General features: G+C 53.3%; 1 protein-coding gene across 4 annotated transcripts; it reads left to right on the top strand.

Moving 5' to 3' along the window:
- Positions 1-34169: 34169 nt before the first annotated feature.
- On the top strand, positions 34170-117430 carry LOC309859977 (uncharacterized protein). Of its 4 annotated transcripts, none has more exons than XM_082721325.1 (39): positions 34170-34174; positions 38613-38639; positions 41381-41416; positions 43859-43885; positions 46196-46246; positions 52637-52672; positions 53496-53522; positions 54550-54576; positions 58470-58496; positions 58597-58623; positions 59452-59478; positions 62267-62332; positions 65799-65906; positions 68019-68045; positions 68865-68900; positions 78104-78148; positions 79024-79056; positions 79753-79779; positions 82314-82367; positions 83145-83231; positions 84743-84796; positions 85610-85654; positions 86056-86124; positions 87116-87139; positions 89333-89395; positions 90424-90468; positions 90831-90983; positions 91595-91693; positions 92957-93001; positions 95430-95471; positions 96391-96417; positions 97355-97435; positions 100668-100703; positions 103413-103466; positions 104574-104627; positions 105642-105677; positions 111340-111426; positions 115192-115230; positions 117092-117430. In XM_082721325.1, exons 3-39 carry the CDS (start codon positions 41402-41404, stop codon positions 117092-117094), a joined length of 1803 nt encoding a protein of 600 aa, XP_082577451.1. In that variant the 5' UTR covers positions 34170-34174; positions 38613-38639; positions 41381-41401; the 3' UTR covers positions 117095-117430. The 4 variants fall into 4 exon arrangements, with proteins under 4 accessions (XP_082577451.1, XP_082577452.1, XP_082577453.1 ...); XM_082721326.1 differs by lacking the exon at positions 111340-111426 and adding an exon at positions 112395-112472; XM_082721327.1 differs by lacking the exon at positions 100668-100703.
- Positions 117431-141360: the final 23930 nt, after the last annotated feature.

The raw sequence follows: 141360 nt of genomic DNA on the forward strand, positions 1-141360 counted from the left end.
ACTGGTCCTGGCAGTGCTGTGCCATCTGTCAGGAGGAGTGCTCACCGGGTTCAGTGGCCACGGTACCCCCGGGGAGCCGCCCGAGGAGAGGCGGGCTAACCCAGCAGCTACAAGTGTGGGCTCTGACTTCTGGGCAACCTGGGTTCAAATCCCAGTCATCCTCTTCTATTCCTTATGAGTCACGGGGGCCATGGATGAGTTAGCCCTACACATCACGTAAAGTGGGGGTGAGGCTAGCACCCACCTCGCCAGGATGCACACAGGACCTGACGCATACATGGCTCGAAACGATTGTTAGTTGCCGTGACGGGGATGGTTGTGTTGAGTGGGAAAGGGTTCTGGTGAAATGAGGTCACGAGGAGAAGTTACAGCCTCCACACAGCTGCACCCAGCCACGTGAGGTCCTGGAGGAGAGTGCCACGTCATGCCACTAAATGTGGTGGGGAAACGTGGCTCAGGTTGCCAAAGGCATCAGCTTGCTCCTACTTCCCTCTCTGCCCTGCTGGAGACAAAGTCATTCTAACACGGTGGAAAATTCTGGATGTTTCTATCCACAGGACAGCATGCAGTGCTCTGCAGAGGTTGCAAAATGGGTGAGACACAGGCCTGCCCTCAGAGAGGGCGATGGCAGTCTTTTCCGTGGGGCAGGAGACCCCCGTGTGAACCCCAGCTCCCTGTGCCTCACTCTTCAGCATTAGACAAGCCACTAACGCTTCTGAGTTTCCATTAGCTCATCTCTTACATATAAATAATGATCTCACAGGGTTACTCCAAGAATGCTCGGTCAACTCTGGAGTCCTACACCATGAAAGATACTGGAGGAGAGCAGCAAAGCTTGCCCACAATGTAGTTACTGAGTGGGATGTAGGCTGTGTGAGGGCTGGGGGACACAGAGAGCCATGGACTGTGGCAGAGGGAGGGGTAGTCGCAAGTCGGGTGACGGTTGGATCCTCGGACAGTGTGTTTGAGATCACTGCCACTACCATGGGTCAGAGGACCTTGCAAATAGAGTTTATGATGAGACTCACGCTCCCAGCACGTCACTGTGTCCAGCCACAGCCTGGAGCGGGAAACAATGGGCAGTGGGACTTTTCTGAAAGGTCATGTTCCTGCTCCTTATCCATACAGAGGCAGGCTAACAGTTTTACTCTGTGTCCTGAGAGGGAAATGAACCACATTTGCAGCAGCTGTTGCTTGGGGGTGTGGCTGAATCTGGAATTTTGCAGAAACTCCAAAGAATCAGGGATGGCTGTCTGGCGGGGGAGGGGCGGACTCACAGGTGAGCAGCAGTATCTGCTGTGTGTCCATTTCTCCCTGTCTGTCTACCTCCCTGTGTCCGAGAGGCCAACAGAGGAGAGCAGGAGAAAGAAGAAACTATACTTCCTGGGGTCCAAGAGAGCCATCTATGCCTATGATGATTCCACATGTTTGCAGCAGACACTCAGCTATCAATCTTTCCCTTAGGACCTGCCCTTTGAGAGCAGACACCATGGCCAGAGGTATTAAGTGAACCCCCACCTTCTATCTCCTAACCCCAGCCCAGCAGAGACAGGCCACACCCCAGCAGCCAGACTTCTGGGCTGACTATATACCCATGACGAATCTGGGCTGCCTGTGGGCTATATCAGCAAGTGACCTTGACCCACAGAGGGCTATCAGCTGCTCAGTGCCCTGGGGACACCCAGTGAATCACAGTCCCTCATGTCCAGGGTTGGGTAAATGCTAAACAGGGCTGGAGAGTGCAAGAGAAGGAGTGACGACTTTTAAAGGGAGGAATCAAGAAAGGCTTCGCAGAAAAAGCGGCGTTTGAAGCAAGCCCTGAAAGATGAGTAAATCGTCAGTAAATAAAAATGCATATAAAGACATTGTGAGCTGAAGGAACAGTGTAGTACAAGTGCAGGGACCTAAGGAAGAGGATTTTCTGCTCCCTGCCCACTCTGGGAAGGGAGGAATGATCCAGAATGATAGTAGCAAGCTTCCACGGAGGGATAGAGTGAGAGATAAGGCTGGAAAGAAAAGTTGGGGCGGGGGAGGTAGCCCCGGAGGGGGTTGAACATCACCCTGAAAAGGCTGTGAGGGTCTCCAGGAAAGGAAGGAACATGATCCACCTGTGCAAAGCTGTAGCTGAGAATGAGCTAGAATCAGGGAAGGAGCCAGGAAGAGGCCGCATGGCCCTACTAAGAGAAGACATGGAGTAGCATGCAGAAGGGGCCAGGGGGCGGAGCGGGGGGTAAAATCGCAGAAGGAAGATGGGCACGTGTTGACTATTTGGTATACTTGGGCAAGGGACAGCATAAGGCAGGGGTGAGCCTATGAGCCCAGGTAACTGTGAATGACCCCGCAGGTATTTACATTAGGAGAAAGCGTCATACAACAGAGAGCAGAGAACATCTGCAACCCGGTACAGCTTGCAAGCGGTCTGGGGGGTGGGGCTGCGATTCTCCCCGGTTCCAAGCTGAGACCACTGAGCCTCCGATGTCTAGGGATGACACAGGGGCGATGGCTGGAAAACGGAGCCAGGACTCAAGCCCAAGGCTTCGTGGGCTAGTGCCCTTACCCACAGGGAGAGAGCCGAGGGCCGGCAGGGGCAGAGGAAGGATGCAGAGCTCTATTCTGGAGCATCTAGGGGTGGGGCGGTGGGGGAGGCAGGACATCCCTTGTGGAAGTGCTGAGGGCCCTGGGAGGGCTCATCCCAGGGACAGTGGGGTAGGAAAGCTCTGATCCTTTGGCCTGGAAGAAACGCCGTCTGGCTGGCTGCTGAGGCCGCTGCTCAGGGCACAGAGGGGGCAGGGGCTGGAGAGTCACTCCTCCCAGGCCAGCTCCGGCCCCATGTGTGCCGAGCCAGGGTCTTGTGCCAGGCTGCTGAGGGCGGAGGGGCTCCCAGCCTAGGACTCCGTGGAGGGTCCCCAAGTCTAGCCTCTGCCCATTCTGCCCTGCCCCGCCCTGCCCTAGTGTCGCCAGTAGAATATCAGGGCCACTTTACAGAAAAGGGGCAGTCAACAGGAAAAGCCTGTGGCCCTTAGAAGGAACTAGAAGGTGGGATATGCTGGGCACCTGGCTGCAGCCCCCAATTCCTCGCCCCGATGCTCTCCGGTGCCCACACTGTCCCAGGCTGCCCCCATGCCTGGACACAGCCCAGCCATTCTCCCACCTCAGAGACTACCTGGCGGGTTCCTGCTCCCCCATTGGGGCGACCTGGGTGGTCTCTGATCCAGCCAGTGTGATGGCCCGCATCGTGCCTTGTACACCACACGTCCTCCTCCCCACGCCTCTCTGAGGTACAGGCTCTCGTGGCCATGATTTCCAGAGGAGGGCCCTAAAGAGGGCAGAGTGTTCCCATCAAGGATCCAGGGTCAGGCAGCCACAGGTCTGGGACTGAAAACCAAGTCCCAAGTATCCAAAGATGCGTGCTTCTGACGCATGTCCTCCAGGGTCCGTCCCACCACTGGCAGAGCACTGCCCTGGGCCGCGGCAAGCAGATGAGGACTTGGCAATGGCCAGCACGCTTGTCTCAGAGATTTTGAGTGTCCCCACAAGGGACAGCAGTGCCCGATGAGGCTGGAGGACATTCGTTAATAGAGGCGACGATGCGCGTCTGTGCCTGGCGCCGTTCTAAGTACCGTATCCCATTATCTCGTGGAAGTCTCTTATACATACGCTACACAGCAGATACAATGGCTATCTTCATTTTACATGGAAGAAGGACCGAGGCCCAGGGAGGTGTGTCAGGCGGCCAAGGCGCCAGAGCTGGTATGTGCTGGAGCCACGGTGATTCTGCACAGAGAGAACCAGAGGTCAGAGGCAGGCTTCCTTTCCCTGCCTCTCTGTCTCCGTGTCTTTCCATCACTCTCTTGACAAACAGCTCTTGAGCACAAGCTGTGTGCCCTGCCCTGTCCTCTCCCAGTCCGGCTAGAGAGATGCACAGGTTGAGCGGTGGCTGCAGAGACCTAGGGCACAGATGGGGCAGGTCCGCTGGTGGGGGCAGGTGCGTGCCTTGCGAGCCGCCCAGCTGCCGTCCTGGCCCCAGCCCTGGGGATCCCAGCCCCTGGGAGATGGGCCATGGGCCGGGCAGACACCCACATGGCTGATGGTGGCCTGCACAGCTGGCCTTTCTACTTAAGGCCCCAGGGCCCTGGGCACTCAGCCCCCAGATGAAAAACAGGGGAGGCCCCCAGCACAGAGGGGAGTTGGCTGGGCATGCAGGGGTGTGGCAGAGGTTGTGGGGGGGTGGGGTACAGGGCAGACAAGAAAGGAGGCGAGGATTACAAAAGGCTCACACCCTCCAGAAGCTGAGTGACAGCAGGGCTGGCTGTGGGCCTGCCTGTCATTCTTTCCAGCTAGCTTCACAAACTTGTTTTCGGACTTACTGCCATACCCTCCAGCCTCTGCCATCTGTCTGTGTGAGACAGGTAGGACAGGGCCGGGGACTGTGGGTGTATCTCGGGGTGGGGGACAGGGACGCAGCTGAAAGAGCCACAGGTGGCTTAGCTGGGGACCCTTCCACCCAGAGGAGGCCCTGGGGAGGCTCCGGGAGCCGGGGGTGGGGGTCGAGCCAGCCCGCCACCTCAACCGCCCAAGTGGGGAGGAAACGTGATGAGCCCAGCCTGGCGGAGAGCCCTAAGAAAACGCCCAGCAAGAGACGGGTATATAAGTGGCTACTGTCTCTCCGCAGCCGTCACGGCTGCGTGGTGTGGCCGGCTCCCCACGACAAGCCAGCAGGGAGGGCGGGGCAGGCCCCTGACGTCCTAGGAGCAGCGTGGCCATGTGCCTGCGCGTGGGCACAGCGGGCTGAGTCGTCTCCGTCCCCAAGGCTCCGGGCTGCCCGGAGCTCGAGAGCTTTGGCAGCCCAAATTGCTTCCCTTGTTGCCCTTTAGGCCTGGAACCTGGTGCCAGTCCTTCTCAAATGAAGAATTTCCGTTCCCGCACGGTGCTCCTGAGTCTGGGCATGACAGCCGTACGCATTCATCACAGCTGGCGTTGGTTTGGGTTGACGGGTCCCGCGTTCTTAGAGTTCCAGACGCTTGACAGCATCACCCCTGGCTCTCTTGTTCTTTGCTCCTTGGCACTCAGAGGCAACGACCAGCACGTGATGCTCTGTTTTTACCTTAAGGAACAGGGGGGTGAGAAAGGGGTTGATGTTTCCCGGGACTAAATGTGCACTGAGTCTGAGACGCCGCACTAGAAGTCCACAGAGATCTTTCTTGCATTGCTATTATGTTATAATATGTTATTATATGTAATATAATATATATATATAATATGTTGTTATTTTTGCATTGCTATCATGTTATAATATGTTGTATATTATGTTGTTGTTATGAAGTTAGGTGCCCCTTTCTCCTACAAGGGCCATGTTTGGGATAATTGAGTTTCCTTTCTGCTTCATCAAGGTTGTGTGCCTCCATGATGCCCACCATGCCTCATTTTTGATGGGTATAGGTTATTCATTTCCTGTTTCCACTCCAGCCCTCTGTTTCTCCTCCACCGACCGTGCGCGAGGACTTGACTTTGGAGAGTCTGTTCAATTCTAGAAGAATGCAGCTCCTAACATGTACAGTTACAATACTGGTATCTGCTAATGTGCTCCCCAGCTTAGCTGAGAGAGATACGGGGAGACCAAGCCACGGGTTAGGAAACTTTACTCTGGGGTTAGGATTGGCATCAGTGTGAGGGATAGAAAACAGTCCCAGCAAGCCCTCCGACCCAGTATGGAGCGGGTGTGTCCCCCCCCACTCCTGCCAATGCCCTGTGCCACCCGAGGTGCCCCCTGCCATCCCTCTGGTGAGCGTGGGGTAGCTGTACAAGGGACACGCATTCATCTGTGAATGATGTGACCATCATTCAAATAGGGTGACCATTCGTTCATCTTGCAGTGGGAGAGAAGGAGGCCCCAAGAGGGCAAAAGGAGCTCCCCCTAACCTACACAGCCACCTGGGGACTGGAGACGGCCCCCATTCCTGCTGAACTCATTCCACCGCACCTTGTCCCCCAGATGGTCCCCAGAACCACTGCTGGGGTCACAGGGAGGCGGGAGTTTTACGAAAATGAAGACAAGGCTGAGGGATAGAAAACAGCCCGTGGCCAGTATCAGCCAGCACCACGGAGCCTTGCTGCCTCCCAAAGCCAAGAGCTCCGGCCAAGTTGGGTGTCTGGTTCCGGATGCCAGCAGACAGCCTGTTCTTCCTGACAGAACAAAACACACTGCCACAGCCCTGAAACCCACGGGCCCCTGACGCCCCCACCCACCGCACAACTATTTCTAGGAATGAAGTCAGGTCCAGCCTCCTCTGCTGTCCCTGGGGCACTTGCTCACTCATCCTTCTATGGGCTTCTGCGGAGGGTAACGGATCCCACAAGAGTTAGGAATTGGCCTTGGCTCTCAGCTCTCCATCCGCCATGCCCATCCCCCTTGGGGGGTGGACAATCAAGGCTGTGCAATCATGTTTTTGTAGAAAAAACAGACTCAAAATCTCTGAGAAAGGAGGGAGGGAAGGAAGGAAAGAAGGAAGGAAGAAAGGCAGGCAGGCTGGGAGGCTGGGAGGCTGGGAGGCTGGGAGCCCATTTCTGATGTTCATTTCAGTGGTTCTGTAACGGGGTGCAATCCTCATAGCATTTGCCCACTTTAACTACCCCTCGGCCTGCCCCCGTGGATATGATGAGTCACTTTCTTGGTAGCTCCAAGGTCTTCCAGCCCGTGTCCACTCCCGCGTGCCCCTGGTCTCTGTCTTCCAGCCAGCACCGGAGGATGGGGCCCTGGGGATGGATTGTTCCTGGAAGCTCCAGAGCACGGTCTGCCCCTGCCCCAAGGCAACCAGGTAGGCCTTTCCTGAGGTTACGGGAGCCACAGGACACAGCAGTGGTCACACACCCGTGTGTATCGACAGGCCTAGACAAGATCTTGTGTGAGCCAGGGCTTTATAGGTAGGCTCTTAAACTCAAAGAGGACAAAAGGCTCTTTCAGGGTCACCCAGCCACTTCTGGAAGTGCCCCAACTAGCCAGTGGCACAACTGTCTGCTGGCTGAGTTCCGGGATCCAACTCTGTGACCACTGGAAAGTGACACAAGCTCTCAGAGCCTCAGCCTTCTCGTCCATGAAATGCGGGCAAGGACAACGTTTACCCTGCACTGTTGCGGGCATTTAGGAAATGTGTGCAAAGCACTGGGTACAGTGCCTGGCACAGGGAGGTGCCTAGTAAATGGTCTTGAGCTGCTGTTACCCTGCTCTCCTGAACCCCAGCCCAGCATCCTTCTAAGTGCTCACATTGCCTCTCTTCCCAAGTGCCCTGAGGACCGGCCCGTGCAGCAGACTGTGAGCAGGAGCCCCTCCAAGGAGCCCCAGGCTGGGTACAGAGCACCCGTGCTCCGGCGGACCCAGCCCTTTGTAAAGGCTTGAGATCGGCGCTGGGAGATGGGGCCTGGCTTCTCACGTGCATACCACCTGGCCGTGACTCCCTGGGCCTCAGCTCCCACATCTGTAAAATGGGGCTCTGAGAGCCTCACTGAGTAGCTGGGAGAGGCCCAGGAATTCACATCGGGGAAGATCCTTTGAAAGCGCGACAGTGGATTGCCATCCACTCTGAACTTGTCAGTTGTTGTTTCTGTAGTTATTATGAAGGTGGACAAGACCTAACTCGCTCCTTCAAGAAGCCCAGCCCCTCCCTGGGTCTCCAAGCAGTATCCACAGGAAACATTTCCCACTGAGATCCTGCAATTTGTACATGCCAGCTGTGGGGCTTAGAAAGCACGGTGGTCTTAGAAGCCTCTTGGGGAGAGGGGACCCCTCCATTCATTCCTTCTCATGGCAGACACGGTGCTAGGCTCTAGGGATCTGTCCTCCTGGAGTTTCATTCTATTGGAAGACATAGCCAGTATGCACTTAAAGCAATAAATAAGAAAATACCATTGATGTTATGATGAAAGTGAATTGAGACGTATTTTCTATAGGGTCTGGTTGGCTTGGAACAGTTTATCTGTATTTGATGGTGATCATGAGGAGGGGGCATTTGACCTGACAAGAGGGAACCAGTTGTACAAAGAATTAAGAAAGGAATCCGAACTCAAAATGTGCTGAGAGCAAGCCTGCCATAGAATAAAGCACAATGAAAGTGCCAATTGAATGAACAAACTAAATAGTTAAATCAGAGACTGGGGAGTGAGCATTCTGAGCAGGAACAGCATGGGCAAAGGCCCTGAGGTAGAAATGAGCTTGAAGTGTCTAAAGAAGAAAAAGGTCAGAGTGGCCTGCTGGGATGAGGGAAAAGGAGGGAGAAGTCAGGGAGCTCCAAGGGGTCGTGAGACTAACCCTGTGGCACCTTGCATACCTCTGGCGGTGGGTTTGTAAGTTTTGCCCTCAACGAGCCAGGAAGCTACTAGAGGGTTTTAAGAAGGGGAGTCACACACTCGGGTTTACAGTTTACCTTCCTCTTGACCCGCATGGAGAATGGATTACAGAGGTAGAAAAGCAGGGAGAGGAGAGCTCATTGTGGGTGCCCAGGTGAGAGGCGACAGTGATGTTTTGGATGATGCTGGCCCGCCTTGTTGACGGTTTGCCTGTGGGGATGGGAGAGGGAAGCGTGCAGCTGGGCTGTGAAGGGCAATGAAGAGGGGTTACAGCCCTGAGGTGTCCTGGAGGGATGGGACAGGACTGGAAGAACAGGAGAGTCTGTGGGATTGAAAGAGTCTGGTTGCCTGGGGGTCCAGTAACAGACATGCCCCTCTGCAGTGGGGTCCACGTGCTAGAGCAAGAAGTCAGCCGAATGGCCTGATTTCACCTCTGGTTCAGCAGGCTGGCCTGGCTTCGAACCCCGCAGAGAGGGCCTGGGCTTGGGGGGCAGGGAGAGCCGGGGGGCCCGTCCTTATCTTGTGGAAGTGCAGCGTGTTGGTTGATGAGATGCAGAGGGCCCCAGAGTCAAAGATGTCCTGAGTTCCCCTTCCTGCCTTTCCTCCCCCACTGACTCTCGAAATTCTAGGACATTGGGCCCCCTTTGAAACTTGAGTGAGGTAAGTTTAGGACAAATTAAAGGAAGTCCTGCTTCTCACAGTGACTCAAGAGCTCAGGGGACTGGTTACCCCACAAGGTGGTCCAGGCTGGGAATGTCACCGGATCCCAAAGGGATCTGGATAACAAGACAAATTGAAGCCCTAAGTGGCCGCTTAGAAGAGACCTGGGATCTGTGTGACCTTTACGTTGACGTCAGAGAAGAAACCGGTCCCCTGAGGTTTCTGCTGGCAGTGACTCCAGAGCCTTCCCAACCTAGCCCCATGGGCCTCATACCATGGGCGCCAGAGCTGGAGGTCCCCCAAATTGCCCGCTCAGTCCTCTCCTTTGACGCAGGATCCTCCCCGCTCACTCCTCTGCTTGAAACCCCACGATGGCGCCAGGGCCTTTCCAACAAAGGCTCATTCGGCTGTCTGGCCCCTTCTGTCCCCACGGCCCCCCATCCACTTGTGGCCTCACTGGCGCTCAGTTTCCTTGGGCTCTCTCCCCTCCAGGCCTTTGCCCCTGCTCTGCCCTTGGCCAGAGGGTCCTCCCACAGAAACTTATCTAGGGAAGCCCTCCCCGATTCCCAGTCTCCCCGCCGCCAAATGCCTCTCTTAAATGCTTGTGTGTCTTCTAAGCAAAACCTTACTGTGCTGTGTCATCATGGCTTGTCTGCATGTCTGTCTCCTCTCTAAGCAGTCAGACTGCACCCTTCCCAGCATCTGGCATGGAACAGATTCTCAACAAGTCGTCACTGAAGGTATCAGGCCCAGAGATCAAATTGCCTTGTACCTCCCAATAGCATCCTTCCATCCACGCTTACATCCATGCATTCAATTCCTGCTCTTGAGCGCCCACCCTCTGCCAGGCCTCGGGTGGGTGCTGGGGACCCAAGGGTGAGCAAGCCATGACACATGCCAGACCTTACGGAACTAATGGTTTAGTGGGGGAGGAAACTTCCATCAATTACACCAGCAAATGTAAAATTGCCATGGTAACCAGCCCTACTGAAGGGATATACAGGGTTTCATGAAAAACTAGAAAAAGTCCTTAAGGTCAGAGAGGTGTAGGAAGGCTCCCTTGAGGCAGTGATCCTTAAGGGGTAGAAATTGAGGACACCTGGGTGGCTCAGTCAGTTAAGTGGCTGCCTTCAGCTCAGGTCATGATCGTAAGGTCCTGGGATGGAGTCCTGTCGGGCTCCCTCCTTAGCCAGGAGACTGTTTCTCTCTCTGCCTCTCCCTTCTGTTCTGCTCTCACTTGTTCTCTCTCTCTCTTTCTCTCTCATAAATAAATGAAATCTTAAAAAAAAAAAAAAAAGGAGTAGAAATTGAACAGACAAAGAGGAACAGCTTATGCAAGGGCCCTGGGGTGAGAAGGAATATAGCAAGAATGAGGAAAGGAAAGAAGAGCAGGGTGGCCAGAGCAGGGAGTTTGGGAGACAGAGAGGTATGAGACAGGTGTAGAAGGTCAGCGGTAGCTGGAGTGTATGAGGCTTTGTAGGCCATGTTAAAGTTTTGGTCTTTATCTTAAGGGCAACAGGGAGCCAATGAAGTGTAGTGAGCAGAACCATGACTGATCAGGTTGGTGTCATGAAAAGCTCCCCAACTTCTGTGCAGAGCGGGGACGAGAACAGGTATCCTCGTACCCAGCCCCATGTGATGTTCATGTTCTGTAGCACTCCCTTCCCCCCAGGTCATGGCATCTCTAAAGGATTGTATCCGCCCCCTGTAGCATTCATCTGTCCAGGCTCTCGGGGCACTAACCTGATCCCTAGCCCAAACACTGGCTTTTGATAATGCCATCGTCTTCTCTATGCCCTTGTTTCCAGCAGCCAGCACAGGCTATGGGCGCCAACATGCTGACCCCCACACAGTGAGAGTAAAGTGTCTACGATCCCTGGCTTCAGAGCGAGTGACCAAAGGCCTCTTGCAAAACAAAACAAAAACAAAAACAAAAAAACAACCTATGGTTTGTGGGATGTCACCGTGGGAGGATGTGGGATCGTCTCCTCCAGTGCCCAATGTCAGAGCAGGAAGGGGGCCCAGGGAGGTCCAGAATCTCATGGAGGTTGACCACAATACACAATACACAGGAGTCCCCTGGGGACTGCAGAGGTTGCCCCCCTGCATTGGAACTCGTGTGGTGATGCTAACTCTTCCCCACTGCACCCACGGTCTAGGGCAGAGGTGAGAAGATGGAGTTACAGCGCAGGGGTGGGGGGTTCAAGCCTGGGGGACAGAGTCCGACACCCCTGCCCATGAGTCCCACCTTTATCATCCATCAGATGCGGGCTCTTAGACGAATTAGCTAACCTCTTGGCTCTTCCTTCATCCACACTGTCAGGTCCATCGTGACTGCCACTAGCTACATGGGAGCCTATATTTAAATTAATTAAAATTAAATAAGATTGACAATTTAGTTCCTGGGCCACACTGCCCTATTCCAGGTACTCGTGTGGCTCTTGGAAATTGTATGGGACAAGCACAGGTGTAGAGCATTACATTACTGCGTAAGGTTCTGTTGGACAGCTTGGATCTGGAAAGGCAATGAGAAGGCTCGCTCTGGGGATCATGACAAGATTAAATGAGCCAGCGAGTGCACAGCCAGCTGCACGGCCCCAAGCATATAGTAAATGCTCAGCTAATGTTGACTGGGATGGCGAGGTGGTGATGAGGTTGGGAGCGGTGGGGTCACGTCCACGTTCGCTCTCCGCTTCCTGCTGCAGCCAGGGAGAGGTGTCCCCGACTGATAAGAACATGCACCCGGTGAAGGGAGGAGAGAAGGTCCTGCCGTCGAGCTCTGTCCCGCCACAAATACAAGGTCCCTCGGTCCTTGTCTGTAAAACAGAGAAATAACAGTAGCCCCTCCATTGTGGTGTTGTGCGGATCAAGTGGGTTAATGTGTGTGGCGTGCTTAGCACGGTAGAGGGCACAGTGTGAACGCTATGGAAGGGTCAGTGTCATCATGGGCATGGGGATGACAGAGATTGTCATGCTCGTCTTGGAGAAGAGAAGTGTTGGCCGACCTCTTCGATCATTTGAGCAGGACTTGAAGATTCCTAGAATCGTGGCTGGCCATGCCTCATCTAGTTTAAAGGCGTTTGAAACCATAAAGTACTCCTGTCAGGTGCAGGCACACGGGACAGAGGAGGGAGCCACCCTGTCAGTTATGGCCATGCTGGGAAAGCATGTGGGACTGATCCCAGTTCCTGAGCTGACATACTGGTTTTGTTCTGAAGGGCCTGGTTCCTTCTGGGGAATCCCAGGGGAGGTGACTTCCTGTGGGTGTTGAGGGATGAGTAGGAGTTTGCTGAAGACAACTGCAAGAGAACCGTGTCACTAATTACTCTCCTAATTAGTCATTCAATTCTCTGTCCCTCAGTTTCTTTATTTGCAAAATAAGATGTTTGGTTAGACAGTGCCAAAAATCCTTTCTGAGTCACATCTTCTGATTCGTTCCATGGAAGGTTTGGTGCTTCTCTGGAGGTCGTGTCCCAGAAGGTGCCACACTGGAGCAAGCCACAGGCACTCTCCCACTGCCCATAACTTCTATATCTAGTGGTGTGCGGGCATCGGGGAGGATGGAAGTCACGGGATGGGCAGTCTGAGCCTGAGTTGCAAAGGATGTGGCTGATGCAGAAGGGGCCATTGGCCAGGTCTTTGGGGCTGGGCAGTCTCTGAGCCAACAACCACCTCCAGTCTCCAGCTCCCCACACTGTACCCCAGAACTACTATCCTAGAAGGTCTATGGGAAGTGGATGGTGGGCCTCCCCAAGCTCCTGATAGAGTCTTTTCTGTGTCATGGCCAAGCTCACTCCTCCTCACTCCTCGGGCCTTAGAAGACATGTCCCGTGCAAGGAGAGCCATCTCAAACCCTCACCCCAATTAGTTTAGGTGCCCCTAGGTTCTGGGCCTGGCACAGGGTCTGGCACATAGTAGGCCCTCAGCACATGATAAGAGCCTCAGCTGCAGGGACAAAGGCTCTTCCCCCTGAATCAGCTCAGCCCTCTTGTAGCTCCAACCTCGGGGAACAGCAGCCCTTTCCACCCAGCTCCAAGACTAGAAACTGGGGAATCTCTGCACCTCTTCCCTGGCATCCCCTCCATCTCCCAGGCACCATGTTCTGTGGGCTCAGCCCCCTTGACATTCGCGATGACTGTCCGCTCCTCCCCACCTCCCACCACCACCGTACTGCGCCCTACCATCGGGCCTCACTGAGATTCCTGCCATGGCCTCCTAATGCCTGGCCCCTGCTCCATTCTGGTCCCCTCCACCCATTCAACTTGGCAGCTAGAAAGGTCTCTCTAAGCTGCAAACCCAAGCAAGACCTCCTTTGCCAAAGACATGACCCTCCCCTGGGGGTCCTTTGGTGATTTCACCTCTGGCTCAGCCTGGTCTTTTTTCCTGTGTTCCAGCCACACCACCCTCAGCCTCAGCCAGGCTGGTTCACACCTTCCTCTCCCTCAGCCTGCCCCCCACCTCCCCACAATCAGCTCAGGCCACCAGACCTGGAGAGTTCTTCCCGCCTCCTACACCTGCCCCTACATGCCTTCCTGGCACCACCCCCAACCCCTACATGTCAGCGTTCTTCCCGGTCAATACCGACATCCCCTTGCAGCAGAATCACCCATTCTGCTTAAAAATGCAGATGCCCAGGTCCCACACCAGACCTACAGCTTCAGAATCTCCAAGGGTGTGGCCTAGAAATCTGCATTTGGATAAGACTTCCCTAGCGATCCTTTTCCTGTTGAGCTCTGGAAGCCACTGTTCTATACACATTTCATTTGAGCGAATTCTTTATGCTCTTCTCTGCCCACCGCTCCCCCCACCCCACCCCGCCGTGGGATGGCAAGGTCCTGAGGCAGGGATAGACACAGGGCCTCGCTATCCATTTCCCAGTGCCAGGCACAAGCCCTGGCACAGAGCCGTGCCCAAGCAGTTCTGAATGAACCATTCCTGGACGTGGCATGGATCCAGCACCCCCCCTCCCGCCAGGCCCCAGCCTGGGCAGGAAGTAACCTTTTATGAAGGCTTTCCTGAGTGGTTTGCAATCTCTCTGGGAGGCCGGGCACATTTCCCTTGGTTACAGGGGAACCTAGATGAAGAGTGGCCCAGCCCTGGGTGACAAGGGCCCGGAGGGGGTGTCCCCAGGACAGGGAGCCTGGATGAGGAGGGGGTCTGGTCAAGCTGGAGGGGGGGGTTGGGAGAAGGCGTCCTGGTTCCTAATCAACAGGAAGGGCCTTCTTCCTCCAGGATCACTTTTCAGCCCAGCTGCTTGGACATAACCTGAGCTGAGGTTGGGGCAGTGGGGGAGGGGCGACGACAGACAGACAGGCTGATGGGAAGGCCAGCATCTGGACACACAGCCCAGGGCCCCGCACGCCTGCCCGGCTCCCACACACCCCCAGTGCCCAGGAAGGCCTGTCCAGGGAGAAGGCTCAGCTGGTAAACACTTACTGCTCTCCTGTTCCCCTCCCCCAGCGCTCTCCTCCCGTCCTCTGCTCTCTCCAAGCCCAGGGACATTCAATCCTTCCTTTGATGGACAGCCAAGAAAAGACTTCTTCCACATCCTAAATTTGTTAGCACCAGCTAATCATCTTAACCTTCCTCCCTCCTGTGCTCCCAACAGGCGCCTCCTTAAAGACACAGGGAGCTTTTCTGATTCTCAGCAAGGAGCCCCACCCCCGGAGTGGAGAGGGGATGAGGGGGTACCAAATTCCCACCCCCTTGAGCTCCCTCTGCAATGAGCAAGCTGTGCAGGAATTTGGGGTGGGGGTCATGGTGGCTCAGAACCCTCGCGTTCCCCCTCCATCATGGTGGCTCAGAACCCTCGCGTTCCCCCTCCATCGTTCTTAGCTGGGCATTCCCAGCAGGAGCTGCCATCTGCCCTCCTCCCTCCACCATCCTCCAGCCCATCCTCCAGCCTTTCGGGGGGTTTCTTCCCACGATGCTGGAAAACAGAAGCTGGCCACTCCCAGGTGGAGACAGGCGATGAGCTCTCATGCTCAGACATTCCATCTTACCCTCCCCTATTTTTTCACCTTTTCTACTCTCCCCCCCAATCTTTTCTGGCCCCTCTCCCTCCTCCCCATGACAGCCACCATCTCCTGCAGGTGGCTTGACCCCAGCTTCTCTAGAATTCTGGCAACCAGAAATGCTCGTACCCATTCTCCAGATGACAAAACAAAGGCTCAGAGAGGTGCAGGAAAGTGTCTGTATATAAGGACATCCTTTAAGAGTCAAGGCTGGTGCTTGGACCACAGCCTGGCTGCAGGGCCACACCGTTGACCAGGACCCCATCCTATCTCCCAGCACACGGCCACCCTGCATATGCAGGCACGCTGATTAGAGACCCACCGACCGCCATCTCTTCAGGGTAAACACCTGCAAACATCTCCTCCAAGACTAGGTGCAGAGAAGGCCCTCTGCTGAGGAGTGCCCCTTCCCCCCATCTGTCCTTTCATCCCTCTGTCTCTCTCTCTGCCCTTTTTCCTTCTCTCCCTGCTTAAAACCCAGGTGAGAAGAGCCAGGACAGAAGAGAATGTGGCCACAATCTCATTCTGGCCCTCAGCCTCCCAATAAATAATGGGTCTGTGTATAAACCACTGGGTCTGCAGCATCTCAGCCTGGGAGGACAGGAGTTTGCAGGGGAGGGATTAGGAGCCCTTCGAGGGAGGGACTGGGACCTTTGGCCAAGGTGGGGGAGGGGCTCTTATTCCCCTTTACCCTCCCCATCTGTGAGCCACCAAAGCCATATGGCAGGCCCCACGAAATCAGCCAAGAATCTGAAAGAACGTTCGATAGATTTTCCCCATCAAGGTCCTCAGCGGGGGCAGGGCTGGCCCGGGGGAGAGGAGGAGGGCAGGGAGGGGGCCCCTGTCCTTGCACAAGGCTAGAGCCTCACCCAGAGGGATGAGCGTCAGCGGGCTCCGGAGTCAGCATTCAGGAAACACAGCCCTTCACCCTCCTTCCTCTGCCCACTTGTCTGGATCCTGTAGTGGGTTTGGGTCCCTTGCTCAAGCCCTCTAGGTCAAGGCTGGGGAGGGACTGGAACAGCTGAGATGAGGGGCTCTGGAGGGGCATGTTCCCAAGCAGATGGGATCAGACAGCTGCCCGAGTGTCCACGGCTACTGACAAAGCAGGAGCAGACCGTGCCTGAGATACATCAAAAGCACCCACGGCAGATATCTTCAACCCCCGGGATGGCTCCCTAGCAAAAGGCAAAGCTGGAGTTGATTGAGTGTTTATGAAGTGCAAGGCCTTTCTGTCCCTCTCTCCGACCCTCTCCGGCCCTCTCTCTGGCCCACTCAGTAACCTTGCAAGCTGGTACTATTCGCTCCATTTTATAGATAATGAGACGGAGGCTCAGAGACAAGAAATTTGCCGGGGGCTCCACAGGTACTGAGAGGTCCTGGGATTTGAACCCAGGTCTGTTGGGCTCCAAAGCTCAGGGAGCCCCAGGGAAAGGTCCAATCTGGTGTTGTCAGGACATCAGGAGTATAAACAGATCAGGCTCCGTGAAGGAGAGTTCAGCCCGCAGGCGTACACTGACCTTCCGTGTCCCCTAGATGCCGTCTGCCTCACCTGTCTTCTCTGCCCCAGAATTCTGTTGTGTCTTTCTGGAGACATGCGGACGAGGACGTTGCATTGGACCAGAAAGGGACACCCCCCCATCCCCTTATGAAAACAGAACACAGCATTGCCCACAGAAGAAACAGCATGGGATTTCCTGCTGTCCAAGATACCCTGACCCCCCTTCTCCGTCTGAGCCATGAGGGGGTTTGTCTCCATGTCCCCTTCCAGCCGAGATGAACTGCAATTGCCAGAACAGTTTTACCAAAAACAAAGAGAAATACCCCAGATGGGTTTTGTTTGTTTGTTTGACCGTATCTTAGTATTTTAGACGTATTTTGAATCACCGTGCTTATAAGCAATATGTTCTCGCATCCAGGTACTAACCAGGCCACACCCTGCTTAGCTCATCAGATCAGGTGTGTTCCAGGTGATATGACCATAGACTCGAGCAATAGGCTTCTAGCCCTGAACCAAAGGAAGGTCATTTCCAGGCGTCAGCCACCTTCTCTGGTCTCGCCAGAGACAAGATAAGAGTTTCTCTCCCCGTGGAATCCCTTTCCCACTTCCTCCAGGAGGGCAGCTGGTAGCTGGCAGAGATGTCCGGGTGCCCTAGCTGGGCCCCTTGCCCTGTCCCATGGAGGTCCACAGTGGGGATCAGACTCAGTGGCCAGGTCAGCCCTCCTCTCTGTTCTTGGGATTATTCCCTCCTGTTAACAACTTTCTATTCTTATTTCTTTATAATGAGAGGAGAAGCTGTTGTTTCTTTTTTTTTTTTTTTTTCCACATCTCCATTTGATCCAGGCCCCAACCCTCCCCAACCCTGGCCCCCCATCTGGAGGAACTTTCTGGCCCTAGTAACATAGGGGAACTGGCTTTTCAGAAGCCTTATGTAGCCTTGTATTGTCTTGTGCCGTGTTCAGGGGCTGGCAACAAGAAGGGTATCTCCTGACATCTTCCCAGGCTGCCTCAGCTTGTCCCCAGAGAGTGTCACCGCTGTCAGCCCCAAGTGACTCTTTTATGGGTGTTTTTTCCCATCTGCTGAAGTCAAAATGTTCCTGGCCTCCTTCCAGGCCTTGCCCACTGTGGGCTGCCTAGCGGACTGCAGCTTCCCTGAATTGTCCTGCCTCCATGCCTGGGATACACACAGGCCCCACAGCCAGCCTCGTCAGGAGACGAGGTCAGAGGTCAGGAGAGCAGCCTGGGTTGACCATCCTGGGTTCCACTGAATGATTTATAGCCACTGTCTCCATTAGGGGCAGTTAGCACATCAAAGCCATGTTTGTAGAGCCTGGAAAAGTAGAGAGACCATGACAGATGACAGACAGTAGCTATGGCCACACCATCAAGCGCACTCGGTGAGCAGGGGGTGGAGGGAGAGGGGGTCACTTTAGTTCTTGACTCCAGCACAGGTGAGATGAGAGCCAAATCTCCATGCTCCTTAACATGGATTTGTCCTGCGATGCACGAATACTTGGGTGGGGAACTCTGGGGGTCCAGGCTACACGGTGCAGTGCAGGCAAAAAGAGTGGATTCTGGAATCTAAGACCAGAGCTCAAATCCCAGCTCTGGCCTCTGGGAACTGTGGGAAATGGGGCTCATCGTGGACTCTCTCAGAGCCTAGGCCTTGCTTCCAGCAGGATGCTGATTACAACACTGCTCTTGGAGGCCTGGGGAGAGGCCTGGGGAGGGGACATGGGCCCACATGTGTGAACTGTGTGGCTGGGGGAGCTTGGCAGATAGGCTCTCTCAACACAGGGCTCTGTGGCGACCTCCCAGTGGCCACCCCCACTCAGGGGAGGACACTGCCTCTGGTCAGGGCTGTGTTGTCTGGCTTCTCAGCTGTCTCCCCCCACCCCCACCCCCACCCCCATGCGCTAACAGACAGGCCGTTCTCCTGTGAGCCGAGGGGCTGAGGCGGAGTGTGGGCTCCGGGAAGCTGATGTCCAACATGGGAGGGGAAGAAAGGAAGCAGGAGTGGGTGAAAGGAAGGGGAACTGTGGCATGGTCTCAAGGAGGGCCTCGGCCCCCTCAGGTAGCTCTGGAGCTGGGAATCAGGCGTGGGGGCCAGGCCCCTGAGGGGCCCTAAGACAAGGTGGTGCTCCTCAGCCAAGGCAGCTCCAGAAGAGAACTCATGACGGCAGCGTTTTCAGCATCTGGGGGACAGTCCTTCAGCCTCTGAAGGGGAACCAGGGTGCACAGTGCAGGACCCATGCTTGGGGCCTTTGTCCAGGACCAGAAGCTCCTCCCCGGCCTTCAGGACAAGGAGCCACGCATCCCTTGGGAAAGTGCCAGGTCCCTGGAGGTTTCTGTGGCATTCCTGTTTACTCTTCAGAACTGGGAGGTTTATCAGACTCAGTGAGCCCATCTGTTCCCCTTCAGCTCTGACTATTGAGGACTCCTCTGCCTCAGATGAGTGGAAGAATCTGAAGGTTCTCCTTCTCTACCCTTAAGCCAAAGTCTGGACACCCCAAAGTTCTCCTAGTGCACTGAGGACAATACCAAACTCCTCAGCGTGGCCTCCTAGATCCTTTGAGGTCTGGCCTCTGCCTGGTCTTCCTGCCAAATCTTGTGTCAATCTCTTCTTTTCTCCCAAAGCTCTAAGATAGAGCCTCTCATTGGAACTTTCTACAATGTGAAAATATTTTATACCTGTGCTGTCCGTTAGTCACATGTGGCTAATTAATTTTTTTTTTAGAGATTTTATTTATTTATTTGACAGAGAGAGATGACAAGCAGGCAGAGAGGCAGGCAGAGAGAGAGAGAGAGGAGGAAGCAGGCTGCCCACTGAGCAGAGAGCCCGATGCGGGGCTCGATCTCAGGACCCTGAGATCATGACCTTAGCCGAAGGCAGCGGCTTAACCCACTGAGCCACCCAGGCGCCCCCACAAGTGGCTAATTAATACTTGAAGTGGAGTTAGTGCGACTGAGGAACTGAAATTTAATTTTATTTAACTTTAACATAAATGGTCACAGGTAGCTACTGGCTATTTCCCAGAGACATAAGCTAGTTCCTACCTCAGGGCCTTTATACTTGTTACAGTTTGTGTGGCGTGATCAGACCTTGGATCCTCTCACACCGGCTTCTTTTCATTTTTTAAGTTTCAACTCAAGTCACTTCCTCAGAAAAGCGTTTTTCTACCCCTGAGGATGAAGCATTTTCCCCAGTCCCAGCCTCCTCCGGTGTGTTACCATGTACCTCTTCGCAGCCATTATCAATGTCTGAATTTTCTCGCTTAATTATTTCTGTTCAATGTTTGTTGCTTGCAACAAGAAAGAATAGTAACAATGCAAAATGTAATAATTTATGTGGACGTCCCGTGTGTTGGGTCCTAGTTTGAGCACCTCACACACGTTGTCTCGTGGAATTCTCACAGGTACCCCTGCGAGGTAGGTGCTGCTTCATCCCCATTTTACAGATGAGACCACCAAGTTCAGAGGTTGACTTACCCAAGGTCACATGCCAGGACTCACTCTTTTTTTTGGTTCTGTAAACCCAGCAGCACCTTTGGACAGTGCTGGACACGGAGGGCAAGGTCTCCAGAAGTGACTGTTGACTCTGGGCTGGCTAGCACTCAGCTGGATGAGGAGGCTGGGCCCACGTGGCCCCAGGAAGGCCCTGGCCCTAGGTGTGGGCACTGGCTCTGCAGCTTTGAGGAGCCCCAGGCTGCAACAGTGAGCTAGGGGCAAGGTCCCGAGGTGGCACTGAGTATGACCTAGAGTCACACCCATTCAATCCTATAAGACTCCAGTAAGCTGAGTGTGGAGAAGGGTGGGCCTGGCTGGGCTAAACGGACAGATCCTTCTCCTGGGCAGTGAGGCATGTTCTCAGCCAAGGTGGGCTCTCAGTAGCTAAGGCTTGGCTGGGGTTGGGGCTGGGGCAGAGGGAGGCCTGGGGCAGGGCTAGGGCTGGGGCTGGGGCAGAGGCTGGGGCTGGGCTGAGGCTCGGCTGGGGAAGAGGTTGTTCAGTCTGTGTTTATTGTGCTTTCCTGGTGCCTCGGGCAGAAAAGGACCAGAACTCTGGAGACCACCCAGCTTTTTCCTCTGCAGAGAGCTCTCCCACTCTCCTGCTCTCCCCACCAGAGCCCAAGCCTGGGGCTGTCCAGCTGCAGGAAGGTGGAGTGGAGGGCTCTGTGCAGAGGCTCAGTGGGGAGATGCTTCCCTGCTGTGAGCTTCTTCATGGGAATCAGTGCCCGGTAACACAACCTGGTATCCTGGGGGACCTGCCTGCCCCACCCGCCCATGCCCAAATGGCATCTTCTCATTTTTTTTTAATTTTTTATTTTTTATAAACATATATTTTTATCCCCAGGGGTACAGGTCTATGAATCACCAGGTTTACACACTTCACAGCATTCACCAAAGCACATACCCTCCCCAATGTCCATAATCCCACCCCCTTCTCCCAAACCCCCTCCCCCCAGCAACCCTCAGTTTGTTTTGTGAGATTAAGAGTCACTTATGGTTTGTGTCCCTCCCAATCCCATCTTGTTTCATTTATTCTTCTCCTACCCACTTAAGCCCCCATGTTGCATCACCACTTCCTCATATCAGGGAGATCATATGATAGTTGTCTTTCTCTGCTTGACTTATTTCGCTAAGCATGGATGCTTGGCATCTTCTCATTTTTAAAGAGTCGGACAGGGCCTCCTGTGGGGAAGGGACATTCCACAAGGAGGGGCAGCTGGTGGGCACAATTGAGGGAGACTTCACCCTCCTCTTGATGCTGTGGTTCTGTCCCCATTTCCTGTGTCCCCTCCCCCTGAATTGCCCCCTACCTCCACCCCCGCCACTGCACATGTCCCTCAGGTGTGCAGGAACTTTGGACAAAGAGCCTGAGCGACATGACCTGGTTCCAGTGGAGCCTCTTTTCTGCTGGGCGACCTGGAGTAAGGTTCCTAACCCCCAAGCTTGAAGTACAATGCTACAAACACTCTCCGGAGTTTATACGTGTGATGTCAGAAACAAGCGCAAAAGTCGTAACGATGTCCATGCAAAATTTCTGTGTTGACCCAACAATCCCACTTCCTTAGCCTACGAAAAAATCAAGGGTGCTAAATGCACAAAGGTATTCACTGTAGCATAAAATAGGAAAAAAAAAAAAAAATAGAAACTTCCAGATCTAGCAGCCAACAAATCTAGGTAAATCATGATCTATCATGCAGCTCTTTGAAAAACGGCATTTGGAAGGCTGTGCGATGTGGGAATGTGTTTACCTTGTCACTTTCAGGGAAAGAGGCAGTGAGCCACCGTCCATGCACTCCCCTTCCCACTCTGCAAACGTAGGGCTGCATGTGGGGGAGGATCAGAGGCAAGAAGAGAAACTGGAAACAGTTGTGGGAGAGCAGGGGTCTGGGGGGTGAGGGATGATGCTTTTCTTTCACAAAATATCCTTTAATGTTCTTAAAGAGCTGTTTTAACAATAAATAAATGTCAGAAAAACAAACCAAACTTTTTTTAGAAAGCAAAGCCAAATGTAAGATCCAAAGTGTTTTCACTCTTTTCAGCTCAGATGTCTCCAGTTCCTTGGCTCCTCCTTCACCCCCAGCACCCCATGGCCCCGCCATGTACTTGCAAGGTCCCCTGCCAGCCCTGCCCCCAGCCTGTCCAGCCTGGCTCACAGCCTACGGGACCTCACCTCATCTTCTCCTTTTCCTCCTGTCCCTTCTCCTGTCACAAGGCTAAGATAGTGGTTTCCACTATCTCTGCTGGCCGCCAGACTGGCTAGAGCTTCTACAACCTCTGCTATGGAAGTTCTTTGACTTGCAGCTGCACTGAGACGCTGGTAAAGGAAGGCAGCTCTGTTTTCTCACAGGTGCCAGCTGCAATGGATTGATCATGCCTGCCAAAAGTGTATGAAGCTGCTCTGAAATCAACTAGTTATGTCTGCCATGGGCCCTGGCTAGAGCATAACAGTATATGTCTCAGGTATTTGCTTTCCCAGAGTCACCTGGTACTAAAAATAGGGCTCTGACTTCTGGGTTTCATCTCAACCCTGCCAGTGGTTCCTTGGAGAATGTTGGCAGCTGTACCCCTTTGTCGTGTGTAAGGAAGAGTGGACTCACACAGTGCTCCAGGCAGTGCACTGGTATGGAAAGAGGACGGGCTTTGCAGTCTGAGAGACCCAGGTGAGAATCCCAGCCCTGTTGTTTATTAGCTATTTGATCTTAGACAATCAAGTCAACTTCATAGAACTATCCTGTTTCTGCCTGGAAGTGAACATATTTGCAGAAAAGTTGTGTTATGAAAATTAGAAGTTGTGACTGGAAAGTGCTCGGTCTGCTGTCTGGCACAGACCGTTTTCATGGCCATCCTGGGGTTCAGGAGGGTAGTGTGACAGCAGGCTCCCATGCAGGGGCTTCAGACATTTGCCTGTGCGTCCACATATTTCTTTCTGGTTCCCTGGCCCACAGCTATATCCACGAGCCTTCACCACGGCCTTGTGGGCAAAAAACACAGCTGCTTGCAACATAACTAATTGAAAGACAGAGACAAGCAAATTTTTCACTTGATCATGCCATTATTAATGAAAACACTCTGTACTCTGACCATGACTTAACATTTATTCATTACTGATCACGGTGTATGGTTTTAATTGTATAAAAATTAAAGTAAAATTTAAGAAAAATAGATAGCTGGAGGCAGTTAAGTACCTCACAGACTATTAATTTATCCCGGTCACTGCTCCACGTAACCCTGCTTCCCGTCCAGGCCTGAGTAAAGCTCTCCTTTCTTACCCACCTGACATCCTGAGGTTTGGGCCTTAATCACTGCTAGGCCCCGACTCTGGGCTTCCATGCCTCGTGGAAGGAGGGAGGCAAGGGGAAGAGATGTAAGGACTCCGGAAGGCAGCAAAACCAAATAATTCCACGCTGGGAGAGAGCTCCCTCTCCAACACAAGTCAGTTTCCAAACGCTGTGATGACATTGTTCCTTCACAGATCCTTAGTTCAGGTGCTAGACGGTGACCTGCCACATACGCATCGCGAATTCGGCAAGGATTTATCGAGCACACGTTCCGGGCCGGCAGCTCAGGGCTGTAGAATTGGAACACATCATGCCTAGAAGGCGCCCCAGAGACCGCGAATTGCAAATTGGTGACTTGCGCTCCAAATGTAGCTTCTCTTTCGGCTTGCAGAGTAGTTTTTTATATTTTCGTCAATTAATTTCAACTTTAGAAACGGGAAGGTTTTGTGTAGAATATCCATTTTTCTTGAGTATTTTCAAGATCCAACAACCATGAGCTAGCAGTATTTGGTTGGGACTGATGAGTGGTCATTCCGTTGTAGACTCACAAGCTAGCCCTTAGCACTTTGCCCCAGTCTCTCTCCCACCCTATTGCCTGGCCTGCTTCATTCATCTGTTACTTATCTGACTCCCTGCAGGCATTGGGGTGTGCAACATCTGAGCTCCCTAACCTCCTCTTGGACTAGTGACTAAAAAGTAAATGCGCAAACCCATCAGAAAGCTTACATTCTAACAGAAAAGCTGAGGAAGGAAAACAGGGAATTAGCATCCCTATGAGAAGAAACTGAATATTTGGAGGACTTGGAAGAGAATCGAGCATGGTACCCTGTGGTTGTGGTAAATCAAGGCCAGCTGCTTGGAAGAGGTGGTGTGCAGCAGCTGTATTTATACTGTGACCTTTGCTGGAGAACCTTTTACGCATTTTAGATGTGGCAAAGGAGAGCAGTTTGCTGGACTGCTTGAGTGCCTCCCCGGCTCACTTCCTGGGAAGGACCTGAGGGGAGGGGTAGGGGTTGGGTACTCTCCTTGCAAGCTATCTCCAGGTCACATGGGAGGACCTCACTGTTCTCGGAGATTCAGCCCAAGGTGACAAGATCAGGTGAGACTCCAGATCCATATGAAAATAGAGTTGGGGGTCAGACCCAGCAGAGCTTGATGGGTGCCCGATCCTTTTTTTATTTTTTTTTAAAGATTTTATTTATTTATTTGTCAGAGACGGAGAGAGAGCGAGCGAGCACAGGCAGACAGAGAGGCAGGCAGAGGCAAAGGAAGAAGCAGGCTCCCTGCCAAGCAAGGAGCCCGATGTGGGACTCGATCCCAGGACCCTGGGATCATGACCCGAGCCAAAGGCAGCTGCTTAACCAACTGAGCCACCCAGGCGTCCCGATGAGTGCCCCATCCTTGATGGGTCTCCACCCCGACTATACAGGGGGATGACTTGATAGAGAACTTCTCCCCAGCCCCCCCAGCCCACTGCCCTCCTCTGTGCTCGGGCAGCCCAGCCCCTCTGACCTGAACCTGAGGCTGTTCCGGGAAGCCCGGCTGCCGGAGAACAATGCCAACTGTCCTTGGCCTGGACCTACAGAATTGGGCCTGTAATCTCCACCAGCAAGACATACCCCCCACCCCAGACTTCCTCACTCGGGACTTCTGATTCTGACCCCAACAGGGAAGTGTCAGGGGCCCAAGGAAGCAAGAAAATGCGTAATCTGTCCCACTGGTTCAAAGCTGAAAACTTTAATCTGTACTATTTTAGTCAAATGTTCACCCAGCCCCATCCTGTTCTGCTGACCTCCGCTCACTCTGACCCCTGTCTGTATGGTCTCCGGGCTTTCAGGGGCTCATCTGAGAGTCAGTACAGTGGAGAGATTAATACCAGGGGCCTTGGAGTCAGCCTGTCCCACCCTGGGACCCTAAGCAGGGACGTACCACCTCATTGTGCCTCTGTTTCCTTGTCTGTAGAATGTGAGTGGTAAAGACCACCATCCTATAAGGCTTAGGAAGGGCTGACTACAGTAATATTCCTAAAATGTGAAGAACGATGCTTGATGCATGGAAATAGCTGAGAGTTAGCCATCCTTCTGGTTAGAACACAAAGGAAGGTAGCAAACCCTTCCGGGAGAGAACATCATCATTCAGAACCAGAAGAACTGTCAGAGCTCTCATCTACCGAGGGCTTCCTCTAAGCCAGGACCTGAGCTAAAACACTTTGCCTGTATTCTCGCATTTAATCCTTGAAATCCAATGAGGTTGATACTATCATTACCCCATTTCACAGAAGAGGACCCTGGACCTCAGAGAAGAGAAGTGACAGGCTCAGTGTCACACAGCTAGCAAGTCACAAAACTCTGATTTGACCCAGTGGCTTATTGTCTCCCAAACCGATGCTCTTACCCACAGTTCTGGGCAGGAGCCCAGTGTGATAAGCAAAAGACCCAAGTGGTGGAGTCACGTGTCGTATTCCAGTCCTTTTCTGTAAAGGAGGGAACAACGAAACCCTGCATCCACGGGGCAGGTGGCTGGCTGGGGTTCCTGCTCAGACGTGTAATGTCTGCATGGGGTTAGCAGCAGGCCTCAGTGGGGGCCGCTCAGAGCACTGGCTTTAAGAGAGGGATGACGGAGGTCTAAAGTAAGCCTGTGGATGAGATCGTGCCGCCCTCAGAGGAACCAGAAAGGGCTTGCTATGGATTTTCTCTTCTCCACCATCTGACCCTCTCACCCCCCATCTACGTTTTATGGACTCTTCTTTGCTTCCACGGTTGAAGCCATATGTGCAGGTATTAAAAAGAAGAGCTTTAGGGTGTAGCTAGTTCCAGATGTCAGCTCGGCCACTTACCAGCTGTGTAGCCTTGGATCCATTCTGTAACTTTTCTGTGCCTCGAGAGCCCCATCTGTAAAATGGAACAAGAATTCCATGCCTGTCGGGGTGGTTGTGGCTCTTTGGTGAGGTACCGCATAACTCTGGGGCTACAGATACACCTGGGTGCCCTTGTCTGACTGTGGGCTGTAACTTGGCCTGTGTGCCTCAGTTCCTTATCTGTTAGGTGTGGATAATCAGAGTGTTACCCGTAAGACTAGCATTAGTGAGATGATGTATGACACACTTGGCTCATGTTGGGGGTTGGTGAGTACTCAGGACCTATTAGTGTTGATGGCAACTCTGAGGTAGAAGATTCGGGATGCCAGCCCCTACTGGGTCATCAATAAATGTGACTTGAAAATAAAAAAGCCCTTCCTCAGGAGGTAGAGGCCTGTGTCTAAAGATATGACTCCAAAGCCTCTGGTCTGGCCCGGGCCTCTGAGGGAGAATGTCCTGTGTGGGTCTGACCCGGGCCACAACCTCTGGCTGGCTGCCCCCACCTCTCTCCTTCTAACAGTTGCCCCTTGGGACTCTGCCCACGGGGCAGTGACGTGTGAGCTGCCCCAAGCAGGGCCTTCCACAGGAACATCGGATACGGGCGTCCAGATCCGGCGTCAGGAAGAAGGACCAGGGTCAGAGGTGTGGTCCTCCTGCAGGGACCGATGTGACAGTCCAGGGAAGAAAGGAAAGCCTGGCTGGGGATCTGAGAGTGGCAGTGGAGGGTCTCGTGAGGACCACCTGTCCCTAAGGGCGCAGTCCCTGTCAGTGAGCTTCGGTCTGCAGGTGGGAGCTGCCCAGAGGGCTGGAGCCAGAGGAGAGGCTCTCTGGCTGGGCAGTCCCCAAGAGGCGGTGGGCAGCATGTCCCCGACCCCTGTCATGGTTCTGCCCCCATAAGTACTTCCAGCACTAACTCCCTTTCAGGGTTTTTTTTTGGTGGCTCAAATGAGGAAAGGTGAAACAAAATCCTCGAGAGGGCCAAATCCAGCCACGGGCACCCCAGGCAGGAGCGCCCTGGGGAGTGGGCACCCAGGTGGCTGAGGGCCCCGAGAAAGAGGAGAGAGCAAGACTCACAGCAGATCTGGCCCAGATGACACTCGGGTCTGGGGCTGAGCCAGGGGGGCATGTGGGGGTCCTGGGCTCATTCGGGGGTCTGGGAGTTCCCAGCTGGATGGAGAAGCTGGCCGGAAGCTCAGGCTCAGGGACAGAGTGTCAGGGTGGGGGTCACTTGGGGTGGGGAGGCATCTCCTGACCTGGAGAAGAAGCGTCCAAGAACAGCAACAGTGGGTGATTTTCACCATCTGGCATAGCTGGCCATTGGGCTGGCATTGAACGGACGTTCACGGTAAGAAACATGTGCAGGGAGCATGGTGGGAACTCAGCTCAAGTGTGCCAAGACACACTTCTTCACCATCCTAAACCTGCACCCAGCACTGCCTTCAAGCCCCAGCCTCCGCTGGGGGTGGGCAGGCTAGACTGGGCTAACTCAGACACTTCCTGCCCACCACTTAGCCCTCCAGGCCCCCTTGCTCCCAGGGCTGCTATGGCTAAGGGGACATGGGCGACTGGTGACCATCCCTGGTCTGAACTGTTATCCATCCTGCCTGGGCCTGGGCAGGTCCCCACGCTCCTCTCCTCCCTGCCTATAGGAGCCCTCCCAGCACCCTCCAGCTACTTCCCGGGGCCTGAGGACTGCTGCCCCGGGGGATAGAGCCTATGGGGGTTTGGGGTGGAGGCAACTGCAGTTCTTCCTTGGGAAACAGATCCCCCATCCCTTGGTGTCTTCATCTGTGGGCTTTCCCCCTTGGTCTGCTCAACCCTCACCCCTTCTTAGCTGGGCCTGGGGTGGGCTCCTATGTAGAACTGGAGCCGTCTGGAGAATGGTGGAGACCCAAGGAAACTGGGGGTCACATTAGGAAGGAGACGGGGAGAAGAAGCACTGGGGAGGTAGCTGACAGAGAGCCCAAGTGGCAGGCAAGGCATGGATCCTGTTCTCGTCCCTCTACCCTCTGCCTGTCCCCAGGCACTCACTGAAGAAGATGGGTCCCTGAAAAGGGACAGGCTCCAGACTGGAGGGAAGGGTTTGCCGAGGGAAGAATGCTCTAGAAACCCCTGGAGCTGGCCTGAGGCCCCTCCAGGGATGAAGTCCACCTCTGTGGTGTCTGCAGGAACTTAAGACTCCATCTCTGCTGTGCCCTAAGTTTAGACTAGTTCACCCGATAAGTCAGAAAAGGACCCTCATGCTTCTCCTACTTGCTTCCCCATGTCTTGGCCCCCAAGTAGCTCTAGTTCCAAGATGACTAATAGGTTCCATCTCACTTGCCATTTCCTGCTGATTTATAGTGGCTGTGTTGGAAAGAATGATGAAACCTTGTCAAGTCTCATTGGGGAAAGACTAGCTGTGATTGATTAGCAATGTCTGCAATGAGTGCGGAATGAGAGCATGTGGTGTGTGTGATTTTAACTGCTGCCCACTCCTCTCAGGACGTGTTACTCTCCACCAGCCACACTGGAAAGGTCTGTGGATGTCTTGCGGCCAAGAGACATCATCATGGGACAGATCTAAGCTGCACTGTGTTGGGAAATGATTAACAGATGGCTCTTGGCGGGGGGTGGGGCAGGTCTACTTTGTAGCTTTTGCCAATTTCTGTGGTGTGAGTACTCTCATAATGGCCAATTTCCAGCTGCCAATGCAGAGTCACTGAACATGGAGCTGGAAAGAGATGCGTACAGTCGGCTTTCTCAAGACTATAGGATGAGCTGGCTTCTGGCATACCACTGTCTGAGTAGTTGTGTATTTATTCCTCAGAAATGTAAAACCCCTTCCCCACTTTAGCACTCTGCCAATGATAGCCTACTCTGGGAAGAGGACTAGACTAGGATTCAGGATCACTTACCCGCCATGAACCATAGGCAAGTACATCCCTTCCGAGCTCATTGTCCTCATCTGCAAAATGGGAGTTGGGTTGTGGTGAAGCTCAATGAATATTCTGTCGGTCATAAAGCAGGATTTGTCCCGCACACTCCCAGAGCATCACGTCTAGGGGGCCTGCCCAGAAATCGGCCTTGGCCCTCCCTTGAAAGCCAGTGTTCCTGCCATGGGGCTGGAAGGGAGAAGGGCTTCTTTTTCTCTTGGATGTCAACCTCAAAAGACCGAGGCTGCCTGGGAGCTCCTTCAGTTTCCCTTAACAGGCCATCACACTTGTCACTGATGAGTTTCTTAAGATTTTTGTTTGTTTTGGTTTTTAAAAATTTTTTTATTTATTTGACAGACAGAGATCACAAGATCATAAGCAGGCAGAGAGGCAGGCAGAGAGAGAGAAGGGAAGCAGGCTCCCTGCTGAGCAGAGAGCCAGATGTGGGGCTTGATCCCAGGACCCTGAGATCATGACCTGAGCCGAAGGCAGAGGCTTAACCCACTGAGCCACCCAGGCACCCCTCTTAAGATTGTTTTTGAAGCTACTTGTGTTTCTGTCCTTTATCATTCCTTAAGTCAGAAGTGGTTCCATGTACTTCCCATGTACGCACATTCTTCAAACTTCAGGGAGCCCACAGTCCCAGAAGGCTGGGCCATGCTGCATTCACACTGCCGTGGCATCAGGCAGATCTGGGTTCAAGTGCCAGCTCGGGCATGCGTGAGCTGTGGACTGTGAACATATGTCTTAAACTCTTCCTGGGCCATAGCATTTTCATCCGTAGAATGGGAATAATAATAATGAATAATAATAATAATAATAATAAAGCTACTTCACTGGGTTGTTGGGTGGATGGAGTGACATAAAATACCTAAAGTTCTTTGCATCATGCCAGGCACAGAATAAATGCTCAATATAAGAATTATTATTTTTCCTAACAAGGACTTGAGTGGAGGTAGAACAGGTCAACCTATAGAAGAATGGGATCCCCAAAGCTGGTGAACTACAAGGTTGAGTGAAGACTGGGGCTTCAGTGTAGGGACCCAGGACTGTAGGCGCACAGGGAACTCCCAGGAAGGACTGGTCCTATTAGTCTGGGGCAGGGTTTCTCACCCTCATCAGGGTGAACATTTGGGGTCACCTCATTTTTTTTGTAAGAAGCTGCCTGTGCTTCTTGGGACATTCAGCAGCGTCCCTGATCTCTACCTACCGGAAACTGCAAGAAGCCTCCCTGTTGTAATAATCAAGAAGTTTTCTAAAGATTGCCAACGAACTATCCCCTGGAGTGCAAAATTGCCTCCGCTTGAGAAACCCGGCTCCAGCAGACACAGTGACCAGCACTGTAGGTCTCCCCAGCTCCAAGGAGAGCCTGGAAGCAAAGTATTTGTCCTGGCAGAATGGGTGGGTCGGCACGTGGCAGAGGCAAGGGCAGGTGGTCAGCTGCGGGTGGCTGGCAACAGGCAGCAGGAGGCGTGGGTTGAGGCTAGGACCCCAGCTGCCAGGAGACCTGCTGTCAAGAGGGGTCAGATCTTGGCTCATATGACGCGGAACCTGGGCACACCCTGTGGCTCTCTGCTTCCCCCTCCAGGACCAGGAGAGGATCCAGGGTCAGGGCAGAGCCAAACCCTCAGAGGAGGGGGAAGATCCTTACCTGTCCCCATTAGAAGCATATGAGGTTGAAGGCCAGGCCTCCCCTCCCATCCCTCATGACTTTCATGACCTCTAGCTCAAGAGCACAGGCTTCTCGGTAAGAGAGACCCGGTTCAAGTCCAGGCTGTGCTGTGTGGAAATTCAGCCTAAAAAAAAACCACACACACACACACACACACACACACACACACACATAAAAGCCAGACACCACCACTGAAGACAAGGAGATCACCTTAGGCTGGTCGCTTAGCCTCTAAGCCTCAGGTTCCTCGTGTATGTCGTGAGGATGTCAGTGGCCGCCTCACATAGCTGTTGTAAGCATTAAGTGTGTATTCTAAGGACTGTGCTCAGCAGGATGCATGGCACATAGTAGGCATTCAGTAAATGTTGTTGATTGAATGGATACGTCCTCCTGCGGCAAACCTGTCTCCCTAAACCCTTTTGTTCATTTCAGTTCTCTTCTCTGGAATGTCTCCAGCTTTCTAAGTAGGAGACTACTGCCTTACCAAGGGGAGGAGATGAATTATTTATCTCTGTATCACTAGAGCTTAGCCTGGGGCCTGGTAGGTATTAGGTGCTTAAATAATAAAGTTTTGCCTCCTCGAAGGGCAACGATTGTGCCTTATCCCTCTCCACATAGCCACAGTCCAGCACAGTGAATGACACATGGCAGGCAATCGTCAAATGTTTGTTGAATGAATGAATGAATGAATAAATGAACATACAAAAAATGGTTGAAGAAAGGCACATCCCAGAACACTACCTCAGGATTCTTCTTAGAAGCCCATTCCTACATATCCATTCAAGAGGAATATTGCTGTTTACCTGAAGGAGGTCAGCCAGACCCTGAAGAGGATAGTGGCATCCTCACTGAGGTAGTAGGTGACAGATATCCGGCAGAACCTCTGCTGTGGCCCCTGCCCTGGGGGCCTCACTGCAGATGCTCTGCTCATCCCCAGGGCACTGCCACAGTTGGTCAGGCCCAGGGGTGGAGTCAGGTGTCTTCCTCCTCCCTCTGGCTATGGCAGTATGGGTGTGGGCTTGGTAGGAAGACCCAGAGCTAGGAAGACCAATCAGGAGCCCTGGGTTCTGCTCCCGTCCCTATGCCCACCTACAGAGTGACTGTATGTCACTCTCCAGGCTCTGTCACTCTCCGTACAATCAGGACTTGGTATTGCCTTGTTGTGCGCCTATCCTTCGGTGTCTGGTTGTGGGATAGGTCAGTCAGTGGCCACGTTACTGAGGATGGCCAAGTGGCCACACAGGAGACCCAGCTGTAACTTCAAGGCCCTCGTGGACTTCACAAGCCACCTTCCAGCTGCTGGGCATGGAATAGGTATGCTTCTAATGGGGAAGCATAGGTAATGGGAACAGCATTAGGTGATGTCCAGTGCTGGAAAGGGGACAGGACAGCAGTTAGGTTTTCCAAGGGCCTGACGATTTTCCAGGGGAACACTTAAAGTCTGGGTAGGGGGTGTGGTGGCCTGGAAGAGACTGACACAGCCAAATTATAACCAAGAGACAGAAGGATCTAGAGAGAGAAGACAGGTTGAAAAACTGGGCATGCAGGCGAGGTAGAAGTGTGGAGAGGGGGCAGATCTGTGAGCAGCTTGGGGGTAGGTGTGGAGAGAGGCACTGTAGTGAAGGGCCTAGGGACCATAGCTCAGATTTTCTGTGCCTTGGTGTCTTCATCTACAAAGTGGGTATATAACAGAACCTTTCCCCAAATGCGAAACACATCGAATCATGCCTAGCATCTAATAAGGACCATGGATGATAGAAAAACCCTTGAAACCTCCAGTAGAAGTTCTGTTCTGCCCACTCTGGGGTGGACCCAACAAAGAGCTCTCTTGGGAGCCAGCTAAGTGCCAGAGTCCCGGGTCAGCGCCTGGCTGCTTCCAGCATACACACACACAGCAGTGGGGGCTAACAGCAGTCTGGGCCATTGCCGAAGCAAGGCTCTGTCACCAGAGATTCCTCCAGAGCCTGCGGTCCTGGCAGCTGGGGTCCCGGCAGGCGCGGACGGTGCAGGACGCCTGCTCTCCATGTGGCTCAACCATCCCAAACGCACCGCGCACTGAACTTTGGCACCAGCCTGCTTCCCACGAGATCGCTTCCCGTAGCCAGGAGGTCCAGACTTTCTGGTCGGACTGGCCCCTCCGGCAAGCTGCACTCAGGGGATATTTTCGGATTCTGGGTGACACCGCCTTGCCCCTCCACCTAATAGGTCCCAGATGCTCCCCTCCTCCCGCCATCCCCCTCCCTCTGGCTGTTCTGCAACCATGCCGAGCTGCCCCGGGGCCTCCCCACCCAGTCATTACTCCTCTTGACTTATTATTTTTGTAATTTAAAACATTTTGTTCCCCCTTAACGTGACAGCTTGACAGGGGCCAGCATGAAAGAGGCTGTTTCCTCCTGGCCGGACAGGAGAAGCAGGCAGATGGAGGCAGAGAGAAGGAGGCCGGCTTGGGGAATGCGAGGGGGGAACAGAAGGAGCCTTTCTTGGCGGAGCATGAAAGAAACAACAGGAGTAGCAGCTGTGTTAACGTAGCCAGGTCCCTAGCCCCCCCCCCCCCCCCCCCCGCAGACACACCAGGCAGGCCCAGCTGGGAATCCCACTGGCCCTGGGGGTTTCATGACTCACGTTGGGGCCGAAATGCCTTCAGTTCACCGTCCGGCAGCGGCTCCTTCTCCCCCTTCCCTCCGCACCCATCCTCCTGCCCCCTTCCTGGAACACGGGAATTTGTGATTCTTGGCTGTCAGGGTCAATGAGATGGGGCTAATGCTGAAGGCTTCCAGGGGACGGGGGATGGGGGCAGGGTGGACAGAAGCAGGAGAGAAGAAAGAGAGAGGCACAGAGGGAGGGGACCACTGGGCACAGGAGACCAGGGAGGAGGAGGGTGTGGGCAGCAGACCCAGGAGGGGAGAAACGCCCAAATCACGGTTTAACAGAAACCAGGACAGGCCAGATAGACGTGAGGCGGGGAAGCCAGTGAGGAATGTTCTCCCGAGCTGCTTGCTTCCTGCTTGTTCTCCGGGCACTTGACGGAAGCATGGAGAGGACAGCAAGCAAGCTAGTAACCCTCGTCTCCTGAGGTTCTGTCACACCCTCGATGTTTTGCAATGCCGCCTCGGTTTCCAGGGCCCTGTGTTCTGCAAAGCAATTGTGTCCCCGGGTTGAGGCGGACCCCAAGGAGCCCATCTTCTGGGATGGGAAGTTAGGGCCCGGATGGGGCCCAGACCTCTGGATTTCTCATCCAATAATGAAAATATGGAGATGAAATAGAGGGGGAGAGATTATATTGGGGAAGGCGGGCCAGGAAAATACAAACGTCGCAGACCAGATGGAAACCCCCAGCCAAAGGCTTTTTGGACGCTGCTTCTGAGGCGGCTCTGCCTGTCCTCCCAGTGTGACACTGACCCTGGCATTTTCTCTGTCTCTTTCAGGACCTCCTGTAAGTAACTCCGGCCACATTCCAGGCTTGCACATCTCAAAGGCCTCGCTCCCTGCTGGTAACCGGGCCCTGGGAGGGGGGACTGACAGCTGGGCCCACCGTCTTCCAGGGGAGCCCCTGTACTGTCCGTATGCACCGGAGTGTGCGGGATCCCTCCGAATGCTGACGGAGATGGAGGCCTCCATTTTGCTTTTTAACCACCACCGCTGCACCTCTCCAGGGCCAGACAATGGCTGCCCCCAGGCCCAGCTGGTCCCAATTTCAATCTGAAAGGCAGGCTTGCCCCATTGTTAGGCCGCTCCTTGGTCCCCAGAGGAAGCAATTGGACTCAAAGAAGCTCCAGGTATGAGAAAGAAGAAAGATAATCTGTACTCAGCCCTGGTCCTGAGAGGTCTCCTGGTCTTTCAGGAAACAGGTCAGCGCATGGCTCTGCGTGGACTGCTTCCTAGGACCTGCTGTGCACGCTGCCTTATGTGTGGGCCGCTCCCTTCTGGCCAACTTAGGTGGTTAGCAGGTGGTCGTTGTCAGTGGTGGTGGTATTTTGATGGGACAGATCAGTTTCAGTGGGCAGACAGTGCGAGACAGCACAGATCACTGCGGGTCTGGCTCCTTCCCCTGGCGTCGCCCTAAGGCCCAGGGCGGGGCCAGGAGCCCAGTTGCTTCCAGAGAACCTGAGAAGAGCCCAAGGAGACTGTCTCCCTGAAGTAATAGATCCAGAGAATAGGAGCACGTCTTCTTTGAGGACTGCATTTGATACCCCAACAAAAGGCCCAGAGGTTTCTGGGGGAGCTGGGGATTGGAGCTGAAAGGGAGGAGACCCCACCCCAGATCTTTGTCAAGTTTCCTGGCCTTGCTCAGAGCCACCCGTGCACGGTCGGTCCTCTCTCCCTCTGTCCTTCGAGAACAGCCAGCCCTGTTTGCTGTCAGACCATTATTTACTATCCCATCTGGTCCTGAAAAGGCACGCTGAGCCCACACCGCCCATCCTGCCCAGCTCTCTGACTGCCGGCTTACGGAGAGAGGAAAATTGTGTCAGTCCCCGCAAGCCGGGGCGTGATTCATCATGGCGTGTTGTAGATGTCAGATCTCAATTCCTGTCATCAATCTTCCAAAATAAACTCTGCCATAGGAAATTTCAACAGACCACCTGCTGGAAATGGGCCGCTTTTCCCCTTCTTTCTTGACAAAGCCCAAAAGAGTCCTCAGTTCCCCACTCCTAGAAGCTCCCCCAGAATACCCCACCCCCCCGGCACCCCACCTCCACCCCTGCAACCAGGCTGGGGCCAACCTGCCAGCATCAGGTCAGCTTGGGGTCCCTGCCTTGCCAGGAATGTAGCTTTCTGAGAGCATCAGCAAGCCTCACCTCCAGACAGCTTCCGGCCAGAGAAGGTGCTGCTGGCCCTAGGGGCTATGCAGTGGGGAAGGATATGGGCATCCCTCAGTTCCTGTCTGCCTGGCCCCCACCTGAACTGGGAGCAAGGGGCAGGAGCTGAGGTAGCTTCCGGACACAGCCTTTGGGTGTGACCTGCACCTTCACCCTATCCTGGTTGAAGCCACATGGAGGAAATGGGAAGCTGGCCAGGGTGGGGGTCACCTCCTATCTGATTCATATCATGCTGTTGGAGGGAAGGAAGAATGCTGTTGAGGAGGCAGCTGTTGAGGAATAGAGAGATGGCAGCTGGTGGCAGTGCCTGTCACCACCCTCTGAGTGTCTCTTGGGAGAACCCCTCCTGGCGTAACTCTGTACTCCAGTTGGAAGACCCAGGTCCCCAAGGACACAGGATGGCCACTGCCTAGAGAACACCACCAAGGAGGATGGATTTAAGTAGCTACAGGAATCATTTAGACAGTAGAAAAATCGTGGGCACCACCTCCCGGTGCACCACCTCATGCCCATGGCACACATTGCTAATCAATCAGGAGGCTTCTTAACATAATGCTTTGCTCAGTCGCTCCCAGTCCATTGGAGTCGGCACATTGGAGCTGATATCTGCAGGCCACGCCTGCTATAGATTTCAGAGAACTTCTTAGTGGGAGCTGTGAGGCTGAAACAGAGGGTAGTGGGAAGTAGGGAGGTCTCTTTCCCTGGAGGAATACAGGGAAATATATGATCTCCAGCTGCCACCCTGGCTGAAGGTGGTCCTTGCTGAAATCCTAGCTAGCACTTACAAAGTGTCAGGCACTGTTGTGTTTGCATAGTGATTGCAAGCGTGGGCTGTGCAGCCAGACTGCCTGCGTCCAAATCCTGGTTCTGCCACTTCGAGCTAGGCCCTATGTCACCCAGGGCAAGTTGCTTTACCTTTCTGTGCCTCAGTTTCCTCATCTGTAAAATGGGGTGAGTTATAGTGTTTGCCTCTTCTAGGAGTTGTGAGGAATATATATGCATGTATATATGTATATTTACATATATACACACAAGTGTGTGTTAGAACGTATTTCCAGTTACAATATGCTAACTCATTTAAATCCTAGATGATCCACAAAGATTCTGGTGAGCCTTTTAATTTTAAGGAGGGAATGATTATTCTGCAGGTTTTTATTAATTCATTTATTATTTCATCTATTTCTACCCACCTTATTCTAAAAAAAATACTCTGGGTGATTTACAAATGAGATATGGAAACAATGGAGGAAGGTGGAGAGCAGAGGCAGAAAAGCAAAGGGATTCAGAGCTGATGACATGACAACATCCTATGCAAAACAAACCACTAACCGGGCTCCGAGCTCCCTGGTGGCCAGAGCAAAGAGGAAAGCAGAGTTGTTCAAGTCAGGCTGTAGGAAATTAGGAGCATCCTTGGCACTTGAGTGAAACACAGATGTTCCTGATACTGACACCTGAGAGAAGTCCCTCCCATGTACAGATGAGGTAGGACGAGTAGGTGGTGGGTGCACAGGAGCAGTAGTAACCTGTCCCTTCGGTCCCTATTCAGGGTAGACCTACTGCGTGGGGTTGGAAACCCTCAGTAGGCCCGTTCCCTTCCCTGGGATGTGAAGGAGGTGGCTGGCCCACATCTCGACCACTCCCTGGTGGCATCAGGACCAGGCAGCGTAAAAGTGGCAGGAAGTGGGTACTGGCTCAGTGCTAAAGCTCTGGGTTAAAGAGTCTCTTTGGTGTCTGAGCTGTCTTCCCCGGGGGCCTAGCAGAAAAGGAGGCTGACTTCCCAGATCCAGAGCATCTGCCCTCAAGTTCATTCATTCACAAATAGGAACAAAGAACCGACCAAGAGCTCAGCACTCTGCAGGCACCGGAGACACACTCATGAACAATGCAGAAAAAATCCCTGCCTTGGGAGCTTACGTTTTAGTGCCGTGGGGGCAAAATCAAGCAGAGTGAAGAGATGGGGACGTGTCCTGTGCCCGTAAGAGCCATTCCCCAGCAACCTCCAAGGACTCCCTGGCAGGGCCTGACCTCAGTTCTCTGTGACCACCTCCTCCGGGATGCCCTCAGGAACAAGGGCGAGAGTGGGTGACTTATTCCTGGTGCTTCCTGGGTCTGCCTGAGCAGCCCAACAGCACATGGACTTACCTTCCAGGGAGCACCCCGGGGCCCATGCTTGGTCCTGCCTTGGCTTCGCAGGAAGAGCAGGATGTCTGGAAGGAGAGAAACCACATCTGGTAGCAAAATCTCCGCAGGGAGAAACCAAGGCCAGCTGCACACGCCTCCTGCCAAGGCTCTTCTCCAGTAACCATAATAGCTAGCATTTATTTAGCACTTGCTGTATGCCAGCCATTTTGTGGCCACCCTCTTGTAGCAGATCCATCTGGAAATTGAGTGCTGGAACGAAAAAGCCCCGAGTCTCTTGGGATTTGCTTGGTTCCTGAGTCATCCGCTCTGCATGTTGGTCCAGTAATAATTATTAGCTCTAAGACACATTTTGTGGAAGGTCTTCTTCTTTCCAGTGGGATTTCAGATCCATTACATGGAGCGTTTAGTCTGTGCCCAGGGTTGGGCTGGGCAGGAGAACTAGAGTAATGGGGGAAGGGCTGAAAGGCACTGCGCGTTCAGGGAAGACAGATTTCTAGAGCCACAGGGGGCCAGGAAAGAGTGGTAGGATACCACCCTGGCCAAGACAGAAAGGCTTAAAGAGAAGAGGTGTCAGTAAGACCCACAGCCTTAATGATCCTTGAATCATGAGGGGCAAAGACACGAGAGGGGACATTCTTGTCTTTCTTTTGCTTGCACCTTCCCTGGGGTGCAAGGGCATGGAGGAGACCCCCATTAACTGCTTTTCTGAATGAATGAATGAATGAATGAATGAATGCTAAAACTGAAAGGAAGCTTAGTGATCAAGGTCCTGCCTTCATTTTGTTCATAAAATAACAGAGGCTTCTAGAGCACAAGGGACTTCAGGCCACACAGCTGATTGGGCAATGTGGAATGTTCAAGTCTTACTACCTTGACCTTCATAAACCCCGCTCTTTCCTCCCTTTATTTCAGGGTCCCGCTGGAAGACCTGGCATCCCGGTAAGTAGCTTTCATTTCTTCCTTCCTTTGTATCTCTCTCTTCTGCTCTCCTCACACCAAAGGGCTGGCTAGGCTTGGTGGCTGCTTTCCTTCAAGTGTGTCTGGATGAGAGGGCTCTCTCCAGCACCTTTAACCTACAGCCAAGGGTGAAGCTCCTGGGTAGCCCTCCCGGGGCCCCTGGCAGGTGGATGACCACATGCGGGCCCTTCTGAGTCTGGATGGACTTGACCTCTAGACTGAAGGCTCTCTAATGGGGGCTGTAAGGGGAGGCAGCCCACTGGCCTTAATGGCTATTCTCCTGCATACAGGCATAGCTTAAGACCACTTCCCCTCTTTTGTCCTATGACCTCCAGTAGAAGGAGACTCAAAAACTTTGTTTTTCCCCCCAGTTACCATTTCTGAATGCTAGACAGGCTGAGCCAAGTAACTGTGGGGATTTGGGATTCAAAGTAGAAGTAATACTGACAGCCAACCCTTACTGACCCTCGTCCAGGCTAGGCACTCTGCCCCTCACTCTTCATGTTTTTGATTTGTTCGACAACACAGTGAAATGGCCATTAAAATTCATACCCATTTTATAGATGAGGATACTGAGACTCAGAGAGGTAGAATACCTCGTCCAACTGTCCAAGCTTCCGATGAGACCTGTGGGGGCTATGTTGTCACATAAATTTCATACCTCTGTTTCCTGCAGTCCATGCTTGATGTTTGAGAAGTCTTTTAAGTCTTCAGAGACATGGCTCTGTGCGATGTAGCCTAGGGCATAGATGCCTTGAGTGCTGGATACCACCGTCTCTGGGATGGCTTGGGGAGTCGGGCGAGATGCAGTAGGCAGCCCGAGGGCAGAGGTGAGCTGCCCTCCCTGCGCTGAGGGCCGCATCTATCGGCTTCCAGATCCTTCTATGCATCCCAGTTCCTCTTCTTTTCGACATGAATCACACTGTGACCCCTTGACTAATCTAGCAGCTTCTAGAATTCATGTCCAACAGTGACTTTCTTAATGAAATGCATGTGGGAGGGTGTTTAGCTTTGAAATTGGAAACTCTCCCAGTAAGCACCAAGCCCCGGAGCAAAGGAGGACGGGCGGTTCGGTCCCATGAAATCCAAGGAGGGGAAAGATCAGATGACTGGGGAGAACGTGGGCAGACTTTGTTTTTTCTGACAACGTCCACCTTTAAAAAGCATTTGGGGGCAATTCACTGAGCCGGGGCTGCCGCGCAGAGTTCCCAGTCTCTGGCCCTTCCATGCCTGTCCCTAACCAGAGCATTTTATGGCCAGGACTGCAAAGACCATTAGTTTTTTAAAAAGAGATGGACAGAAAGCAAAACGCACATCCTGCAATATCATTCAAAAGCTCCAGAGTGAGTGGGCCGAGGGGGAGTCACAGCCAGCCCGCGGCCGGCCTGGTGTCCTCAGCAGGAAGGGTGGACAGGCGCTTGTGCTTCCACATGGGGGAACCTCGGAGGGACCCACAAAAAGACCTGCTGCTGCCGGCCCCTTGTGAAATGCAAAAAGGATGAAGTACAAACACGCTTGCACATTTCACTTGCCCACAGCTAGGCTGGGCTCACGGCATGTAGACCTCGATTATGCAACATGGCCCAGGTGCCAAGCCCTGAGAGAAGGCCTTCCAGGGGCACCATCGCCTGCCATCCTCCCAGCAGCCCCTTGAGAGAGACACAGGTGCTCAGGGAGGTACAGAAGGAGAACCAGTCTTCTCACCAACGCTGCTCCCCCGCCACTCTTGGGCGAAGGGTAAACGATCTACTAGAGACACCACACACCTGTGTGCCTAAGACCCTAATTTCAGAGTGCTTGCTGTTCTCGGGTATACCCACATACATGCTGAGATGCTAAACTGTCCCTCAAGGTGTGTTGTCTCAGTTGGGGGGGGTCAGCAGACGCAGAATTGCCCAGAAGCGCCCACACCCTTCAGGGGAACTGACAAGCCCAGCTCTCTCCTGCCCAGGAAGCCGTGACAGACACCATCTGATTTGGGGCCCCCATTACTTTATGTCCTTCTAGACTCCTAGCAAACCCCACGCCCCACCCCAGCTTTTATGATGTCTGCACACTTATGATTGCAAAAAAATGTTTTCTACCAAAAGGGAGAGGAACAAAACTTACTAAGCAGATTTCCAGAGTGAGAAGAGGTAACTCCTGGCTATGAAACAAAGTACGTCCCTCCAAGCAGCTGAAACTTGGGGTGTGGCTCTATCCACGTGGCTCACTGCCCTTCTGGTCGGTGCCGGGGTGGCCGAGAGGAGGGCAGGGAGAAGGACTCTGTCGCAGCCTTCTCGGACAGAGGGCCTGGGGACACGGCCCTGCTCCTCAGCTCTGGCCAAATAGACCACTCCCCTGTCACATGGGTCAACCACTCATTCTGCTCTGTGCCTTGGAGTTGAGTGGGACAAAGATATAGCACATCCTGCCCATAGCCAGACTCAACTGTGACAGCAGAAGTGTAAAAGAGAAAGGGCCTTGGACGAGTCAGGAAACACATAGGTAAACGGAGGTTCAGGCTGGGGACCAGACTCCTACGTTAGTGCACTTTCCACAGCACTGTTCTGAGTGTGGACGGTGATAGGGGTGGCTGCTTGCCTAACTGTCCTTAGGGACTGAGCAGGCATCATCTTAAGTGCTCATGCAAAGCAGGTCTTGAGTGCACAGCTAGCCCATGGGGTCCTTCACATGCTGGCCTGTCTCCAGCCACATCTAACTGTTTCTGCCTCCTTCATCAGGGGGACAAAGGTGCCATTGGGATGCCTGGACGTGTGGTGAGTTGGCGCATTTCTCTCCGCTTGCTTCTTCGTGCCGGCCTGTCTTCCGATCCATAGCAACCTCCCCGGCCCCAAGGAGGGGGTCAGACCTCTGTCTTCCCCCACCCAAGTCAGCTTCAGAGAGGGGCAGGAGGAAAGAAGGGAAGAAATTTTTTTCCCCATCCTTTGGCTCCTGCTGTATGACTTCACTCTCCAGGTAGCTGCCACAGCAGAGGAAAAACGCAGGCAGTAGTACTGATAAAGTTCTTTGTCGATCACCCAAGCCCAAGCCCCTCCTGACATCAGCAGGACTGCCCCCTGACTCTGCCCCCCACCCCAGCTGCCCAGCTGGCAGCTCACCCTTAGATTTCCAGCTGCTCTGCCACTAACCCCCCCAGCAGGAGCGGCACCAGATGGTAAGAAATGTAGCCTCAAGTTGCCCTACGGAAGCCGCAGCGGGGCCGCCTTCCAGAGGCGCCTTCCCTTAGACAGAGAAGAGAAGCTGGTGGGGACAGGGCTGGCTCCCAGATGGTGCCCCCAAGTCCTCCCCAGGTGGCTGGGAGTGAGCCACTGAATGTTTCCTACTGAAAACTCAAGATGAAGAAAGGGAAGCAGGAATGTTCTACAGGGAGGGTAGAGCTCAGAAATGGGAAGGCTGACCGTAGGCCTCGGGGTCCCAGCGCCAGGTTTGTCCCCGGTGGCTGCTAACCTCCAAGGGGCTAGAAAGGGCAGCTCCGGCACTGGGGGCAGCCCAGGTGGGTGGTGGCCACATGCCAGCCTCACCAGTCCCGAGCGAGTCTAGGATGTGCCCAAGCTACGCTTCCCATCTACCCTCACCTCCCCACCAGCCTCAACCTCCACCCTGGCTCCCTCAGGCACGCCCGCACCCGACTCCCTTCCCATGCCCCCATGCCATCCTTCTGTGCCACTCACATACCTTGCCTCATGACCTCGCCTCCTCACGGGTCGGCCTTAGGCCTGGGTCTGGCATCCTTGCGGGAGTTTGCTTGCCTGATGTGAGCTGGTGCTTGGAGGAAAAGCCTCCAAATCGTAGCTAACGCCCAAGAGTGCTCACTCTGGACTGGGCCTTGTGTCGAGAGCCCCACTTGCATCAGCTCATTTGGTCCCAAGAGATGCCTGAGGCAGGCACAATCTCCGCCCCCATTGATCAGATGAGAAAACTGAGGCTCAGGTGTAAAGAGTCTTTCCCTGGGTCCTGCCTGACCCTGTCCCTCTGCTTCAGTTCTCTCATGCCATGCGTGGGCCTGAGGCAGGCCAATTCTCTGCCGGAGCCCTTCAGGAACCCGTCCTATCCATGAGCACATTGAGACTCAGTTTACCTACATTGTGGGGGGTGGAGTTGGGACTTGAACCCAAGCCAACTGTCCGATGCCGAGATCCTGGCTCCCAACAGGTAGGCTTCAGGACCCTACACTCTGAGTTCTGCAGCCAGCCCTCCCCGCTCCTGCCCTCCTTCTTGGGCCCTTGTGGACCTGTGTCCCCAGGAAGTACCCACCTGAGTTCTGAGCCTCAGGGGTAGGGGCAAGAGGGAAGGCCACAGGAGGCTGTTTTCCAACCACTTGGGGGTTTCCATGTGACAATGGACCCATTTGGCTACCCAGTAGGAGTCCTGGCCTGAGCCACCTGATAAGGAGAGGGGGCTGGGGGTGTGAAGTGCCTGATTTGCGCCTGTGGTTCCCCCCAGCACAGCCAGGCGCTTTGGTGGGTTAGGGTAGATTGGAGCTGTCTCTCCGCTCCTCACTATGGTTACAGGGGTTCTTAGCGACTGCCCAGTTTCCTCTGCATCCCAGACCCATCCTCCCTCCTCCCAGATGTCTGTGTCCTGCCATCTGTCTTCTATATTCCTTTATTCCCTCTCCCGACATCTTGCCTGGCCAGCCCTGATGGCTTCTCGCACGTGTAGTTTAGCAAAATTGTATGCTTGGTGCCCATTAGGACCTTCAAACCAACTAAACTCCATGTCACAACACAGTCCTTGGGCAAGGTCCCCCTCATGCCTACTCCCCCCAAACCACCGCCTCCTCAAGTGACCCCATCAGCAGGGGACGTGGCTTCTCATGGCTTCTCAGGGTGACTTTCTGACCTGGATAGGTCAGTCTCTCTCTCTCTCTCTCTCTCTCTGTCTCTCTCTCTCTCACACACAAACACACACACACAGAGAGACAAGTCTCCTGCCACTGTTTCTCTCTGCCATCTGGAACGACTGGCTGGGGCCAGGCTCCGGGGGTGAGGCAGAAGCGATCCATGTACTGTGCCTGTCGGACGCCAGACTTGTCATGTGTCAGCATCGATGTTTTGTTTTGTTTCTTACTTTGCAGCGATTCCTTTTGTTTGGTCGTTGTGCCTTTAACACAGATTCCTGCGTGTGCCTCTCTCTCACCCCTTCTCTTTTCTCTCCCCTCTCTCTCCTCCACCCTGTGTTGCATGCCGCTGCCCCAGGGAGTAAAGGGCCAACCAGGCGAGAAGGTGAGTCCTCACTTTGTCCTCCATCCTTCCGCCCCAGTCTCTTCCCCTTGGACCCCTGGGGGGGGGCTTCCAGAGGCCCCCATCTCAGTCCCCCTCTCCCCAGCATGCAGGCCCTAGCCCTCTGCCCTCACGGGCTCTCCCAGCCCGGCATCCAGGCCCCTGACTCCCAGCTAAGGACCCAGCTTCCCTCCGGCGTGGGTCTCCCCACACGCCAAGGCTAACTGTGGCCTCGCCGTCCCCCTTCCCCAAGGCGAGGGGATCTTGACGGCTGTTTGGGGCAGCTGGCTCTAGTCCTTCCCCAGCCCACGGCTGGTGCCCTCAGACATAGAGATTCTCTTCGTGCTACCCCAGAGAGTCTCCCAGGGGCATAGAGCAGAGCCCCCTCCGAAGCCAGAAGCCCAAGGGACCGTTCTGGAACATTAGCCCTGGTGGATCCTGAGGGATCAGGGAGCAACACATCTAACCAGTTCACTTTACAGAGAAGGAAACTGAGGCCCAGAGTAGGGATGGGGCTTGCTGAAGGTCCCACAATAATAATGACAAGCAGGGGTGGGAAGCCAGACCTCTTGATGCCCAGCTCAGTACTTCTTTGTCTATCCCTTGCAGTGTGTGTTTTCGAGAGTCTGTCCGTCTCCAAAATAATGACAATGGCAGCAAAACACTAGCAGCTACGATGCACTAAGTGCAAACCTCCAAGTGCAGAGGTATTTTGCCTCTGTTCTCCCAGCTAACCCGGACACAGCCCTTCCAAGGAGGCTTTAATATTCTCATTCACATGAGAGCACAGAGAGGCAGCTTCACAGACCCAAGGTCACACAGCAGCAAGTGACAGAGCTGGAGATGAGCCCCAGCCTCACAGGGTCCCCTCCTGGGGCTCCACGATGCTGGGAGAAAGATGAGGACCATGGTCAATGGTGTAGAGAGTGTAGAGACGTAGGGACAATTGCAAACACTTCCAGCCCCTTCATGCCTCAGGCGTTCTTTTAAGCACTTTACAACATTATCTCATGAAACTTTCACACCGGTCCCAGGAGACAGGTACTATTCTCCCTCTTGCCTGCATTACAGATAAGAAACCAAGGCAGAAGGAAGTTAAGCAGCCCAAGGTGAAAAGCTGGGAGGGAGCAGAGCCAGGCTTCAAACCCGGGGTTCTGGCTCCTAACATGACACTACTCTGCCTTGTGTAACAATTACTGTATCCTTCCCGCGGTCTGAACAGTTAGGATCTGAGCTCACTGCTCACCTGGGCGTGAGGCATGACAGTCACGAATGCATTTAGGTCCTTTGCTTGGAAAGGTAGCAGAACAGAGGACGGATGAGGACTGGGAGAGGTTCTGTGACTTGTCTGCCAGAGCAGGGCCTGGGAGGGAGGCCCTGGGCATTTCCTCTGCCAGGAAGGGGGGGTTCCTGGTGTGGAGAAGCAGCCGGCCGTCCCTGCAGCAGGGCACAGCCTGGATCCTTCTGCCAGGGCATCATCTCTGCCCCGCTCTGCATCCCCTATACCTTCATCTTTCTGTCACCCTCCCTGCCCCCAGCTCCCATGCATGTGCGTGTGTGCATACGCGTGCGCACATGCGCACACACACACACACACACACACACACGGGTGTTCCATCCTCTTGGGGCTGAAAATTCTGGCTCTCTGTGTCACATCAGGACTAGGAGGTCAGAGGCCACTTCCATCTGTGGGCTCAGGGCCATGGGACCCACACAGCAAGCGTGGACTTATCCCCACCTCTGTTATCAGCAATACCACCCATGGGGCAGCCACGCTCACCTGTTGCAGGGGCGGGCGCCACAATGGGCATCCGGGGGCTGGGGTGCGGACAAAGGCTTCAGGGGCTCTGAGGCTAGGGTGGGGCTGGGCAATTGGGAAGGAGCGGGGCAGGGCCTGGGGGAGGCCTCTGGGGTCTGAGCTGCATAGCTGAGCTGTGTGCCCTTCCCCTCCCCGTGCTGCCTTTGCTCATCCCTGTGCTGAATCCCTTCTTCCCTCTTCTGCCGGGGTCCTACCTGCCCTCTGTCTTCTGTCCCACATCTCATGCTACCACTCACCTCTCCTCCTCTTCTTCTGGCCTCCCGCTGCCCTTTTCACTCCCTCCTGGATGCTCCGTTTGCCCCTGTGTCTCCTCTGGTCCTCCACCTCCCTCCACACCTCCCCCCTCACCCCGCCTGGCCCCCTCTGACTTCCTGGCCCCTGGCTGGGCACCCCATCCCTTCCCCACCTGCCAGCTCCTTTCTTTCCCTCCTCCTTTGCCCAACGCCCACTCCGGGCCCCTGTCCCTCTCCCTCTCCCCTCTCTCTCTCCCACAGGGGGCCCCAGGAGATGCCGGCGTGTCCATCATCGGCCCCCGAGGTCCCCCAGTAAGTGGCTTTTGCTCTTCTTCAGGGTGGGGGTGCTGGGCCAGGGAATGACAAGGGTTTGGGTGGAGGGGGAACGAGTCCCAGCTCTGCCTCTGGGCCTGCTGGCCACCGCCTGTGATGTGGTCAACCAGGCCAGGCCTGCCTAAATATACCTAAATTACAACCTCTCGGGAGGGCTCGCAAGGGCCACCCTTTGGCCAGGAAGCCACAGCTGCGAGGTGACCCTGTTGCTTACAGGCGGTGGAGAAAATGCTCACTGCTCCCCAGACGGCTGCTCCAGCTTTCTAGGGGGATGAGCCTTGTTTTCAGAAGCCCGTGGAGCAGACGCCCAGCAGATACCCAGTGTTCAGATCCACTGCCCCAAATGCCCACTCCTAGTCTCAGCAGAGGCCTCACCCACCACTCATTTTGAAAGGCCCCTTTCTGTGCAACCTGCTGAGTCCTGGTTCTTACTCGCCTCTACCCACTGGCCGGGGGCTCAGGGACATCGGAGGCTTCCCCTCTGACATGTTTCCTCAGGGACCAAAGGGGGACAGGGTGATGATGTGGGAAGACTCTGTGACTGTGGGAAGGAAAGCCCAAAGCACAGGGCATCGGGGCAATCACCGAATGTCAGGGTAAAAAAACCCTCAGCAATGGTCTAGCACAACCCCCTCAGAAGGCAAAACAGGCCCAGCGAGGGGCCAGGGGCCCACACATAGAGGCTGGGACAGGAATCGAACCCAAGACGCTTGGCACCCAGGGCTTCCCCCATAGATCAGGCCACCATCTCCATGCTCCACTGTGTACTTTTCCTGTCCTGCCTGCACAGTGAGAGGGTGAGGGAAGCAGAGGGCTAGCCTCTGGGAGTCTGAGGCTAACCCAGCGGAGGCGTGGAGCCTAGCCTGCCCCTTCCCCTGCCTTCACCAGAGGGAGCCGGTGGCAAGCCAGAGCATCTCCTACCCATGGTCTAGGGAGCGGGTCGGAGAGCAGATTGTTAAATCCTGTCCACAAGAGGCTTGGCCAACCAGGGCTGCTGGGAGGTGGGGGGCAGGTCAGAGAGGGGAGCCAAAGGGCAGAGCTAGGGAGCAGGGCTGGCAGACTGGGCAGGGGCCGAGGCTGGAGGCAGAGTTGGAAAGGTCCTGGGCTGCAGAGACCTGGCTTCCTGGGCAAGATTCCCTCTGGCTTGGACCCCAGCGATGATGTTCAAGGACTGACCCTTGGCACAGAATTTGTGGCAGGCAGCATCCCAAGACGGCTGCACACTGTAACTTACCCGATTCTCCCAAGAAGCCCACCGGTAGGTACTGTTATCATCTGAGAAAATCTGGACGCAGAGAGGCCGAGGAGCTAGCCCAGGGTCACTCCCTTGAGGGTGGCCGCCTGGGGATTAAGGTGCTCAGCCTGGGCCTCGGGGCTCCCTGCTATGACACATGGGCAGGCTTTGGGGTAACCGGCATCATCCGGGCCTCTGGGCTCATGTGGCCATTGCTCGGATGGGCTGTAAGCTTCCGTGTGCATCAGAGGAGCTGCCACGCGCACGCCCTGGGCCCAGCAGCTCCTGCCAAAGGTGGCACTCAGCCCGGGGGCCCCTAGGAGGTGAGAAGGTCACCGAGAAAGCCAGTCCCCAGGTTCTGATGGCCGGGACCAAGCCAGGGCAGGCCTGTGAGGTGGACCGAAGAGTAACAGAATACGGGCCCTACCCCTTGGCCAGCACCCCGGCCTGCCTCCCAGTCTCATCTCAGATCCCCCTGGGTCAGTCACTCCAGTCCTCCGACACCCTTTTGGCAGTGTCATGCCAACGAGTTACAGAAACGTTGTTGAAAAGGCCCCCCTTCTGAGAACACGCTCGGGGGCAGGGGTCTGCTTCAGATCCCCTGGCTTCTAGATCAGTGCACGTGATGAGGAACCGTACCCTGCCCAGGATTTGCCTCTAGTGGCGAAAAGTAGCTTCTCTTCAGGTAACACAGATAAATTCCATCCCCTGGGCACCTACCCTGTCCTAGGGCCTGTGCTGAGAGAGCCCGCCTATGCCGAGATCCCGCCTATGCCCAGGCCTCTGTCAGTCCTCCCGACAAGGTGGTGGGGCAGGCCTGCCAGCCCATCTCCCAGAGAAGGAGACAGAGTTTCACAACGCACCTGAGACCGCTCAGCAGCTCAGGGCTAGACCCTGGGCTGGGCCAGCTTTGCTTCCTGCCGCTCTCGAGGCAACCCTTTCTTCCATGTTTCAAGCTCTACTCTTTTAAAGGGATATTTACCTTCAGGAGAAGAAACGGTTCTCCGTGTGGGTGCAGCCTTGGTGGTAGGTACCAGGAGGTATAGTACCAGGAGGCTTAACCATGCCCGCCCCTTTCCCCTTTCACCTGTGTGGGTGCCCACACCCAGATGACTGGACCCTTCTGAGTCCTCACTGGAGACCAGAGCAAGCACGTCAGCTCCTCCCGGGAAGCCATCCAGAGCTGGTGAGAGCAGGGGGGCAGGGGAAGACAAAGGGAACGTTCATCATAAAGGGGAGACGCCAAGTAGGCGAGCCCTCTGTGGGGCCGAGGATTATGGGGAACGTGTGGCTTTCCACTCAGCTAGAAAGGGCTCAGAATAAATGCTCCTAATAAGAACCAGCCTTGTCACCCTCAAGGGCCACCTGCCTCCTCTCTTGGAGCTTCTTCCTAAATAGTCGGACCCAAGGGGGAGCCAGCTGGGAACTTTGGAAAAGGACAGTTTACATTCCAATGAGCAAGATGCTGGAATGGGGTGCCCCATTACAACGAGGGGGAGGCCGGGACACTGGCTGGCCCAGCGGACACCGAGCAGGTCATCTGCCAGGCTAGGAGACACCCTCCCCATCTCAAGGGGAGCCCACTCCCTCCCTGAGCCCCTCAGCTTGTCTTCAGGGGCCAGGAGGGAGCTCTCAGGGCTCTGAGGAACTCTCAGCCCTCACTCACAAGGAGATACCCCAGGCTGGATCCATACACCCACTGAGGGTTTCTTTGCTTATTCAGATCATTAATATTTATTAGGCACCAACTGGAGGCTAGGTGCTGAGTAGACAGTGAAAATCTGACCCACCCTGCTTGTCCCTGCGCAGAGAGACCAGGAAGCCCATCTTGATTAGGGTACAGACCGTGCTCAGCCATGGTGGCTAGGGAGCAGTGCCCACGTGGCGGAGGCACCTGCCTTAGGGTGGGGGCAGACAGAGAAGGCTTCCAGGAAAGGGAGGATTAAGTAAATGGTGATCAGGGAAGAACAGAGGTTCCCAGGTTGTGAGGCCGGGGAGGAGCCCCCCATCCCCACCCCCCAGGGAAGACAGGTTCTTATAAACTGCCAGGAAACAGGGAAAGTGCTTTGCATAGTAGAGCAAGGGCAGGCTAGCGAGGGGAGCAGGGCCTGGTGGAGAAAGACCAGGACAGGGTCTTCAGGAGTCGGGACTCTATCCTGAGGGCCGCGGAGAGCCTTGCAGTGTTCAGCTGAGGATGGACGTGATCAGATGTGCAGTCTGAAAAGATGTCCTGTCCCTCCCTGCTCCGGCATGGAACGTGTTTAGAAGCAGCTGCAGGTGGGGGACTGGCTGGGAGACGTTTGCAATAATCAAGGGCTGGGCTGGTGGCACCTTTTGGAGGTGGAATTGGCTGATTCACTAACGACAGAAGTGAGGATTGAGAAAGAAGGAGTTCAAGGTGACTCCACGTTTCTGACTTGAGTAACCAAGTGGACAGTGGTAGCATTCTCCAGATAGGGGAGAGGATTTTGCTGGGGAAGATGAGTTTAACCAGAAAGTGAGTGATGAACTTGAGATGTCCTTGTCACGTCCAAAGGGAGATGTTGCCCCTCCACCCCGTTTGTTGCTGGAGGTCAGAGCTGGAGCTGGCTCACCGGGTTCGTAAGAGCAGATCACACACACACCCCCTCCCAACTCTGTGCTCAGTGGCATCACGTTGATAGCTTAAAATCAGCCATGGTGGGAGGTATATTTACACCACAGAGATTAGCAAATGCTGTACAAAGCAGGGCTCTTCTCTCCCACTCCCTGTCACCTCAGCCAACAATTAAATACTGACCAGCACGGGGTTTTGTTTGAAAGATAGTCAGCCTTGACGTGGAGTGGGAGGCCTGCTCTGGGCAGATACAGGACTGACCCTCTTTCAGGGGTCAGAAAGAAGGAAAGGGAGAGTTAAGCTTCTGTCTGTCTATGTGGATTTACCCCACACAAATTGCAAGTAGGAGTAGACATTGGGGTTCACTTCCAAAAAGCAGGGATCCACGTGGCTCCCTCTCCGCCCTGGCCTTGAATTAAGGGAAGAGATTTGGAAAGAAATGTAAAGTTTGTGTCCCTTGTTCTTACATGGAAGGACATAGTATTAATCCATTACTAATTTACAAATAAATTTATAATCCATAATTTTAATACGATCCTAATTCCAGTGAAATTTTTATGGGGGTTGGGAGTCCAACAGAATAATGTTCATTTCGTTTGGGGAGAAAAAAGTAAACTTTCATAAGGATGTTAGGAAAATTCTGAAAAAAAGAGTAAGGGGAATAGGGCAGGAGAGGACTGGTTGTTCTACTAGATATCCAGTGTATTATAAAAACAGAGCAGTTAAATAGAACAAAATGGGGAGGCCAGAAATACAGCCAAATGCATCTGGGAAGTTAGTCCCTGGTAAAAGTTTCATTTCACAGTAGGAAGAGGAAAATAGATTGTTTAGGAGATGATGCTGGGCTAGGGGACAAGTCATTTACTAAAAGGTAAAGCGAAAGAAAAAAAAAAAAGATGAATCTGTACCTCACTTGTTATACCAGAATAAATACCAAATGGATAAAATACTTAGAAGTAAAACATGAAACTAAAATACAAGGACAAAGCATGAGCAGACATTTATGAAGTCCGCACTGGGGAGGTCCCCTAGAAACATGGCTATAGGGAAAGATTGATAAGTTTGTCCGCCCACATGCAAAACTTCCATCGGGCGGGAAATACAGCATGAAAAAGACAAATGCCGGGTTGGAAGGAATATTGGCGATGCACGTGGTCTCAAAGAGTTAGCGTCCTTGACGAAGAGCTGCCCTTGGGTCAATGGGAAACAAACAAGTGAGGGGAAATTGACAGGAACACAAGCAGGCAGTTCACCGATAAATGACCCGCCTGTAAACACTGCGAGAGAGGTCCAGCTTCAGCGTGTAATTGAAGAGATGTAGATTAAAATCCAGTTCCAGGCCTCCCCGGGTGCCTTACCCAGCCCAGCATCTCCAGAAAGTAGAGCCCCAGTTTCCATTTGGTCAATGACAACATTCTTCCCAAGGTCCCGAAAAAGCCTTGGTTAGCCCCGGATTTGGCTCTGAGCTGGGGAGATGGAGCCTGCTCCCGGGCAGGCTCTGTAATTAGCAAACCATGTGATTATCCTTACCGTGTAAACATCTTCCCGAGTGGAACTTGAAGATGTTTCTGGAATCCTCTCCTCCTGACCTTTTTCCTCGGGCCTCTCGGCATGCAGAGTAGTTGAAAGTTTACACTGCGAGGTTCCAGAGGCCACAGCGCAGGGTTTCCGGGTTTTCTCCTTAGTGCTATTCTTAGCATCACTCACCCTTGACAGGAGCGAAGCCTGGGGCCCTCTGACATGTGAGCGGTATCTCCTCCCTCCTGCCCTTGGGCCGCCTGCCACAAGCGCATCCCGACCCTGTAGGACGCAGCTCACTCCCCACTTGACCGACGCTTCCACCCTGATGGCAGGGTCCCTTTCCCACTGAGCTGTGTCCCCTGAGCAGAGGTCTCTGGGCATTCCTGTCCTGGGCTATGACCGGTGGCTTCTAGTCTCCAGCCCAAATGCCTACCTGCGTGGCACTCTGCACCTACAGGAGAATGGGCCTGAATGGACACAATGACCGGGGGGCCCCGAGATTGCCCAACAGCAGGTGGTGGGGTCTGCTGGCCAGGGCGAGAGAAAAACGAGCAGTCTGACCCATGTGGCCTAAAAACACCCCTTCTGAAGGTCGGCTTCTGCTATCCAAACCACCCTCATGTACATGGCCCGGGGCAATGACTGTGTAAATAAAATGGACTCAGAAGATCACAGCTGGGGTGTTCAGGGTATGGTGGGCCGGTCCGTGCCCTCCAGCTCCCTGTTCACATGTCGGGGTTCAGGGCATGGAGGCCCTGAGGAGCTCTCAGCTCTGCTTCCCAGGGAGACCTGAAGGAGGCTGGACCCCTCCTTTTCCCCATACCCTGGGGAAGGCTTCCTCTGGTATTCCTTTCCATCTTTCTCCAGCCTCCCTGGTAGACAGCTCACTGTGGGGAGGATCTCCTCCCGGAGGACCCCAGAAGAGTGGGAGGGAACCCACAGGCACTCTGGGAGCAAAGGGGACTCGGTCTAACTTCATGCCCTCCTGGGCCCATCCTCACTCTTCTGCTCTTTCCAGGGTCAGCCGGGCACTCGAGGTTTCCCTGGATTTCCGGTAAGTAGGGAGGGCTGAGATGGGCTGTGTCCCCGGTGACCCCTGGGCCTGGCTGGGTTAAACTTCATGTGGGGCCAGCCCTCAAGCTGCTCTTGACCTTCCAAACTCTGGTCAGTAAGGACCCTTTCCTGCAGCCTCTCCCGGAGAGCCACTGAGGAGAGTAGCTGGCATTTGGCCCAGATCGCAAGAGAGGACAGGGACAGTCATGGGGGAAGGAAGTGACAATGGACAGGGACAGGCAAGGCAAGTCACAGGCTGGGTAAACCCCAGCAGGACACGGGAACATGGAACAGATGACAAACCTCAGGAAGCAACCGCTGACCTGGCTTGGAGAGGAGACCTGCCTGCACGAGGTGGTCATGGGGCCATCCAGGTGCCTGTGAACCCTGCCCCAGGGGTCCAAGACAGGTTCTACGGTGGAGGACAGGGGAGCAGCTAGCTCTTCCTTTTCCCCGGGCAGGCGTTGGTGTTAGCCAGCCCCCGGCTCTCTAGCAAGGTATAGTTCACTTTGCAGTCGAGGTCAGGAGGAGGAGCTAGGTCTGTGATCGCCCTGGTGACTGTCATCCACCAGGCTGTCCCTCGTGCCTGGTAGAGGACAGTGGCACTTCGCTCACTCCTCACAGAGACCCCTCTGTTAACCCCACTGTAGAACAAGAAACTGAGACTTAAGCTTACCCACGGTCATATAACCAGTGAGTGGTCAGGCAGACACTTGAACTCCAACTTGGAGTCCAGAACCCGTGCCCTTAACCACAGCCCGGGCAGCCTCTTTGGCAGGAAACCTGCGCTGCTGTCTTGACACGTGGCCTCTTTCCTCTTTCAGGGTCCCATTGGGCTCGATGGCAAACCGGTGAGTGGACCCTCTCGGGCTGTGAGCTCCTCTCCCTCGCTCAATCAGGGTCAATAGACCCAGGTCCTCAATCCTTCGGCAAGACCCAAACTCCATGGGAGAAGCTCCAGAACGAATGCTCGTTCTGGGGTGGGAAATCGTTGCCTGTGGGAGGCACGAAGGGGCTATTAGAATGAGTCGCCCCTGACCCCCGTGGGTCTCCCATAGACAAAAGTCCATGGCCACCAAGCTGGGCTCTCGGCATCTGGGGCAAGAGCCGCCCCGAGAAGTTGGTGTTTCTGAGGCACCCTTGGAAGGGGTTGAGGTAGGGAGTGAGGCGGGGTGGCAGCAGGGAGGGAAGAGGAGCAGAGAGCTCAAGCGTGGAACCCCCTCCCCACCACTCCCCAGCACTGCCGGAGGGCTGCCTTCGCCTCCCTGTCTCCATGGGTCCCCCACCCCAGTGGAGGTCCCCTGACACCCTTGTCCACATGGACCCTGTGTCCCCATCCATAGCTCTCCCTCTGTCCATTTTAATCCTTTGGGCTTGGGCCCCAGACCCAAATATTCATGGGGGAAAGAGACCCCTCCCCACTCCTCGGAGGGGGTGAGCTAGGGGAGTGCTCTGGCCCTCTGGCCCTCAGAGATGACCAGGGAAGGCAGTGAGAGCCTCGCCCTCACCTCAACCCTGAGCCACTGGCGGCCCCCTGATGAGGGTCTGGCCGCCTGCCTGGCCGTCCCCCACTGCAGGCCAGAGCTGAGCACAGCGAGGGGTCTGGTGGCCTTTCCCACTCAGCTCTCAGGACCCGGCCTGCCTCCAAGTGGCCCGGGGTGTGTGCACGGAGCAGGGTTCTTGGGGGGCTGGCGGCTGTTAAGTAAGATCCAGCGAAGGGTGGCGGGCAGGTGCCCAAGCCTGAGCCAGTGGGTCCAGGGGAGCGAGAGGACAGGTGAGGAAGAGAGACGTGAGCAAATGAGCAGTGGGTGATGGAGAGAGGGCATGGCAGGGGCTTTGGGGTACAGTGAACCCGCGCTCACACTTTTCTCCTTCCAGGGCCACCCCGGACCCAAAGGGGAGATGGTAAGACCTCGGCTTTCCTGCTTTCCCTTTGGGGGTGGGGGGGGTGGTCAGCCTTGCCCTCATGGTCTGCAGCCAAGCGCCACTCAGCGAAGGAGACCCCCAGGGACCATCCAGCGGCTGCCCCCACAATCACTCCCAGCTGTGTACAACATATCCCCCAGGTCCTCACGTGAACACGGTGGGGAGAGGCAGGCAGGGGGCTTCTCTGCCTGAAAAAGGAGGAAGAGGAGGTCCAGAGAGGTCCAAGGTCGCCAGTGTCCCACAGTGGAGGCAGGTGCTCCCAAAGTGCCACACCTTTGCCTCAGAGCTGAATGTAAACTCAGCATGGGGGGAGCATCTAGCACTTTCTCTGCAACCGGATTTCCTCTTAGCCAGACCCTGCCCTGCTCGGGGCTGCCCCAGGACTCTCCGTGCTCCTGCCCCAGCTAGGCACAAAGCCGACTTGCCCCCACCTTCCTTCCCACCCTTTCCACTTTCAGCAAAGCCTTGTATAGGGATTTCCTGTCTCTCTGATCTCCCCAGGCCCCTCCTTCCAGAAGGGAGAGCCGCCCCTTGTCAGGAGCCGCCCACTCCAGGGGAGGAGGCCAGTTCTCCGTGGAAGGGATGGCCCATTAAGAGTAGATGAGCCAGTCCCAGGCTGGGATGCTATCCAGCCTCGCCGGGTGGTCACCTCTACATTGGGAGGACCCTCCCTCCTGCGGAAGGGGCTGGAATGTGCAGCATGGCAAGGTTCCCCGCCTCCCTGCCCAGCGCGGTTCTGGTGTGTGTCTTGCTCCAAGTGCAGACATGAGGACACTCTCCACTCACAACCGGGGTGCAGCCATGGCACGGGAGGCAGAAACTCTGCCCGTCGAAAGAGGCGGCTAACTTTGTGGATGGGAAAGGAGACCTGGCCTTTCCCCCAGCTCCCCCTACATTGCATGGGACTCTTGGCAACTCATCTCCCTCTGGGCTTTAGCTTGTCTGGTTAACTCGGACCCAGTTCACACTCACTGAGGGTTTTCTATGAGGTGGGCACAGAGCTAAGTACTATGCGTGCCTCATCTCCCTCATCCTCAGCATAAGTCTTGTGCTCCAGGTCCTACGAGTAGCCCCCTGAGAGCAGTGGGAACTGAAGCTCAGAGACGCTAAGGAACTTGCCTTAAGTCACACAGCTAGGGAGCCTCGGAAACAGGATCCAAACCCAATTCTCTAATTCCTTCCCTCCTTCCACGTTTTATGGCCTCTCTTCCTCTTTCTTTCCTTTTCTCCTTCCCTATCCCCCTGCCTCCTGCCTTCCCTGGACACATTCTTATTGAGTATCCGCACTACTCTGGGCACTGTGCCAGGTCCCAGGTATAAGGGAAACACTGTCCTTGCCATCCTGGAGCTCACCCTCAAGAGGGGAAGCATGCGTTTGAACAATCTGATGCATAATTGACAAATTACCTTGGCACAGTGCTATAAAAAGGCGATGCCTGGTAGCCTAAGAAACCTCCATGTTACAGCATGTCACCGGGGGTTAAGAGTCAGAGAGACTTTCTGATAAAGACATGAACTGTGGCCCAAGGGATGAGGGTTTAACTAAAAGAAAAAGGAAGGGAAAGAGCATCTGGACATGGGAGAACAGCATATGCAAAGGCCCTGAGGCAGGCAAGCCCTTAAAATATCCACAGAGCTGGAAAAAGGGCAGTGAGGTTCTGGGGGCCATGGATAGAAGAGCGGGCTTTGGAACCCAGGTGTCCATCCAGCTTTCCTGTCCATCACGGTCACCCCCACTGCAGGTACATGAGGTGTTACCCCTCCCCTGTCTCAAGCATTGCTCTGTGCATGTGTGAAGCAGTGGAGACCAAGGCAGGAACCTTTCCATGCTGCCATTGTTCCAGAGGCGCTAGGGTTCAGATGTCAGGAGTTTGGGGCGCTTTTCCCTCTACCCCTCCCTGCCACCTTCTTCCCTTTCCTTGTGGCCCGACGCTAACCATAGCACAGTCTGTGGCAACCCAGAAGTCATAATGATAGTCAACTAGGCCCTGCTCTGTAATCCTTGTGATAGCTTATCATCCCCACTCTACAAAAGGGGAGACTGAGGCGCCGAGAGGTTGAGTATATTGCCCAAGCCTCCACAGCTTTTAAATAACCAAGCTGGGGCTGAGACCCATGGGGTGGGACCTTACCACCCTCCTTTCTGTGGCCAGAGCCCTTTGTCTTGAGGGACAGGAACCATTCTATGGGGGCACTTCCTTTGCCATCCCGCCACCCCACCCCACTGAACCACCCATGCGTCTCCCCTGTCTTTGGAGGTCTGAGCTAACTTTGGGGGGAAAGGCTGAGGACACCCCATCTCCCATGAGCCCACACCAGTGTGATAGATCTCCTGTCTGCCTCTTAGTCATCCATCAACATCTGACGGACCCCAGAGCCATTAGGCTTCTGTTTAGCTTGGCACAGGGACTCCTCGCTATTAATTCAACACACCGTCTAGTGTAATTATCTTGGCCTGCTTATCATCCGCCTGTCTCCCACTCACCTCCATCCCCCGATGGCTTCCCCTCTGCTAGGCATGCAGCACAGGGGCCTGGGCCTTATTCACATGCTGAACCTGTGCCCTCACCTCAAAAGGGGATCGCCCCTGCCCCATCCACCCCAGAGGAGCCCCCAGAACCAAATGGAAGGTGTAGACAGGCCTTGTGCTGAATACCTGGCCAGCCACATGGGTCACGGTGCCGCATGGTGGTCCCAAAGTCCACTTGTCCCCTCCCGCGAACCTGCTGGGAATTTCCCGATTTGGTGGTTGGTCCAGTTGACAAGTCGGGGCCCCTCCAGGGAGATCCTGAAGAGATGGGTCCAGCAGATGGAGCCTCACAGGCCCTCGGGATGGTGGCTGAAAGGGACCTCAGGGCCCCAGGGGCTGAGGCACTGCCTGTGGCTCCAGCCAAGTCTAGAAGCCCTGCCTTCTGAGCCCCAGCCCAGTTTGGAGAGTGTGGCAGAGTGGAAACAGCTGGACATTTGCCGTCAGAAGACCTGAGCTCTCGTCCCAGCACCCCCGCTCACTGAGCCTCAGGGCCCCTCTCCATTACTTCGTCTGGGAGGTGGAGCAGACATGAGCGTCTTCTCGGGGGGCCGGTGCGGGTATGAGTTCAGCACATCCTGAAAGCCTGCCTCAGAGCATGTCTTCAAAGCATGAGGCACGTGTCCTCCCCTCTTCCCTCCACACCAGCTTCAGGTCAGCTCCTGAGACAACTAGCTGAACCCTGCATCCTCCTCAAAGAACAGGGGTCCACCCTGAACCCAGGCTTCTTTCTCAACCCTGCAAACCTGACAAGACACCCCAGAAGGAGCCCCAAGACTACTTAGGTTCCTCTGAGGGGTCCAACCTCCTGGGTCCTCTCTTCACCAAAAGCGCCCCCCACTGCCAACCATGTACCCCAAAGCCTTTCTGACTCAGTGGGTTTCATGCTGAGGCAGTGCTGGGTGGAAGACAGAATGTGCCGGCAGGGTCTCCTAGAGGCTTTGGACCTCAGCTTCTTGGCCCCATGAGAAGATGGGCACACGTGAGGCAAGGCAGCCCATAGCAAAGAGAACCACCTGAGGTCTCCACGCACCCCCCTTCATGGCTGGCCCATGAGGGGGCCATGGAGTGACAGAGGAAGGATGGCGTCTGCTCTTCATCATGGCCACGTGTGGGCGCAAGTCACCGAGTCATACCCACTGATGGAGGAGGAAGCTGAGCCGTCCTGGACAGGCCACAACCCCTAAAAGGTCTCGGGCACTGGAGGACCAGGCTGTGTGTAGAGGCCAGCCTTCAGGACTCCATGCGTTTGCGCCGGTCCCAGCATGAGCCCCAGCGGCGCCCCCACCTCTGAGCCTGCCCGGCCTCGGTGTGCCCACTGACCCGTGTGTGCTTCCTCCCGCAGGGCCTGACGGGTCCCCGAGGACAGCCGGTGGGTACCTCGCCCTCACATTCCCCCCACCCCAGGAAGTCTTTGGGGCCCTGTGGCCTTAGCTTCACATTCTGACTCTGCCATTTCTGTCTCTTCCCAGGGACCTCAAGGACAAAAAGGAGAAAAGGTAAGCTTGGTGGAGGTTTTCTAGAATTTTCATAGCAGGAAGCAGCTCCCCTAAAGAAGAAAGCGGTCCGGAGTGGTTATGTTCAAATGTTCGTGTTTATCCACAGAGCCGGGGGTCTTAGGGGGTGGTGCAGTGGATGAGAAAGAAGAGAGAGGGTGCTCTGGAGCTTGTTCCGTGCTTGGGGAGGAGCGGTGGCCAGGAGCTCGGCCTCCCTGGACTCCTTCTCTACCCCAGGTGCTTCCTGATGCGCCGCCATGAGCCTCTAAGGTTTTGAGGTATCCGTTTGTAAACCACTGGCCTGGCTCCCTCTCTGGCCTCATACATTCTCCCTTTCCTTAAATTTCTGATGGAGACACTGCTGGGCTGGCCTTAAGAGAACAGTACAGAGACCTGGCACCCCCATCTCGGAGAAGGCATCTCCCAGGGCCCCCAGAGCCCATAGCTCACCTCTGTGTCTGCACTTCCCATGCAGTGGTTCCTGCTCAGGGCTGCTGGGGCAGGGGCGGGGTACCCAGAGGGCCGACCTTTCTGCTATCTCCAGCCAGGCATGGAGCATGGCTCCTGACTGCAGTCATGGCAAGTGGGATAGGACAGCAGAATCCTGCCCTACGTTGCGCGGGGCCATGTCCAAGCAGGCCTTCAGGGTTTCTTCTCTGCTGCCAGCTATGGGTGAGGGAGAGGTTTAGCTCTCCTGCCTCCAGGAGTTACGGCCCCGATCAGCACAGGGCTGGTGAGCAGAGAGGACGTGTGCTCCTGGGGATGTCCCTGAGGCACAATTTCCCCCGAGTGCCTAATGCCCTCTTCTCCTTCCCTCCCTTTCTTCCCCAGGGTCAGTGTGGAGAGTACCCACATCGGGTAAGTGAACCCCTAAAACAGATCCATTCCTGGAGCATCACCCCCAGTTCAGCCTCATCCACCTGGGGGCCCCTGAACCCCCAGAGTTTGGAAACTAGAGGCATCCAGGCCCCCCCTGCACTCAGCAGCCAGAGCAGTGGCCATGGGGGCAGGTAGCCCCCAGAAGTGTGCCTGATGGTCCGTAGCGTGCTTGACCGGAGCTGGTCTCCAGTGGGCACGTGTTTGCCCACACGTGTCTCCGTGTGTTTGCCCCTGCAAGGCAGCCTTCAGGACTGTTTGTTTACAAGCTTTCCAACGTGTGCATGCACCTGAACTCCAGGTTTCTGGCCCAATGTCCCCTCTGCGTGTTGCCTTCTCTGTAAGGCCATGTAGCTTGTGTGAGTCCATGAGTCTGACTCCCTGCCAGGTGTGTGTGTATGTGTGTGTGTGTGTGAGAGAGAGAGAGAGAGTCTGGGTGTGCGTGTCTGGCGGCCTGCCCCGGCTGAATCAGAGGGACTTTTGGGTTAGTCACTGTTGCAGATGACCCAGACCTCAATGGTGGGAGATAGCTGAGGGCCAACTGTGTTGATTCAAGGCTAGAGCCTCTGCTTTGCCTCCCTAGGACTGGAGGAGGTCTTCTCCAAACAGGGTGGGGGTTTCTGAGCTAGGATGGTCTCCCAGTACCCCCCGCCCCGCCCCGCCCAGGCCCCAGCTCCTTCCTTTGCCTTGTTTTGCCCCTGGATGTAGAGCCCAAAGCCTGCAGCAGTCCTGTTAGGAAGCTGCAGACGTGAGCACTGGGAGCCAGGGGTTATTCTTGGGACAGGGAGGGTGAAGATGTGGGCCCCCCGGTGAAAGCCCCAGTGAGCTGGGACCAGAAACACGTCACTCTCAGACCCTAGTGTCTTTGGGTGCCCATCCCTATGCCACGGGCCTCACTGTGCCCAGAAGCATACACACGGTGTAGCCTCCCTGGCTGCTGCCCCTGTCAGGCAAGGAGACCAGGGAAAGAGGAGAGACAAGCACCAGTCAGGCTCAGAGTCACTTGAATCCAGAAGGTCACGGGGAAGTGTCTCACCACCCACAGTCTGACCCCTGGGTTTCCCAGGCCAGCGAGAGGCTGCAGGGGTCTTCCCCATAAACAGCTGGGGCAGGGGTTGAAGCCAAAGGAGGGCTGGGCCCCGGGAAGGGGGTACCAGCCGGTAGCTGTGCAGACAGAGCCTGTCGGCAGCCTGTGCTCCGGGGCCCTGGGGTTCCGGCCTGCCTGATCCTGGTATAATAACAGAAGGTCAGCTGTGCTGATTTGAAATGATGGGCTCACGGAATTGTTATGCTATCTGAAAGAAAGACAGTGTCCCAGCACAAAAGACAACACAATGGCAGACATGTTGGCAGTATGTCATCACTGGTCCTTAGTGGATGTAGGGGGAGGTGGGGGCAGCAGGAGGAGGGGGAGGAAGAGAGAGAGAGCAGCAATAGTTTCCCAAAGGGTCTGTAGGAATGGTGGAGGGGTAGGCGTCCTCCAGGCCCACAGGATAACGAGAGATCCAGGCCTGCAGCATCCCAGAGAGGGGAGGGAGGGCAGATGGACCCTGGGGCAGGCGTCAAGCAGGTGATGTCTGTGGGCTCCCGCACTCACGCCCTGGTCGCCCTGTCTCCCACCTCGGTCCCCTCCTGCGCCAGGAGCACCTGAGCAGCACTCTCTCGGCTCTGCGCTCCAACCAGATCATTACCCTGAAGGTTGGTGGATTCTGGAAGGTCTCCGGGCCCCTCTCTGCTGAGAGACTCCCCAGACCACAGCCCAACATTGCACGTCCCCGAGCCCCACAGTGGGAGGTAGCCGGGCTCTCAGGGCAGCCGTGGCCCCTAAAGGTGGCAGGGACCTGGAAAGACCATGGGTGGGCTCCCAATTCTCAGCCCAGGCGGCCCCTGGTCCTTAACACTCATCCCAGGGGCTCTGTGGGAGTTAAAATGCTTTCAGAAACCAGAGGTCAATTATACACCATCTTTGTTTTCACATGGGCTCTAACCATTTCCTAAAGGCTTGGGGCTCTCAGCTGTCATTGGTAGAAAAACTGGAAGCAAGGAGAATTTCCAGAAATGAAAATCACATTAGATAATGCAATTGAACGTGGCCTCTCCCCCAAAAGTGGTTGAACATGCCGGAGACATCCTTGCCTGGCCTTTATTTTCCAAACCCACCGGCCCCAGGGGCAGACCTTGGTAGCATTTAGCTTGTGCCCACACAGGCCACACCCTCGGCCAGCTCAGCCCCCGGGGAGCCCAACTTGGCACTGCCCTTGACCATCTTCCCAGATCTGCTGATGCTAGCCTTTCTTGTTCAACCAGAAGAAGAGCCCAGAGGTTGCCACACACCCCCGCCTAGCTACCAATTTAGCTGGTCCTGTGGCTCTGCCCAGAGCCTCTGTATCTGCCCCCCCCGCCCCCGCAGCCCAGCAGCCCCCATCCTCCGCCAGGCACAGGCAGGGCCGGCGGTGCAATGGTGGGCTGTGTGTCAGGGGACCACTCTCCCCGTCAGGGGTGCTGATGGCCAATTCCCCAAGGGCCACACTCCTCCTTCCGGGATGGCGTGCCCTCCAAGAACAAGCTCGGCGCTATGCCCCTCAAACCGCGAGAGGGTGCCCTCCACGCCTTCCATCCCCAAGCCTCGTGCCTGCTAATCACTCTTCTCTCTTCCTCTCCTCGCCTCCCACTTGGCCACCCTGCCTTCCTGGCGACATTCGGCATCCTTCTGAACACCTGCGATCTCTGGCCTTTGCCCTCTGGCCTTCCAACTCATCTTTCTCCTCAGCTGCTGCCTCTCCTCAATTCAGTGCGTCTGGCTCCGCCCCCAGTCATAAAAAGACGGACCTTCCAGGTAGACACCTTCCCTTTGTCCAGACCATGCGTGGCGTCCCCAGGGGCTGGGCAGGTCTCTGGGCCCCCGAGGGCCAGCTGGGACTGTAGACAAGGGCAGAGCCTCGCTCTGCTTCAGTTCAAGTCAATTAGACAAAACCAGACCCGTGAGTGTCATAGATGTGGAAGTACACAAGCCCAGGACACCCCCCCAACACCACATGCCACGGCTCCTCGAAACACCCCGCTACAAGAGCCAGCCCTGGGTTCCGGCCCCCGCGCTGCACATCTGACAAGTCTGATTTCCTTTCATTCTCTGGTTCGCTTTGCGACGTGGGCACGATCGTGCTTATTTCACAGATGAGGAATCAAGGCTTTGGGGACATGAAGGCCGTTGCCTGAGGTCACACACCCAGGCTATAGCAGAGCACCGAGCTTCTCTGACTCTTCTGAGCGGTGGGATTGGGGACAAAAGCCTTAACCTCTCTGGGCCTCTGCTTTTTCACTTGTAAAACGAGGACATGAACGATTTCTACTGCATAGGGCTGTTCGCAGAGCGCTTATTCCGGGCATTGTTTCAGTGCTGTTCTCAGATTGAGGCCCAGAGGGCTGAATTTGTGCCCAAAGTCACACAAACAGCGAGAGAGGCAGAACTGGAAGCCGGGGAACCAAGACTTTAGACCCCACACTCAGGGCTCTGTCGGTTGGACCTATACCCTTTATATTTAGAAAAGGATGGCTTACCACCCGATCCCTTATAACCTGGGTTTGAGGAGTGAGGGCATTTGCAGAGGGAATGTAGCCCACGACCAGGGGTGTCATCGTTATAAGCAACTGCTTCCTTCTTCCTGCCTTACGAACCCAGGAGGCTGTGATAAGACTAGGTTACAAAGAACAGAACACAAGAGAGCTAGGGAGCCAGCATAGGTGTTGGACCTGGATTCTAGGCTGGGCAGCCCAAAGCTGTCCTTATGCCCCCAGCCCTCCTTACACTGTGCAGGAGTTACCCCCAAGGCCGAGGGGATGCTGGAAAGGGCAGGGCTCAGAGATGCTCTCTGAAAGCTGGACAGCAGGGCCCAGAGCCACCATCTGGCCACACTCAAGAGTCAGGAGCCCAGAGTCCAGCAGTTCAGGCATCTGACTGAACAAGGCTGAAAAACCCCTCCAATTAACAGCTAAAAATACAGAGGGACACATGACACGTGTGCTACCCAAGCCCGCATATCCCATTACAACAGCCAAATCCTCGAGAGCCTTTATGGGCTCCCAGCTCTTACTCCAAGCACGGCCCTTTGGGGGGCCCCCTGGCAGCTCAGAGAAGCACCAAGCCCCCCAGTCACCCAACCCTCCCGTGTCAGACCCCATTCCAGAAGAGCTGTCCTTGCTCTCAGACTTGTCGCTCGCCTCAGCCCCCAGCAGCCATCTCCTGGCCTTAGTTGCATTAGGCACCCATCATGCCCACCTTATGAACAGAAAAACTGAGGAGGTGCCCAGAACTCCATCCAGGCCCCTGCACATTATGGCCTCCCTTTTCAAGAGCAAGGCATGGGCTAGCCAGAACTTTCTGTGCCGCCCTGAGCTGGTTTCCAAAGTAGAGAGGGAAGCGTGGGGGCCCGTGCTCAGCCCGCCACAGAGTCTGCCTGGAGAACAGTGCTTTTCTGCCCCCAGCCATCATGGGACGTAAAAAGGTCTGTCCATTTCCTATCAATAAACCAATATTGATTTTACAGGCTCTGTAAGACACTTAAATATTGAGTTTAACATTTGCCGAAAGAGGAAATTATATGAAATATGATGTACTTAGCAGATGGTGTTGGAGGTCATTTCCAAAGTGCAGAAAGTTGGACAGTGAGCAGGTTTTTTTCTGGGGGCTTATTTGGAATGACTAAGAACAGTCTGGAGTTCTAGGTGTGGGTCCCAGCTCCCCACGGGATTCTCAGCCAGGGAGTTCAACCTCTCTGAGCCTATTTTTCTCTTCCGTGCAATGGGCCTCGTGACCCATTTCTACCCCGGGCCCCTCCCCCACAGACACTCTGTGTGCCTTTGAGTGTCTTCTCAGAGGGTAGAGGGGATGGAGCCCGGGCCCCAGCCTGACCGTGCTGTGTGCCCTCTGCACTAGGACACCCCAGCCCAGCGAGGGACCGCAGGTGCTGCTGGAATCTCCCAGTTCTTGCCCTGAGGTTGCTCACCCCGTTTCTACTCATCTTTTCCTCCTGTGAGGTTGCAGCAGGAAACTGCAGCCCCCTGTTCCTGCCCCAGAGGGCTGCAGAGAGCTCAGTAAGAAGGCTGGCCAGCCTGCGGTTCTGGCCACCCTTGTTTCCCAGCAGCCCAGCCTGGAGCTTGCACACCTGCCAGGCTCTTCTGCTTTAGTCTGTCTGCAGGGATGGACCCCTTCTCACAGGAGCTGAGCCCAGATGGCCCCTGGAGTGCTCACTTAGAAAACAACACGACAGCTTTGGGCTAGATCTAGGATGACCCCGGTTGGTCCCCAGCCCCAGGAGGTGCATCACATGGACCAGGCTCTCTCCTCCTCCTCCTGAGGGAACACGATGCCACCCCCAGCTCCCTGAGCCTCCAGCCCCTCCTGGACACAGGCACAGTGGGTGACGGGGGCTGGGCTCAGACCAGCTGACTGACGAGTGGGGACAGGACGAAAGAACTCTCCTGAAGACCCACGCAGGCATACGGCGCTTTACAGTGACAAAGTCAACCAAGCTCAGGGTTGCAAACCCAACTGTCCTGTGAGGCTGGGCATGGATGACGGAAGAGACCAAAGCAGGCCGCAGGCAGAAAGGATGGGGGAGGGTGACTGAGGCACCTGGGGAACCCAGGCCACACCTGAAGGGTATGACTGCCCTCGGGAATGTGGGCCTCCCGTGCCAGGGCTCCCGGTGTGACATCAGAAGCCCCCAGTCCAAATGTATACACCACATCTTTTGTCCAGCTGTTTAGTGAGCCAAACCAACTTCCATGGCCTCTAACCTAAGGACCCCCTTGGACACTGGGGTTAGAGAATCAGACAGCAGAAACAAAGAACTGCTGCCGTCATTTGATGCCTGGGAGGCCCAGCGTAGCCAGAGGATGTCACCGCCACATGGAGGGAGGGGCTGAGGCAGGCGGGGCTGAGGACCCCCTGAGCTAGATCCGGGCATCTGAGTGGGCCCGGAGCGTGCCCACTATTGGGCAGGAACACCTCGCTCACGCCTCTGTCTCTGCCCCCAGCAGGGCTCTTGCTCCGGGGCTGTTTGTGCAGCCGGTCCTCTCTGGACTCTCCCCACACCCCACTCTTGGGGACCTAATGTCTTGACCATCTCCTTGCTACCACGGGTCCCTGCATGCAGTCGCCACCACAGCCTCACCACCATCACGCCACACCGCCTGCCCACCAGAGCCCACCACGGGCCCTTCACCGGGTGCATGGCACTGGGACGGGAGGCGGTCCCTGGGCCCAGGGCTCTCCCTCTAACTCTTGTTTCCACCAACATCAGGGGGAACAGGGCCAGGCCGGCATCCAAGGCCCACCAGGGCCACCAGGCCCCCCTGGACCGAGCGGACCCCTGGGGCCCCCAGGACTGCCAGGGCCCATGGGGCCATCAGTAAGTATCTCCTTCCTCTCTCCTTTACCCCCCTCCCAAGATTTGTCCCAAGCATTCTCTGGAAGCATCCAAACCTTACATCGTTGACAAAAACCTAGGTCCCCATCCAATGGGCAGAACACCTTAGCAAGGTCAATGGCTGTGGGGGGCTGGTGCAAGAAGCTGCCCACCCTGACGTACTCACCCATCACACTCCGGTTCTGACCCAGCTGCTGGGGCCAGACCCCAATGGCAGTCATTGCCTTCCAGGGAAGGAATCCTCCAGAAGCTGTCCCGTTCACTGTTTTAGATTCCCAGAGGTAGAATTGCTGGGTCGTGCTGTGCCAACAGGTGCCTCCCTTCCTCCAGGCAAGACCACGCTCAGGCAGGAGTAGGTCAAGCCCAGGGTCTACCAAGTCCCCCTTTTCCAAGTGCTAGCCAAGACCCCGCTCTCTTGACCTAGTTGGTACAGCAGAGCAGCTGGGCCGGCACCTGGCCACCTTGGCAGAGAACAGGTTCTCTTGGTCTTAGAGCCAAGACAAATGTCCTATGTCACTGAAGGGACAGGATTAAGGACAAAGTCTGTCTCATAACGTTTCTTTCACATGATTGAAAAAGAGCCTGGTTATGTTTCTTATGACAAAAGCATCATGCATGCGGTGTGAAAAATTGGGAACACGGACAGAGAAAACGATTTGAATTGTTTATTTTGCCATATCCCGAGTTCACCGTCATTAACATCTCGGAGGGGCCTGGCATGTTTCTCCGTAGACTTGTCTGCCCCTAAACACTTTCCGGGTTGGTCACGTTCTGAGTAATGTAACAGTTTGTGCCCCGTTATGTTTTTCATTTAACACCGCAAACCACACCCTTTCTTTGGGCTGGAGTCTCCCGTGATCTGGATTTTGGGGCTGCTGGGCTGATTTCCGAGTCATTAATTAGTTCCCTTCTGTGATATAGATCCTGAATGTAAATGTTTGTGTCCCTCTCTGGTGCTCCTCATACAATGGATGTCCAGCATTGGAATGGCTAGGTTGGCCGTGTCCCTGCCACTGGTCCCTGTCATTCATGGAGCACGGCCACTTCCCCTGTTGCTGGGCCCCGTGGAGGCTCTAGCTGTCAGTGCTGAGGCTCCGTGGAGGGCCCCTCTGGGCCGGGCAGCAGCTCTGACCACCCAGGGCACCCAGCTTGGCAGCTCCGCTCAGCGTGAAAGCCTAATTTCCCCCACTCTCCTTGCTGCAGCTTGACCCCCACAGTGGATTTTAAATATTTCTGTGTTTTGGGACCCCGGGAAGGAAGATTAGTCCCAATTCCCTGGGTTTGTAGATGGAAAAACGGGAAACCCGAAAGGAAGTGAAATTTAGGGAGCTAAACCCAACCATGCTGAGAGAACCCCCAAGAAATACTCAAAATCCGCTCCTTTGCTGACCGCTACACCCTGCCCCCAGACATGTGGAGTTCCCACTTGTTGAATGAACCCAAGCCCGGTGGTTTTCTTCGTTAGGTTGTTTGTAAAGAAAAAAACCCAGGAAGCATGTTTTGAAACCCAAGGACACAGACCAGACTTGGCCATCTTGCTTTTCTCCAGCCCATGTGTGCTGCCCAAACCTCGGCCCCAGACCGCAGCGGAGCCAGCCGGCTCTCACCGCTCCCGCAGGCCCGGGGCCCACACCACCTCCCCACGGCCGAGTGCTGTGGTTACAGCGCCCGGGCCGAAGGAGACAGAAGCCTCCTCTGAAAGCTGGCAGGGCCAAAGGCAAAACCAAGGCTCTGTTGGGCAAGGTCGGCGCCCCAGGGAGGGGACCCAATTAGGAGGCGGGAGGGCAGGGGCGCAGACCAGACCACACTGTCATTTTAACCGGCTGCTGCTGACCTATTTTCCAGTGGGCGAGCACAACCGAGATGCCCACGGCGCCCACGTTGGCTCCAAAGGGAGCTGTGAGCCTGTCATCCCCAAATGCCCTCCGCAGGTTTCTGACACCGTTCCAGGATTCTCGAGCTCTATTCTCTAGCACATCCAGAGCTCAGAACCCCTGGAGCGCTCCTCTGTCCCGAGCCCCCGCGGTGGACATGCTGACATGCCCTGTTCGCCACTAGATTCCTTCTCCACTCACCTTGTTCTTGCTTCCACAGGGCTTACCCGGGCCTCCTGGACCAAAGGTGAGGGCCCTTCCCGATGATGCGGCACGGGTGGGAGCGCTCTCTGCCGGTGGGGGAGGGTAGACGGCCCTGCCAGCTCCCCAGTGCGGAGCTGAGCGTGACCTCCGTGAGCGCTGGGTCCCACCTGGCTCCCTTCACAGTGCCACCCTCCTCTTGGGAACTGCTTGGGTCCCACAGAGCTTGCATTCGTGTGTGCCTGGCCATATCAGGCACTGTGACTGGTACGGAGGCTGCAGTCCCCATCTCCGAGGAGCTGAGTCTGGTTGGAAACTCTAGCTTGAATACTCTAGCTTGTGACAGCCCAGGGCGCTGTCACAACATCCCAATAAGAGAGGCTTTCCTACAGATTCAGAACTAGAAGGGACATACGGGATCATCGGGCCTCTTAGGCGTCCTTTCTGGAAACCCACCACATCAAACCAGCTCTCCCTCTGAAGCGGGGGACCCTAGGGTTCTGGGGACCAGAAGCTGCAAAGCACTGAGCCTGTCCAACCATTTGTATGTGTGGCGGCTGAGAGCCCTTGCTAGGGAAGGGACTGGTCCAGGTTTGGCAGAGAGTCAATGGTGAAATCAAAACCAGAATCTAGGTCTCCTGGCCCCTGCCAGGTGGACCCTTTCCACCATGCATCTGCAGGTGGAGTTGAGTTCTGCAGAGAAGAGTCCCTGTTGGTTTCCAAGGACGCAGAGCTCTTATACCAGGGAGGGCTGGAGGACTGGCAGTCATTGAGAAGACAAGAAACAGCAATGTGAGGGTCAGAGTGAAGCCAGAGTGGAGCATCTGGGGAAATCCCACTGATGGTTTTCTCTTTGTTCCCCCAGGGAGACCCAGGAATCCAGGGCTACCACGGCCGGAAGGTAAGGAGGAAGGGGGGGGGAAGGACCCTTGCCTCCCATGGTAACCCACGTTGGGCTCCACCATAGCGTCCACAAGGGCAGGACTTGGTCTTGTTCACGCATGTTTGCACACGCGCTTGCCTGGGGTGAACCTCACCTTCGTGAGGTAGGCTGGACAGGAGTTCGTGTCTCCAGTTGTGGGGGAGGAGGGGAGGCTCAGAGGGGCAGGCCCTCAGGCCATCAGTGGCCTGGCCCGACCTCAGACCCCGGTGGGACTCCTACCACCAACCTGCATCCCTGTGTCTCTACCAAGGCAGGCCAGGTGCTCACTGGCCCCCAGATAGGAGCAGATGACCAGGGCCCGCTCTGCACAGAGCTCCACACTGAGCCTGGTGGGGCTATGGGGCTGAGGGTGCCAGCCCTGCTTTCTGGCAACTCCCGGTGTAGAGAGACAGAAGGACTCCTGTACAAATAACGCAGCGGAGGCAGATTGTGCTAATCGATCATCACAAAGCATTGTGTGAATATGGGTGGGCAGGCGAGTACAGAGGTCAGGTCCAGGTTGGGAGGAGTCTGGGAAGTCTTCTGGGAGAAGACAGCCTGCGAGCTCCATCCTGGTGCCTGGGTGGGTGTATGTTACCTACAGAAACCATCCCAAACGTCCCGGCTTCACAGGATGTTTTCTCTCTCATTCTGGGTCTGTGGGCGCACCATCTGGGAGCTCTGCCACTGTCCTCTGGGCTCACTCATTCAGTTGCACTGGATGATGGAAGATGGGGCCGGACGGGCCAAGCAGTCTAATCCACATGTTGGGTGGCTGGTGCGGGGCATTGTCTGGGGGGGCTGTTCTCCCCGCCACACCCTCTCGGCCCCCAGTAGGCTACACAGATTGTTTTCCGGCGTAGTAGGCCCAGGGCAGTGTTCAAACCTGCCAAGTCTGAGTACACGAGAGCTTCCCCAAAGCATCTACAAACATCACACTTTCTGGGGTCCTGCAAGTCACATAGCCAAGTCGTGCCGCGATGGTGCGGTGAGGGAGAGGGAGAGCAAAGCATTTGTGGCCATTTTTAACCCACCTCTGTGGTCCTTCAACCACAAAATCTGAAGGCACATGGCATTTTAGACAGGGAAACAATTTGAGCAAAAGCCCAGAGGTGGTCATTACATTAACAATAATAAAAATCATCTTAGCCAGAGTCACCACTTACTAAATGCCTACCATGGGCCCAGGCTGTCCTACCCTGGGACCGCCCTGTGAGGCCGGTACTCTTCTCCCATCTCACAAATGAGGCACCAGAGGCTTGCCCAAAGGTTCCTGCCTCGCCAGGGGCAGAGCAGCAACTCAAGCCCAGGCGTGGGCACCATCCGCAGGGAGCCCCCCACGCAGCACTCCGGACCCTGGACCCGGACTCCAGGAGGACAAAGAAGTGAGGGGTGTGGATTTGGGAAAGGGATGGATTGCACGGGAGAGCACATTTCTCGCACTCTGTAATCGGGCAGCTGCCCTCACCTCATTGGTTTATGGATGCTTGGGGGTCGGGGGAGGGATGAAATGGCAAAACCTGGGGACCGTTCATTAGCCCTACATACACTGAGAAGTTTGTATTGTGTCAGGAAGTGGAAACAATAGCCTCTGTGGTTGCTTCCATCCACACACACAGACTCTCAAGGTTTGCTGCCTCCTGGTGCAGGCAGAGGTCCCCCCAGGGTCAGGGGGATGCCAGTGGCTGGCGGTCATCTGCATTTGTGGGCCAACTGGAAATCTGGTTCATCCGGAAAGGAGCTGGGTTGGGGGGGTGTCTACTGTCCTGAGGATAGAGAGGCCTGAATTTAAGGTTGTGGTGTCAGGTGACTCGTACAGGCTACAGGTGCCCGTCCCACAGTCCCGGCCCCACTGGGGCCTCGGGTGTCTTGAGTCAATGACCACTATCTCCAGGCAGAAGTTTGCTTCCCGTCAGAGCTCTGAGATAAAGAGGCGAATGCCCAGGGCCAAGTGCGGCGATATTTGTCCTCTCTGGTTCAGCCCAACTTCACTCAGTCCCCATCCCACCTGGTCCTTTCCATGGCCCGTTAGAGCTCATCATCCCCCCTGCCCCCACGCCCAGTGTCGATGAGAAGTTGCTGCTCTAGCCACGGTGGTACAGCTGCTAAGGGGTCATGCTGGAACTGGAAGCCAGGTCTCACACAGCCAAGCCCAGACGCTAGTCTTGTTCAGGCACAGAAGTGAGTGCCTCCGCAGAGGGTCTCAGCTAGGCTGAGCTAACCGTGCAGCAACCCTCCTCCCTGTGCCTTCACCGGAGCACGGAGGCTTATCTCCCGAGCTCCTTCTTTGTCCGTCGGTTTTCTCTTTTTCTCTCTCCTCCTCTCTCGGCTTAGAATGGGGCATGGAGGTGTGGGGAGACAGCTGGCTCCTGGGAAGATGAGTTTGCCCTCACTCCACCATCCAGGGAGGAAGGAATGAGTGCTGGGGGTGGGGGGCAGGTATTGCCTAGCTGGACAGAAGCATGGAACCACCCCTGTGTTTGGGGTATAAGGGGAACCCATGGGGGAAGGGAAGGACACTCCGCACCTGCTTCATTGCCCTGTCCTGGAGACTCAGTCCGCTTGCAGGTATCCCTTTCTTTCAGCAAAGGTAGACTTTAACTCTTAGCAAAGATGTTTCCTGGCCTGTGGAGTTTGCTAATGAGAGTTCCACCCATCATCATGGCTGCTGCTACTGTCGCTGCCCCCAGGGCGGCTGGACAGCGCAGCATCCTCCCAAAGGCCAGCCAGGCCAGCAGGGCAGGCTTCCTTTCTAGCTCCTTCGGATCAAAGGCCAGTGGGGCCAGCAGACCCTGAGCTGCCCCCAGCTCTGCTTGGGACCAGCCCTTCCACCCAAATACCCAAGGGGGGGCTGCTCACTCACCCACGTGGTACCAATGTGATCCGAATTAATGACCGCTCATCTACTTGAAGTAAGTTGTAAGATACAAAGTGTGTTTCAAACATTACTCCTTGGCTCTCTTTCAAGGGGAATGGTGGGTATGTCAGACTGTATGTGGGTCACAAAACCTGCTGGGAGCTTATGTATAAGGGTGTTGGTGCTGGTCCGGCTGACTCTGACTGCCCTACTGGGCTTTCTCGCCTCTCCTCAATCCATCTGCAAAAGGCCTGATCATTCCACTCTGCCGCGCAGAGCAAGGGGCTACATGGGTGGACACGTGTTTGCAGAACGACAGCTAGCATTGTTACAACTGCCTCACTGGCCTTTTGGACAGGCCAGCTGTGGGCGTGCCACTGGCCCCACATCATATTACTGAATCCTTAGAACAACCTGGAGAGGAAGGCTTTATTTTTGGTCCTGTTTCACAGATGAGCAAACTGAGGCCCACAGAGGTCTGGAAGGTCCACAGCCAGGGAGTAGTAAAACCAGTTGCGACTTATCCCAAATCCTTGCCCCGAATGACTTTACTACGTGGGCCTTCTGAGCCAGAAAAGGGAGCGGGCGTCGCAATTTCCACTTTCCCGTAGGGTCTCCTCTCCTAGAAGGAAAGAAGGTGGGAGCTGGGCTGATCTCTTTCCTGAGGGAAAAGGCTAGGGCTGGATTCAGGCTTTTCTCTGAGCTTCCTAGGCTCTCTGTGAGCCAACCTTGGGGTCCTTGATGCGTTTCAGTCAAAGAACCCAGGAAGTGGAGTGTCGGGCATGGGCACTGATCCCCCAGATGATTTCCATAAGGACTTAGCAAGGTCCTGAGACTCCCATTAAAGGCAGGAAAAGGCAGCTTGTCTCAGCTTGTCCCCCAGCACTGGACCCCTCTTGCTCTCAGAGGGCCTGAGGAACCCCAGGCCTCACGCGGCATTCGTGCGCAGCAGAGCGCTCCAGGCGAAGGACGCCATAGATGGCCGGGTCTCCTAGGATGGGGACAGCACTTTCTTTCACAACCATGAAATCCCCCTGGGGACATCCAGACCATTTAAAATAAAGCCGACCAGAGATCTGAGGCATGGGCCTCAGAAATGAGGCCTCTCGGGGGCTGAGAGTCTCAACCCGCCGGCCTCCAGCCCCCAGCTTGTGCTCTCTGGGCCCTGTTTCTCCCACACTCCAAAACCCACAGATTAATTAGAGCTGACTTTTCTTTTTGGAGCTAACTACAAAATCAACCGATCTCAAATCGAGATTACAAGCCAGCTGCCCTTCCAAAGCCCTGGCCTTCGATGGGGCGCCTGACCCCGGTAATTCCCCAGATTACTTCCTGCCGGTCCTAATTACCAGAGGAGCTGGCATCTCCCCCGTCCCAGTCCTCTCCTGTCTGGAGCTGGCCAGGGCGGCAAAGAAGGAAATGAGCTGCCTTTTCCTGGAAGGGAGGCCTAGGAACCCTTTAGGGCAGAAAGAGACATGAGCCCGCCTCACGGGCTTTCCCAGCTCAGGAAAGGGCCCTGGTCCAGGCCCAGGCCTGAGCCCCCTGCTGGCCTCCCCCCACAACCCCCAACAGCCCTCACACAGGCCTTCCTCCTCCCTACAGAGAACAAAGGGTCTGTGTGTGAAGCGGCTTCATCCCGGCCCTCCCCAGGGCGCTGGGCTGCTAGGGAGACTCACTGGAGGGAGGTCCATTCATCTCCCTGCACTCCTCCAGCCTGGCCTCTGCTTGGCTGGGGAGCTGACCTTGAAGCCCCCCACCTCCCTCCAGACTGTGTCGTCTTGCCAAGTCCCTGCCCTGCTTTTTCAGCAAACAGTAAATCACCAATTAAGAGGCCACTCCCATAGGTCAGGAGCGTGGCCATTTGGGGCTTCAAGGAGCTGGCTTTCATCCCATCTCAGTAACCAGGGGGTCCCTCCACCTGGAAGCTGGGACCAGAATAGAAAACCTACTGATGGTGCAAGGCGCTCTCTGCCCAGCTGGAGAGTCAGTGGCATCATGAAAGGCAGGGCTGGGACGGCCTTCAAGGTCATTCCAGGCAGCCCCCTCTCTACCCACCCGTGCTCACCCAGAACTTTCTTAGCCACAGTAACTGGAATCTACCCCTTTCTGGCCAGGAATCAGGCATGGGTTCTTGGCAGCTAGGCTCCTTGGTGGTGGGGTGTTCTGGCCTGGGGGTCTCCGACCTGGTTTGCCAGCAGCCTCTGCCATCCATGCTTCAGGCCCCTGGGCAATAGGCAGAGTGCCCAGCTCCCCAGCTGCAGAGTGGACAGATGGGGTCTCTAGGAGCCCATCGGGGGAGCTTCCGGGGTCCTTTTGGGAGGATAGAGAAGGCAAAGATAGAGGGGATAAACTGGGGACCTTGGACTTGGGCAGACTATGAGAATTCTCTCTGTACTTAAGAAGAAGACACTTGCAAGTTAGTGAATCTAAATTCAGCCCAATTCCAAACTTAAACCTTTTAAACAGGAACGTTCTTAAGAAGGGAAATGGGGGAAAGGACCCTCACAAATACATACCAAGGGGGAAAACTGTGCGAACAGAAGTCATGGTCCCCCTTTTAGCCATAGCTGCCAGAAACCCCCTTCTCACCCCCTGCAGACAGGTGCCCTTGTCCACAGGCACCCCGAAGTCCTTGACAATGACACAGTCCTGTCTCACCTCACAGATCCAAGAACCAGTGCTTCCTGGTGTCAGACTGGGCCAGTCCCTGGGGCAGAGGTCAGGCTGGGGTAAGCCCCTCCTGATGAGAGTGGAATGAGCCTGCCGGGCGGGGTCAGCTGGGGGCACCCCTGCTTCCTGCCCGACGCAAGGGTGGGAGTGAGGGAGGCCCGAGATGGGATCAAGAGATCCTGGGTCATCCGTAGAATTAAGAGACTTGACCCAGAGGGGAGGGAAGGGGCGAAGGTCAGCCCTGCTAACGAGGAGGGCTGCCTCCTTACAAGGCTCCAGGGGGCCCGGATTTCCCTGGAGAGGGTGGTTTTGTCTTTGCCTACAAGCCCACAAAGGCTGAGGACAACCCCAATTAGCAGGAAACCCTCACTCCCCTGGGCTTACTCTACACTGCTCCTGCTGAGATTGGAGACAGAAGCCCAGAGATGGGGCTCGAGCAGAACCCACCCCCGCCCCGCCTTTGCTGAAGCATTCACAGCTGTCCCTCTGAGTAGGAGGCAGGGAAAGCAGAGACCCACTGAGACCCGTCCTAGACCAGCATTTTCCCCCACAGCTAAACTCCCATCTCCACAGCCTTGCTCTGCAGCCACCAACAGACCCAACGTCCCCTCCCCCAGCTCCAACCTCTCTCCCAGCGAAAGGCCTCAGGTAGGCAGGGCTGGAGGTGGCTGGAGAAAGGGGTAGAGCCGTGGTGGGTAGATGGTCTGGAGTCTAACTCACTTCGCAGAGGAGAATCCTGGCCCCGAGAGGGAGAGAGGCTTACCTAAGGTCACACAGCCTCCCTGACTCCCGGCCAGTTGCCCCAGATGGAAGCGAGAGGAGGCGGACAGCGGCATTGAGGAAAGGCTGAGGGAAAGAGGAAGGGCCAAGCTCCCACTTGTACCTCCCCAACCATGGGAACTCTGTCTCCCGGGTGTCTTCAAGGCTAAGTCAACCTGGTTGGGCCAGCTGGAATGTTAGCAGGAGAGCCTGTTCCTCTGAAGGAGAGAGTGACAGAGCCCCTCAGCGGGGGCTCCCAAAGAGGGGGCTCTGACTCCTTCGTGTTCTGACAAGGTCCTGTGGCGCCCTCTGCTGGCCACAGAGCAGATCTCTGCAGGCTGGCAGGGCCCTGCTCAGCTCCTTCCTCCTGCCCTCCTATGTTGACCCCTTCACCCTGATGCAGCACGGACCTGAGGGCCCTCCAGCTGAGAGGGGCTTGAGAATCTGCCCATCGGATGCTTGGCGTTGGCTTAGTGGGATGAGTACCTGGGCTTTAACAAAGACCTACGTTCCAGTCCCTGCTCGGCATGACCTTGGCGGTCATACATGGCCTCCCTGAGCCAGTTTGTTCACCTGTGAAACAGGAGTAAAATCCATCGTCACATTGGAGAGGAGTCTTGGAGATTGAATAGAGGAAAAATGGAAAGTTTTAGCCTCGTAGCAGGCCCATGGCAGACACAGTTAATGGCCTGCAAGAGGGATTTCCCAGAATGTGGAGCCTGTGGCAGTGACTCCTCTGTGTTTACTTCCTGAGGACGGCTCCACTCACCTTGCCTGTGGCTCCAAGGTCCTAGTGGGCCAGGGTGAGGAAGGGCTCCTGTGTTGGGAGCTAAAGATTCTGGGCGTTTTGCAGAATTCAGAGACTTAGCCCAAGGAGGACTGGGGTGAACCATCCCAGGCAGACATGAATTTGTACACATCAATCACAAATGCCAAGTGGTCCCTCACTGCACCCAGGAACCAGCCCTGGGTGACGGGCATAGTGAAAAGCCTTATAGAGGAGATATTTTACCACGACCCCTAACAATGAACAGGGGGTCCAGTTGAGGGAACAACAGAGAGACATAGAATCCTGGGTGGCTCAGGTGGTTAAGCATCTGACTCTTGACTTCAGCTCAGGTCATGATATCAGGATCGTGAGATCGAGTCCCACCTCAGCTCCATGCCTGACATCAGGGTGTGGAGCCTGACTTGCTGGGCAAGCAAGGAGCTTATTTGAGATTCTCTCTCTCTCTCTCTCTCTCTCTCTCAAAAAAAAAAAAAAAAAAAAGGCATAGAGTCCTGAAAATGGGTGATTTTTTTCCAGGGAGACAGGTGGTAGGTATTAGGACGTCAGGTGATGAGGCTGGGAAGGAAGCAGAGGATGGAAAACCTGGCCCCTCTTCTAAGGTCAAGGCCAGGCAGCGGCTGTTTGGCAATAAAGGGGTGTTAACTGTCCTGGGGAGCTTCCCGGCACGCCAGCACCAAGGCCCAGTCATGGAGGAGAGAGGTCGGAAGAAGTGCTAGCTTTGGCAAGCAGGAGGGTGCATAGAACTTCCCAGAAGATGGCAGAGAAGAAATGAGGTCAGCGGAAAAGCTGGAGGCCAGGTAGGACCAGTCTCCCCTTCTGCTGGTAAGCCTGTGGGAACTGCGGCCTGGCCTGAAGGCCACAGCTCTTGAGACCTGAGCGGGGAGGCTGAGCTGGGATGCAGTCTGTCAGGAACCCGTGGTGCTGTGCCCAGACTTCAGATGCCTTCAGACGCAGGCAGCTGCTGCAGAGGGCTCACACCCTGTCCTGTCACTGCTGGCATTTGGAGCCCCAGCTGGCACTTCATCTGGGGCTCAACTCACAGAGACAGGGGCTGCCCTCCTTCCTTTCCTGAGTGCCACTCCCTTCTCTGACACAGTGGGTTGGTCTTGACTCCTCTACTATTTTTTTTTCTTAAAGATTTTATTTATTTATTTATTTATTTGAAAGAAAGAGAGAGAGAGAGAGCACAAGCAGGGGGAGTGGCAGGCAGAAGGAGAGAGAGAAGCAAGCTCTTTGCTGAGCAGAGAGCCCGATGCGGGGCTCGATCCCACGACACCTGAGCTGAAGGCAGACGCCTAACCCACTGAGCCACCCAGGCACCCACTGACTCATCTGCCCTTGACCTCCATTTGTCACTGACTGTCATCTCCAACCCCATCTCCTTCCTGTCCGTCCTGAATTCGCATCCCTGCCCCATAGGTTTGGCATTTTCATGGGGAGGGAAAAGAGGTTAAGGAGAAAGACGGGACACCGCTGAGATCATAGAGCAAACCCCACGATGTCCCGAAGCCACAGCTCTCTCCTGGTGCCCCCAGATGGGTTCCAGACGGCACCCTGCCTCCACGCCCCAAACCACAGACTGGCCCTCCGCCGTGCCGGGCCAGGACCCATGAGCTCCCGGGAGGCCTTAGGCTTAGCTGGGAGGAAGGGGAGCCCCAGATGAAGCAGAGAGGCAGAAGCCTGTGTGCTCAGCCAGCAGGTACCACGAGAGCAAAGCTTCTGGTGTGAGAATGGTGCAGGAAGTGCTAGGCGGCGGTGAGAGGGAGGGCTGCTCAGGTGAGCGGTCAAGTGCACGGAGCGCTGACCCAGCTGCGCCTCCAGGCTGGTAGTAGGACCTTCACAACTCTTTCTGCATCTGCTCCGGGACTCGGACTCTGCTGGCAAGACTGTCTGTCTCGGGGGCCCTTCTGTGAGTTCACGGAGCTCAGAGGAGCGGCCTGCAGGGGCTGCGGGATCCTCGGAGCTCATCGTGAGCTGGATGGCAGTCCCGACCCTCCAGACCAGCCAGCAGGGAGATCTGGACACCCCCACAGGCCGTGCTTCAAGGGCCGAGGCCTCAGGCAAGTCCGGGCCTCTTCTCAGCGCTTCTTTTATTTCTTCCTTCAGGGAGAACGGGGCATGCCAGGGATGCCCGGCAAACACGGAGCGAAGGTACCTGCCCTTCCCTGCCCAGCCCTCCCCCCACCAGCCCCTCCCTGAGCTCCAGCCCTCTCTCCTAAGTTCTGGGACACCTGGGAGGCCCAGCTCCTTCTCCTTCCCAGGTCCACTGGGGAGACATGAAGACAGGGTACATGTTTCCTCCCAGCCCTCTCTCCCTGCGGTGCCAGCCTGCTCCGGGGGGGAGCTTCCGTTTGGCCCAGGAGCCAGCACTCCCCAGTGCCCTCCTGACGTGGCCGGGCCTCCTCTCGGGCGTCTTGGTTAAGCTCAGCTCCAGCTGAGGAGTGGGGAGCATACTCACCCACATGGGGAGTAGGGACTCCCTAAAAATCACCTGCCCTTGGGATTGACTAAGTGGCACATTGGGCAGCCTATTTACCTCAGAGTGGCTGGTCGTGGGCTGATGTGGAAATGGGGCTCACTCCCAGCTGCTCTGGGAGAATCCTACCCGCACACCCTCTCTTGTTCTCCCCTTCCACACTGCGTTCCCTTCTACCCCTTTCCCTTCCCATCTCCTCCTCCTCCTTTCCCTTCCCACTGAAGCCCTCCCCACGTGGCACCCCAGAGAGACCCCGACCTGGACACTCCTGGGCTCCCTGATGCGAGGGCCTGGGAACTGAGCAGGTGGGTGGGAAGCTTGGGGGACTCAGCGGTGCAGCTCAGAACCTCTGCCTTCCTGGGGACCCACGGTCCCGGTGCCAGACTCTGCCACCCACCTTTGCCGTGGGCCTGGGCAGCAGGCAGAAGCAAGCCGTCTGCCTCCGTATCCCCTCCCCACCCCGCCCCAGGGGAGGCTGGGAGGCTGGCCACTCCTTCCCTGCTTGCCTCAGCTGTGGAAAGTCACCATGCCCTTTTCTTCTCTCCACCAGGGAGCTCCTGGAATTGCTGTGGCTGGGATGAAGGTCAGTGGAAGGGTATCACTCCACATATAAAGGGCATGATGGGAGGGAAGGAGAGAGGAAGACATAGCCGGGGCTTCAAGGACTCCGTGGGGTGGCCGCTGGGCCAAGGAGGGTGCAGACGGGATCCAGAAATATCTCTCTTAAGGCAACATCTATGCCATTATGCACAACTTGACCAAGAGATGTTTAACTGAGCCCTGCAAAGTACATTGCAAAGGTTTGCTGGCCTCAGGGAAAACAGCGCCCTGCCCGTAAGCAAGGGAGCCCAGCACTTTCCTTTATACCTCGGAATCCAGCAGCTGCGTGCCTGCAGAGCTCCCGAGAGGAGAGCAGGAGTCCTTCCCCTGAACCCCACCTGAACCGCATCTGGTCAGCAGGCAGACGGATGGGGACCCCCAGAAGCACAAAGGTGGATCTCCCAGCAGGTCCACGGACAGGGGGCACTGTGTCCAAAGCCAATGCCCTTTCCTTCTCTCTGCCTGCTCTCACTCTTGTCACATCCCTTACTTGGGGGATGAATCGGGAAGAGTCCAGGAGGCCTCCCTTGTCCTGAGACCTGAAGCCTAGGCAGAGGAAAGTCCTGGGCAGGCCAGATGCTTCACACACCCCATGAAGACCTTTGCTCGTTTACTCCTGCACCAGCTCTCGCTCTTTCTCCTTCATCTTTTTACTGGAGTCTTCTTTGTTTCCACACAGGGTGAGCCAGGGACCCCAGGAGCCAAGGTACTGATTCAGAGGGAATGTTCTGGGCTGCATGAAGCATCAAGCATGGGGGGAGGCGGCAGTGGCTGCTATTATTATGCTCCTGGTTCCCCTGAAGCCGGCCTGGAGCTGGGGACCTGACTGAGCAGAGGAGGGCCCACCCAGGAGGGGCCTGCTGGCCAGGAATGCCTTCCCCTCCCTGGATTCTGGCCTGGAGCTCAGTTAGTTTGCCTGCACACCAGCTCCAGCAGGCAGTAACTCCTGTGCCCTGTGCCTGCAGGGCTCTGTGTCTCTTCTCTCGTTCTACAAGGGATGTAACATGAAAAAAGTTTCCATGCCAAATAAGTCTGGGAAATACAGACTTAAAAGTATTTCAGTTTTCGTTTTGTTTTGTTTTACTGCAGACCTTCTCAGAGCCTTTAGGAGGCTATATGTATACTGGGGATCTCTAAAACTATAATCTCTGGTGGTGCGGCATTTCCAAACATTTTGACTAGAGCCTCCTTTTTTAAAGAGGAACGTCATATGGGACTAGTATTCTGGAAACGCTAGTTTACCATCACTGTCCACCCTACCCCTCAACACCCACCCCCAGTCCTCTTATCAGTGACTTTCTCTTCTTACCACAAAAGGAGACCCAGGAGCAGTAGGAAAGCCAGGGACCCCAGATTTGCCAGGAAAGAGGGGGTAGAGGGTAGGATATTGTGTCTCTGAGCGTGTGTCCGCTTCAGACTGGCCTCTGCTGGTCCCACACTTCGTGCTCCAACCCCATGGTTCACGTGCTACCTGCAGTATGTTCAGGGTGCATGTGTCCCCTGGAAGAGGGGAGTGCCCGGATGGCCTGGGAAAACTTTAGAAATCCTACACTCGGGAGCACACCGTCCCTCCTCCAAAGCATTGGTTCCCAGGAGGAAAGACCAGCAGGAGGAGGCCTTCCCTCCATCCGTCCCCTCTCCCCCAGGGTCTCTGAAGGGCAACACCTGCATCCTTCCCCTTTAGACTCAGCCTGTTTCGGGCTAGGCCCCAGCTCCGGCATACCCCAGGCACAGCGCAGGTGGAGCTGCGGGGAAGGGGGGGGGGTCAGGACTTCCTGCCCATCAAAGGGGCCCACACTTGGCTCCCTCCCTTTCCTTGATGGGCTTCAGGCTCTTTTGTCATTTAGCTTCTACCCAAGGGCAGGTGGCAAGGGGATGACAGTCAAAGACTTGGTGTGGCATCCTCTGTGGCTTCAGCTGGAAAATTCACTGAGACACCTGTCAAATTATGACCCCAGGGCCCTCCGTTTCTATTATTAGCTACAAGAATGGGCAGCCATCCAGCTATGGAGAGGGGTGCCCTCGGGTGTTGACCTGGTGGGGTACTCTTGGGGTGCTCTCCCAATACGGGCCACTCTGGGAGTGCCAAGTGCTGTCCTCATGGTATAGAAGAGGGAGCTTTGGAAGAATTGAGGAGACAGGCTGCTTCTGTCCCTTGAGACTGGGAAGGGGTCACGCACAGCCCTGGAGCCTCTTTATTTGTGCAGTGAGAGCAGGGCTCTGAGATGCGTGTCCTGGGGAAGAAAGTTCTTCTTGGTGGAAAAAGATGCTTAGGGCAGGGTGTCAGCTTGCAAGGGATGCCTGAACCAAGGACCACAGGCTGTGTGAATCAAACAACAGAAGCTTATTGTCCCACAATAAGGCCAGGAGCCCAAGGTCAAGGTGCCAGCAGGGCTGGCTCCTTCTGCAGGCTGGGAGGGAGAATCTGTTCCCTGCCTCTCTCCTTGATTCTGGCCATTTGCATCCCTGGTGTTCCTTGCATCTGGCATCCCTGGTGTTCCTTGGTTTGTAGAATTATCACTCCGATCTCTGCCTTCATTTTAACCTGGTGTTTTCCTGGTGTGCCAATCCCCCCATCCAAATGTCCCTTTTATAAGGACACCAGTCATACTGGATTAGGGGCCCACCCTACTCTAGTGTGACCTCATAACTTCGCCAGTTATGTCTGTAATGACCCTATTTCCCACGAAGGTCACATTCTAAGCTACAGGAAGTAGCTGCAACACACGAACTTGGGGAGGACAGAAGCCAACCCATCACAGGAAGCAAACTTCTCAAAATGGTCCTCCAAAGGAGAAGTCTAGTGAGATGAAGTTTGTGTTCCCTGGAGGCAGGGAGGAGTCAGCAGAGACCGTGGGCCTCTACGCACTGGACATTTAAAAAATGAAAAGAACAGAGTGGTTAAAAGGAATTGTATCCCCAACTGCTGGCCTTCTATACCACTCAGGTCTCCCAGAAGATGCCCCCAAAAGGAGCTAAGCGCTCTTGGTGCCTCTTGATTGTAAATGATGAGGGCCCAGCCCATATGGGAGCAGGAGAACAATGACCCAGGCCCTCACCAGTGTGAAGTGGTTCAGGAAAGGAATCCGGTGCGGATGGGGGTCTCGGGGGGAAATGGCCCACGGAGGGGCAGGGAGGCAAGCAGAGAAAGCCAAGTTTCTCTGCAGGAGGGGCTGGGGCCTTCCCAGTTGGCCTGGAGAAACTGTTCCTAACCCTGCACTGTCTGCATTCCCTCCACAGGGTGAAAAGGGGGCGGCAGGCTCCCCTGGGCTACTCGGCCTCCTGGGGCAGAAGGTGGGTATCAGAAAGCCCAGAATGGTGGGTTTTATGTAAAGGCATTGGGGTTCATCCGCGCCTACATTCCCAGCTCTGGCCATCCAGGGGCCCCAGTATCAGAGGTGTCCTTGGAAGACAGAAAGATTCTTGCGTGCTATACCACGTGGGAGGCCCCAATTGACAAAAATGTCCGTATTCAAAGACCAGGAGCTGTGACCTTATCCCATGTCCTTGCACCGGCTCTGAAAATCGCTCCCTAGTACACGAGCTCCATGACATTCCACTAAAAAGAAAAGAAGACTTGAGGTCAAATGAGTGTGGGGAGAGCTGCATGAGACAGGCCCCCTTGGAAAGTCACAGGACACTCTCCTGTCACACTCAGAGCACCTGGTGGGCAAAGAGCCTGAGCTGCTTCCTTTCCCTCTGCCTTCCCTGACATTCTTCGGCCACCAGACCCTTTATTCCACATTTCAAATATTTCCCATCCCCAGGAGGAGGGTTCCACGGACACACTCTGAGAAACAGTCTAGACCCAAGGCGTGACGGGTCTCTTGCTCAGCTTCATACCTGTTCCCCTGCAATAGCCAGGTCCTGTCTCTCCTTACATCCCATGGCCAGTGAGACCAGGCCAGGCTTCTGAGGGCCTCTGTGCCCAGCCTGGACCAAGGCGTTGTCTGCTGCCCCCACTCCTTGGAACTGGAAGGGGAGAAAAGACAGGGATGGGCCACCTCCCTCTGGAGCTGGGCAGGCCTACTCATGGTTACGTTCCCACTCTCCCCCTCCTTCTGCCCCCAGGGAGAAAAAGGCGATGCCGGCAACTCCATTGGAGGGGGCAGAGGGGAGCCCGGCCCCCCAGGGCTGCCCGGGCCCCCTGGGCCAAAGGTGAGTTTCCCTGGGATCCACGCTCGAGGGAGACACTGCCTGTGGGGCCTTTATCTTCAGCCTGTTCTTGGGGACTCCATCCTGGGTGCCTTGCCTTCTCTCCTGCTCCAGATGTCTGGTTTTCCCAGTGGATTCTAGAAAGACAATTTGGACTGAGCTCCTGATTTTCCGTGGTGACTGACTATCCAAGAGAAGCAGTCGGAGGGCAGATGGCTGGTCCCAATGATTCAAACAGCTACAGTGTAACTGAGTCAGGGATGGACAGCTGCAGGGCTTAGGAGAGCCGGAAGGGCCCCCTACCCAGGCTCTGAATATGCGATCAGTGATCTGTTGAGCCCCACCGGGTGCTGGCACACACGGGGTGGGCAGGGGGAGGGGGTCCGCAGGGGAGGTCAGCTGCAAATGGGACCGCTGTCACTTTCCTTACACCAGGTGGAAGCTACAGTGGTGAGGTTTGGGTTTCCCGAAGCAGAGGCCTCCTGCGCTGCTTGGTTTGCTCCAGCAGCCCAGGGAGTGAGGAGGGCCTGTTTAAGGCGAGGACCCGTTGCATGATTTTGGAAGATACACACATTCGTTCCACCAACATGTATTGCGGGGCTGCTGTGGCAGGGCTCTGCCTGGCCTGTCAGGCTGCAGAGCGCTGCCGTCGGCTTGCTCGTGGCCCAGCAGGAGAAGCAGACCCAGTTCCCAAGGAAATCGTGGCAGGGGCCAGAAGGAAGCCCACAGATGGGCAAGATGAAGTGGCAGGAAGGGTCTTGGGCAACCGCCCACGGGCCCATCGGACCAGCTCGAGTGCCAGCTTTGCCAATGGTGGCCCTGGAAGCAGGGCTCTGGGACATCCCCAGGGTCGGATTCTGTCTCCATGGGACATGGATCCCTGGCAGGTCTTGGGTTTTGATTTGGGGTTGGGGAAGCCTGGTCAGTACTGTCCCTGCATCCTGGGACACAAGAGGGGAAAGCTTAGAAGGCCGTGTCCTCCTTCAGGGAACGGGCAAAGTGCTGAGTGAGGGACGTTTGCGCGGGGGACCTCCTCTCGTCTCTCTCTGCGCCTCCCATCCTAAGCCTCCTGTTTCCCCTCCCTACGCATACCCAGAGCCTTCATGGTCCCTTCCGTCTCCTGGGCAGGACCTGCTCAGGTGGTCTTCCCAAGTGTTCCAGGTTCTAAAATGACCTGCCTCCCTGTAGTTAGGACCGGATGGCAGTCTACACCGGGGGTCGGGGAGAGGTGTGCCGACGGCAGTCCGCACCCCAGGGCTGAAACAGAGCTGGACTGTGTGTTAACCAAGAACTGAGGAGCTTCTGGCACTGCGGACTGGGCCCCAGAAAGTGGGCAGAACTCCGAGGAGGAAAGAGGCAGACAGGGAAGGCTGCCTGGAGGAGGTGAGACCGAGGCTGGGCCCACAGAGTGGGTGGGAGTCAGATGAGTAGAATGAAGTGAGTTAGTAGAAGCCAGGGCAGACAAAGACCGAGATCCGGAAACACCCAGCACCCATGTCTCTCCTCTTCCCCAGGGAGAAGCTGGCATTGATGGCCCGGCCGGCCCCCCAGGACGGCAAGGAGACAAGGTACAGAGGCTCGCAGTTCTGAGATGAGGGTTGGCTTGCGAGTTCAAGACCTAGCTCAGAAAGAGAAAGCGCGGTGGCTGTCCCTGCAGCTGGACCCCCGGGCACAAAGCTGCCATCAGGGTCTTGAGGAGTCAAGTTCTATTGTCTCTTTATGTTTACTTTCCATCTTGATTTTTTTAAAAATTGTATTTAATGTTAACATTGTCTCAGAACCATCGGGACTGTGGTTTGTTATCATGTATTCCCCACAGTCCCATCCTGTTTCCAACCGGGACCACCCCCACCCCACCCAGCGGGCGGAGGAAGGGGTGGAGTGCTCTGCGTGCCTTCTGCCAAACCCCCTTTCTCTGTCCTATGTGGGGCTGTCACACGCAGAGAGGCCCCTGAAAGAACCCACAGCCCCTCCAGTGGCAATTACGGACCCCTCAGGCGATGGGCAAAAAGTTGCTGAGCTCTCAGGCCCTGAGCCAACTGGAAATAAAGGGAAGCAAAGGGCGTGGTCCTTCAAAGCAGGGGCGTGGGGGAGGCTGCGGGGAGTCGCAGCGGCGGTCCCTAACAACTAGCCCAGGCCAGGACAAGGTTATCCAGTGAGAAGCCGGGTGAGAAGCCAGAGGAGCTGGGAGGCCCAGAGAAGGGCAGGCTGGGGAAGATGCTCTGTGAACAGGCGGAGACTGCACTTTCCTGCACGGGAAGGTCAGCGGCTTCCTGGCCTGAGCAAAGATGAGCCTCCCAACCCTTCCATGGCTCTCTGGGGACAGTAGATGCTCTTGTACCCAGCCTTGTCGCCATTTCACTCAAATTGTCATGCAACAGGGGGAGCCTGGAGCACCTGGAAACCAGGGACCAGCCGGCCCCAAGGTACGTGCATCTCCCCCCCCCCACCAGAGTCAGAGCCTGCACCTCGCTTCCCTGGGGTCATGGCGTGAGCGGCTGGACTCTGGGTCTTGAGGGGGAGGGAGGGAGAGAGACTTCTTTCTGCAGTCGTGGCCACCGTGATGGGACTCAGTCTTCTCTAGGTCTGTCTAGTCCAGAGTTGTCGGACAGAGACGTCTGTGTTGGTTCTAGACCCTCTGGGCATCCTTGATCAGTGTGGGAAACCCCCTGACAGGCTCCCCGGCCTGCTGCTCTGGGTCCTCCTGTGGGTAGCCAGACTCAGGCCGCCTCGGCTATGACCCTGTCTGGTGAAGAGCAGGCAGCCGTGCCCCATAGCCTGTCCCTCCTGGCCCTGGCCAGCGGTTGAGACTGCATTTGTCTTGCAGGGCACCAAAGGGGAACCAGGGAAAGGAGAGATGGTGGACTACAACGGAAATATCAACGAGGCTCTCCAGGTACGTGGGAGCTGGCGTAGAGACTAGAGATTGGGAGGCGCTCAGGGGCGCCAGGCGCTGTGCCATGGCCCAGTGAGGGGGCACTTCGATGCCCCAACTAGTGTCCTTGACATCAGACTATTGACAGAGCTTCCAGAAGAGCAGCCCCCTTGCTCTCTCTCTCTCTTGGCCTCTGCCTCCAGCCTCCAGGCAAACGCACCCCCTCATTTGGCCGCCAGGTGGCTGGCTCTGGGTCTGGCCCCGCTGGCTGTCTATCCGGGCTCCGGAAACTGAGCATGATAGTGGGTGGACCGGGGTTCTGGGGCCCCACGTCTTCAATACCTGTGGGTCATTTTGTGGGGAGTTGTGGGGGAGGGGTGCCCTGTATGTTGTAGGTTGCTTCACAATATCCCTGGTCTCAAGCCACTAGATACCTGGTCTTTCGCCACCCCTGGCTGACAGCAAAAATATGCCTCCAAACATCACCAAATGTCCCCTGGGAGCCAAACCCCACCCCCGGTTGGAGAACCGGTCCTCTAAAGGAAACACTGCCCCACTGGGGATCTGTTTACTTGGGGTATGATCCTGTCTACATGCCAACTCTTATCCCCCGTTTCTTGAGTGGCTCTGTATCTTCTTATTCTGCATTCGATGTTTACAAAGAAGTATGTTGGAGTCTTGAAATCTGGTTCTGGGGGGAGATGTGGAGAACAGGGGAGGGTCCCAGTCAGCAATCAGGGAGAAGCAGAGATGTTGCCTCCCCCCAAAAGTGAAGGCGAGTTTGCAGTCTGTTTCAGGGCCTGAGTCTGGGGTAAGACAGCCTCAGAGGCTCTGCAAACCTTGGGGAAATGTGGGGGCAGCATGGGGAGAGGCATGGAGCCCACCAAGAGGGCCTATCCCTACTGTGCTCCTAAGGGAGGCCCAGCTCTCATGTTTCCATGCCTGGGCCAAGGGGACCCTCCAGACGACCCTTGACTTGTTCTTGAACTGATCGCATGGCATTGATTTTTAGGAGATCCGAACGCTGGCGTTGATGGTAAGTCTTCCTCCTTCCCTGGGGCACTGGGCTGAGGGCTGGGGCAGGAGGGCGGGGGCTGTGGGAGGGCAAGGACTTGAGGTCTCGCCTCCAGAAAGTAGGTGCGGGGCTTCTAGGTCAGGGCTGACCCTGAAGTGGCAGGGCAGAGGGTGATCCGAGCCTGAGCGGGGGCTCTCCGGAACCTTCCCAACCCGGGTCCCAGCTGTCCTCTGGAGCAGCTCTTCACCCATTCCACGGCGCGCTCTTATCTCGGTGTAGACACTGGGGCACTGTGCAGCCGTGTCAAGGAGATGGAAGTAGAGAAGAGGATGCGTGTATGTTTCTCCTTGAACCCAACCTTCAGCTCATAAAATCCATAACCCCAAAAATCAGGAGAAACTCAACCTCCACTTTTTCACCTTTCCTAGAAGTCGGTTTCATTTTCTGCACTTGGAAAACCAGTGAATTCCAAGCCCTGATTTTGCGTGTGTGCCTACTACCACCAACAGGCCTGTGGATTTTTGTAGTGAATATTTCTAGTTAAAACAATTGCCATGAGGTTTAACTTTCAGGTGCAGAGAAGAAAGGAGATCCCAAAGTTCTCAAACTATCAGAATTTCATTTAACTTAGTATTTTTATTTTTTTAAGGAAGTTATTTATTTGCAAGAGAGAGAGAGAGAGCGCACATGAATGGAGGGAGGAACAGAGGGAGAAGCAGACTCCCCACTGGGCAGGGAGCCTGACGTGGGGCTCGTTCCCAAGACCCTTGTATCATGACGTGAGCTGGAGGCAGATGCTTAGCTCTATTTTTAACTCTATTTCTATTCTATAGCTATTTTTTTTAAGATTTTATTTATTTATTTGACAGAGAGAAATCACAAGTAGATGGAGAGGCAGGCAGAGAGAGAGAGAGAGGGAAGCAGGCTCCCTGCTGAGCAGAGAGCCCCATGCGGGACTCGATCCCAGGACCCTGAGATCATGACCTGAGCCAAAGGCAGCGGCTTAACAGACTGAGCCACCCAGGCGCCCTCTATAACTATTTTTAATCCAGACTCAAACACCAATCATATCATGTCCCAACCCCAGAGGTTGGTATAAACATCACATGATTCTAGAATCAGTGAGCTTCATTTGAGGACATTAAAATATATTATTTGAAATAGCTATCCAAAGCAAAACTTTCATGGAATCTTTTTCTCTTTTAAAGTTAACCTCAATGGGCACCTGGGTGGTTCAGTTGGTTGAGCGACTGCCTTCAGCTCAGGTCATGAACCTGGAATCCCTGGATGGAGTCCCACATCAGGAACCCTGCTCGGCAGGGGATCTGCTTCTCCCGCTGACCGTCCTCCTCTCAAGCTTGCTCTCTCTCTCTCTCTCTCTCTCTTTTCAAATAAATAAATGAAATCTTTAAAAGTAAATAAATAGAGTCAAACTCAGGCGTAATTTACATACAATAAAGTAGACCCACTTTCGCTGTGAAGTTTGATGAGCTTCAACCAATGTATATATCCCTGTAGCCACGCCTGGTGGGTTGGGTTTACCCATGGGAGTTATTCATGTAACCCCCAGGGCACTCCAGAAAGTTCTTTCTTGTGCCTCGGGAGTCAGTCCCGCACCTACCCGCAGGCCCCGGACACCACTAAGCTGCTTTCTGTCCTGGTGGATGAGATCTGTCTCTTCTGGAGTGCCATCTGAGTGGAGTCGCGCAGTGTAGCCATCTGCGCCTGGTTCTCCAGCTCAGCATGGGAGGTCTGGGTCGCATCCGTGGCATGGCCGGCACCCATGCTTGCTACATTGTTCGCTGCGGAGCAGTGTTCCAGGGCATGGGTGTCACACGCCTGCACCTGTTGATGGATATCTGCACTGTTTCCAAGAGGCATTTTAAAGTCCCCGTGAGGGGGTGGGCGGTGAAACGTATCTTCTCGGAGCCCCCCGGGGCCCTCAGAGGGAGGAGGAGGGAGAGGCTGGTGGGCGTGGCTCCAGGGATCCCCGCCCCTCAACCCCGCCACTCTAAGCCAGACATACTCAGTGCTTATCCACTTAAACTGTGGAGTCCCCGTGCTCTTCCCTTTGCTGAAAGATGTTCCGGCCACTGAGGAGACGTTTGAAAACGATCGATCCCCATAAACCAGTCTCCACATACCCCCCTCTGGCAACAGGCCACTCCTTCTTGGTTGGAATGTTCTTCCACAGGTCTTTCTTTTATTTCCTAGGGACCCCCCGGTCTTCCCGGACAAATCGGCCCACCCGGAGCCCCAGGGGTCCCAGGCCAGAAGGTAACGCTCAGTCTTGACAACGCAGAGACCCCACAGAGGGACTGCGTGTGTCCCTGAGTGCGGGCGCCAGTGGGTGATCCTCCCATCTTCCCTCAGAGCTACCGCTGCTCCCAGGCAGCCCAGGCCCTGCTTGTCCCCATCGCAGCCACCCCCTCTCCTGCCGCCTCACTCTGCCATTCCTCCCCTGCTGTCTGACTTGGGCTCCCATCATTCTCAGGCTCCTCGGAGAGCTGGGTGGAACTTGGGTCTAGACAAGCCACTGCTCCAGGCAGAACCATGGGGGGGACCCCAACCCACTTATCAGGGAACATGACACTTGAGTGCCTCCCGGATCTCCCCGCTCCTTCGCTCCCCACCTTTGCTCCCCTCTGCCCCACCCCTGTGATTTTCTCAGAAGGTCCTGCATGTTTGCACCTCTGTCCCCTGCTCACGAGGGCCCCTGCCTTGAAGTACCCTCCCCTCTTCCCTACCTTTCCAAGTCCTCATATTTCAAGTCCAACTCAAAGCCACCTCCTCCTTGAAGCCTCCCCTGCTCTACCAGGCAAAATTCACTGCCCTGTCTTGTCTGCTCCTCTCTTGGCATCATTTTGCTTGGTGATGTGGGTCATTCTTTACTGGCCTCAAAAACAGAGGCCAGGCCTCCCTTATCTCCCTCCCTGACCTAAAGAAGAGGATTGGGTTGATGCGAAGATTCAGGGAGTTTTACCTGTGGGGCAGGCAGGATAGGAGGGCTGGCCTGGGGGTGAAAGGAGTGGGGCACTGGGAGGCAACACCCCTCCCAGCCAGTACCCAGGGTCCTCAGAGACAGCGTGTGAGGCCATGGCTAAAATGTGGACTGCGGAGCCAGGATCTAGCTGCCCGCTGCCCACACCGCAGGCCTCGTGCGTGCACACGGCTCTGCCCTGGGGGCCTCACCGTGAAGCGGAGGCCGTGTAAGTTCATAGCTCCGGGCTGACCCCGGCACAGAGGCAGTGCCATAAATGACAGCTCCTCTGCTCTGACGCTGACCTTCGTTGTTCTGGCCCCAGGGGGAGATCGGACTGCCAGGCCCTCCAGGACACGATGGAGAAAAGGTAAGAGCAGATACTCCCAGATGAGCCTCCAAAGATGGACTTTGACCCGGGCTAATGGGGGATGGTGGAGCTTGGGGGCCAAAGGCTCTGGAACAGGCCCATATGTGAGCCTGTGAGTAGGGAGTGGGAGCGTGGGGCCAACCCTGCAGGAGCCTGAACCCCACACTGCTGGCCCCAGAGGAGCCGGGCAGACCCCGCTGGGACGGGCTGGGGCTGGTGCTGAGTCTCCCTCGATTCCAAGGGAGGTGGACAGAGCCATGTCCTTTGGACTTCCCATTCTTTTGTGCACGTGCTCACTCTCTCTCTCTCTCTCTCTCTCCTCCATCATTGTATATAGTAACAATTGCTCATATTTTCTAAAGGGACCTCGAGGCAAGCCAGGAGACATGGGCCCTCCTGGTCCCCCAGGCCCCCCAGGAAAGTCTGGGCCTGCAGGAATGAAGGGAGAAGACGGACACGCAGGAAGCCCGGGAGAGAAGGGGGAGAAAGGGGAGATGGGACAGGCGGGCCCACCGGTGAGTGCCAGGGCGGGCCGGCCAGAATTCTGCCCTGGGACGCCTGCCTGCCCGCGTGGTGTGCCGCCCAGCACAGCTTCTGCACGGTGCCTGCTGCAGCCTGGGCTGGAAACCTGGGGCCGGGAGTTGGGGGCCAGGGACTCCCCTGGGTTTCCCTCAAACCCCTGGCTTTATGAAGGCCAGCGGTCCCCCTCAAGAGACCGGGGCCTGTTCAGTCCTGTGTCCTTGGGAAAGTCCCTGAGCCTTGCAGGACCTCTATTTTCTCATCTCTAAAACGGGGCTAATCATTCCCTCCCTGGATACTTCACTGGGTTGTTGGGGAGGAGGTGAGGTCACAGGGGTAATCCTGCCTCTTTGGCAAGTATGCAGAAGCCCGACACCCCGGGAGGGAGGCTGCCTGTACAAAGAAAGCACCTTACCCGGTCTTATGAGGCTACTGACTTGACCTGGGCATCTTCCGGGGGCTTCAGTGGCTTTTCATCTGTGAAATGAGCACCTTCTCGAACCCCTGCCCTTGGAGGAAGGGAACCATGCCTGCATGCTGCAGTTGGTCACAGACGCTCAGCCAACACCCTCGCTCTCGACTAACAGAGATCTTTGTCGATCTGTAGGGTCTAGACGGCCCAACTGGGGAGAAAGGAGAACCAGGTGGCCAAGGGAGGCCTGGAGCAACAGGAGTCCCCGGCCCTATCGGGCTCCCGGGATTTACAGTAAGGCGAGAGGGTGGGGTATTGAGGTTGTCCGTGGGCCGCTGTGGATGTGGGCACGCAAGCGAGGGGACCCCTCATGGGGTCCACCAGCCTGGCGGATGCCTGGCCCTGTATCGAGGCTGCACTAACCCCCGCTTGCCTGGCCTTTTGCGGGGGAGGGGGAGGGTCAGAGGGGTGGATGGGGTCCTCTTGAAGAATAGCTACCCCATGCGGAGCACCAGAGTGTGAATACTGGTTCCCGCTTCTCAGCTCACAGCATGGTGGCCTCTGCCTTCAGGCACCAGCCTGGCTCAAAGGTGCTAGAGTCTTGGGCTCAGAATTCTCCTATTTGAAGTATAGAGAACCTCAGAGGTCAGTGGGTCCCACCTAGGACCCAGGGCAGATGTCCCTCTGGCAGATGTCCTGCTCCCTGGGGCTGCCCCACTCAGCTGGGACAGGGAGGCAGCTCCCAGCCTCCCGACGTGGCCCTCCACCATGGAGCAGATCCGGGCTAGAAAGAGCATGTGCAGAAGCTTCCTCCTCAACCTCGCAGCCCTGGCCCTCGCCCTGTTCCTAGAGCCACAGAGTAGTTTCTGTGACCACGTAACGAATCTCGTATTCGGCAGCTGAAAGCAATGCGCTCTTCTGATCTCAGGGTCTATGGGCCCAGAGCCCAGCTCGTCTCCGCCAGGCCTTCTGCCCCGGGGAGGCTCACCGGGCTTCAGTCAAGCTGCTGGTCTACATTCTCACCCGGCTGCTCCTCCCGGCTCGCCGCAGTTGGCGTAAGCAGGCAGTTCACATTGGAGCAGCTTGCTTGTTCAAGGCCAAGGCCAGCGGGAGTCTCTGAGTGCCTGCTGCCAACACAGGGTCATGTGCACATGCGTGTGTAACATAATCTGAATGTATGCGTGTTATAATCTGTAACATAAGCGTGGAACATAATCACAGGAGTGACATCCTGTCACTTTGGCCAGGTACCATATTCTATTGGTTAGAAACAGGTCACGGGTCCCCCCAGGATCTGTGCACCCCAGGGTCCACACATGGTATCAGCCTCTTCTCCCACATGCTGGGACCTCAGATCCCCGAAGATGGTGATCTTGGGCCTCTTGTCCCGTCTTCTTTACTGCAAACTGACTGTCCCCTCAGCCTCCCAGGTGGCCCTTGACGACACCTTGACCTCATCTAGTCCCGGTCTGGTTTGTCACAGATGTGAGGGTGTCCCTGTGCCACCCCCCCCACCCCGAGTGCCAGCACCCACAGCTTGGTGTTTTGTGCCCACAGGGAGAGAAAGGAGAGCCCGGGGAGAAGGGGGAGCCAGGAGTGGAGGTAGGTTGCGCCACTTGGTCTTCTGTGTCATGGGGTATTTGACAGGGATCTCATCAGCCCCCAGTCCCTCTAGGACACACGGCATTTCCATGCTCTAGAAGGAAACACACAGCTGCCTGACATAGGGAGTGAGCAAGAAGCCGGACATTCACTGAGGACCATAACCCAGCCCCGGCGTCCCAGGTCATGGTGGCCCCACCAGTGTTCACAGAGCACCTGCCATATTTCCTTCCCGTGCTAGAGTCTGGAGTTAGGAAAAGGAACAGAACCACCTCTGCCAATGGTCCCCAGTAGCATGTTCTAGGATGGTTAGCCGCTCAAGGAGTTGATGAACATCCTAGAAGATGGGTCTTTTGAGCAGGATCTTGAAGACTCTAGGATTTTGCCTAGAAGCTCAAGAAGTAAGCTTTCCTGAGAAGCACATTCTACTCTGAGAGGTGTGGTGGTGAAGGCAAGAGGAGAAACAGTGGGGACAGAGGTGCTAGGGACGGAGGCCAGGGTCTCATAAGATGAGAGAGAATTGGCTTATTTGTAGGCTCAGGGAAAGAGCCAAGAAAACAACAGAGCTCAGCCACATGTGAGGGAGACCATGTTTGATGGGAGAGCCTGTGCCACCCAGACAGAGCCAACAGAGGGACCAATGAGCCTTCTCAGCCCCCCGAGAGGTCCCTCAGCCCCTGTCACCGTCAGTGTCACCAGGGCCCGTTCCCCATTCAGGGAAGTAAACTTGATGAGGAGGTATGTTCCTGGGTTAGAGACGGGTGGCCTCCTGATGAAATGCTCCGAGGTTCAGGAAAAGCACCACACACAGAAATGTTCCTTCCAGAAGTATTTAAAGTAACAATTGGAAACAGCCGACATTTCTAACAAGAAGGAAATGATTCAATAACTTATGGTAATAATATTAATGGTATAATAGTCCCCATGTTTGGGAGCGTTCCTTGTGCCAAGCCCGGCTCCAGGCCCTAGCCGGGGAGTAACTCATTTCACGCTGCTCAGTAGAGACATGGAAAGGAGGCTTGTAGGGAACATACAAAAAAAAAGAAAGAAAGAAAGAAAGAAAACCAGGTTTCAGGTTAAATGAAAAACAACAGAGAATCAAATTATATATATATAATCATTGTTAAACATGAACATATATTCAGATACATTTTATGCATTAAAAAAAGAGTGGAAGGAAATAAAGCAAAATATTAGGAGTAGCCAGATTACTTACTCTTTCCGTTCTTTCAATTCCCTCTAATTTACAAAATATTTTAGTGGGTCTGTTATTACTTTATTTTTTTTGTTTGTTTGTTTTCAGATCATCGTACAGTAAAATTGACTTTTGGGTTGAGTGTGTATAGGTCTGTGAATTTTTTTAAAACATTCATAGGTCTGTGTAGCTACCGTCACAATCAGGATACATGAATCACTGGTTTTTTAATAAGGGAAAAAAGCAGTGAACTTTTTAAGAAAAGATTCTAGAGTTTCCAGAGATTGAGCTGAGAAATCCACGGATCCGAGAGACATGAGAGGTACCCGGCCTGCCCAAGTTCGGGGGCTTCTCTTTGGTGGCCTGACAGAGCGTTCCCTCTGGCCACACTCCATGGGATTCGAACCCTGGGAACGCAAGAAGAGCCTCAAAGCTGAGATGGTGTGACCAGCTTAGAAAGGAGCAGGCAGGCCTCCCTCCTGCGTCTTGGGTGGCCGAGGGTTGGTAAATGGATGGCCGTCCTTATCAGAAACAGAATCTGTAATGAGCACCATCTTCCGTAGAAAGAAAGACTCCCTGAGTCCCTCCACCTTCCCCGTCCAGCATGAATCTGTCCTACTTCACGCTCTGCCTTTAACTAAAGGGAAGAAGAGACCAGCAGCCTCTGTTACAAACCCTGCGGGACTTGAGGGGCATTCTTCCAAAACTGCTCTGCCCCCTCCCACATAACCAATCTCTGCTCCTGTAAGCCAGAGGTCTCAGATTCAAATGCCTACAGGCGCCAGGCACACAACAAATGAATGCCAAGTTCTAGATCAAAGACAATAGAGAGTGGTGGGGACTGGGGTTATCTGAAGATTTCATGCCCCACCTGGAGGGCAAAGCTTTTATTCAGCTCCAGGCAATGTTGCCATGCTTGAACGAGAGCCTGTGCTGCCAGGCTTTTCTTTTCTCTTTCTTTTTTTTCCAAGAAAATCTGGACGTCTAGACGTTTTGACAGGATTTCCTGGCAATCTGTGGGTTTGTTTTTGGTTTTTTTTCCCTCCAACAATGTGCAGGTTAACATGTTGCTATGCGTTTCTGCCCTGTTCTCAGCCTTCTTTTGGGAAACTGACAAGCTGGGCACTTTTGACCTCGTCTAGCAGTCCCCAGCTAGACCTTGAACCATGGTAAAAGGGGAGGCCACTCGGAGGGTAACAGAGGGTGGGCTAACCATCTCCCTTTGGATTCTAGGTTCCTGGGCCTCCAGGGCCAGAGGGGCCCCCGGGACCTCCGGTAAGTGTGGTGGACTCGTCAGCATTTCAGTCCACAGCTCCTTGGTCCCTAATATCCCTTCCCCCTGGCAGTCACTGGGATCCATATCAGCCTCGGGTCACTGTCACCTCCTCCTCCTCCCTGGGTGGGATTTTTCTCATCCACAAACCTCTCCCTACTCCTTTGCACCCCTCCCCCCCACATCATGTTAAACCGGCCCCGTCTCAGTTACCCCAAGTAACGTGGGCATCACCAGCCGTTTTAGAGACAGCTGACTGGAGTGCCAGCCATGGGGTCTGGTCCCACCGCCCCGCAGAAGTCCCTCTGTCACTAAACTCTGCCCTTTGCTATTAGGTGCCCACTGTCCCCCTTCCTCCTTCCGACTAACCTGCAGCAAAAACATCGGGATTAAGATGGAAAGTGGTGTAAAACCAGCCCCACTGGATTAGCCTTTCCGGGTGACAGGGGACAAGATGAGGCCTTTCTAGGACCCCCCAGCATCCTCAACCAGTAGATGCTGGTCCTTCCGCTGCGGGGTTCCCAGTCCCCACAGCACCGTGTCACCCATTGTCATTGGCACAAGTAGGAGTAATAACAATGGTGTTTACCGCGACTTCTTACGTGCCAGACGCTACGCCCAGCACTTCACATGTATTAATCTAACCAACATTTGCTGTCTGTACTCCTTCTGCGTCTTCCCTTCAGGAAGCTCGAGGCCCACTGTGAGGGTCACAGAGAGTTGCTCTGTCAGTCCCTGGTTGGAGAGGCCTGCCTCAGACTCCACCCCAGGGAGCCCCAAACACTAACCCCGTTAGCACTCTCTCCACCATCCCTGGGTGGGGACCCCAGGCCCTTGCTCTTTTGTGGTCCGATGGACAAGGTGTTTTTGACTTACTTAAAAATGCAGCTCTCAGGTGCCTTGTTTTGATTCCAAATACAGGGGCTCCAAGGTGTTCCCGGACCAAAGGTAAGAAGAGGTCACGTGAGAGGTGCTGAGCGGGGAGGGGAGGGGACGTGTCAGAGAGGGCCAAAAAGCAGGAAAGTCCTTCAGAGACTGGTGGCCCATCTGGTCCCTTCCTAAAGTAGAATCATGTGACAATGGCCAGGGGCGACAACCAGGAGAGAATGACGTCCTTTTAATACCCGGCATTGACCCTGGATAGGCTTCCGATTTAGAATTTCCCCATCCATTAATCACCCTACAAGTGACGAGTGACGGGTTGGATTCTTAGCATAGAATGAAATGCCTAGACCTTTCTGCCCCAGACCTTTCACGCACCCTGAAGTATAGGTGGAGACAGAGAGGGGTGTAGTGCAGACTCCCTCTCCCCAGGTCCAAGCCCACTGGTCTCTGGCCTGGGGGGGGGTCTCCCAATCTCCCCCCTCAAAAGCATATCAACTGGATAAGAGGGGCTGGGAGCTGATGGCAAATTGTCCTGTGCCCCCCCACCCCCACCCCAATATTCTTCAGGAGACTGTTGGGCAATTTCTTGTCCCAAAGTTCCAGAGCCTTGGAGCTCCCATGGTGACATTCCGGACACCTGCCAGTCAGTTTCTGCAGGGCCCCAGTTTTCCTGCTCTGCAAAAGCTCACTTACGCCCAAGCCTGACCTGGAAATGCCCTTTGGGTCTGCCTCCACTCCACTCATCTCCTTTTCCTTTGGGGACCTCTCAGTTACTACAGGGATACCAAGGAGTCTAATGGAGGTAGAGCCAGGCTAGGAATTCAAGAATTCTTGGAGTCTCCTGCCTGCCATCCGTGGGCCAGCCACCTCTGCCCCTCCCTCCTCTGTCCTCTACCTGCCCCCGTGTCCCCAACCCACCCCTATCTCCAGGACCCCAGGATGCAAGAACGAGTTGTCTGAGACATGCCTTTCTGTGATGTCCCCCTTCCCTTTCCTTCAGGGGGAAGCAGGACTAGATGGAGCAAAAGGAGAGAAGGGTGTCCAGGGAGAGAAAGGAGATCGCGGGCCGCTGGGATTACCCGTAAGTATCTCAGAGCCAGCAAACCTGGAAGGATCCCAGCTGGGTGGTCCTGAGGAGGCTGGGGCAGCATGCACAACCGTGGGAGAAGGCTGCTGCAAAGCTGGGGGTTCTAAAATTCCATTCCAGAACACCTTGTTTGGTTTTGCTTTCCCACGTGGGCAAGACCGTAGACTCTAATTCCCTTCCTGAGGACTTCCTCTGGGCCAGCTCCAGGCCTGGGCATGGGGGGACGATGCAGAGCTAAAGAAGACAGGGCCCCCCACCCAAGAAGCCCCCAGCTGGAGAGCCCCAAGAGGCCCGAGAACAGCCTCAGGCCCTACATGTGACTGATTCAGAGGCAATAAAAATCTGCCCTTAATGGGAGTCCAGCTTGGAGGACCTGGGAGCAGCGAGTCAGTGAAACGCTCAACATCTCTCTATTTCCCTACCTTCAGCACCGGCCACAGCAGAAGAGCTTGTACAAAAGCAGATTCTCTGCTCCCAGCATGCTAAGGCCACTCAGTCTCTTGTCTCAGGCTGCCCTGAGATCAGACCCCAGGTCGGGGCGAGGGGCTCCCTAGGAGGCAACTACATTTGCAGATGTGGGTGACTGGCCTGGGAGAATCTTTTGCTCCAAGCTCCAGTGGATTCATGGCCCCGTCACTGCCTCCCCTGTGTCCAGGGCCGTGCCCTCTACCCCCCCCCCCCAGAGCCCTGGGTTTCCTTCTCCCTCATCCCTCAGTGGGGCTGGCACCGCTTGCTTTCCGAGAGCTGGAACAGATGTCAGGGATCCATCTGCTCATTTTACTGAGGGTCCCAGAGAAGAGAGAGTCACTTGAGGTCACATATGAAGTCAGTGGTCAGGCCACGCCAGAGGCTGCTCCTTCACTGAGGCCACTGCCTCACAAAGGGGCTCATTCCAGCCACTGGGGCTTCCTCTGTCCTGGGCATAAGGCCCGTTCCCACCCTGGGAAGCCATAAAGAGCAGGAGAACAAAGAGCAGCCCAATTACCCCAGCCTGGCAGAGCTTGAAGGTCTGGTTACAATAGTCACAGCAACCAAACAGCAAAAGCAAAAGGTACGATCACATCCTCATTAGTGCATCAAATGTAGGACATTTAAGGAGCTGATGTGCCTGGCAGACTGTAAGGAACTGATGACTTTAACAGACATTTTCCCATATCTTAAGCTGTGTCCAGAATATTTAAGTACTCCTTACTAGAGAAGAGCCTTCCTGCCCTGACTCCACCACAGATCTCTCATCCGCCTTCACGGCCCCAAGGCCCTAGTGAACGTGGGAGAATTTAGTCAAGGCTCGAAATGCAGATGGCACAGAGATCAAACAGGTTATATAAACAGAGAAAGTGCCCGGTGTGTCTTTAAGTTGTCAACTTTCAGTAGAGGCATGGGTGCAGAGAAATATTTTTGCTAGCTTCAGAAAACAACCGAGCGAGCATCGAACGGCAACGAACAGGGACATCAGGGATGCAAGAGGGAGTGGTGGGGACTGGGGCACACTGGAAGCCAGGCATTCCTTCTTAAGGAGAGAAACTGACCGTTCAGCTGCCTGTCGTCTCAGAGGCCAGTATTTCCAGATGGTCTCATTTTTCCAAGGAAGTTGGACATCTGGCATTCTATGTGAAATCTCCCCATTTTCGAACATTAAATCAAAATTACTTGCAACCCCGCAGACCACGCAAAATATGTCAGTGACCCACATATGGCCTGAAAACAGCCAGTCCGTGTCCTCTGCCCCAGATCTCTTGAGAAAACTCAGAATTGGTACGGCATAGGCCAAGTTTGTGACTATTTAGTTAAAGTTCTGATTTTCAGCTTCACCTCCGTAGTTTATGCCATATAGTAGCAGCCTGTTTTTCTAGAACATTCTATGGAGTCCCTTCTGATGGCCCTACAGAAGTGGTTCTCAGTGCTGGCTACATACTGGAGTTGCCTGGAGCTTGTCAAATATGCCATTACTCTGACCTCCCTGTTGGAGACTTGGGTTGAATTGGGGTGGGAGAGGGCCCAAACATCTCTATTATTTCATGTGCCTCCCCAGCCAGGAAATGCTGATCTTGCCCTAGAGTGGAGAACCTGGGTTCCCTAGGCCAGAAGTCAGGATTATCCCAGAGCTTCGTGATCCTAAAACTGAGAAGGAAGTCCCTAGAGGATCCTACTACCTCTTCCCTGTCCTCCCTTGCCTGGGGCATTCCCCTACCTTTAAAACCCCGAGGCTCATTTTTAAAACCTAGGCTCATTTCGGAGGCTCAGCTAGATGCCCTTTGATAAGAACTCAGTTCTCACTGGTCTAGACTGTCCCCACTGCCTTCTTTCTGGTTTGTCACATTGGAATCATTAGACAAATTTCCCTCTGAGTCTTCCAGGTGGGTCTTGGGGACAGTATCCCAGCCCAGCATTGGAGCGAGAGTTCCTATTGGCACCTCACAGATCATTGGGTGCTTCGTGGCGAGTGGGTCCCCTGTCAGCCGGTTTTCTCCAGAGCATACGTGGCTTTAGACCTCTGTCCCAGTCAGCTGCCCCCAAAGTGTTTTTCTCCAAACGGGCCCTTGTCTGGGAGAACAGGAATGGACTGTGTTTGCCCTGAGCTTTGCAAACCACACAGTGCCAGCAAAAGGTCAGGCATGGTGAGGATTCACATCCCAGCCCCCTGCCACCCCCGAGCAGAAGCAGGCCAGAGTCTACCCACATTCCCAAGCCAGGTGCTGTAACTCAGTACTGATTTCCTCAGGGTTCTGCAGCCTTGGCCCGGTCTCCACAGCAGTGCAAAAAAAGGCCAGGAAGACAGCCCACCCTCCACATAGGCTTGTCCCCCTGCAGGGAGACGGGTCCTGGGAAGGAGGCGATCCCTCTGTCTCCAGACATCTTTCCATGAATTCTCTTTCTGCGTCCCTTTTCCCGGAGCGCGTCAACCCCCCTGGCAGAGGGATTTCTGAGAGGGGCTACCGGGAGAGAGAGGGTCAGAGGGCACAGAGGATGAGATGGGCTGTCTGCACTGCTCCCCGCCAGCCTGTACGGTGGCCGGCCACACTGCCGCTCGGTGTCCGTTTTTGTCGGTTTCCGTGTGAATATCATCACCTGTCCGCCCAAGCTTATTTCTCCCGTTTTGTTTGATGACCAGCATTTGTGTCTGTCCAGAGTCACTGCTTCACTCACCTCTTCCCTCCCCGGTCCCTTTTTCTCCCTCCCGTCCCTTCCCTCCCCTTCTTTCGGCCAAACTGTCCCCTTCGTCCAGGGAGCTGCAGGTTTGGACGGCAGGCCTGGGCCACCGGTGAGTGTCACTGCTCTGCTACCCCTCAGCCTGCCCCGCCCCCCGCCTGTGGCCCCTCTCGTCTGTCCCTGTCCCGCTGTCGCCTCGTTTTCCCAGTGAGTCCTGCCTTATCCCATCACCAACACCAGAAAGGTACCGTCTATGCCCAGGTCAGACATGCTTCATCAGGCCTCTTGACCAAAGATGGGTGGCCTTCCTCCGAATTCCCCAGGCCATCGTCTGGACCCAGGGTCCTCAAGTCTGGGTCTCCGGACCACTGGATGTGGGATGGAGGTCTGCCCCCGCTGCACGGTCTCTGTTTCCAACAGAAGGCTGAGTACGGCCCGGGAGCCCAGCCCCAGGGGCTGGGACCACGACTCGTGCCCACCAAGCGTATCTGTATGTGCCCGTTGTGCTGTGTTGTCTCCATGCTGTGAGCTCTGTCCATTTCCTGTCTGCCCACGAGGGCTTCCTAGTCCTGTGCAGTCCCCTCTGGTGTGTACTGGGGTGAAGCCGGGTATAATTTCTAGGATCCAATGGGACGGTCCCAGCTTGGTGCTCTGCGGGCATGGGATCCTGCTTCCTGTGCTGCCCCAATGGCCCCGCAATTCAACAAAGGCTTTATGCAGAGCAAAAGAGGAACACATGGGCCCCCTCTTTCTCCATTCTTTCTGATTCCAGAAAACAGGCATCACCTACTCAGGACTAGAAAGCACCTGGCCCTTCTTCTTGGGACAAACAACTGAAGCATCAGGAAAAATCTCTCCTCTCCTCTCCACCTTGCAGAGCACCCCATGATGGCTTTAGGGATGTGGTATCCCCACTAAAGCCTGGCACTTTCCCAGGGCCTAGGGAACCACTGACCATCAAGGGCCCAGAGGCTGGACTTCCCTGCCCGGGGGACATAACCAGACCTATGTGTGTGCCCAGCCCCTTCCAGCCAGTGAGTCCCAGCTTGGCCATCGTGGGACAATTTTGAGGCCCAGAAGACAAGGTTCTAATGAGCTGGCTGGGATGATAGTCGAGTGACGTTGAATTTGCAGGGTTTCATTTATGGAGGGGAGGACAGGCCTGGAGGTGGACCTTATGACTGATGCGGGGGAGGACCGGGAGTAGCTGCACTCAGAGCCTCATCGTGTGGCCCGTGCCCTCACAAAGCTGAGGAGTAGACAGGCCTCACCCAGGACCACATCCTCTCCAGAGCCCCTCCCCACCACGCCTTTGCGGAGGCCACACTGGAGATTCTCCCATTCAGAGACTAGACCTCTTTTCCGGGCATCATTAGGGCTGTGCTCCCCTGCCCCCGAGCCCCTCCCTTTGCACCCTCCTCACATCTAGCGTGCCTTCCCCAGGGGACCAGTCAGGGCTATGGGGCCGATCTGTGGCTGGAATCAAAGAAGCCAAAACAGTCCCCCATTCGTGCTGGACAGAGGGGAGCAGTGCAAATTTGTAGATTCTGTCCCTTTTGGACCCCAGGTTTTATTTTTCTCCTTAAATCAACATCACAACCTTAAAGGAAAAGTTTTATGGGAAGAATAACCCCCTGCTATGCCAATCCTAACATTTATTGGGGCCAAATGCATGATGTGCATTCATCTGTTTCAACCAGGCAGCGGCCTCGAAAGCAAACACTCGTGTCATCATCCCCCTTTTACAGAAGGGGAAATGGACCCTCGGAGAGCCAAGAAGCTTCTCCAATATCTCCACGTTCATAGGCTTTCGAGGCTGGACTTGAAGTTGCCCAGTGACTCTATGGTGCTGTTCTCAGCCATGACCCTGATCAGGCTGCTCTCATTTCTGACGTGTCCATCGCCTTCCCTCGTAGCTGGAGAGGGGCCATGGAGCACTTCTTACGGCTCTTTTTCTCCACCTTATAACATAAATCAGCGTTTCCCCACTTGCTCACTGCCCACCAAGCAGCCCCATATCCTCAGGGCCTCGTCTGAGCAGGAAGCTTAAACACAGAGGCAGATCCATATAGACCTGAAGTCTAGTCCTCCATCTAGTCGGGTGGAAATCAGAAACCTGGGGAAGGTGTTTAATTGCCAAGCCAGCCCGGCCCTGCCTCCAAGCCCAAGGTTCCAGCTGTCCCGACTCCCCTGGAACTCTGAGTCCGGAGCGGATGGGACCCACCTCCCTGCCAGGCCCACACTCATCCCTCTCAAGTCCAGTCTGCCCTGTAGGGCCGGGGAGCAGGGACAGAGGCTGAAGGCCAGGGCAGCCGGCAGTGGGGCAGGTAGGGTGAGCAGTGGCAAAATGACCCCCCCACCCCGCACCTGCCTCTGTGTGTGCGCACGTCTGCATTGGTCTCCATGGCATGAGCCCTCCCCACCCCCGCATGTGAAGCTGCAACAGCAACAGGTGCCGGCCCCACCCCCACCCCCCAAGGCCTCCCAACCCCTGCCAATCCCCCCCCCCAAGCGCTTCAGGGAGCAAACAGAAGCAGCACTTCTCCTACCATTTTCAGCCTTGGCAAGCTTGGTGGTGAAGCAAAAGGGTTTCCCTCCTCAAATCTGGCTCTGAGCAAGGGGAGGCCTCTCTGCCCGAGGCAGCCACCCCAAACAGGGAGACACCCCAATCCAATGACTGCCCTGAATGAGCCTGGCCTCGCCAACCCTGAAAATGGGCCTTTGGACCTTGCTCATCATCTCCAGCGCCGGGCGGGGCCCCCGGGGCTCCCCACTCTCGCGACATCGAGCCTCTCACTTCTGCTTTCTTTCTTTTCCCCAGGGTACTCCAGGACCAGTCGGAGTCCCAGGCCCAGCGGGACCAAAGGGCGAGAGGGTGAGCGCTCAGGGGCCAGAGCCTGTGTCCTGGGAGGGGTCCAGTACCCCGGCCCCGCTGCTGGTCCTCGGCCCCCACCTTTCCCCTAGACCAGCACACCCCTCACCTGTGGCTCACCTGGTGATCCTCACAGAAGCCCGTCGGGGAGCCAGCCAGCCTGGTTTGCTCACTTTATCTCTACGAGTGTACAGGCGGACAGCTGCCTATGCCCAGTCCCTGGCCACCCAGCGTCGGTCATGGGCTCTGTCCGGCCAGGTCCCAGGTGCTGCTGCGAGCAAACACACCTAAGCCTTGTGATGATTTAGGAGACAGCTTGGAATGGAGCGCTGGGTAGTATGAGAAAATCCTGGGCAACATCAAGAAATCAGGAGGCCGGGGCATTAGACCTGCTCCCACAGTCATGGTCTCCCATGGCATGAGTGCCTGTGCGGTGCTGCTGGGGCGCTGGGCTCGGGGGAGAAGGCCTGCGACGCCTGCCCGTCCAGTCCAAGTCTGCTTTTCCCGGCTAGCCCCAGGTTTCCGCACATCTGGGGTGGGAGATCACCAGAGGGCTGTGGGGGGCGCTAGATGCTTGCGGGGCATCTGTGGCCCTTCTGTCCCCAGGGAGGCTCCATCCCCCTCACTCACCGGCTCACGGACCACACCGCTGAGGGTGCGGAGGGTGGGGAGCTTCTGAAGAGGGGCACAGGGGTCCCTCCCCGAGATCACAACCGCTTTGGGGACGGAGATGGCTGCTCTCAGGATGACAGAAGAAAGCAAAGCTCTCTTTCACTCTTCCCCGACCTTCTGGGTCCGTGCTCAGCTCCTGCTCCTTGCTTCCCCCCTTGGCTTCTGCTTGAGGCCAGCTAGGACATTCAGGGCACCGTCCAGCCTTTCCAGAGGGCCTTGGGGGATGGGCTTTGCTGGAGGGAGGGTGAGGGGGGCCTCAAAACCCCCCACTGTGGGGGAGTCCACACCAGTCACACCCTCTGCTGAGCCCTTGCTCCACAGAGGGCTCTTTGAAGGGGCCAGAGAGGTTTCCCAGGTTTCCTACAAAAACAGAGGCCAGTGGGTGGAAGGTTGTTCCCACATCAGGGAGGGCTCATGGGTTTCTTTCTCCGGTTTCAGGGCAGCAAAGGCGACCTGGGGATGACAGGACCAACAGGAGCGGCTGGGCTTCCTGTAAGTGTCATGCGACTGGGGCTTTCTGTCCCTCATCCCTACCCCACCCCCACCCCCCCAACAGAAGCCCTGTCAGCAAACATCCAGAGCCAAGGACGAATGTGATTTCTGTGACAGAGGAAGCTGCCCCAAAGCCATGTGGTTGTGGAACTTCCTTGCTGGGCATGGCTCGGGGCAAACCTGGGGACACAGGGTGGGGGTACCAGATCCTCAGCCATGTGGCCCATCTGACGGGATGTAGCGAACACGTGTGAGCCCCTCCCACCACAAGTATCTGTGTTTGATGCAACAGGGGGTCCCATAGATGAACATGCCACGGCACCCCAATGCTGTCAAGGAGAGGCCGAAGCAAAGCTGAATCATTATAATGCAAGGAGATGTCTCGTGACAGGGGAAGCCTTCCCGAGAGACTGTCTTCCCAGTTTGCAGCAGATTTCCTGCTGTGTCATTATGAAAGCGGACAGCCTGAGAGAGCCAGGACCTCTGTTTCCTATCTGCCTAAAGGTTGTACATCTGTTCACCAGCTCCACGTCTGGCTGCCCAAGCAGTTTTCTCTGGCCAGCCCCGGGCGGTCTTTGCCTTGTGCTGCTCCCCTAGCTGAAGTCATGGAGAATAGCCTGTACCTTGAAAGGGGGTATGAGCAGCTTTGGGGTCACTTTTCTAGCAAGAGCCTTTCAGAGGAGTTACAGATACACTTCTGCCAGGAAAGTGCTCTGTGCCCACACAGAGTTCTCAGCACCTGCCACCCTTTGGAAGGAGCGGGCTAAAAGAGAAGGGTCACCAGCCAGGGCCGCCACTGCAGAGCAAAAAACATGGAACTGCGTTCTTGGCTTCACCCAGAACTCAATATATGTCTCGAGGTCCAGTCCCTTTGTCCCCCTTTTGTAAAATGGGGATAATTAAGCCTGTCTCTGATGAATTAGGTATCAGACCTTTCTGAACCTGGAAGGAAGGCCAGGATGGCCATCCTGTCTTTTCTCATGAACGTGTCTTCATTTCTATGATTTATTGCAGGGTTTACATGGACCACCCGGGGACAAAGGAAACCGGGTGAGTCTGAGCCCTTGCACTTCGGCTCTGGTTACTAATGTCTTCATGATGTGGTGGAATGATCAATTGGGGATTCCTGACCCAACATTGGCAAATATGGTTCTTCATGGTAAATGATCCTAGATTAAAAGGCTCTGTAGTGAGTGGCTTACTCTGTAGTGCAGGGGCAGCCTGAGGCCTCATCGTGAAACGGAAGCCTGTTTCTTTTCCACATGGCAAGGGGAGACCGAATCCCATGGTGGCCATCAGATTAGCATTGCCCTCCAGCAACAGGAGCCGTGTGCCCACTCTCTACAGCGCCCTGCTAATGGACCCCTCAATGGTATTTTTAGACCCATCATTGCCTAGTCGTAGCCTTCTGAGACTTCATTTTGCCAGGCATCCCAGGCCATTGGTGAGAGACAAATACATTTCGGTTCCAAGCAAAAGCACACAGCTGTTGTAAGCAGCCAACCCTTAAAAAAGGATCACAGCCATTATTTATCTTGGAAAGAGTCCACGGGACCATGAAATGAATTCTGCCTCCCAAGGTCCTTTGCTGTCCCTTTGGTTTCTGCCATTGTCCCCAGCACAGAGCTGTTGAATGTCCACAGCACCCACAGCCATGTGGTAAGATGAGACACATGCCACATATCGGACACAGGCTACATATGGGCCCAGCAAGGACCATTTAACTGCCTCTGACCCAGAGATGAGCTGTGGGTCCATTCACAGAATTTCTTATTCACTGCTTCATCACAGCACTCCCCAGAGTGTGACCCACAGCGCCTAGAGGACCCAACGCATCTTTCAGTGGGTCATGTTGTCCAAGGGTCTCTGAGGGGGGAGAGGATGAGCAGAAGAATAGAGGGAGAGACAGGTAAGAACCACGACAAAGTACACCGAGCTCACACAGAGCAGTAGGGACAGAGCAGATGGCTCCTAGATCCCAGGTCCTCCAGCTGATCTTTGCACACTGATAACCATGTTCATGGATAGGAAGTGCCAGAATCTGTATGCTTATATCTTCCACCAGATCCAGTCTTCTCCATTTAAGGTATTTATTGAACCCTTCTCTGTTATTTATTGAACTATCTTCTCCGCGATCAAAAGATACAAAGTGAAGGCCAAGCAAAGCTTTATTTCGCGCCAAGCATCGAGAATCAGACTGACTGGGCAGGGCCGCCTCTTACAGAGAGGGCGACGACTCAGAGCCTCACAGACTAACTTTTATAGAGCAAAAGGCCATGTGGTTGAGCCTGGCCACACACAGGTGGCCAATGAGATTGCAACACACAGAGAAAGCTGCACAGTCATGCTAGGTCACACACAGGTGGCCAATTGAATTACAATCCACCCCATAGTAGCTATTTGAACTAGCCTATAACCTTGGTCAGAATTGGCGCACAAAAGACGGGGCCCACACTCCTTGGTAGCTAGGGAGACAGTATGCACGCTCCACTGATTTGGATGTCTCCACCTGGCCTGACGCATCCCTGCATTCCAGCTCTGTTATCTCCACCTGACCTGACCCACCCTTGTATTTGGGCTCCGTCATCAGGGACTGGCTGACCACATTTTACTGGTTTTCCAGACTTGCTTCTAAGTAAGTTTCTTGGGGGGAGGGGCAGGGTCAGTTTAAGTTTTATTGCATAAACAACAAAATCACTGTTTAACCGAGATGAAATCACTCTGGCTAAGTAGGCCCTTACATTCTCTAGAGTTCAGTTCCTCTCAAGAAGAATTGAAATTCTTCTTCCTGGGAGCTGGTCAAAAGTAACTCGATTTTGTCCATATATTCTATAAAAGCAAGCAGAGTGACACCTGTCAACCTGTCCATGGAAGACCAAGTCTAGAAACCACTGGAATTATCAGACCTACTTCCAGAAATGTGCTGGCTGGGAAGGCAGATTGGGAAGCCCACCTTCCTTCCTGTGCCATCAAAGAATTTAGGAGAAAAAAAAAATTGATCATTCCACCTCTTAGCTGACATACTAATCCCCTTTCTAACTTATTTCTAAAGTGTTTTGGTTCTCTTTATCCTATTTAGTTAATACTTTTAAACTATTTCTTAAGACTTTCTCAGTTGGCTTGTGGCAGTGAGACATTTGAAGGCCTCAAATCTGGCAATGACCACGGTGCCCCTGAACGTGGGGCAGGCAGGTGCCCTTGTCACAGGTTGAGGGGTAGCTGGCAGTAGGAGATGCTGATGCCAGGCTCTGGGGTTGTTGAATGAGCCAGTGAGGCCATAGGAATCAGCGGGAGAATATTTCTTCTCGACTTCTCCTTCCTAAGGCTTTACGAACCTTCCCCTGCCCCACCTGTCAATTAGAAATATGTCACTTAGTTAAAAGTCAAGTCCAGAAAACACTCAACTTGTGGAACCTGCTCTCCGGTAAACTGTAAGAATAACTGACTTATTCCAAAGAGCAGGTTTGAGAATCAGGGAACAGCTTGTGTCCTCCATTTGAGAGATCTGACTCTCAGGACACCAGAATGTCCTAGAAGAGTGCCCCCTGTGTCTCAGCTCCTCGAACAGACCTCTTTATGCCACTGTCCCTTGCAGACCTCTTGAGGGGAGATGTGAGGGTTTCGTAATAAAGCCTTCAAAATGAAGGAAGTCCTAAGCAGAATCATTGCTTGCCACAGACAGGTCTTTTTCCTGAGGACTGGGAGATCAGAATAGTGACACTTTGGTCAAGGGAAAAGGCCAGAGGGGCTATGATGACATTCTAGGTAGAAGCCTGCTCGTGAAGGCCAAGCTACAGGTGTTCCAAGCCCCAGACCCCACAGGGTGTGAGAAGGAGGCTGCCTAAGGCCCCTCTCAAACTCCACTCCACGTGCTGCCAGGGCCCGTTGGAGAGGCCCAGGTGGGTGCACCATAAGCCCGTTGCTCCATCTTCCAGTGAAAGGGGACATGGTCTTAAAACAATGCTTCTCTGTGACCCACCATGCAACGGTCTTGGAGCCTCTTCCCCATTCCTGAGAGGAAGAAGGTCCTGGTCCTTGTAGTAGCACACAAGGAGCCCAGAGCCCAGAATAGGTCATTTTCTAAGGGAACACACATGACCATGGAAAGACTGTCCTGGTCTTGTCACAAGGGACGCCATTCCCGGCCTCTAACAGCCCCAGGAATTTGGCCCAGGAGCCACATTTAGGATGAAAGAGTTCATCCCAAGATAAAGGGTGCCCCAGGGGCACCTGGGTGGCTCAGTCGGTCAGGCGTTGACTCTTGATCTCCACTCGGGTCTCTTGTGTCTGGGTGGTGAGTTCAAGTCCGACGTGGAACCCACTTAATCAAAAGGGGAAGGGGGAGAAAAAAAGATAAAAGGGTGGCATGGATTTGGCATTGGCATCAGGAAAATTGGGTGGAGCAGCGGTAGTGCTCCTGCAAGTCGGCCAACTGAAAGGTCTGCGTGCGTGCGTGCTGGCAGGGAGGGGGCGGTGGCTCTGCCTGACACCCCACCCAGGGGGGTGTGCGCGCATGTGAGTGTGAACGGCCTGCGCTGCCTGGTCCCCCTTGCCTCCTTACCTCTCCGTCCTCCCTTATTTCTTTTGGCCTAGGCCGGACTCTTCCTTCCTTCTCTCCTTCAACACTTCTCTGCGCAGACGCACTCGCCCCATCACCAGACCCCACCCCCTCGTCTTTCCCTGCCATTCTCCCAGCCTCCACTCAGTTCCTCTGAAATCAAGTTATGTATCTGTATTTATAAAGAAACCTCCGCTGCTTACTTTTATTTGCCCTTTCCCCTCCTAGAATCCCCTCTTTGCCTGGGCCTCTTCTGCCTCACTCTCTGGGGTGGGATGTACCTAAGGCTAGTACTCTAGCACCTTCGAAGGATGCCCAGGAAAGCCATTTCCTGGGCCCTTAGGACCTGGCTCCCTGTAGTGCAAGCTACACAGCCTGAAAGTCAGGATCACCACTGCTGACCCCGTGTTGCCTGCGGGCAAATCATCAGGGACCTGGAACCCCACTCCCAGCAGCTCCTAGGGAGCTTTGCCCACCCTCCAGACATAGGCAACTGCATTCACTTTGACACGGGCCTGACCCAAGGAGAAAGAGGGGCCCCTTTGGTGAGAAAGCTTACACTGGGGCTTCCCTTCCGAAGAGCTAACAGATTTACTGGCCCCCTGCTCAAGGATCGTTCATGCTCTGTCATGTTCTCCCTGGTGGGCGTGGTTCAGAGCCAAAACTACAGCAGGTAACAGGCTTACACACGTGTCCTCCCGATCACATCCGTTTCCAAGGAAGCATCTGCACTTTAGAAAACTCACTCGGAACAATCCACTGGCAATTACAGGGAACCTCTGGAATCACGAAATCTGAGGTGTTTCCAAGGACTCCGATACGTAAGAAACGTTCTTGTCCTTGCCCCGCCCCCCAGGAACCTGCCGCCTTCCACTACTGGGATGTGGTAGCTGGCAGCAGGCTCGGCTCCAGGACGGGCTCGCAAGAACTCACCACCGTCACCACTGTAACCGTTGTGAAGCAGCTATCATTGCTGAGCACGGACTCTAGGCCACTATTAAATGGCACCATTAAATGTGCACAAAGACATCACTACAAAGTTCTGAGGCAGGTGTTACGATCCACATGGTGCAAGTGAAGAAAAATGAGGCTCGGAGAGATTGAGTGATTCCCAAAGGCACACTGCTGGTCACAGGCAGGACCCGCTCTGGCTCCAAGCCTTTCTTCTGATGCTGTGCTGCCTGCCTTCAAGGCCTTGTCCACCTCGAGGAGCACAGTGGAAGGTGCCCACCATGAGACAGTCAGCCTTCTGTAGCGGCAGAGAACCATCCCTAGGAAGACTCCCCATGGACACCCTTGGCCTCTTTATAAGGAGACCCAACATGGGAAAATCCAAACTCAAGTCCATAAGGAAGCATTCCCCATAGCCTTTCTTGAAATGGAGAGTGACCCTAACACATACAAAAGGGGGTTCGATTTAGAAAGATGATGCTTACTGAAGTTTTTCGGAAACAAAGGAGTTCCTTGAACCAAATTGTCTATATACAACCTAGCTGCCTCTGATTCAGACCAGAGACCAGAGACCCACGAACAGTGAGAGGACCTAGCTGAGAGCCAGGGGCCGCCCAGGAGCCCTGGACACATATGTACACATGTGTGCTGGACACTCACACACAAGCACACACTTTGCACATGCACACACTGTAAACACACACCCAAGCACATATATACACACATATGTGCAGACATTCACACACACACATGCACACACGCATACACACACACCCCAAGGCTCTAAATAAAATCATCTTGCCTCCTAATACAAATGTCAAAGGGATAAAAACCAACAGGGACCAAAGTTGGCAGGTCAAAGTCTTTAAAAAATGGGCCCTCCAAGAGAAAATTGGCCCTGAGTAGCCTCTTTTTGCCTTTCCTTCCACCTCCAGCCCTGAGCCCTACTGCTCCCGGCCCCCAGGTCTTGACTTCCTCCCCTGCCCCCCTGCCCACCAGTGTTAGCCACCGGTCCCAGTTTCTAGAAGGGTTGGGGGTGGCTGCTGACCTCAAATCCTATTGGAAAGAATATCTTCATTAAGTGATGCTATTTTCCCCCTCTTTAATTTTTTTTTTTCCTTTTCTGTTTTTAACCTTAACACATGAAGGATCCTAAAGTTTTGATGTTATTTTTTTTCTCTCGGACTAAACCATTATTTACAGGGGGAGAGGGGGAAGAAAGGCTCTAGAGGGCCTAAAGGGGATAAGGGAGACCAAGGAGCGCCTGGATTAGATGCCCCCTGCCCGTTGGTATGTCTTCATTTATCACTTGCATTGTTCTGGGTTTTTCCTTGAGGTTTGCAAGCCGGAAACCAAGAAGGCAAATAAGCTAAGATGAGAAGGGGATGTCTGCACTGATGTTACCACATCTGTCCGTGCACTTGGCTGGGGGAATTCTGACTGCGGGTGCTGGTGCCCTCAAACTCCGGCTGCAAGCCATTCTGGCAAAATCCCTTTCCTTTGAAGATGCTGGACAATCGATGTGTGGAAAGAACTCCCCCCAACCCCACCTTTCCCCCCCTTAGGCAGGGGATTTGGAGCAGGCCTCGGCTGTTTGCTCCAGGAGAGCTCTGGAACCCACTGTAGCATTTGTAAGCTACACATTTGCCTTCTTTGTTTCATGGCCACTTCTGTGGCCAGCAGTCCATGCTGTTGGAATCCTCTGTCAGGATGCAGGACACCGGGATCCGTGTCTCCCCGGGGCCATCCAGGCCTCCAGATGGGGTAGAACCAGGCCAGAAATTGGGCTTTTAAAATAGAGCCTCCCTGTGCCCACTAGCCATGCAACTAAACCTGTGAAGCCACAGACCGCCATCAGTAGACAGACCCCCCCGCCGCCCGGGAAGCCCCCAAACAAGCTTATAAGGAATAATTTGTGGCATTAGCTGGGCTTCCCAAGTGCCCTCACAAATCCGCGTGAAGGCTCTGAAAATTATGATACGCTAAATTTGAAGTTCATCTGTGTTCGTTCCAAGTGAGTCTTGAAACAGAGAGGGGGCTGGCTGTACGCGAGCCAAAGCTCGGCTCTCGCGGGAGCCAGAGAGAGCACCACCACAGCTGAACCTGGCAAGTGGGGGGTCCGCTGGGACTGGGCCTCTGCTTGCAGCCACCTCAGGGGTCCTGCATCCTGGCTGGGGTGGGACTTGGGCCTCTCCGCTCCACAGTCGGAGCTGGCCAGCCTTGACCTAAATAATCATCGTGGTTGGTTTTGTGAACAGGGACACCGAGGTTTTAAAGGAGAAAAAGGGGAGCCGGGGTTACCAGGGCTGGACGGACTGGATGCCCCATGCCCATTGGTATGGCGTCACCCTCCCCGCCTGCATGGCCGGTTCCGGCTTCCCCACGTGTGTGGTTCTCGCCCGCATGCCTCTCTGGCTGCGCCCCCCCCCTTTTCCCCACATCACCAGCCCTTTCTCCTTGTAGACCCTGAGGGTCACCCTGCCATAGCCGGTCCTCAGGGGCTCCCACATGCCCCTTGCGCATCCCAAGTTTGCCGAGATGTTTTCTTGGCCTCCTCCTGCAGCTGCTTCAAAAGCACCCTCCCCTTCATGCGAGCCGTCCCGCCCGCCCCGCTAAGCCAGCTTTGGCTGCAACTTATCCTCCTTTCACAGCTGCTTCTAGCCATCCTGCCCCCAGAAAGAAAGCTAGGGAAGTGGCGTCTCTGGAGGGATTCTTAGCAACCGTGACTTCTCTTCCTTCACACACTGCAGTTGCTTCGGCAACAGCTCCCGCTGAGCACCCGGCAAAACTGAGATGCTGAGCCGGTCCCACAGGCCTTCCTGCTCCATCTCGCGAGGCGGCAGGGGACCGAGGGGCATGCTCCTAAACACGGGAGACTGAGAGGTTCTAGAACGAACGTAGAGGAGGCCGTGGGGTCGCTGCCCCAGGGATACCACCAGAACCCAGGGAATGGTCCAAGAGCAGGATTATAGATGCTAAAGGCCTCATCCCTTTTGCTGAAACCCTGGAAAACACGAAGAGATCCTCCCTTAGTCTCCCCTCCTTCCATCTTTAGATGGTTCCCCTCCAGCAAGGGTGGAAGAGAATGGAAAGGTTGGGAATGTCGTTGAGGAACAGAAGAGAGGAAATGGGGAGGCACTTGGGAACCCTTTCCAAGAGTGCCCCAGCAGAGTGGTCACCGCACAGTTGCGCTGCCCCGGGTCCCGGCCTCTTCGGGCAGGGACACTCTCCCCCCCACTGCCATCCTTTCACTGCCCTGCAAGGAGAGCACGCGATGCTGCCTCATTGCAAGGCCATGGGCTTAAATGGTTCCTGCCCTCCTAAATGTCCCCAGGAGGCCTGGAGTTCATGGAGCTCTTTTCATACAAGTAACAGTCAGATGAGGACTCCCGGTCCCACATCCCGCCCCAGCATCCCACGATAGAGACTTTTTAGGACCGGTATATGCAACAAAAGAAGAGCACAGAGTAGATTGCTTGCTGTTTCCCTGCCGCTGAAACCCCCGCTCGCTGCCCCCACGTCCCCACTGCCCTGCCTGATGAACCCGAGCAACCCTGGGACTCCCGGGTCCCTCCCGAGCACCTGCATCAACCCCCAGTCAGATCTCCCCCTGCCTCGTGCCTCCCACGGTCTGACCCCTCGAGTTCTGCCAGCTGCAGCCGCAGCCACCGGCTCCTCTCTCCCATGCTCCCACTTCCCACCTCGCTCTCCTGCGCACCCCTCCCCCACCACCACCACCGTCATGTGCCAATGGGAATGCCGCTGTGGCCCGCGGAGGCTCCTCTCCCTTCCAGAGTCCTTGTGAAAGGATGCACCGTGATGGGCTGGGGAAAGGGGCAGAAGGTCTTCATGAGGCCTCGGAATGTACCACCTCCCCCTGCAGGCTCTCCACGATCCTGGGGGACAACGAAGGTCATCTTTATTTGATCCTTAATGCAAACCGTGTTTCTCACCATTGCTCCCGTGCTGTGTTTTTGTGGACGAAGGGTCAGGGGGAGCTAGTTTAGTATAAGATAAGTAGACTTGTTCGGCCCTCCATGTCGGGCCAGCTGCCTGCTGAACGCCAGGTGAGCGGTTTAGGCACCTGTCATGATGCTGAAATTGGTCTGGGGCGCAGAGGGCTCCCCTTCAGCTGCCTCTCAACTGACCACTGGCTCTGGTGGCTGAAACCTTGTGTCCATCCCTGCTGTGCCCTGGAGTGTGAATTCTAGAAACTGGGCTGCAATTCTAGTAGACACAGACTGAGAACCAGATCTTTGCCCCACTTCGGCCCCAGCCTCCCCACTTTGTCTCACGGAAGTTCTGGGCTCCCCAAAGGGTGTGCCAGTGAGCCCGGGACATCAGGGCCCCAAGAAGACTCAGGTGTTCCAATAGGGGCTGCCAGCAAAGAAGACAAACGGCACACAGTGTGATTCCCATCCTCCACTCCAAACCCCCCACCACCACCCCAAATTCCCAGCAATGGCTAGGGCCGTGCCAGGGGCCAGCGTCACTTCACTGAAGGCACCTCAGAGCCACATGGCAATACCTGTGAGTGAGGTGGCTTGCCCCTTTGTGTCCCGTCCTCTGTCTTATTGATGATCACACGGGCTGCCTAGACTTCCTCTTTCTACAGGTGAGGAAAAGAGGAACTAAGAGAGTAGGAGAGCTGGGGGCCATTTCACACAGCCATGCCTTACCAGGTTTTACAGAGGAAGACGCAGGCCACCAAGGGCTGAGCAACTTATCCAAAAGGGCCTAGCACTCAGTCCAGCCAGAGCAGAAACCCGAGGGGCCTAGGGCTGTTCTTAACACATTAGGGCTGACCTCACAGCCTAGGGCAGCCCCTCTTGGCGATGCACTAAAACTCATGGGACACTAGTCAATGGGAAGTTTGCCTCCTTTGCTTCCCAGCCCCTTCTGAGGCTCTGCCCTGTGGCAGAGAAGAGAAATAGACCAGAGGTGGGCTGTATCGTGATATGCTGCCGCAGGGTGTGTGGCCCTTGTCCCCCCCATCCCGCCTGCTTGGGGGGCTGTCTCAGAGTCTGAGCCATCTGCCTTCCTTCCTCACTGCAGGGCGAAGATGGGTTGCCAGTCCAGGGCTGTTGGAACAAGGTAAGGCTGCCCGGCGGTTTACGGTGCCCCGGGGGCACAGGCATACTTGTGGCCTCCTTCTCAGGGGCGTTTAAACACGCACGGTTTCCATCCAGGGCCTCTCTGCAAATGGCGTGGGTCGAGAAAGGAACGCTCCTCAAGGCAGGGTGCCCACGAAGCGTCCCACACACTGCATGCACTTAGAGAACTTTTTCAAAATGCTTTTTAAGGCGTCCGCAGACCCCAGCGTCTGGAATTTCCATGTAGCCACACAGCTGACCTCTTTATGCTTTGTGTGCTTAATTTCCACAGCACCTTTCCTCCAAGGACTGCTAGACCACGTTTTTATTTTTATTTTTTTAAGATTTATTTATTTATTTATTTGACGGACAGAGATCACAAGCAGGCAGAGAGGGGGAGAGGAGGAAGCAGGCTCCCTGCTGAGCAGAGAGCCGGATGCGGGGCTCGATCCCAGGACCCTGGGATCATGACCTGAGCCGAAGGCAGAGGCTTTAACCCACTGAGCCACCCAGGCGCCCCAAGGCCACATTTTTAAAATTAGTTATCAGTAGCTGTTCTCCCAGTGTTCACACGAGGTCATTTAAGCCATCAAGCCACATGATGACATTTATCCAGATGTAGGAAATCTGCCAGAAGGAAGGAAAATGCCAGAAGTATGAGGCATCTTATAGATTATTTAAAAGGAAAACCTGCGTATTTTGTACAGAAAATACCGACCTCCTTCCCTTTACTTAGACTATACACTCACGTGGCTTCCCTACTTCCTCATGGAGACTGGCAGGTTCACCACTCTGCCCTTCCCCTTGAACTGAAGCGGCCAGAGCCTCACGCTAGCACACAGCAGTCCTGCAGCCCAGCCCCTCCCCGGGGTCCCAGAATTCCTACCAGCCGTGAGTTTTCCTTCAATCACCCCACTTGGTCAGGGCCCCTGGGGCACGGGGCTCCTCCACCTGACAAAAGCCATCGGCTTGCTAATCCAGTTTGCTGGCGGGTCCGGCAAAGGTACAGCTGCCGTGTCACTCACCTTCCGTCCGTAGCCCCCTGCAGCTTGCTCCTACTGACATGTCTCACGGCCCTCACCCCTGGTCTCCAGGTGTTGGGTTGTCCTCAGAAAAGGGCCGGAGACCCCAGCATATCCAAGAGCTGGTGCTTAGCTCATTGAGCCCTGTCTCAGTGACAGCAGACGCACACTTAGGGTCAGACAGGGCTCCTCGTGCTAAAAGGCCAGCATCTCATTAGTTCACAGGACTGAGTTAAAAGTAGTGAACCCACCAAGACCCCAGGCCCAGGGCGGAGTCCCTGCACACCCAGGCACCCAAGGCGTCCCTGACCACAAAGAGGGAGAGCTCGGTCAGGGAAGAGGCCACCCCGAGAATCTGCCCCTCATCCCCTCGCTGAGTTCCCCTAGTCCTGGTTAAAACTCCACAGACGCAGGAAAGAGGCAAGAGGAAGGATGTTTGCAAGATTTCCTTCTTCGCGGTTTCGGCTGATGGTTAGGAGATGGGAGTGGTTGAGCTCAGCAGGGGAGGAACGGTGTCTTGGGGAAGCAGCCCCAGAGCCTCCTGTCTTTCGGTTCACGCTGGGAAGATGCGGTAATTCATTCTGCAGCCGGGCCCCGCCAAGCTACATGGAGAACAGGTGCCCTCTAGTGTCCGCAGAGGGGCTGACAGGAGGACGAAAGTGATTTTCTGCCTTTAGGGTGCAGACAGCAACAGGGCTTTCCACCCAGGGGGCCATGGCAAACTTATCCAGAGCTGCCCGGCACCCCGGCCCTCCAAAGAGCCACCACTTTCCCACAAGAGAAGGAGACACCCACGAACCCACCGACACTAACGCTACTTTGTGTGTTTTTGTTTTGCAGTGATGCCTCTAACCTGGGATGGCCTGTGTGTGTGTTTGTACATAGAATATTTATTTTTATACAGTTTTCACTTTTTGAAAATGCCAGAAGTATGATGCATCTTACAGATTATTAAAAAAAAAAGAAAAAAGAAAAACCTGCATATTTTGTACAGAAAATGCCAGCCTCCTTCCGTTTGTTTACAAGATGTTTTGTATAAGTCTACGACTCTAATACACTTTTTGTTTATGAGTATGGGCATACGTTTGCATGATATTTGTGCACACTTATTAAGTCCTGAAGCTTAATAAATTATTGTGTTCTGGTGCCAAAGGGGGCCAACCCAGCACCGAGGTGCTCGCTAGTTTACGTGTGAATTCACAGGGACGTGGAGGTCAGTGGTGTTTGCCAACCAGGTGTGTCTAAGAATTTTTTAAACTCTTACGGATTTTCACCATTAAAAAAAAATGAAACATGGCAATTTATGATCCCGATCAATCATTAAATTAAATACATTCTTTCTTGCGAAAGCAGCAAGTCCCCGAGGTCCTCAGAAACGTATAACGTGTAGAAATGTGAGGTCCAACGTGAGAGGGGAGGAGGGGTCGCTTAAGCAAGGTCCTTTGTATGTAACATATCCCGAGTTCCTTGGGGTGCCCTTTGAGCGTTTCAAGTTCAAGTTCAGGTCCGCTGCAAGGCCCTGGGTCCCCAAGGTTCCAAAGGCTATTTGTTATGGCTTTCAGTATTGGGGGGGATTTTGTTTGTCTTCCTTTTGAGCGGCAGTGAGTAGTGACAGCCACTGCTGCTGCTGGTAGTGGTTCATGGGGAGCAGATCGACAAGGTCCCCTCGGCCCTAGCCGCTGAGAGCTGTGCCTCAATGCCATTCGACTCCAACCAAGAACATTCAAACGACACTCACAAATCAGGGCCACACTGGCCATCTGAAGTTGGGTTTATTTTTTTAAAAATCAGGTTTTATGGAGTTCGGTTCACACTGCAGAGATTAGTAAAGGTCTCAGGACCCCGCTGTGGTGTGGCCCACAGCTTTACCATTCGAGATCTGAAAACATAAACCGGTGTTGCTTTGGGCCTCGAAATAACAACCTGCTTGGGTAGTGTGACCATACCCCATCATTTTATTTCATTTTCATTTTTCTTAATAGATCCTTTCTTCATAGGCAAGACAGGGGCACACGTAGACTCAGATTCTGTCCACACACAGTCATGGCCGTGAACTCTGCATGAGGGGGCTTCACAGTTAGGAGACCCTTACCACATGGTAGTAATGGGAACTACGGTCTGCCTAGACCCACGGGGACCAACCATTCCCACTCCAGGTGTCCATTCCATGTTTTGGGAATCAGACAGCTTCCTCCTCAGAGTCTCAACTTCCTCGTCTGGAAAGCAAAATGGTGGCACTGGAGCTGGCCTCTGTGGTCATTGAACGGAGCTCATCTCTCCCCTCCCCACAGGGTGGAAGCAGCAGGGCCCCGGGCCCAAGCCGCCAGCTGACACCGTTGCTATTCCTATGGGGGGAGTGTTCCAAGACGGGCCCTTTCCAAATCCCCCGGAGTCCAGGGACACAGCTCACCCCCAAGCCGGGACCCATGTCTCAGGCAAAGGGCCATGAGCCTGGCCCCACAGTATTTTCAGGCGCTAAGAAAATATTTTCATTTTTATTTCTTTTAAATTCGGGGGAAAAAAATGAATCTACAATAAATGAATCCAGCTGGGGTTACATTTGTCTTTCTACCAGAGAATGGCACAGAAATACGTGTGAGGAAAAGTTTAAAAGTCAGTGTCCAGAGAAATAAGTACAGAGGAGGTGACAGGAGGCCCAGATGGGCCAGCGAAGGTCCCTCACACATTTCCCTGAAAGCTGCCTGTGGTCAGAGGCAAAAAGGAACAATCCACTTGGTTCCGGGGACTGCGCTGCCCTTCCTAGTGGCAAGAAGTTCACGGAGGCAGACTCCATGTGCAGGCTCGTTTCTCCCTGGCCTTTGGAGCCTCGTGTCCCCTCAGCCAGATCCCTCCTCCCTGCAAGGCCTGACTTCGGGGCTCCCCTGGGCCCCTCCACTGGGGCATCAACTCAACTTGTCTCTGGGTCAGGGGTGGTGCGGGGAGATGAGAAGCGGGGAGCAGCACGGTCGAGACGTCTGCAGGGCAGCTAGGCATCCGCACTCCGGCTAGCACGAGGAGTACCGGGCTCCTGAAGGACAGGGATGCGAGCGGGAGCGCAGATCAGAGGAGGACAGCACCCGGGCTGGTACCAGAGAGCGCTCACGGAGCTTGGAGACACTCAGGCCGTTCCTGGGACGTGCAGCCCCTTCTGAGAACCACTTGTCCGGAAACGAAGGCAGTGCCCAGGCCCCTCCGCACGGGGCAACTTACAGCCCTGCTGGCGAGCCTCCTCTCTGAGTTATGGAGGGCCTGGTCTTGAGTCCTGTCACCTTCAGTGGCTCACTCCCCTGCCTGGCCCTGCGTGCTGGCTCCAGCACCCTCCTATGGCCCAGTTCTGCCTACCTGCAGACCTGGCTTCACGAGAGACTAAGCCAGGACCCCTGCGGGTGACCGTGGACCTGGAGGTCCCTGCCCAAACCACCGCTCTCACCGAGGTCAGTGACCTGTGCCTCTGTGGCCACGTGGGCCAAAGGAAGCCCCTCCTCGCCAAGGAAGAAATCGCTCCTTCCGCCCAGGCTCGCCCGGCCCCATCTCTGCCTCACGCGGTGCTTCTGCCCTGCTGGCCTGAGAGCTGGCCTCCCTGAGGAGAGGGTGGCAGTGGGGAAGGGGGGAATCTTGACATAATCTGGCAGAATGAAACGCCACAGACCTGGGGGGCGTTCGGGGTAGCCCGGGACGGGGAAGGGTGCTGGCCCACAGGTCTGGAGGCTCAGCTTCCAGTCCCTCCTTCATGGTCAGCCCTGTGGCACAGGACAACTTATTCTAGCTCTCAGTTTCCCCAAATGTCAAATGAGGAAGCTGACTTGGGTGACCTCTGACAATCTTAAACCCACTGATCCCACGGACCAGTGGTCATCTGGGAGGACTGGGATACTGGGGTGTCCCCTGCCCCCCTAGCTCGTGCTGTCCGGCTGGGCTACTGTGATGCATGGAGCTAGCATGACCACATTGCGTGCTGCATGCATGTTGCCTGTGACCCTGACAACCGGGACTCTGGCACAGTCGGTGATTGGGGGGGTTGGCTTCCCTTGGGCAGGGATGGCAGCAGAACTTCTTTCTCTCAGCTGGCGACTATGCTGCTAAATTCATCAGAGATGGAGTGGTACAGGTGTACTCACCTGGAGCACAGGGGGACAGTCCCTAACACCCTACAAATGTTCAAGGACACTGTGCTGCCTTGACAAGTTTCTCCCTAGCCTCCCCCCATATCCGGCTCTCTGCACCCCTGTCTGTGCATCGCCCCCCCCCTCACACTGGCTCAGCCTGGCTGTCTCCCACCCCCAGACCCCGCACCTGGACTCACTTTCAGACACCCCGAGAGTCAAACACCCATGGCAGCGGGCCTCTGGAAAGAAGGGAAGGGTGGGCCACTGGTGGGTGCCCCGGGGGAGAGCAGAGAAGGAAAGACCAGGGAGGGACCAACTGCTCCTTTCTTCAAGGAGCGAATTTTCCAGGTGGCATTCCCTTGAGGCAGCAGGCTCCTCCCTGTGGCGGACGAGGGGAGATGGCTCAGGGAAAGGAGCTGGGTTCTGTGTGCTAACGCACAATTCCAGACACAAAGTGACTGCCCCCGGACCAAGTCCCTAGGAACGGCCTGCCTAGAGCATTGTAGACAGAGCTGAGGCTGAGCACGGCGGGGCCTTCCCCAGCCCAGGGCCGGCTCACAGGTCCCCCCACACACCCTCCACTTTCCCCTCCATCCTTGGCCCACGCCAGGCCCTTTGCCTGCCAGGCTGTTCTTTCTCACCTGCCAAAATTCTACCCTCCTTTCAAGGCCCAGCTCAGACCACCAGGGCCCCGGGAAGACTTTTCTGGGTTCCTAAGTTGGTGAGTTTCCCTCGTTGGAAAAACCCGAAACTCGGTGTTCTTTTCCTCTGCCGCCTTCTATTAGAGGAGGAAGAGTCCGTCTTCCACACTAGACAGTGAACTCTTGGGACTTTCTCCTTCATTAGGCACCTGGAGACCTAGCTCAACGTCTCCCTCCCATGGTCAAGGTTCATTAACATCCATGACCAGCTGAGTCATCAGTCTACTTGATTAAAGCACCTATCGTGTGCGAGCAGGGGGCGGGGAGGCCAGAGCTGCTATGGACTGTGAGGCCCAGTCTGTCCTCCAGGAGTTAACAGGGATGCCCACAATGCAAAGACGTGTGGGCTAAGTGCTCGGTGAGGGCCACAGGCCTCTGTGGCGGCCAGTGCGGCCAGAACACAGAGAGGGAGTTTGCCACAGAGGAAGAAGGGAGAAGCTGGCTACCATAGATGATCAGTCTCTCCCTTGCCTCGCCCTCCAGCCCCTGCCATGGAGCATCAGACTGGGCCACACCTGCTTCTCACATCAGGGGAGGGCAAATGAGATTTCCCGCAGAAGAAAGGGGGCAGAGAGGGTGGGTCCACCGAGGTTGGCCAGGTCTGTGGGATGCCCCTGGCCCAGGGAGGCATCCCCACAAGCCAATCCCCCAGTGAGTTTCTGTCTCAAACATCTCCTTCTCAATGTTTCCTTAAGGGCCAGAGTCCATGGTTGGTGGCCAAGAAGTGAAGCCCACCAGCCCAGAGTCTTGGGGAAAGCGCCTTACCCTGGAGGAGTGAGAAGACGGAGCTGTCCCCGGACAGAGGGTCATGGGCCAAACCCTTCTCAGGGAACTGGCTTGAGGGCTGATTGGAAGGTGACCCCGAGAGCCAGAGCTCAACTAAGAAAAGTGAACGCTGGGCCTGCCTGTCTCCTCCAGCCCTCAGCTGGGATTTCTGCCGCAGCCTACAGCAAGGACCCTCTGTTGCTCCTGCATTTTTAAGGGGTCTTGGCTGCCCGTTTCTCGTGGATACTTACAGTTCTTCGAGCAGCCTCTCTGCCGGGGGGCTGCCAGCTCTGACCTTGGAAAGCCTCCCCAGGAGGCTGGGGCCAGACACCTGTCACCTTCCTTGCTCCTTCTCAACACATTTCCTTTCGCTTCCATTGGTGTGTCCCTGTGAAGCCTTGCGCTTCCTGGGTTCTTTCAAATGCCGTGAGCTGATGCATGTGCCAAGCTGGAAAAGCAGAGAGCATCCGTCTTCGAGAGGAAAGAGCAGTGATGTCAGACAGGAGAGAAGCCCAGAGCAAGACCAGGCCCTGAGGTGGGACGCCTGGGCTGGCCTCGGAGCCCAGGGCCTCACGCGTGTAATCTGGTGTTCTGAGATGCTCCTGCCGGGTACGGAGCTGACAACGATGGAGAGAGGCAGCAAGGTACATATTTTGGGGAGGATCTAGAATAAGCCACTTTCCTTTCACCAAATTGCTGAAGGGACAGGACTTGGAAACTACCTACGCCCTGCCTTCCTTCTCCCTTGGTCACCATACGCAGACCCCTTAGCTACCTGCCTCTCCCATGCATAGCGTGGCTGTATCCTTTCATTCCATCGACGACCTTCTGCAAATAGAGGAGATCAGAACGGGAGTGGCATCCATATCAGGAGGGAAGGCAGGCCACAGAAAGGCAGAAACAAAGGGCGGTGGGGGTTCAAAGGAAAGCAACGTCTTCTTGAATAAACTGACAGCTCAGAGGAATTCCTCCCCCAAGACTTTTCCAAGAGGGAGAAGACTGGGTCACCGACACACATTCTGACCTCAATTCGGTAACATCTTTCCTCGGCCCCGCGGGTTAAAGAAAATGCATGAGAACAAGTTTAAGGTCATTTCCATCTTCAGTGTCTGGCCCACAGAGCTGTCCTGACCCTCACGGATATCTCCATATCCTCCCTTGGATTGTTGGCTGTGGTTGTTAGTAGGAACCACAGCCTCTTTCCCTGAGTGGGGGGAGCGTATCAAGGGCTGCAGACAAAAGGCAGGGGACCATCTCAGACCCCTCTGCGGTCAGGGGCTCTTATGCCTAAATGAATATGGCAAAAATCGTGGCTAATGGACCCAGGTGGTGCTCCAGACGTGACGTGGGGCTCTGTGAGTATGGCCTGGTTAGCCAGCCACACAACACTCCTGCCATCCTGAGGGCAGAGGAGGAGAGAGCCTCCCTATAGGACACGATACACAAGTGAATGCGTTGGAGGACTTCTGATGACTCATGGCATCCTGGGCTTTGGTATACCGTCAAACGGTCTTCATCACCTGCCAGCAAACCACTCTGAGCCGATAACGGTCCAGGAAGACAGATCCAGCACGGCCACCATTTAAGAGAGGAAACTGCCAGGCCCTGGGCTCTCTTCACTGTAAGAACACAGTGAAACCGCCTGCTAACAGACATTTTTCTTGCACTCTGCTCATTCCAAAGACCAAGTGTTTTCTTACAAGCGTCCTCTGAAATAAACATGCCTGGGAGTCCTGCAGCCAGAGGGAAAGCGCCGTGGCCTGGGGGACACAGGTGCACGTGACTGCCATCTGCTACGGGCTGCACTCCCGGCCTCCCCAGCCTCCCTTCCCTAGGCTGTTCTGCCTGCCTCTCCGCTGGGTGGAAGGACCCGGAATACATCAAAGCACTCTGTGAAGGTTAGATAAGCCACTGGTTAGAGTTCGCTGTTCAGAAAAAAATCTTACTTTGCATTATCAAACCTCAGTTAACTGGAGTCGCTTCAGCAAGGATGCATTAAACTTCCGGCAAAGTCAGATTCAGAGCAGACCCTCTTGTGTCCACCCAGAGGGCCTGAAGGACAAACCGAGGATGCTGAACCCCAGAGTCGTAGACATGGTGGTGGATGCGGGTGGGGGGGTGTGCAGAGGGGGGTGACGCGGACAGGACAATGGTTGCAAACTCCCCCCACCCCACTTCCCTCTCCCTGGGAAGCTGCTCTTTAAAACTAAACCCTGTAAATACTCCTAGGGTTTCATTTTTCTTTTCCTTAAAAGGGGAAAAATTGGCACTTTTTAAAAAATTCTTCTTTTAAAATTCCCATTACCCCTATTTGTGGCTGAATGAGGATTCTCCTTTCGGCGGATGCCAACAGAAGATATTTTATTGGTGCAGGGCCACTCGCCTCCCCAGCAGCCCCCGCCCTCCTTCTGCTCCCCGCCGAGCCCTCTTCCACACGGTTGGCAAGACCCCCGCCCAGCCATCAACCTGTTGTCTTAAGTTGAACAATCATTACCTCGCTACTTCAGAAGAAGAAGTTCTATGGCAGGAAGCTTCGGTGTGGTTGTCACTGAGTTTAATGCATTTTTTCAAAGCGAGTCAGAATGTAATTTTCAGAATAGGATAACGAAGGTCAACAGCATATCTGACCGCTGGATAGATGAGGCAGTAGGGAGGGAAAAAGTTTTCAAGAGTCATCCCTAAATGATGAAAGCACTAACTCATTACTGTTTTATCTAGTACTGACTTTTCGTAAGGACCTGTCCATACTGCAGGCAGTGGGTCTTTTCTACAGAAGAAAACATTTACCTGTAAATAGTTTGCTAATAGTTTAAGTTTTTCTATCATTTCTGTTTTGGTGTCAAAGCAAGATGTCTTCTTTTTACTAATGGTATTTTTCCTATGACTTTTAAAAAGTTATTCCCCCTGCCCCGAGCTCTCCTTTGGGTCAAAAGCGCCTCCCGTGAAGGCATCATGGTGCTAAGCCCCCCTGGAGTGAGCCACCCCCCCCACCTCTTCACTCCAAGGTGTCTCTATAACGTGCACAGCTGTCCCATCCTCCCTGTAGGAATCCCTTTCACACACAAGTGCCTTTTACCAAAAAGAAGTCATTTTTCAGCATGAAGGACTTTCCTGGACTACAGATGGATCACTGTTTTCCCTCTCGCCCCCAGACCACTTGGCTCCCTCCTGTGTCCCTGCCCCCATCTCTCTCTGTCTCCATCCCCATCCCCTGTCCCCCAGAACTCCCCGCCATTCTAGCTCACCTTCCCAAGACAGTCTCCTGGGAGAAAGACCTGCCATCTTGTCAAGTTGTGTGACAGTCCTGTTTGCCTCCCAAACACTCCCGATGTCTTTCATTTCAACGGTCTTTGATGGATGTTATCATTTCTCTTCTTATGTTCCCCGTAAGTAAGGAAATGCACTCTTTTACTTTGTGTCTGGTGTTTATTCTGATAAAACATTGTTATTAGGATCTTCTGGTTTAAAAAATGCTTTCTTTGTTTTGTTGTTGTTGTTTTGTTTTGTTTCAGGGTCATAAGCAGATCCCTGGGGTTTTCTAGTGGTTTAAAGTTCAATATGTTACAGTTAACAGTTAACTTGTCAGGGCAGACCCGCAGTGTCCCACATCTCTGGGGGAAGGTGGCAGGTTGCCGAACAAAACTTCTCCATCTTCACAAGGGTGACACTAGATGTACTATTTTGCATATTTTGCGATTCTAGAATTCCTTTGAAGGAAGTGTGGTTTCTCTAGCTAAGGTCTTCTTTTCTGGAAAAGCCACTCATGCGAGTGTCACTCACCAAGTCCTCAGGAGGTCACTTTGTGTTCTTCACAATGAATGTGGTTCTGAAGAGCAGCGCTCACAGCTCTCCACACGAGCCCCCACCCCCAGCCTGCTGGCCATGGGAAGATGCAGCCTTTCTGGGGTGCCTGGAGACCTGGGGTTTCTGGGGTTCCTACTAGTAGCCTCAGAACATTGTGGTGGATGGTGGTAACCCAAGAATATGACAGTTTTTGTAGGGCCTCATAAGGCCAGAGCCTCCACCTTGACCTCTAGCTACTGATCAAAGGGACCCCTGCTGGACAAAATCCCAGCCTCTCAGACCACAGCTTTTCTTCAGCAACTGGTCTGTTATCCCAGACTCTACTGAGCACTGTGGCCTCTCCCATTAATGATTTTAAGAAGGGCTCCAAAAAGTTGTAATGACTTCACCATAAGTCTGAGGGCTTCCTTTATAAGAAAAAGGACACAGTCTCCCAGCAGAGCCCAGTGATTCTGTAAAATGCCATCTACCAGGAAAGCACTACTAAGGGGAAAGGTGCCTGATTTTTTATGGCCAGCATCCCCCTCTGCCCAGCTGCACATTGCAACCCTCCATCGCAGCACAGGCTGATCTTTTCACTGAAACAATTGGACTTCATGCATTTGTTACTTTTTTTTTTTCTTTCAAGTTTTAGTTACTTAAGTAATCTCCGCAACAGCTGTGGCGGTGTGTGAGGCTCGAACTCAGGACCCTGAGATCAAGAGTCACTTGCTCTTCCAACTGAGCCAGCCAGGAGACCCACTTTTACTTTTATTTAAGCTTTTTTTTCCCCTCCTTGTTATTTGGTACATTTAGTGTACAGTGTTTAAATGCACAGTGTTTTATTTCTATAATGAGCTTGATAATGGAACAGAGTTTCTCTTGCTTCCCACAGCTTTCAGGTGATTTCAGAGATGTTTCAATTTTACAGACCTATTTTATCTAGATTGTGCTGTTGCTAACTTCTTATATGTAATATCTTAGTGTTTTAAGAACTGTCTCTTATTATTGTGATCTGTATCACACGTATTCTATGATCATTCATAATTTTGAGTATTTTTTCTGGTGCACTCAATTTCTTTTTTTTAACCACCCTTGATTACTTGGAAGTATGTCAGTTATTTGTATAAGTGGGCAGAGGAAAACACTTTGTTTAAGGAGTGAGCAAGCTTTTCATAGATACAGATTCTAGAAGCTTGGTCCTTTTAGATGCTGCATTATATGGTCTTCTTCCCATTATCGGGTGCTATTTCACCAAAACTTTGTTTCTCTGCTCAATTATTTTGCCCTTCCAAATTCTGCCTTTGATTTTTAATTAGCCATGAGTCAATCCGCCAAAGTCTGAACATAGAGGTCAAAAAGAGCTTCTCCCACTCCCGCCAAGGGAGTTTTTACTCCATTTCAGTAACATCCAAGCTGAAAGTGAACCAGAGGGAGAACATCCCGGGTGGCTGGGGTTTGCCTAAGGACCTATGAGTAGGTAGGTTTTCACAAATGCCTACTCAAGTGTTTTTGAAGTAGAGGGCAGAGCCCCACCACGGCACTGCTGACCCATAGCCACATCTCTTTGAAATTTCTGTCCTCCCACTTGGACACATCTAGGTAGACTGAAATCTGGAATACTGAACAACTCCATCCCAGCCAGTGGGACCAGGAGAAGATCCCTGTGCAGGGGTCAGAAGACCCAGGTTCTGGTCTCTGTTTGGTCACTGGCTCACAAAATGAGGGTCCCTTCCAGTCCTCGACCCTATAAAATACAAGGATGGACATTCTTGGCCACATGCATGTTCTGTAGAAGACATAGCTAAAAAAAAAAAAAAAAAAAAATCTAACTATTCCTTGAAAAGTAGCTTTGCTCCTCCTGGATGGGGGGATTCCTAGCAAACGTACAATGACTGCCCCACAAGGGCGAGTGGCCTGAACCATGACAGAATAGGTGTCCTAAGGATGAAACCCCAAAGAGTGTTGTGGAAACTCTGTCACTAATTGCACTGAAAAAAAAAAAAATATATAGCTGTTTGAGAGAGGCCACCAAAGTTAAAAAAAAAAAAAAAATAGAGAGAGAGAGAAGAAAAGAAAGAAAGAGAAATAACTGGCTAAATTAGCAAAATGATTAGGCAACAGCTTAATGCTTCCGCTCATTAAGGATTAAAGTAGGAGCCAAAAAACTCTGCTCAAACTATAGTCTTTCCTGTCTGTATCATCGTGGATTTTCTATACTGTTTTGTACTGAATGTCTATGGTGTAAATATTTTCCTCTGTAAAAAAATGTAAATATAAATTATATATTTTATTTCTGTCTTTTCTAAAATGGAAGTTCATCTAAGTAATAAATTATAAATCACGGATGTCATGGTATGTTATCTTTGTCTGTGTGTTTGTTTAGAAATTATATACCTTTACTTTAATACCTTTCAGAAGGAAAAGAGAGTTTCAGGATGAAAGGGAGTCTTCATTCCTAACTAATGAAATGAAGATGGGGTTGTACAAAAAGGAAAAGATTAAAGGTCATTGGGGTGGGTTTTAGTTCTGACTCTTTGTTAACAGATGTGACACTAAGTCACTTGAAACTGGAGCTTTATCTCCACATAAAAACAGGGTTGTTTCAAAATTCTAAAGTTGCATGTGGAATTACTGTTTTAATTTTCATTCTGTTGATTGGTGGGAAAATGGACATTTTCTATAAGGGAAATTTCTGTTTAATATTTTATTTTGTTTGAATTCTATTTGGGGACAAAACCAAAAAGAAATTAAGTGTGAAGTTAACTTTTCCCGTTGAGACTTCTAAAGACCCATGATTAATAACTGTAATTATTTTATTAGCTTTAAGAGCATTTAGGGAAGAAATCTCTCTTTTTTTTTTTTTTAAGAACGAGAGAGTAGGAGCAGGGGTTGGGAGTAGGGGCAGAGGTAGAGAAAGAATCTTAAGCAGGCTCCATGCCCAGTTCAGAGCCCAAGGCGGGGCTCCATCTCACCACCCTGAGATCCTGACCCGAGCCCACATCAAGAGTTGGATGCTTAACTCTTGGAGTTAAGTTGGAGTTGGAGCCCCAATCTTCAGTAATTTTTAATGAAATACTCAAGCTTTGAATACCTTCTTGGTTTGACCAAAATTTCTTCATCAGTGTCATCCCATGAAGAAAATTTGTCCCGGAGCAGAAATGTAATCCGATGGCCCAGAATGGACAGTCTATCCAAAGTAGGCAAGACCCCAAGGAATATCTCGCGGGCCCCTGTGGGGGAGCCAAGGAAACCCTGCAGTTATCCCGCTGAACTGAGAAGTGCCGTCTTGTGCTTTCTGGATGACCAAAACAAAGCTCTAGAATTCAAAAGAAAGCCTTGACGAATAGCAGCTTGCTTCCCTCTTCATCCAAAGGCTTGACCTTGGCTTCCTACCGCGTCAGAGTAGAAACAAGCCTTCGAGATCATCAGCACCCAGCTCGTCTTCTAGAAGCAAGACTGAGGATGTTTGCGACTCATCCAAAGTCACTCGACACCATGAGCTCATGAGAGAAACAGCTAGAGATAAGAGGACTCTCCGGGCCCTTCTCCAGAGCTGTGGTCTCTTCCTCTCTGCCTGCTGCTCAAGGAGACCCACAGGGAGGGTAAGTAGAGGGGAATTTGCTGTGTTTACTTTTCAGTTATCTGTGGGCCCCTCTGTTGTCAGATTAAGGCATCAGGAATGCAGTCATTGCATTGTACACTTTGCGGGTCTGAGTGGGGGCGGGGGGCTTCTAAAAATATAAGCTTCTACCTCTCTTCTCCTTCTTTTCCCAAAGAACAGCTCAGACGTACAAGGAGATAACAAGTTCCAGATCTGGGTCTGTCGTTAGATGTGACCTGGAGCCCTTCCTGCTCTAAAATGATAGTACGGGGATGAAGCCCTATAAAAAGCATCTTTTCTCTTTCCTGTTTCTTGACAGTTTCTTTCCCGCTGTCCTCCCCCACACCTCCATCAACTTCTCTCAGCTCCTTGAAGCAAAATTAGTAAAACAAGTGAGTACTTTAGATACATAGTCTTGTGGTCTCAAATGAATAAACCCAACAGTGCAGAAAACAGCACCCCCCCCCCAAAAAAAAAGTTTCATCTGTGTGTTGTTTTAAAATACCAATGTTTAAAAATTCTAGTAAAGAAGTCTCCAGAGACCTGGTCTGCATCACCAAATCTTAGAGAAACAGGGACGAGGAGAGAGGCTGGACTTCTTCACACACCATCGGCCTACAGAAGGATTTTGTGATAAAGATAATATTCAGGAAAATAACGATAATATTCGTTATTCCCACACAGATATCAAAATGAACATGTGTTCAGGATTTTGATTCAGACGATGGGGAAACAAGACTGTTTTAACCAGCCCAGCCAAAAAAAGTCAGAAGGGCACAAATGTATATGAAGGAAAGAAACGTTGAGATCAATTGTAGAGATAATTGAACGGTCAGTTATCGCAATCAGACATGACAGGATTTATCACTCGATAATATCACTCGAAGACAATGGACAGATCTAGAATCCGCTAGCCCACCAACGTATATATACTCCAGATGAAGCACACTTTTCCGTTGAAAGACAAAAATATTTTCTACAATTGTAAAGCACAATGCTTAGCTTTATTTAATACTCACCCCTACTTCACAGACACTGAAACCTATCGTCATTTTCAACTCACACATTATGCTGCTAAATGGGTAATCAGGAAAACCCCTGTGGGCATAAGGATGGAGCCCTGTATTTGAGTATTAACCTTCTGATCCCTGCGAGCTCTGTGCCCTTCCTCTCCTCCCACCGCTTTCTCTCCAGCCCCCTCCCCCGTGCCCCACTTCGCTTGGGGCTAAGAACTCTTGCCCTCAATAAGTAACTCCCCAGAGCTTATCAAAAGCAGATGTCCTGAAGGATGTTGGCCCTGCGTCTCCTAACACTCATCGCTGGGTGAGCAATAAATCCCCACATGTGTATGGCTGAAGTCTTTCCTCTGAATTAAAGACCCCTGACCCTTCACATGTGTGGCTGTGAACGGGGACAGACCTCTTTGTACTGGACCCCTAATTCAATGTTAATTCAATGGTTAAGATGTTCTCAGAATAATGAATCGTGGTCTCTCCTTTTTGACTTTATAGAGCCCCGTCCAATGTTCTCCAAGCATATTATCCACCTGAATGTTGTAATCGGGCCGGCGAATGCACAGCATGTTAGTCCTAAAGATACGAACCCCCCGCCCCACTTTCCTTCCGCTATTCATGCAGTTAATGTGGCCCCTGACGAACCCCTGGTTTCCTTAGGATTGCTGGGTCATTTCAAGTTTAAATAATAAATCAGAATATTAACTCAAGATGTGGCTATGGCACTAACAAGCTCTGTGGCCATCCCCAGCACTTCATCTCCAAGGCCCTACTTCTTCATTAAATGATGTCATTGGACTCGAAATCTCTTCTGATCCTATCACAGCTGATAGTGACCGCTGGAGACACGGTTGTCATTGGTATTTTCGATATAATATGACTATAGTTGCTGTCAGAGCTGTATGGGTGCCTGAACAAAGTCAGTATGCAACCTTCTGGAGAATGGATTTGTAACATGGGACCTGGAGAGACATTGGTTTGGAGATCGCCAACACACAGAGATCTCTTCCCCAACTCACACTCTATTTGAGAGAGCCGTAAACTCCCCAAAATAAGCTAGTGAATGGTGTCTCCAGGGATTCTGAGCCTGAACAGGCCTTGAGGAGTTTAGGTACTGGGTGTTCCCAAAGAAGACTGTGTATCTCCCTGGCTTTTCAAGAGTGAGGGTGGGTTATGCTGAGTTAAATACACTCTCATTCCATTTCTCTACCTCCAAATTCTAGCAACACTGAGTGTAAGAATACGACGTAATGGGGATTCAACACCAACACTGGTCTGTACTCTTCAAAAATATCAGTGTCATGAAAGACAACGAAAGACGAAGGAACTGATCCAGATTAACGAAGAATAGACATTAAGGAGACATGAGAACTCAATGAATTCTGGGCCAGAAAAACAATACTATCAAGTCAATGATAGGGCTCAAGTGGAAACACTTGAGCACAGTTTGAGGCTTAGCTAGTTCTGTGGTATCGATGTTAGATTTCTCATGTTTATCATGGTATTAAAGCTGTATACATGAATATTCTTGCCTTTAGAAAATACACACAGAAGTATTTAGAAGTTAAAGGGGTTGGATATCTACAGCTTGCTCTCAAATAGTTCAGAAAAAATCAGAAAGACGTAAAGACAAAAATAAAATAATAAAACAAACGTGGGAAAACGTAAACAGTTTGTAAATATTGGGGAAGAGTGGGCAGGAGTTCTTTATACTATCATAATTTTTCTTCGTTTGAAATTATTTTTCCAAATATATTTTAAAAGGGACACCTGGGTGGCTAGTTGTTTAAACATCTGCTTTCGGCTCAGGTCATGATCCCGGGACCCTGGGATTAAGTCCCACATCAGGTTCCCAGCTCAGTGGGAAGCCTGCTTCTCCTTCTGTCTGTCACTCTCCCTGCTTGTATGTGCTCTCCTTCTGGCAAATAAATAAGTAAAATATTTTTTTAAAAAATAAAATAATTAAGAAGATAATGTACAAGTAACTTTGAAGTTGAGACAAAATAATTATGAGACGAAGTTCTATATTTAATCAAACTAGTGTTCAATTACTGGCACAAAATAAAGACATATTCAGATACACAGGACTCGGAATATTTCTTAGACTATGAATTCACACTGTAATTATTTCTAGTCCTGGGATCAAGTCCCACATCGGACCCCCTGTTCAATGGAGAATCTGCTTCTCCCCCTGCCCTTCCCTACCAATGCTTGCTTGTTTTCTCTCTCTCTCTCTCTCTCAAAATAAAATCTAAAAAAAAAAAAAAAAAAATCCCTTCCAATAGTGCATAAAACAAGGTACGTGGTCAACAAAAAAATAGAAGACTTGAACAAAACTACAAACAAATTAGATCCAAGAGACACCTACGGAAAACTCCATCCAAAAAACAACAGTATGCAAATTCTTCTCCAGTGCACAGGAAACATTCTTGAGAAGAGACCATAAGTTAAGCCACAAAACAAGAACCGGTAAAGCTTAAAAGACTGAAACTATACAAATTATATTCTCCGACAGCAAGGAAATTAAATTAGAAGTCAATAGCAGAAAGAAATTTGAAAAAAAAATCACAATATGAGGTAAAGAACACACTCTTAAATAACCAATGTATCCAAGAAGAAATCACAAGAAAATTAGAAAATACTCGGAGAGAACAAAAATGAAAACACAACATAATAAAACACAGGATACAGCTAAAGCAGTGCTTGAAGAAAGATTGATAACTGCAAATGTCTATACTTTAAAGAAGGAAAGGAGGGAGAGAGGGAGAAAAGAGAGAAAGAGGGAGAGAGAAGTGGAAGAAAGAGAGAGGGAAGGAAGGAAGAGGGAAGGAAGGGAAAAAAATCTCTAATTAATAACCTAAATTTTGCCTTAAGAGAACAGAAAACGAAGACAAACTAAATGCAAAGGAAGCAGAAGAAAGGAAATAAAGACTCAATCCAAAATTAATGCACTAGAGAATAGAAAAATAAAGTCATTGAAGATAAAATTTTGTTCCTTTAAAAAAATTTTAAATTGATTGGGCTAGACTGAAAAAGAAAGAGAACTAAAATTGGTAAAATCAGAATGAAAGGAACATTATTACCAACCTTATAGAAATAAAGGAGGTTCCTCAAAAAGTTGAAAATAGAGTTACCCTATGACCCAGCAATCACACTACTGGGTATTTACCCTAAAGATACAAATGCAGTGATCTGAAGGGGCACGTACACCCGAATGTTTATAGCAGCAATGTCCACAATAGCCCAACTATGGAAAGAACCTAGATGTCCGTCAATAGATGAATGGATAAAGAAGATGTGATAGATAGATAGATAGATAGATATAGATAGATAGATATACATACAATGGAATACTATGCAGCCATCAAAAGATGAAATCTTGCCATTAGCAGCGACATGGATGGAACTAGAAGGTATTATTATGCTGAGCGAAATAAGTCAATCAGAGAAAGACAAATTTTTTTAAAGATTTTATTTATTTATTTGACAGACAGAGGTCACAAGTAGGCAGAGAGGCAGACAGAGAGGGGAAAGCAGGCTCCCTGCCAAATGAAGAGCCCGATGTGGGGCTTGATCCCAGGAGCCTGAGATCATGACCGGAGCTTTAACCCACTGAGCCCCTGAGGTGCCCCAAAGAGAAAGACAATTATTGTATGATCTTCCTGATATGAGGAATTTGAGAGGCAGGGCGGAGGGTCATGGGGGTAGGGAAGGAAAAAATGAAACAAGATGGGATGAGGAGGGAGACAAACCATAAAAGACTCTTAATCTCATAAAACAAACTGAGGGTTGCTGGGGGGTCGGTGGGGTAAGGATAGGGTGGCTGGGTTATGGACATTGGGGAGGATATAGGCTATGGTGAGTGCTGTGAATTGAGTAAGTCTGATGATACACAGACCTGTACCCCTGGGGCAAATAATACATTATATGTTAATAAAAATTACTTTTAAAAAATTTTTTAAATGATTCATAGAATAGAAATCTCTAAAAAGAAAATACAGCCGGGGAGCCTGGGGTAGCTCAGTGGGTCAGAGCCTCTGTCTTCAGCTCAGGTCATGATCCCAGAACCCTGGGATGGAGCCCTGGTTGGGCTCTCTGCTCAGCAGGGAGCCTGCTTCTGCCTGCCTCTCTTCGTACTTGTGATCTCTGTCAAATAAATAAATAAAATATTTTTTTTAATTTTTATAAAGAAAAAGAAAATACAAGATTAAATATTCATGGCTTTGGGGTAGGCAAAACCTTTTTAAGATAAGATACCAAAATCACAAGCAACAAAATTTTTAAAAATACATATTTTGGACTCTATCAAAATTGAAAACTTTTGTGCTTCAAACATCACTGTCAAGAAAGTTAAAGAATTGGGGCATCTGGGTGGCTCAGTGGGTTAAAGTCTCTACCTTCAACTCAGGTCATGATCCCAGGGTCCTGGGATCGAGCCCCTCATCAGGGTCTCTGGAGCCTGCTTCCCCACAACTCTCTGCCTGCCTCTCTGCCTACTTGTGATCTCTGTCAGCCAAATAAATAAATAAAATCTTTAAAAAAAAAAAAAGAAAGAAAGTTAAAGGGCAACCAACACAATGGAAGAAAATATTTGCAAATTATATATCTGATAAAGTACTTGAATCTACAATATAAAAAGAACTCTTCAACTTCACAATTAAAAGACAAATAACTCATTTTGAAAACAGTGAAAGAATTTTAATAGACATGACTCCAAATACAATATACAAATTACCAATAAGCACAAAAAGATGATCAACAAGTTAAATCAAATCCACAGTGAGGTATCACTTCACACCCACCAAGATAGCTATAAAAAAAAAAGATAATTATAAGTGTTGATAAGGATGTGGAAACACTGGAACCCTAATAAATTCCTGATGGGAACATAAAATGGTGCAGTCACTTAGGAAAACAGTTTTGCAATTGCTCAAAAATTTAAGCCTAGAGTTTCCATATGAGCCAACAATCTTCTCCCAAGACCATACACAAGAAAACTGAAAACGTGTCACACAAACCCTTGTATGTTAATACTCATAGCAACATTATTCATAATAGTGAAAAAGGATAAACAACCCAAATGTCTATCAACTGGTGAGTAAAGGATGAACAAAATGTAGTATATGATCTATACAATGGAATATCATCCAGCCAACAAAACAAAAGAAACAAACAAAAAAGAAATGAAGAACTGGCCCATGTTACACTATCGATGAACACGGAAAACACTATGCTAAAGGAAAGAAGCCCAACCTATTGTAATGCAAATACAAATTAAAGCAATCAAAAGCATGCAAGTTACCAAAAAATTGTTTTGTGATGTGAAATTTGACAAGAATTAAAAATGTATACTAGTATACTAGTATACTAGTAGAAAGGATGTAAATTCAAGTCCATTTGGCAAAATCTCTCAAATTTTTAACATGTCTACTATGTGAAGTTGACATTCAACTTAAAGGGACCCACCACATAGAAAGTCTCACACAAGTTCCAAAAAGTAATGTACAAGAATATCCACTGCAACATTGTTTGTTAGAAAAAAAAAATTGGAAAAAACTTGTATGTCCATCAATATTTTTAAATTCTGAATTTAAATTTTTAAATTAAATATTTAAATTCTAAATCCATCAAATTTTTTAAATTCTTAAAAATATTTTAAAATTCTGGTATAATCTCGTCTACAGAATAAAAAAACTAATTCAAAGATACCTTGTAAATTGAAAAAGCAAGATACAAAACTACGTAGAAAACTTACTTGCAAAAAGAAAAAAATAGCTAAAAAAAAAAGAAAGAAAAGAAATAGCTGTATATATATTTGTATGTATGTAGCTACAAAGGAATAAAATTGGAATCATGCTCATCAAATATTGAATAGAAATTTACTTCCAAAGGGAGGGGGGGTGAGAATGCCAAAATGAAGGGGAACTTTACTGTTTCCTCTCCACTTAATCATTATTTTGATCTTTTACAGCAAGAATGTACTCATGTATTCTGTATTTTTTTAAGGCAAAAGACAAAGAATGGAAAGAAAACAAATCTGGGGGCAGAAAATGTACTAATAAAAAAACAAAAGTGGAAGGAAATACTACAGTGGTAATATCAAAGCTGGAATTAAGACTGGTTTTTCTTTTCTTTTTTCTTTTTTTTTTTTTTTTTTTTTTGTTTCCCTCTCCACATTTTTTGTAACAATCTTGATTGGCTTTTGTAATGTAAAGTTTTTCAAGATTTATTTATTTAGAGAGAGAGTGTGTGTGGTGGGGGTGGGGGGTAGGGTAGAGAGAAAGGGAGAGAAATCGAGCAAACTCCCCACTAAGCCCAACACTGGGCTCGATCTCAGGACCCTGAGATGACCACCCCGTAATGTAAAACTTTTTTTAAAGATTTGTCTCTGAGCTGGACCGTAGATTCCCTAAACACCTGGTGTTTCTCTGACTGGCATCCCCCAAAATAACTTAGCACTTCTGAATACAAACAAAAAGACCCTTGCATCTTTGGGAGAAAGGGGTGGGGGAATCTCTCCCTATTGTGTTTTCTTTTTTTTTTTTCTTTTTTCTTTTTTTAAAGATTTTATTTATTTATTTGACAGACAGAGATGACAAGTAAGCAGAGGGCAGGCAGAGAAAGAGAGGGAAGCAGGCTCCCTGCTGAGCAAAGAGCCTGATGCAGAGCTCGATCCCAAGACCCTGAGATCATGACCTGAGCCGAAGGCAGAGGCTTAACCCACTGAGCCACCCAGGCACCCCTCTATTGCATTTTAGAATGGTTTCCATCAAAACGGTTCAGTAAATGTGCTTCATCTTCTCAGATTATCATGCAATCGTAAAATCACACGATGATGTTCATGATGTAACTAGGGAAATGTGTTTGACAGTTGCAAGTGAAATAAAAATAAACAAAAAAATGGGGTGCCTGGGAACATTTTTTCAACATTCCTTTTAAAAGTGTTCCATCAAGGGGAACCTGGGTGGCTTAGTTGGTTGAGCTCAAGAGTCTGTCTGTTGGTTTCAGCTCAGGTCATGATCTCTGGAGCCTCAGGATCAAGCCCAGCCTCAGGCTCCACAGTCAGCAGGAGTCTGCTTCTCCTTTCCCTCTCCCCCTGCCCCTCCCCCGACTCACACACACACTCTCTCTCAAATAAATAAATAAATAAATCTTTAAAAACAAAATAAAAAATAAAATTGTTCTATCAATAGATAAAAAACAAAGAGAAGAAAGGGCAATTGGGAAGAAGACCAATGGAAAACCATTTCTCTGAAAGAAAAATATTGTCCGCTGCAAGTAAATGCAGAAAAATTCTGATCAGTGGTTCCAAAAACTGCCCTTTGCACAACTTCAAAATATTTTTCAAGATAATCTATATAATTTATGTACATGTGTGTATATATGAGATATGTATTTTTTTCTATTAGAAATGTGGAGTTGGGAGGCATTTTCTTGGAATGAAATTTAGAGGCATGCGATCTGTTATGAACTGAATATTGGTATCCTCTCAAAATTCAAATTCAAAAATCTATTCAAAAATAGGTTTAAGCCTTATCCCAGAATGTGATGGTATTGGAGATGGGAGGTAATTAGGTTTAGAGTAAGTCATGAGGTTGGGTCTGCCGTGACAGGAGTGGGGATTCTTACAAAAAGATGAGAGATCTCTCTCCTCTCTCCTCTGCCATGTGAGGACCCACCAGGAAGGCAGATGACTGCAAGTCAGGAAGAGGTTCTCACCTAGAACCAAATCTGCCATCACCTTGATTTTGAATTTCCAGCCTTCAGATTATGAGAGATAAAATCCTGTTGTTTAAGGGAGCCAATCCACGGCATTTTGCTATAGCAGCCCAAGACAAAGATCTTAAAAAGCTTTGTAATCTTCTTTAACACACTAAAATTAACCAGATAATTGCATTCCCAAAGGGAGGTTGCAAAACATTTCCATTTCCAAGAGAAATTAAAAACAGTAGACAGTCCATCCCTGAATAGCAAAATCTCATTTTTTTAAAAGAAATATTTAATTTATTTATTTATTTGACAGAGATCACAAATAGGCAGAGAGGCAGGCAGAGAGAGAGGAGGAATCAGTCCCGATGCGGGGCTCGATCCCAGGACCCCAGGATCATGACCCGAGATGAAGGCAGAGGCTTTAGCCCACTGAGCCACCCAGGTGCCCCCCAAATCTCATTTAAAAAAGATTTTATTTATTTATTCGATGGAGAGAGAAAAAGCATAAGTGGTGGGGAGGTACAGAGGAGAAGGAGAAACAGACTCCCTGCTGAGCAGGGATCCCAATGGGGGAGTCAATCCCAGGACCCTGGGATCATGACCTGAGCCGAAGGCAGACGCTTAACCGACTGGGCCACCCACATGTTGAAAATGTCACTTTTTTTAATCACTGAAAATAATATCAGTACAACAGACAAATGACCCCAAAGGTTACTCAAGAAAATGGATGTAATAATTTTTATAAAATAAATCATAAGGATTTGGAACCTATAGAAAAATCTTTCTGAATCTCTACAACACTTACAGCAGAAAAGCATCCACTGCCACAGAGAACAAATTCCCAGGGAACAACGGTTGGGCCATGCTGGTTACCACAGCCAGCCAAACATAAATGCTCGTTTCCATGAAGCCACCCTTGTCACCTTGTTGAAAAGTCAACTCTCCCAGCAAGGAGGGAGAATTGAAATTATCTCTTCTGCATATACTGCTCGGAAACTCCTGGACCTCTTTGACATTTTTCTTAAGAATTATCGCTTCCGGGAATAATTTTCAGACTCTATAACCTCTGTTCAACTTCGCAGCCAACTACTAAACAATACCATTTGTAATTTACAGTCTTTCAAGCAGATTGCAAGCCACGTGACTAGGTTTCTCATTCCAAGGCATCTTAAATTTTACTAGCAAAATTTTCAAACACTAAAATGTGTTGCTAACATGTCTGCATATAACGTCTACTGCATCTCCTCCAGTTTAAAAAATATTAAAATAAGTCGCAAAATGTTGCCCGATAAAATTTTTTTTGTTTTTCCTTAATAAACCCTCTGTGCTTAAAATTTCCAACGTTACCCTCAGACTGGTCATTAGCCAGTTCTCTCCATTTCCTTACCATCCAAATAAAAATATCAAAGTCAGGGGCGCCTGGGTGGCTCAGTCGAATAAGTGTCGAACCCTTGATTTCGGCTCAGGTCATGATCTCAAGGCTGGGAGATGGAACCCTGCATCGGGGCTCCAAGCTCAGTGAGGAGTCTGCTTGAGATTCTCTCTCTCCTCTCCCTCTGCACCTCCTTACCTTTGCTTTGTCTCTCTCTAAATAAACAAACCTTTAGAAAAATAAATAAAAATAGCAATGTCAGCTGTATATATGATTATTAAGATACACTCATTTTCTCCATTGACTCCTAATGCTATCTTCCATGATAGCAAAAGAAACATAAGTTTCAGTGACTAGATGGCTAATTTTTTCCAACTTCAGCCCATCACAGGTGGGCCAGGGTGGATCTTAGGAGGGCTGAGGGAAGCCATCCAGTCAAGACAGTCAAAATCTGGGAGAGAAGAAGAAAGCCAGCGTCCTAGAAGGGAGAGTCTTAAGCCTAAGTCGGGAAGAACCACCATCAAAGTCAATCCCTTTGGGGGTAAAAATTGAGAGGTGAATCCAAAAAGTAAGAGCAAACAAAGCTGAAGTTTCAGGGACTCCAGAACAAGAGAGCAAATGCTAGAACCACCTTCATGGGAGCCTGGGAATTATCTTTATGGCCAATTCTGCTGGGTACATGATTTACATATGATTTAAAAGATGAATGACCTGATCTTGAGTATGAATTACACCTTCTACACTGGATAAGACCCACTTCACAAACCTCACAAAGTTTCTTTCTCTCCCTTTGCAAAGTTAATTATTCAAACAAGCACCTGGCCTATTAGAAGCCATCCGACATATCCCTCCAGACACAGAGGTGTCCTCCCCATCTCCTCTCCCTTTACCTCCCCTATGCTCAATGGAAGCCTACGTAGGTTAAGGTTCCTCAAAGCTCCTTCTCATGCCAAGCTGGGGAGCCTCCTGTAGCTTTTTACACCTCTGGCCTGGGGTCACCTCACACATTGCTTGTGGGGGGTGGGGATTCAACAGCACCCCTTAAAAGTTATCGGCAGTAGCTATGGACATTCAAAATGCACATACATTTGACATGTAAGGACCAAGGGCCAGCCACTCCCAAGATGGCCGCCACTTTGACACGGGGATTATTTCAAATTAAAAAGCATCAAAACGGGGTACCCGGGTGGCTCAGTGGGGTTAAAGTCTCTGCTTTCGGCTCAGGTCATGATCCCAGGGTCCAGGGATCGAGCCCCACATGGGACTCTCTGCTCAGTGTGGAGCCTGCTTCTCCCTCTCTCTCTGTCTGGTGCTCTGCCTACTTGTGATCTCTATGTGTCAAATAAATAAAGAAAATCTTTAAAAAATAATAATAATAAAAAATAAAAAGCATCAAAACCCAGCAGATTCAGGAAAAGCTCTTTACCTCCCCCTTAACTGCCTAAAAAGAATTTAGATGGAGAATCCCCTCCAGGAAGACAACTATCAGTGTAGATAACTACATTATGGTATCAAGCAGGTCTGGTAGAAAGGGAGGAACAGAGTGAGGCCTGTTAGAGCCACGTCCTCTGTGTCCCATTGTTCCTGGGGAGTGAGGGGCAGCAAACACTTGTTTACCAAACACGAATCCTTTTTCATCTTCCTGCGAATTGCATTTCTTCCCTTTGAAGTCCCAGACTCCTACCCCCTTCTCCTGAGCTCAGAAAGACACATATCCCTCATTTTGCCTGACTGTCTTTGGAATTTCCACATCCTTGTGGATTGCCCTTACATAGGAAATACAATTTTTATTTTCTCCTGCCTCATGTCAATTTAATTCCTAGTCTGACTAGGAGAACCTTGAAGAGCAAAGGAAATCTTTCTCCCAGAAAGACACAACAGTTCCACTTCTCAGACTTGACCTCACAAAAAAAAAACAAAAGAATCATCCCAGAAGAATGGATGTACGAGAACGTTTCTTACAGTGTTATATGTAGCAGGAGAAAGGGAAAGTGTTGAAGGCATGTGCTGTAGTGACACTACGATATCGTAACCAACTTCTCAAAATAATTAGCT

The sequence above is a fragment of the Mustela nivalis genome (genome assembly GCF_964662115.1).
Source record: "Mustela nivalis genome assembly, chromosome: 2".
Taxonomy (NCBI): Eukaryota; Metazoa; Chordata; class Mammalia; order Carnivora; family Mustelidae; genus Mustela; species Mustela nivalis.

Excerpts from the sequence above, each read along its gene's own strand:
- LOC309859977 (XM_082721325.1), top strand. Across the intron at positions 87,140-89,332 it reads TCCGAACGCTGGCGTTGATG|GGACCCCCCGGTCTTCCCGG; the intron begins GTAAGTCTTCCT and ends TTTATTTCCTAG. Across the intron at positions 95,472-96,390 it reads AGGGGCCCCCGGGACCTCCG|GGGCTCCAAGGTGTTCCCGG; the intron begins GTAAGTGTGGTG and ends TTCCAAATACAG.